The sequence below is a fragment of the Myotis yumanensis genome, unplaced genomic scaffold (assembly GCF_028538775.1).
Source record: "Myotis yumanensis isolate MYYU_CA2020_CCGP unplaced genomic scaffold, mMyoYum1.0.hap1 SCAF_5, whole genome shotgun sequence".
NCBI classification, from domain to species: domain Eukaryota; kingdom Metazoa; phylum Chordata; class Mammalia; order Chiroptera; family Vespertilionidae; genus Myotis; species Myotis yumanensis.
The window spans coordinates 79,959,674-80,063,184 of NW_027223756.1; the positions used below are offsets into that span (position 1 = coordinate 79,959,674).

Below are 103,511 nucleotides of genomic sequence, written 5' to 3' on the forward strand. Positions count from 1 at the left end.
TGTTACTGAAGCACAGTCACTGATAATTGTCTATGCTGAGAGTGTTAGGGGCAAAAATAGAATATTGGGGACTAGCTATTGTTATGGGAAATATTAACCATGCTCTCTTAACCATGACTGCCTTGTTCTGGTTAAAGAAAGGACATTCTAACCTGGCTGGGAGTTGTATCCCCACCCAGGACCTGGGAGTCAACCTTGGAATGTGGTCCATTCTCAGTCAAGAACTGCCTATTATCATGGAAAGATTAACAACCTTTTTGCCCAAAAAATGGAGTCCCACCCAGCCCGCATAGCCTACTTCCCCATGCCTGCAACCCCTTCTTCCCGAAGTAATGTTAGTCCCACTCGATATAAGCAGCTGGTTTATGGGGGTTTGCAGAGCAGATTTTTGTGGGTGACCTGCTGCTCTCCCATACTGCTGGCGGTATTGGAATAAACGCTCATATATGATTCAACCCTGTCTCAAGTAGTGACAGGCAGCCTGGACCCATTGGTTGTCTAGTTTCAAGAGGATATTCAGAAAGAAGTGCAATTTGGCCTGGCTGGTTAGCTCAGTTGCTTAGAGCATCGTCCCAATACACCAAGGCTATGGATTCAATCCCAGGTCAGGGCACATAGAAGAAACAACCAATGAATGCATGCATAAGTAAGCAGAACAACAAAGTGATGTTTCTTTCTCTTTCCCTTCCTCTCTCTCTAAAATCAATAAAAACATATTTTAAAAAATAGAACACGTCCCTTAATTCTCACATGACGCTATTATCTCCCATTTTACAGATGAGTAAACTGAGGCACAGAGAGGATACATGGTTCCCCTGACAATACACAGTGAAAATGGCAGAGCCAGGATTTGAATCCCAGCCACTTGGCTTCAACACTCACGCTATTGTCCGCTGACTATGAAGCTTCTTACACAATCATGAGATTTCAGATGAAGATTTTGAAAGTGGCTAAAAGCAAATTCCAGATGGATTACCCTTCCCAGAAAAGAGAGAGAGAGAAAGAAAGAGAGAGAGAGAGAGACAAACTATAAACTACTCGAAGAAAACATAGGAATTAAAAATAATAATCCTAGTTTGTTAAAGCATGACATTAAACCCTGAAGTCTTTAATTAAAAGATTAATAACTGACTACAAACATATAAAATTCTTACACACACACACACACACAAATACTAGACAGTCAGTAGACAAACTCAGGAAAACTTTTCCAAGACTGATAGAGAAAAGGCTGATTTCCTTAATATGTAAAAAGCTTCAAAAGCTCAATAATGACCAAACGGCCAATAGAAAAAGCAAAAAATATGAACAGTTTTTGAAAAGGAAATACAGGCCTTAGCTGGTTTGGCTCAGTGGGTAGAGCATCGTCCTGCGGACTGAAGGGTCCCAGGTTCAATTCCAGTCAAGGGCACATGCCCAGGTTGCAGGCTCGATCCCCAGTAGGGGGTGTGCAGGAGGCAGCCGATCAATGATTCTCTCTCATCATTGATGTTTCTATCTCTCTCCTCCTCTCTCTTCCTCTCAGAAATCAATAAAAATACATTTTTTTAACAAAAAGGATATACAGTGTCTTCTAAACACATGAGAGGAAGTCATTTTCACTCACAGTAAACTAGATATAAAATAAAACTACCATGAAATACCTTTTTTAAATGAAATCTGTTAGGTTGCTGAAGGTGAAAAAGTTTGATAGTTCACCATGTCGCTGGGGTTTGGGGAAAAGAGCCATCTCACAATTTGGGGTTTGGAGTATGAAGCAGTGTAATCTCTCTGATAATAGCTCTTGAAATAACACACTAGTTCTATCCCTCTGGGAGTCTACCCAGGACAGATTACAGCCAGCACAATGCATGTGCTGAGCAATTTACAGCAAACCATGAGGCCAGCTCATCCAACAGAGGAGGAAAACTGAGGCAGACAGAGGGACGTGGTAGAACGAGGGTGTGCACTCTCTCCAGGGAAGGTGAGCAGGCTGGCTCTACCTGCAGAACCAGGTCATCACGGCCCCAGCCACCTCCCTTATCAGGCGAAGCTCCAGGCCTCACGTGTCATACCTGTTGATGTCTAGGATAGATCAGAGCAAGGCCCAGGGACACTTGGCTTTAACATATGGAGGCCAAGCCGGCCACACTGAGCCCTGTAAGTGTTGGGTGCCAGTTCCAATTAATTCTGACTTTCTCATTAAGCTGTTAGGGAAAGCCAGGTGGCTGTGGGCAGCAGGCCCTGGGCTTGGGCTGCTGGATTAGAGGAATCATGGTTTCTGCCCGGAGACACTATTATCTGTCAGGGGCAATTATCGAAGAGCCGGGCGGACAGGGACAAGCTGGAGAATCCCTGAGTTCTGGAACCTGGGAGGCTCAGAACCGTAGGATCACTGAAATTGCGGACTCCCAGCATCTTGGAAGGCCTGGCGCTCTAGACCCTCAGAATGCTCACCCCTCCTCATGAACATTCCAGAATCCAGGGCTTACTAGTAGAAGGGTCAGGGTTCCGGGTAGTAATCAACACACAGGTCACTTCTGGGTGTCTTGGGGGGCAAAGGAATGTTGGGGAAGGTTTTGAGGGAGTTCAGAGGATCAGTGGGAAGTGAGAAGAACAGGTTTTAAAAACGGGCCAGAATGCATGGGTCCTCTAAAGCAGAAGGGTGGGGCCGGTGTCCCCCAATACTGCAGGCAGACAGGAAGGGAGGGGGAGTGCTATGCCAGTTTGCCCCTACGGGTGACATATGCACTGAATTTGGCCAAATTCTGGAATCACAGATGTTTAGTCTCTCTTTAAAAAAAAAAAATTCTGCTTCTGACCTGTCACTCTTTTTTTAAAAAATATATTTTATTGATTTTTTACAGAGAGGAAAGGAGAGGGATAGAGAGTTGGAAACATCGATGAGAGAGAAACATCCATGAGCTGCCTCCTGCACACCCCCTACTGGGTACATGCCCAAGGTACATGCCCTTGACCGGAATCAAACCTGGGACCTTTCAGTCCGAGGGCCGACGCTCTGTCCACTGAGTCAAACCAGTTAGGGTGATGTTTAGTCTCTTGTGACACAAAAGAGTTTTGTCCTCTGCTCCTCCCCCCCCCCCACATTGATTTTTAGAGAGAGTTGGAGCAAGGGAGGGGGAGGGGAAAGAGAGAGAAAAACATCAATGTGAGAGAGACACATCGATTTGTTACTTCCCACACATGCCTCCGCCCGGGTCAGGAGCAAACCTGCAACCCAGGTAGGTGCCCTTGACCAAGAATCGAACCCACAATCCTTTGGTGCATGGGCTAACACTCTAACCACTGAGCCCCACTGGCCAGGGCCAAAAGAGGTTTGTTATTAGACTTGTTCCCTTGGGCCAGCAGTCTCTCAAACTGCAAGCCCAGAGGCCCACACAATGCTTTTGTTGTATTTATTTATTTTACATTTTATTGATTTCAGAGAGGGAGAGAGAGAGAGAGAGATAGAAACATCAACGATGAGAGAAACTCATTGATCGGCTGCCCCCTGCACAGCCGCCACTGGGGAATCAAACCTGCAACCCAAGCATGTGCCCTTGATCAGAATTGAACCAGGGACCCTTCAGTCCGCAGGCCCACGCTCTGGCCACTGAGCCAAACCAGCTAGGGCTGTTTTTGTTTTAAAGAATTGGTAAATGAGTGTTTCCATATAAGAGGTTGGAGCTCTACTGGGCCCCCAATCCAAGTGTCAGCCGTGGGCCCTCTGTGGACGGGACACGAATTCCCTACAATCCCTACCAGATCCTATGCACTCCCTGAGCCCTGAAGGGTTTGTCCTCCCTGGTCTAGTAATAGTACTAACTTTGTATCCTCACTTTGATCAAGAAAGTGAGTCCCCAGGCAGCTGTTTGCCAATGTCTCTCCTTCCCCAGGAAGAGATGCTAACAAGGTTATGGAAAAAGCAAATGGACACCCCTCCATGCTTTCCAGTCAGTTACCCCATTGGGTCCCTGTCACCAACCCTATGAGGTCCGTACTTTTGTTCTGTTTCTCAGACGAGAGAATGGAGGCTTCCCCGAAGCCACACAGGAAGGTGAAGCAGAGCCCCTGGAACATGGCAGAATTAGTTAGCAGGAGAGCTCAGGTGCCTCTACCTGGTTCAGTACCAAAAGGGAAATGTGGTGTGGAAAGGGTGGCTTTGAGAAGGGCATGGGGAGGAGTTTGGATTTTCTTCTAAGAGCAATGGGGAGCCATGGGAGGGTTTGAAACAAGGGAGCGGCCTGATCTAATTTATGTTAGAAAGGTCCCTGGCAATGTGGAATCTATTTTAGAAGATGGACACAAATCCTGAGCTAAGAGAGGCCTTATCTCAGGTCACAGTGTTCTCTTCATAGCTACTACTTCTTGGGTCTATGTGTCCCACTCCAAAGAAATTTCATAAGAAATTCATTGCTAGGATACCTGGTAAATGAGGGTTCATGGTGGTCCCTGATGGTAGATTATGTTATTCCTAGTTCTATTAAAAACAAAGGCTACTTGCTAGCAACATGTTCAAAAGTAGCATCCTTCATATATAAAGAGTCGTTAGAGAGAAATAAAAACAGATATGCAAAGAACATGGATGTCACTTTGAACACATAAAAGACATAGCGCTAGCTGGTTTGGCTTGGTGGATAGAGCATTGGCCTTTGGACTGAAGGGTTCCGGGTTCGATTCTGGTCAAGGGCACATACCTAGGTTGCAAGCTCGATCCCTGGCCCTGGTCCAGGACCATGGGGGATGCCACCAATCTATGGGTCTCACATTGATGTTTCTCTCTCTCTGTCTCTCCCCCTCCCTTCCACTCTCTCTAAATATCAATGGGAAAAATATCCTCAGGTGAGGATTAACATGAAAAAAATTAAAATTAAAAATAAAAGACAGCTCTAGCCGGTTTGGCTCAGTGGATAAAGCGTCTGCCTGCGGACTGAAGGGTCCCAGGTTTGATTCTGGTTAAGGGCACATGCCCAGGTTGCAGGCTCCATCCCCAGTAGGGGGCATGCAGAAGGCAGCCGATCAATGATTCTCTCATCATTAATGTTTCTCTCTCTCTCTCCCTCTCCCTTCCTCTCTGAAATCAATAAAAATATATATATTAAAAAAATAATAATGAGGTGGCGGCCATTTTGTTTGGGCACCGAGCGGGAGTTGGTGGCAGCGGTTGCGGTGGCACCGACGAAAGGCAGGAAAGGGCAGGCCGTGTGGGCAGGTGGACCGGCTGAGCCCAGCAGACAGCCAGCCAACAGCGAACTGACCTAGCAGCCTACCACTTACGCGTCTAGCCAACCAAACCCGTTCACCCGAGCCCCTTCACCATCAACTCAGGTTCGGCCGGCCCCCGGCCCGCCTTCCGCAGCCGTCGTGGCAGCCCCGGGAGGAGCACTGGCGTCCTTTTCCTTCGATCCTCGGGATTTGAAGATGGCTGCACAGTCAGCACCGAAAGTTGTGCTAAAAAGCACCACCAAGATGTCTCTAAATGAGCGCTTTACTAATATGCTGAAGAACAAACAGCCGATGCCAGTGAATATTCGGGCTTCGATGCAGCAACAGCAGCAGCTAGCCAGTGCCAGAAACAGAAGACTGGCCCAGCAGATGGAAAATAGACCCTCTGTCCAGGCAGCAGTAAAGCTTAAGCAGAAGAGCTTAAAGCAGCGCCTGGGTAAGAGTAACATCCAGGCACGGTTAGGCCGACCCATAGGGACCCTGGCCAGGGGAGCGATCGGAGGACGAGGCCTACCCCTAATCCAGAGAGGCTTGCCTAGAGGAGGACTACGTGGGGGACGCGCCACAAGAACCCTGCTTAGGGGCGGGATGTCGCTCCGAGGTCAAAACCTGCTCCGAGGTGGACGAGCCGTAGCTCCCCGAATGGGCTTAAGAAGAGGTGGTGTTGGAGGTCGTGGAGGTCCTGGGAGAGGGGGCCTAGGGCGTGGAGCTATGGGTCGTGGCGGAATCGGTGGTAGAGGTCGGGGTATGATAGGTCGGGGAAGAGGGGGCTTTGGAGGCCGAGGCCGAGGCCGTGGACGAGGGAGAGGTGCCCTTGCTCGCCCTGTACTGACCAAGGAACAGCTGGACAACCAATTGGATGCATACATGTCGAAAACAAAAGGACACCTGGATGCGGAGTTGGATGCCTACGTGGCACAGACAGATCCTGAAACCAATGATTGAAGCCTGCCTTCCCTCCTCTGAGAGACTTGTTAAAAAGTTACCACATCTGTAAATAACCTTAAGATGACAAGAGAAGAGCCTACCTGACTGATGCTGGAAGGACCTATCACAATAGACTATGGACTTACTTGCCACCAGTGTGTGCATTTAGTGTGTTCCTTTTACTTTTTTGATAACTATTGTATGAAACCCTTTTTTCCTCTGATTTGGGTTTGGTTTCGTTTTGTTGTTTGGGTTGGTTGGTTTGTTTTTTCCTTCTCCCAGACTTCTCTGTGAACATGAATATGTTGGCCTTCTTTCCACCTCTGCCTCCCCTCACCTGCCATATATGCTTTGACTGTCTAACATTTCCTCTGTTCATCTCTCTATTCTCTGAAAGTCCCAGAAAGAATCCATTCAATGTTCCTCCCTGATGCCTAGGTGTCTGTGATGCAGTTCTGTTCTTTATCACTTTAATAGCCACTTAGAAGTGGTTAGAAAATCTGGAGTTCAAAAATGCATTCTGCCACGTTGATATTTTAATATAGTAAATTAGGAAAAAAAAAATAATGAAAAATAAAAATCAATGGAAAAATATCTTTGGGTGAGGATTTAAAATAAATAAATAAATATAAAGTGGCTGACTGTACCATTTTAAAAAATAAAAAAGTGGTATATTATTTTTTAAAAAATAATAAAAATAAAAGACATAGGTGGGAAATCATAAAGTAAAGACTCACATGAAAAAGTGTTTAATCACCCCAGGATTCTCCCCCACTCTAATATTCAACAAAGATATTAAGTTCTGTGAGGGTGCAAGTCAATAGACACATCTGTTGCTGGAATAAGTTAGTACCATCTTTCTGGAAGGTAAAATGGCAAAGTGCATTGGAAGCCTTTGATGGAGAATAACTAATTATAATGACTCACCTTTGTCGAGTGACAAATCAATTTCATTTATTGTGTTTTGTTTCCACGAGAGCAGAAACTCCCCGAAGGCAGGGATTTTTGTCTGTTTTGTTCACTGCTGAGTCCCATGATCTCATTTTTCTGTACACTGACTGAGAGAACCAGTGAGCTAGACCAAAAGGGAAGTTTCTGTGCGGCATCTGAGCATCCACCTTGTTAGGTCTTTAAGACAATCCTCTTATCCTGAGCAGTGAGGGGAGGATTCTCAGGGGCTCCCACTGACCCGTGGGTTAATGGATGTGCTTGCAGTTATAAGTGATTTCTGACACTTACTGAGTCCTTAGGCTGTGCCAGGCAGTGTTTAAAGAGCTTTACAAAACTCAACTCCCTTAATCACTTAACAGCAAAGCTATGAGGTAGATGCTAATATCAGGTCCATTTTACAGACGAGGAAACTGAGTCCACAGCTTAAAAGTAGCCCTCTAGCTAGGGCCTGGCACACGGTAGGTGCTGAGGTTTAGTAGAACCTAAATTTTGCTCAGTCAGTTCCATGACCACCTGTCTCTGTCTCCTGTCACTTTTCCTTGGGGTCCCATGACAGACTCTGGGCGCCACCAGTAAGTGCTCCATAAATGTTTCAGTTCTCTAATTTTTCGGTGACTCGACACAGAGCTGCCGGGGAAGGTGAATGGAGAGGTAGTGCAGGTTTCTGTGGGTATGGAGACAGGAGACACAGAGAGTCACCTCTCCTCCCCAGAGACACGCTCAAGGACACGTGTGAACATTCACTCCCAGACACACCCACTTCAAAACAAGCACTCACAGCCCAGCTGGTGTGGCTCAGTAGTTGAGCGTTGACCTATGAACCAGGAGGTCACAGTTCAATTCCCAGTCAGGGCACATGCCCGGGTTACGGGCTCAATCCCCAGTGTGGGGCGTGTAGAAGGCAGCCGATCAATGCTTCTCTCTCATCATTGATGTTTCTATCTTTCACTCCCTCTCCCTTCCTCTCTGAAATCAATAAAATATATATTTTAAAAAAGCACACAGACCAAAACAGACACAGCCCCAAACAAGCATAGATATACACACGAGGCATGCACATTCCCCCAGGGCTTTGGCCTGGGATGGCCAGGTTAGGGAGGCTCCCCCTGCGCCAGTCTCCAGCTCCATCCCTCCTCCTTGGGGCCCAGGGCCTCCTGCTAAGGAGGCACTAGGCAGGGATGGCTGCGCGGCTTTCGGACGCCACCTGGTGGGTACAAGGGACAGGGGGCATGACAGCTCAGCGGCTTAACATCTCTGTGGGTCTCGTGTCCCTCTGTGTTCATCCGTGATTGCTTAGGTCTCTATTTGCATCTGTGTCTCTATTTCTCTGTGTCTCAGCCTCTTCTCTCTTCTTTTTCTTTCTGTTCTGTCTCTTTCTCTCCAGCTCTGTCTCGTCTTCTGTGGCTCTCCATCTTTCTTTTTCTTTCTCCCCTCACACCTCTTCCCCACTGCCAGAGCCCAAGGCCTCTTCAGTCACTCCTCCCTAAGTACCCCTCTTATTAGCCACATCCTCTGTGCCCTGTCCCCCAATGATATCATCCTGGCACTTCCTGCCACCATAGGCTGTCGCTATGACTCAGTCCGGGTGGGGTGTGATGACCAACCTCATCGGCTTCGCCTGCCAGCCACACCTACCTCCTATGTTCTGGTCTTTGGGGAGGGGACCTCATACCTGGAGGAGCATGTGGTCCCCTGCTTTATCCTTGGCCAGCCTCTATTTGGACAAGGGCAGAGCAGAGGACAGAGGATGCGGCTAATAAGGGGGACACAGGGAGGGATGACTGGAGGTGCCTGGCTCAGTTATTGAAGAGGCCCATAAGGCCACCGTAGCTTACCCCTTCCCCAGGGCTGGCTGCTGCTGGCTCCCTGAAGGGGACAAGTGCTGGTTGCAAGGGAAGGGGGTGTGGGGACGGTGAGGATTTGGATCCCCAAGAAAGGAAGGTCCCAGAGAGGGGAGGGGACAGTCACCCTTGAACCTTGCTAAGAGGGCAGGGATTTCCTCTCAATGGCGCCCCTTTCCTGCCCCCCACATCACCCACTAGCTGACACCTGATCCCTGATCACCCAGGCTTTGGAGGCCACTCTGCCTGATTCCATGTCTCCCCTGCGCCTGTTTGCTCTGAGGTGCTGCACCCTTTCCTTTCTGGGGCTACTGCACATTCTGTTCCCTCTCCCAGAATGCCCTTCCAGTCACCTCCTCCAGGAAGCCTCTTAATCTCTTCTCTTTCTTATTCCATCCCGTCCTTGAAACCATCTGTTGAGCTCCAGAGAGCAGGTCTGTCTTGGTTATGGTCATGGCTGTGTCCCTGGCAGAGCCCAGCACACAGGAAATGCCCAGGGAAGTGTTTGCTAAATGAATGAATGAGCTAGAACAGTGGTCGGCAAACTCATTAGTCAACAGAGCCAAATATCAACAGTACAACGATGGAAATTTCTTTTGAGAGCCAAATTTTTTAAACTTAAACTATATATGGGGGAATGTCAAGGGGGGGAAAAAGGAGACATGTGTAATACTCTTTGTAATACTTTAATAAATAAAAAAATACATAAATAAAGTGAAACAAACAAACAAAAAAACTATATAGGTAGGTACATTGTTATTAACTTAATTAGGGTACTCCTAAGGCTTAGGAAGAGCCACACTCAAGGGGCCAAAGAGCCCCATGTGGCTCTCGAGCCGCAGTTTGCCGACCACGGAGCTAGAAGAGGCTCATAGGTACACTCTTGAGCCCAGATCTTTGATCTTGTCTTCCTGGGGGGCGGGGGAGGGGCCGGGGGGCGTGGGCTTGGCCAAGTGGGCTTCTTCCCTCTCTGTGCCCTGTTTTCCCAGGGACAGGGGCTGAAGGGACATTTTCTGGGCTGCTTGTGAAATCTACCCTGCTGGGTCTCATTTCAGCTGAGCCTGTAAACATTTGGTCCGCCGTGGCCGGCAGCAACTATGCAGGAGAAGCTTCAGTGCCTTTTATGAGCCTCCCTGTGGGGCCTAACTCGAGGTTTCTGTGGCTGGGTATGTGGGGCGCCCCTGCAGTTTCTCAGCAGGTTGGCATGAGGTAGGTAAGACTGAAGAACTGGAAGAAGCGGCAAGAGGCCATCAGCAGCTCCCAGCACTTAACCCCGCAGCATGCAGCATTCAAGAGGCCAAACCTGGGGCCTCTTGGTTTTAAAAATGGTTCATGCAATATCATAGATTACAGCTGCCACGATGGACATGGATTCCGAATGGACCCCTTCCTCACATCTTAAGGCCGCACTTACTCCTTAGCAGTGGTTCTCAACCTTCTGACCCTTTAAATACAGTTCCTCATGTTGTGACCCAACCATAAAATTATTTTCGTTGCTACTTCATAACTGTAATGTTGCTACTGTTATGAATCGTAATGTAAATATCTGATATGCAGGATGGTCTTAGGTGACCCCTGTGAAAGGGTCGTTTGACTGCCCAAAGGGTCTCGACCCACAGGTTGAGAACCGCTGCCTTAGAGGGAGGGCTTTTTGGCAATGAGACAGACAGCCTAATTTAGACCTGGTTCTTGTAGAAGAATTAACAGCAACTACAACCATTTGTTAAGCGCCTACTACATGCACACACTGTGTGAAGCACTTTAAATGCATCATCTTCTCACATTCTCCAAATCACCCTGCCCATTTTACAAGAAAATTCAGAAGGGGTCAAGGTCATCCAGGTGGCAAAGGGCAGAGCTGGAATTGGAACTCTCCTGCCTAGTTTGGTCTCAAGTTACCCAACCCTCATGGAGGCCTCCTCAAAAGGGTCACCATCCCAGTGCTTCGTAACCGTCAGGATCCCAGGAGTGGCTGGAGGTAGAGCCTGAGTCAAACCAGCAGGTCTGACTTGAGTCCTGGGAAATCCAAGTCTCAGACCTGCTGGAGGTGGAGTGAGGTGCATTTAAAAAAAATTATTTATTGATTTGAGAGAGAAACATCGATTTGTTGTTCCACTTACTTATGCACTCATTGGTTGCTTCTTGTATGTGACCTGGACTGAACCTGCAGCCTTAGCATATAGCAGTGGTTCTCAACCTTCCTAATGCCGCGACCCTTTAATACAGTTCCTCATGTTGTGGTGGCCCCCAACCATAAAATTATTTTCGTTGCTACTTCATAACTGTAATTTTGCTACACTTATGAATCATAATGTAAATATCTGATATGCAGGATGTATTTTCATTGTTACAAATTGAACATAATTAAAGCATAGTGATTAATCACAAAAACAATATGTAATTATATATGTGTTTTCCGATGGTCTTAGGCGACCCCTGTGAAAGGGTCGTTCAACTCCCAAAGGGGTCGCGACCCACAGGTTGAGAACCGCTGGCATATAGGGATGATGCTCTAATCAACTGAGCTACTGGGCCAGAGCAGGAGGTGCACTTTTCAGAAGCACCTCCCTCCACCTTCCTCAGTCCTTTCTCAGTTAATGGCAGCCTTGCTACTGCACACGTCCAATCATGTTTAAGGTGCTCCCTCTGAATCGCAGCGGATAGTCTTCCACCCGGTGTTTACTGCCGACACCAGAAGACACAGGATCTAGTGGCCCCTAACACTTTAAACTAGAGGAATTTTCTACCAGGCCTCAAAAGCGCCAGTAGGCCATCCAAGAGATGAAGCCATCTGAAAACTTGAAAATACAGAATTATTATGTATTTTCTGTCTCCTCTTCATAAATTCAGTAAGCATTTACTACTCTGTGTCTACTACATTCCAGGTGGATTGGCCAAGTCTTTATTTTCTGTTTTTGACTCTTTATGACATCTGGGCCTCACCTCGGACCATGTGACCAAGATAGGGACAGTGATACTTCACAGTAGAGACACCGCCCCTCAACCTGGAAGCCAATTAAAAGTCATCCCATCCCCACTAACCAACGACTTTGTGGATGTGTTTTTAAAAAATAAAAAGCCCTTTTTATAACGTTGCATTTTGAAAGTTTTTGACTAAAAGTAACACATGCAATGTAAGCCTGGCAATCATCATGCAGGCGTGGGAATTCCTACAAAGTGAGAAAATTTAACCTAGGAGCTGTTTTGAAATGTAATGAAATCTTTATGAATACAAAATTTAGCAGTTGATGAAGTTGACACATTTTTGTAGATGTGGAGGAGACACTTGAGAAGGCATTAATTCTGAGTTTATAGTCTTCTTTTTGTATTTGTGGAGCCAATAAATTCTTCCCTCCCCCCTCCTCATTTTACAGGTCTCCTGTAAAACATGAGCATCCTGGGCCCTATTCCTGCAGGGACTCTCAGTGCCTGCCAGCATTTATTAAGCACTTACTATGTGCCAGGAGCAATTCTGAGCTTCACAAGTATAATTAATTTTTTAAAAATCCTCATCGGAGGATGTTTATTTTATTTTATTTTATTTTATTTATTTATTTATTTATTTATTTATTTATTTAATCCTCACCAGAGGATATTCTTTCCATTGCTTTTTTTTTAAAAATAGGAAAAATATCTTTTTTAAAACATTTTTTTATTTTTTAAAATATATTTTATTGATTTTTTACAGAGAGAAAGGGAGAGGGATAGAGAGTTAGAAACATCCACGAGAGAGAAACATCAATCAGCTGCCTCCTGCACACCCCCTAGTGGGGATGTGCTTGCAACCAAGGTACATGCCCTTGGCCAGAATTGAACCTGGGACCTTTCAGTCCGCAGGCTGATGCTCTATCCACAGAGCCAAACCGGTTAGGGCGGAAATATATCTTTTTATTGATTATAGAGAGGAAGGGAGAGGGAGAGAGATAGAAACATCAATGATGAAAGAGAATCATTGATCGACTGCCTCCTGCACGCCCCACATTGGGGATCGAGTCCGCAAACCAGGCATGTGCCCTGACCGGGAATCGAACCATGACCTCCTGGCTCCTGGTCAATGTTCAACCACTGAGCCACGCCGGCTGGGCCCCATTGCTTTTTAGAGAGACTGGAAGAGCGAGGGAAAGACTAAGAAAAACACTGATGTGAAACACATCAATTGGTTGCTTCCTACTCGAGCCCCAATGAGGGCCCAGGTTGGGGAGGAGCCTGCAATCAAGGTACATGTTCTTGACTGGAATCAAGCCTGAAGACTGTCTAGGGCTGTTTATTGATTTTTAGAGAGAAGAAGAGATATCAATGAGAAACACTGATCAGTTGTCTCCCATATGCGCCCTGACCAGGGATCGAATCTGCAACCTAGGTATATGCCCTGACAGAATCAAAACTGCAACCTTTTGGTGTACAGGACGAAACTCCAACTAACTGAGCCATTCGGCCAGGGCTATATTATTTTAATCGTAGCAAAGGCCCTCTATGGTAAATACTATCACTATTTCAGTTACGGAAGCCAAAGCAGAGAAAAACTAGTAACTTCCTGTGGGCAGACAGACAGGTGGGTTGATTCCAAGCAGTCTGGTTCTTGAGCCTGGCTTCTCAGTCTATACCCCAGTGGTTCTCACTCCTAATATCTAACAGATCCCCTACCTTTAAAATTATTTTAAAATTGTGATCAAATACAAATGTAACCATTTTTAAGTGTTTAGCTCAATGGCATCAAGTACATTCACAATGTTATGCAACCATCCCCACCATCCATCTCCGGAACGTTCTCATATTACCAAACTGAAACTCTGTTCCTATTAAACACTAACTACTCATCCCTCTACCCCAGCACCTGGCTCCCACCATAAACTTTCTCTTTTCTTTTTTTAAAAAAGTATTTTATTTTTATTTATTTTTAAATATATTTTTATTGATTTCAGAGAGGGAGAGGGAGAGATAGAAACATCAATGATGAGAGAGAATCATTGATCGGCTGCCTCACCCCCTACTGGGGATTGAGCCTGCAACCCAGGCATGTGCCCTTGACCAGAATCGAACCCGGGACCCTTCAGTCTGTAGGCCGATGCTCTGTCCACTGAGCCAAACTAGCTAGGGCCCACCATATACTTTGTTTTTATAGATCTGACTCCTCTATGGACCTCCTATGAATGCAATCACACAGTATTTGTCCTTTTGTGACTGGATTATTTCACTGAGCATAATGTCCTCAAGGTTCATCCTCTTCGTAGCAGGTGTCAGAATGTCCTTCCTTTTTAAGGATGAGTACAATAGTATCCTATTGTCTGGATGGCTATTATAAAACAAACAAACAGCCCTGGCCAGTTTGGCTTAGTAGATAGAGCATTGGCCTGTGAACCAAAGGGTCCTGGATTCGATTTCGGTCAAGGACATGTACCTTGGTTATCAGGCTCCTCCCTGGCCCGGGGCCTGGGACAGGAGGCAATCAATCTATGTGTTTCTCTCACATCTATGCTTCTCTTCCACTCTCCCTAAATATCAATGGAAAAATATCCTCAGGCGAGGATTAACAAAAGCAAAATAAAACAAACAAAAACAGAAATTAACAAGTGTTGGCAAGGGTGTGGAGAAATTAGAAAGCTTGTGCACGGCTGGTGGGAATAGAAAATGGTGCAGCCACATTTGGGCGGTTCCTCAAAAGTTAAAAGTATCCACCCAGGAGAACGGCAGATACACCTGTCTTCGTGGCAGCATTATTCACAGAAGCCGAAGGATGGAACAACCTGAGTGTCCCTTTTATTTTTCCGTTGGTTTTTTAGAGTGGAAGGAAGGGAGAGAGAGAAACACTGATGTGAGACACAGTGATTGGTTGCCTCCTGCATGTACCCCCACCAGGGCTGGGGATCAAACCTGCGACCCTTTGGTCCTCAGGTCGACGCTCTAACCACTGAACACACTGGCCAGGGCTGCAGCCCCTTTTATGTAACAGATATTTTGTTCCACCTCCTCTTTTCTCTCTTGAAATAAAAATCAGAGTGAATATAACCTAACTACACACAACTTAAAAAAAAGGAACAATCTAACCAATGTGACGCATTATCAGACACAGACAGAAAAAACAGAGTGTTGGACACTGAGCACGATAGTGAGGACCTACCTCAGGGGTCCTCAAACTTTTTAAACAGGGGGCCAATTCACTGTCCCTCAGACCGTTGGAGGGCCGGACTATAGTTTAAAAAAAAAACTATGAACAAATTCCTATGCACACTGCACATATCTTATTTTGAAGTAAAAAAACAAAACGGGAACAAATACAATATTTGTATTTGCATGTGGCCTGCGGGCCGTAGTTTGAGGACCCCTGACCTACCTATTCTGACAATGCCCATCAGGCAGAATCAGCAGGGAGGCAGAGACCCCAGCAGCTCTGCTCACAGAAATGGTGAGCAACTCTTGGTAAGGTTCTGTACTGAACAATAAGCAATTCTCCCAATTTACCCAGAAGTTGTACCCCTGGGAAAAGCCATATGAAGTCCTGGCCCCCAGGACCTCAGAATGTGACCCCATTTGGAGATAAGGCCTTTACATAGGTAACATGTCATTAGGGTGACCCTAATCCAGAAAGACTGTGTCCTTATAAAAAGGGGACATTTGGATGCAAACACACAGGGAGGCTGGGTAAAGGAGGCAGAGATGGGGTGATGCTTCCATAAGGCAAGAACACCAAAGATTGCCCAACGACCACCAGAAACAAGGAGAGAGACCACTAACAGATTCTCCTTCACGGCCCCAGGAGGAATTAGCTCTGCCAACACCTTGATCTTGAACTTATAGCCTCCATACCTGGGAGAGAATAAATTTGTTGCAAACCACATAGTTTGCAGTACTGTGTTACGGCAGCCCTAGCAAACTAATGTATTTTGTGTCTCTACATAAAACAGAGCTGGGCCCTCGCTGGCATGAATCAGTGGCATGAATTAGAGCAGTGGTTCCCAAACTTATTTGGCCTACCACCCCCTTTCCAGAAAAAATATTACTCAGCCCCAGGAAATTAATTTTTTTAAAATTTTAATAGCAGTTACTCATCGCCCCCAAATGCACCTGTGGCCATCACCGCCCCCCTGGATCGCTGCAGCGCCTACCAGGGGGCGGTAGCGCCCACTTTGGGAATCACTGGATTAGAGTGTTGGCCTGTGCACTCAAGGGTCAAGGATTAGATTCCTGGTGAAAGGCACGTACCTGGGTTGCAGGTTCAATCCTAGGCCCTGGTTGGGGCACATGCAGGAGGCAACCAATCGATGTCTCTCACATCCATGTTTCTCTCTCTCTCTCTCTCCTTCCCTTCTATGCTAGAAATCAATGAAAAAAATACCTTCAGTGAGATTCACAAAAAAAGGCCCAGCTAACTAGGAAGGGGCTGTCCAGGGGGAATAGCCTGCACTGTCTCCAAGGCTTCCTCAAGCAGCTTGGTGGCGGTGCCCCAGCTGAGCGCTCTGGTGGCACTCTAGGTTGCAACTCTGCCTGCCGGAGTAATTGCTCCATTACATCTACATAACAACAGCTAAAAACTGGTCTCACCCACTACCCCAGGCTAAGTAAGTCTGGCTTTTCGGGCCCCAAACAGAAAGCCCAGATACCAATTTCTAGACTATACCTAGCAGAGACAGACTTCTGTGCAGAAGGCAATATGCCATGTCGTCCCCCCTCCGCAACATGGGGCCGATGTCCTGTCAACCTGTCCTTGGAAAATGACTCCACGAACCCGTGTGGTGGGGGAAGCTCACAAAGTGTTTATTTGCAGCAATTCAAACAGATAGGACACGGAGGGGCCAGCACTGCCTGCCTTTGATGCTGGGAAGGATTTTCAGATTGCTCTTTTAAAACTAAACAGCCCAGCAGGAACACAGGGTATTCAGGGAGAATTGGCAATTGTTTGGGGCCTGTGGGGTGGCTGTCCCAGTTACCAAGGGAAGGGAATTGAGGTTCCCAGCAGGTAGAACAGTGGATTAACTCTTACCACACTGGACCAGGGCCAGGAATGGTGGGAAGCGAGCCCTCCCTCCTGCCCCAGCCTTGTGGCCACCAGACCTCTACTCGTGAGGTGACGGATAGGGCTTTTCTGCCCCAACATGCCTGCAGTCACCCACTCTCTGTGTCGGTTCTGCCTGTGCCACTGCTCTTCTAGCAGAGAAGCACTTCACTGTGGTGTCACCCTGGAGGGGCCTGCTCGGACTTGTGATGTGGCACCTCTGCCCAGCCAGGTGCCTTGTTCTGTAGTCTTTAATGAAAAAAACCGGAATCAACTCTATCACAAATGAGGAGACTTCACATGTAAATTTGCACTTCCAGAAAAATGATGGGATCAGGCACACTGAGCCCATGCCGAGAAGAGGCAGCCCTTTTAGAAGAGCCAGTGTGCTCTGGGGGCCGAGGGCAGCTCCCAAGCAGTGCAGGGCCAACACATGTGCCCATCCCTTAGCCAGGCCCCCAAACCTCACACCATCACTGGACGCTGCCCCGGGCACTCTGGCACAAGGAGTGAAGTGACTGGGCAGAGGCTCCACAATGCACATACCTCTCCCCCCTCAATGAAGAATTCCCAATTCCCATCCCAGCTCTGCCACCTACAAGCTCTAAGACCTCAGGCACGTGACCTAACCCCTGCACCTGGCTCCTTATTTCTCAGATGGGGAGATGATGCCCACTTCATCAACGGTTGGGAGAATTCAAGTATGATGAGCTGGCAGCCACCACCCAAGTGTGCAATGGTGCTGCTGAAGGTCAGTACTATTCTTTGCTCTGTAATCACCACAACACACACTGAAATTCGAACCGTAAATTTTATTAATGAAAAATGGAATGCCTCATTACAGAAACCTTCTCAAAAATGGCAGAACAAGAACACGCTTATTAAAAAAAAAAAATGAGTTCACATATTTCCAAGCTACAACATGGTGGCAGGATTTGTTTCTGTTTCTTAAAAGATTCCACAAGTTCAAGGTAACTGGCTAAGAAATTCAACAGTGCATCTGCCTACCTGAACACGCGGAGGGAGTGGGGTTTAGTAGCGGCGAGTGAAGTGGGGGTATGGATGGGGGTGGGGAGGTGGGACTCTGTTGCCCCGGTCCTGGCCGGCCAGTGCTCCATCTTCCAGTTCTCCACCGGGCACCACGTGGCCCTGGGAATGCCCATCCTGTGCAAAGCCGCCTTGCCTAGGAACAAAGGCACACGTTTGTCCCCTTGAAGTGCTTTACATTTTCACCATTACATGGCGGCACGCAGCTCTGCAGCCGTTAGAGCCCGCGTGGCTTTTTCCAGGTGAGAAACATCCTAATTACAGACCACATTCCGGGTCCCTGGAGAGTGTTATTTGCACTAGTTACCAAGAGCTGCTTTGGGGGTTTGTTTTCAAAACATTCAACCCAGCAAGTTGATCAAACATGCAAAAAAGGGAGAGGAAGTGAGGAGCAGGAACAAATCAATTTTATCCGGGGACAAAACTTCTTACCCCGACATTCCACCCCGATTGGCCATGTGCCCTGTCCCTGAGGGCCCAGAGAGGCCCCTCTCAGCACCTGGAAGAGAAGAAAGAGTCTGCAAACACTCCCTTCTTGGAAGTCTCTGGAAAAGCTGGGGGGAGGCTGGCCTGTGGAGAGTTCTGGAACTGGCCAACCCTTCCTGGGAGCCCCCCACCCTCACTCATGGACAGGAGTTAGCCCATACCTAGCCACCTGGCATGCTCCCGGCCTGCTGTGCCTGCCTCCACCATGCCTGGCCAGGCACGCTCCTGGTGCTCCTCTAGCCTCTGACTGTGCTCCGTCCAGTCACGTCCACCTCTGTAACGGAAGGAAAAAATAAGTAGATACATGCCAGTATGCCTTTAGAGAAGACTGTGGCATGGCTTCAGCCTTCACACCTTGTACCGACTCTTTCAGAGGCAAGTGGGCAAAGATGGGAACAGACACTTTTCCAAAGGTACACGCATGGCTAATAAGCACACAAGAAGGTGTTGAGCATCGGTAACATCTCAACCAGATGACTGAGATGTACCCCCATCCCAGCTACTCCATGCCTCTTATCAGACAGGCCCTGGCCAGGTAGCTCAGTTGATTAGAACGTTGTCCTGATTAAACCAAGGTTGTAGGTTCAATCCCTGGTCAGGAACATACAAGAAACAACTAATGAATGCATAAATGGGTGGAGCAACAAATTCATGTTTCTCTCTCTCCTTTCCTTTCTCTCTCTCTCAAAAAAAAAACAACAACAAAAAAAACCAAAAGATCACCTTAGCAGGTTTGCCTCAGTGGATGGAGTGTCGACCCTTGGACTGAAAAGGTTGAGGGTTTGATTCCTGTCAGGTGTCCGATTCTGGTCAGGGGCATGTATCTGGGTTGCAGGCTCAATTCCCGGCTCTGGTTGGGGTGTGTGTGAGAGGCAACCAATCGGTGTGTCTCACTCATGTTGATGTTTCTCTCTCTTTCCCTTCCACTCTCTAAAAATCAATGGAAAAATATCCTCGGATCAGGATTAAAAAAAACACACACACACACAAAAAAACAAAACAAAACAACAACAGACAGACGGTAACAAGTGCTGGTGAGGATGTGGAGAAACTGGAACCCTCACGCACGGCTAGTGGGAACTGAAAATGGGGTAGCCTTCGGGGGAAACAACAGCAGCGGTTCCTCAAAAGGTTTAACTCCTAGTGACCATGGAACCAGCAATGCTACTCCGAGGTGTCTAGAGGGAACATATGTTAACAAAAACCTGTACATAAATGTTCTTAAAAGCGTAATTCATAATAGTCCCCAAATGGAAATAACCCAAGTGTTTGTCCATCAATTCATGAACTGATACACAAGATGTGGTCCATCCATACTGGGGAACGTTATGTGACCACAAAAAGGAGTGAAGCGGGAGCATTTGATATCTTGCTTCCCAGCATATGTTATTAGTTTGGCTCAAATAAACTCACAAAACTAAAAAAAAAGAAGAAGAAAAGAAAAGAAAAGGCCCTGGCCAGGTAGCTCAGTTGGTTAGAGCACTGTCCCTGAAACACCAAGGTTTTGGGTTCAATCTCCAGTCAGGGCACATATGAGAGGCGACCAATGAATGTACAAATAAGTGGAACAATAAACCAATGTTTCTCTCTTTCAAAGCAATAAATTAAAACAACAAAGAATGAAGCACTGTCATTCGCTACAATGTGGATGAAACTTGAAATCATGATGCACTGTGAGAGAAGCTGCACACAAAAGGCCATAAAGAATGTGACTCCATTTATGTGAAATGTCCAGGATAGGCACATCCAGAAACACAGGAAGTGGGTTAGTGATTGCCAGGGGCTGGTGGAGAGGATGGGGAATGACTGCTGATGGGGACAGGTCAAGACTTTTTTTTTGGTGTGTGAGGATATTCTAAAATAGACTGTTATGAACATACTGAAAGCCACTGAATTTGTAAAATTCATTTTATTTTTTTAATCCTCACCCGAGGATATTTTTCCATTGATTTTTAGGGAGAGTGGAAGAGAGAGTGAAAGAGAGAAACACTGATGTGAGAGAAACACATCAATCAGTTGCCTCCTGCACGAGCCCTGACCAGAGCCCAGGCCGGGCAGGAGTCTGCAACCAGTGCGTGCCCTTGACTGGAATCAAACCTGGGACCCTTTGGTCCACAGGCCAATGCTCTGTCCACTAAGCCAAATCAGCTACAGCAAATTGTATACCTTAAATGGGTGAACTGTATGGCATGTGAACTATGTCTCAAAAAAGCTGTTTGAAAAAGAGCCTGGCTGGTGTGGCTCAGTGGTTGAGTGTCAACCAATGTACCAAGAGGTTGAATCCCAGTCAGGTCACATGCCCAGGTTGTGGGCTCAATCCCCAGTAGGGATCGTGTAGGAGAAAGCCAATCTGTGTTTCTCTCTATCCCTTTCCCTGCCCCTCTCTCTAAAATCAATAAAAACATAAACTGTTTCAGGCAGAAATTCTGGGAGATTAAAATCCAAATATGGTCCCAGCAGTCATCATGACTGTCCAGGAATGATAAGACCAAGGCTGAGTCTAGAATGACAAGTGTACTGGCCACTGGGTTGACCAGTGCTCAGAGGCAAGGACTAGGAATCCACCAGAGCCCCCAACACGTCTAGGAGGGCAAATGCAAAACTGCTCCCCAAAAGTGAGACCCGAAAGTTTCTAATGTCTGCCTACAGGTGACAGCACCCAATCATGCAGTGATGCTGTTCAGGGCTATCTCCAGTCTGAGAAAGAGAGTTCTTTCATTTGCATTTCCCACAGGTATTTAAGGAAAATGGTTTAAATGTTAAAGACTGAGTGCTAAGTAGGTCACTTGGGAAAGCACACTTTGCATTAATCTATCAGACTGAACACCTGAAACCCCACGAGAGATAAAGTAGAACCTTCTGGTATCCAAGATGCTGGCCTTCAAAATTCCTAAAGACAACTTTGGGGTGTGTGTGTGGGGGGGGGAGGGGGGAGGAGTAAAGCTTCCCTACTGTCTAGGGCAGTGGTTTTCAACCTTCCTAATGCCGCGACCCTTTAATACAGTTCCTCATGTTGTGGTGACCCCCAATTTCATTGTTACAAATTGAACATAATTAAAACATAGTGATTAATCACAAAAATAATATGTAATTATATATGTGTTTTCCGATGGTCTTAGGCGACCCCTGTGAAAGGGTCATTCGACCCCCAGGTTGAGAACCGCTGGTCTAGGGGGACAAATCTAAGAAAGGCTTCAGGGATGTCTCCTTCAGCAGGCAGGGGCCTTGTGATACAGATGTTCATAACTGGGGTGATGCAGGCAACCTGGCAAGGTGCACACAAGACAGTTCACTTTCAGAGGGGCGGGCCTCTAGCCAAGGGAAGATGCCCGCCACCATCATGGCCTGCCCACTAACCTGGGTGGAGGTGGTGGCCCCCGGCCCTCAGTCATCCTTTTGTCTGAGCCGTAGCCCCCCCAGCCATCCCGAGAGTCCCGGCCGTGGCGCTCTGGTGGTCCTCCATGGCCATGGCGGTCATCTGAGTAGTGCTGAAAGGCAGAAGGACAGGGTGACTCTAGCCATCTTCTCATTCCCTACAGGCCTGCACAGGTTCATCTCTGGAAGGCCTGTCAACCTATACACACCGCTGGGGTGGGCCAGGGTGTGCCACAGCACCTCTGGCCACTCTGAAAGGACCTGCCCACGCCCATTCTGAATCTTACTAGTTGCTGGATGCTCTGTTTGTGACCCTGACAATACCAGAGGAGCTCTTGGCAGAGCTCTTTGGTTCCTTGTTTGAGAACTGAGCGTCCCTACAGCTCTATCACTGGTGCCACACAAAGTGCCAGCACAAGCCTCTCTGGCCCTGTGAGGTCCACTGAGAAAAGTCACTTAGAGTCTTCTTTGCTGATAGGAGGTCCCCTTCCACCCTGCCCCCCCCCCCCCCCCGACTTCCTCCTTTGCCATCAATCTATGGAGGTGGCACGGCCCCTCAGTAGCTGACACTGGAGGCAAACGCTGAAGAGAACTTCAGTGCCCTGGCCAACCAGTTCTGTGCTCAGGAATCCAGCACATCTGGGCAGTGATGGGCCTGGTCTACTGTTCTCAGCAAACACACTCGTTTTAAAAACTATGCTGCTGATGCCTGTCCCTGCCTTTCTCCTGGCAGGCTCCCCTTTTCTCTGAACTGACACCTATGCATCCCTCACCAGGTATCAGCAGATTAGAGACACTGAGATCTACCCCAAAGGTACCAGAAACAGAGGGACCCCCAAAACATGGGCTAAATGACCCCCTGACAGGCCGCTACGCCCCATTTGGGGTATCCACAGTCCCGAGACTGAGAGGCACTCTAAGCAAGCTGGCAACAAGAGCTATTTGCAGTTTCTGCTAGATAAAATGAAACAAGAACAAGCCCTATGCATCTGAACAAAGCCCCCACTTACCAGAAAACAAGCAATTCTGTGTGTTACTCGTTCTCCAGAATGCCGTGTCCATGCTCCCCCGCCCACCCAGACACAGAGCAGGCATCCAATATCTGGGTGTTACTCACCTGTCCATCTCGCTCTCCCATCACTGTCCTTGAGCCCTCCCTCCTGGAAAAAAAAAAAAAATCTAATTCCAACGGCAGCTGATGGTACCATACAACATTTCTACAGGTCCCACAAAACCCACAATTGGGGTACTCATTCTATTTCCCCATATAAGAACTGCCTGATTTTTTTTTTTTTTTTTTTTTTAAAGCTGGTTCACATCTTTCCCTGGGGGTGGGAGTAAAGTCAGATCCTAAGAAGGTGGAAATATTAATTTTACTGAAATACCCTGGAGGGAAGGGTCTCAGAAGCAGACACCCCTGAATGAAGCTAAGACTTCACTTAACTGTGGCCTGGTAACAGGGAAACCTAACCTCTGGCCCAACATATTTGATTCACACCAAATCTCAAAGCAACTCCAGCCACAATGAATTAAATAAGTAGCTTTTTAGCCACATTTTCCCTGTTCTCTCTTCCCTTACAGAGAGCTAATGAATGGTGAAATGGCTCCAGGATATGCAGCCCAGGGGAGCCCAATGAGATTTCTCCCAAAGAGAGAGAACTCTTCAACTGGAAAAGTGAGGGCTGTCTTCCTAATCTAGTCCTCGTTAAATAAGGCATGGCAAAGGAAAACCACACTGGCTAAAAACCCACCCTGACCTTCAAAACACAAACAAGGCCCAATGAGAACTGCCCCACATTCTCTGGTCAGTTCTCTTTGTAGTTTGCTGGCACGGAAACCTACACCCGTCAGTAAACCCTCCTGCCCACTCTGCCTTCACCAGCTTAGGCAGGTCACACCTCTTCTAAAAACTGCTTCCTCATCTCTGCTTCCTCCCCCACTATGCAAAAGGCAAAGGGAATTAGATCGGCTGATAGTGAATCTTGGGGGGCTGGTGCTGACGGGAGGGACAGGGAGGAATCTCTATGAAGGTGTGAAACCCAGAGCCTGGGCCACCCCCCAAGAGAGCTGAGTGTTGGGGAATTCTGAGGCTCAGGTCCTGCCTAGGGCCCCATCCATCCTCTCTGTGCAAAGGACAGTGGATGAAATGAGCTCTGGGGGACCTTCTTGCCAGACAAGTCCCGGATGCCATAACTGACCAGCGATTCCAACACTTTGCTCAAGGCCTATGTTTCTAAATCCCATGTGTGGCTGGTCAAAGCCTACCCACTAAGACATCACAAGTAAATCAGACATTAAGAGAACAGAGGGAGACCTGTCTCTACTGCAAAAAGGGGATGGGGGACTGACCTGTCGACCGCATGGTCCTGGTACTGGCCTCGGTTTCGATGGTCAAAGTCGTGGAAGCGGTGATCGTACCGAGGGAAGTCTGGGTGGTACCTGTCCTCTAGGGCCACACGTTTTCCTTCTGGCCAATAGGCATCATCTCGCCTATTGTAAAAAGGATGTAAATTTTACTTATGAAAGAGAACAAAGTAAAAAAGAGAGTGAAGGTGGGGAGGGGAGCTCTCTCTCCAGACCCAGCATCATTTAAAATGTCCTGCAGGGCTCATCTCTAAACATTCAATCACTATCACTTTGATTTGATAAATTAATATCCCCAAAACTGCCAAGAGGCATGAGTATTCTCAGCTGATAATTCTGAACATCAGACTGCTGTGAGCTAATTGTGTCATAACGCTGTTAATACCTTGATCCCCACCTGAGTTCAAATGCAAGTGAAATAAAATACTTGATTCTTTAGGACTGGCATTCTGAGGTGCCACGTTTTCAGCTTCCCATCTTCTATAACCTGAACCTCCCCCTGAGATTTTGGCAAAAGGCAAAGGGAATTAAATCAGGTGATAGTGAACTACATACAGCTCAGGACAGCATCCAATTATCTTCTTCCTGATTTTTACCAGAAAAGTAGGCTCATGGGTGGTGAGGTGATGGGTGACTGACAATTAAGCAGCTCAGAGAAGCTAGAGACCAATAAACCTACTTTTAAAACAGAAGGCAATGTCCTTTCCCACAGTGCCGACTCTGTGCCTTTCCCCCGCCTACAAGGACACGATATGGAGTGGCGGCCGTGGCCAATGCGGGCCTAATGCACGCTTGGTCATCTCCTGCAGCAGCACTTGGAGGGTGGTGATGCTCCACCAGGAAGCACAGTGCAAACAATGGCCCGGCCTACGCGAAAGCATCACAAACCCCTCAGCACTGGAACCATCAAGATTCTCCAATGGCCCTAACCGGTTTGGCTCAGAGGATAGAGCATCAGCCTGTGGACTGAAGGGTCCCAGGTTCAATTCCGGTCAAGGGCATGTACCTTGGCTGCGGACACATCCCCAGTAGGAGGTGTGCAGGAGGCAGCTGATCGATGTTTCTTTCTCATTGATGTTTCTAACTCTATCCCTCTCCTTTCCTCTCTTAAAAAAAAAAAAAAATCAATAAAATATATTAAAAAAAAAAAAAAAGATTCTCCAATGAACTCAGCTGGGGAGAAAGCTGCACAGCCAGAAGATCGTGACATTAAACTACACACTCATGGTGGTGAGGGCAACGAGTTCTGGACAGGCAAATCGCGTGTTAAATAGCCCCGATTCTCCAACACTCAGATGGACAGCAGCCAAAGCAGCTCCTGGAATGGGAGGTGGGCTGGATCCTACCTCCCATCATCATGGGGCCTCCGGAGCCCCTGCCGCTGTTCATAGCGCAGTTGCTCCTGCTGACGCCGCAGCTCCTCGCGCTCACGTTGAATGCACTCCTGCTCCTTCCTGCGCTCACGCTCCACTCGCATACGCTCTCGTTCCAGCCGTTCCCGCTCCATGCGCTCCCACTCCAGGAGGTGACGCTGGCACTCAAGCTCCAGGCGCTCCCGGTGCAGCCGTGCCTTCTCCTTCCAGGCCTCCAGGCGGTGCAGCCGTGCCTTCTCCTTCCAGGCCTCCAGGCGTTGCTGCTGCTCGCGCTCTCTGCAGGGACACAGCAAGGCCACGCTGACTTCCCACCGTGAAGGTCCCTGGCTATCGAGGCATTGCCCTCCAAAGGGGCCAGGATACCTCCATTTGGCCATTCTGGGTTTCTTGGATGCTCACTGGCCTGGGCCCAGGCTATAGACGGCAGGTGCTTACCCACTCCCACTAAGTTGTTTGGAACAGCCAGAAGCCCCAATGTCCAAACTTTCCCTTTCTCAAAAAAGACAGAGGTGGGCTGGGAGGGACCAGGCGACAGCAAGGAGACACAGAGTTCAGGTCCAGGCCAGGAGGACGTGGCTCAAAGGCCCCCAAATAAAGCCACACATCAGTAAAGTAGAGAAAAATCAGAAAAGCAAAGGGTAAGTGCTGTGTATACAGAGAAAACCCTTAAGAAGCGATTACAGTAGCTTCCCCTGGGGGTGAAGGGGTACTCCGTTGCAGGTTAATGTTGTACAATGAGCCACCTCTTTTCTACATCTTTCTTCTAAAAACACTGTATTTTTAAATGAGTGTCATTTTGAATAGACCTAGGAAGGTGTGGGGACAGGCGAAGGCTCGTGAGGTGGTTGTATGCTGGCCTGGCACCAAGGTCTCATGTCTGCAGTCACGGCACACCAGGAGCTAAGCAGAGACTGGGACCATCCCTCTCTGTGTGAGAAAAGGACATGCTGTCGCACACTCCACCAGTGCCTGGAAAGGCTCCAAACCAAGCATGAGCGAGCTCGAAGCAAAATATCTCCGAATGGAATCAAAAGGCTTCTCAATGTGCTTTTATTTTCTAAAGTGACACAGGCAGGAGCTGAAATCACACGACTTCAGATAAAAGCAAACGTAGCATCATAACTTAAGAGGTTTGTATGTGATCTACTTTAGCTCAAGTAAGTTCTCCAAACACCGTGATGGAAACCTTTTGTTTCATGGACCACCACTGGAAGGAAATGTCAAGGGGGCTTTACATGTCTATACAGGATATGGCAGAACACAGAAGGGGAAATGCCAGGCTTACTTCAATAAACTATCTTCTTAATAAAAGGTGAGAGGGGCAAAGAACATGACTGCGACCCCTGCTGCCTGAAAAGGCTATGAACTGCAGACATCAGGGGTGAAGAGGCCACTCCTATAACATCTCCAATAAAACTGCCACATTCCTTGGTTGCCTTTTAAAAAAATCTTACTTATGTACATTTCCAGAGGGAAGACTGAGGCCTCGACACTTGGGACCCTTCCATCAAAGCCATCCCTGGGTGGGCTCCATGAGCCAGGGCCCACCGTCAGCCAGAGGAGATGCTCAGCAGAAATGGGCTTTCGATGGTGGGAGGTAAACACACATTCAATACACAGATGATACAGTGGAGAATCGTACACCTGAAAGCCGTATAATTTTATAAACCAATGTCACCCAAACAAATTCAATTAAAAAAAAAAAAAAAGGCTTTTGATGAATATCATACCATGCTTTTGGCCCAGGGGAAACACACAAGATGGCCTGCAAGCCCAGGCTACAGAGGAGACTCACTTGGGAAGAAAGGACAACCATCCCCAGAGGAGACCAGCAGCCCAGCAGCCTGGCTCGGCCCACTCACCGCCGCCGCTCCGACTCTCGGATTTCCCGCTCCCACTGCCTCTGGCGCTCTCGCTCCCTTTGCTCTTTGATTTTGTCAAATGACAAGATGTCTCTCTTCTCTTTGCTTTCTGATTTTCGGTCCTGACTCTTGGAGCTCTGTTCACCAAAATTGGTTTATTAATGTCAGAAAAATGATTACAACAAATGCACAGTGAAAGTTAAATATGCATTATCTGGATTAAACTATGATTCTTCAGTTGCACTCAGGTTACATGGAGGCCCCAGCACGGGCCGCTTTACTCCATATCCGAGTCACACTGCTCACCCCATAGTCTGTCTTTAATTTTTCTTTAAATTGCTTTTGGGGGCGGGGGGGAGGGAGGGATGGAGGGAGGGAAGGAGGGAGATCAATTTGTTATTCCACTTATTTATGGTACTCACCTGTTGATTCTTGTATGTGCCCTGACCGGGGATCAAACCCACAACCTTGGTGTGTCGGGACGATGCTCTAATTAACGGACCTACCGGGCTAGGGCCCTATAGTTTGGCTTTTAAACCTTGTAAGCAAAGGATATTAAGGGAAGAGAAAAGATGGGATGAAACTGCAGAAAACCTACAGGCAGTTTTTCTAGTGTAGCAGACCCACATGGCCCCTTTAGTCACTGGGGGGCAGCTGTCAAGCCAGCTGTTTGGACAATAAGATGAAGGACTGCATCTTTCACTTCTCAAGTGCTAGGTCAGGGCTCAGGCAGGCAGCCTTAAAACAGAATAATCCAAGGTATTGTACTGTAATAAGGTAGAAAAGATTAATGGGAGACTTGCCTATTCTATTTCTGGCATAAGGTAGGAAACAATGATGGCCAACTAACATCTTTAAGGCTCTCAGAGGCTGAGACACCCAAGACTGGCCACAAGTCAGACTCTCCCAGGAAGCTTTCACATAGCCCAGAACCCAGGGCCTCCTACACAGGACAGGGTCTGGGACACCACATTTTTAAAAAGCTGCTCTGTCCTGGCCGGTGTGGCTCAGTTGGTTAAGGGTGTCATCTTGTACACAAAAGGTTGCGCTGGTTCAATTCCTGGTCAGGGCACATACTTGAGCTGCAGATTCAATCCCTGGTGGGGGCATGCAGGAGGCAGCTGATCAATGTTTTCTTCTCACATAGATGTTTCTCTTTCTCTCTCCCCCTCTCCCTTCCTCTCTCTCTAAAAATCAATTTAAAATCTTAAAAAAAAATGCTGTTCAGCTTAATTTCTTAATTAGCCCACACAGGGGGTTAAAAAAAAAATTAATGAAAGACAAAGCAACCTGGAAGGAAGATGGGCAAAGATTAGAACCAGCTCTTCTACTAAAAAAAGAGATTGTGATGCTGAAAGTTATCCTTTAAGAAGAGGACGAAGAAGGTAAAGATACAAATTATGAACAACAAATACACATTTATCAACAAGTGAATCTAAAAATCAAGTGAATAAATAATTGAATGAACAGAATAATCTGGTGAATATAATAGAATCAGGGGCATAGAAAGGGAGTGGACTATTCTCGGGAGCGGGGGGAAAGGGGTTTGGGGGTGCAGGAAGAGACTGGACAAAAATCATACACCTATGGATGAGGACAGTGTGTGTGTGGGGGGGTAAGGGCAGAGGGTGGGGTGGGAACTGAGTGGAGGGAAGCTATGGGGGGGAAAAAGAGGAACAACTGTAATAATCTGAACAATAAAGATTTAATAAAAAAAAAAAAAGAGAGAGATTGTGGGGGCTGGGGGGAATAGAGAGGGACATACAAATAGAGGACAGATTCACCCCCAAAACATCATAGGACATTCTTCACCTATGAGACGGGCAGAGCTTAAAGTGTAATCACACACACTGCAGGTTGAATGAGGAGGGACAGCCACCCTAGGTTCCGGGGGAAGGATGCGATCTAGTGTAGAGACCAGCAGGCACTACAGTCCTCAAATTGTACTCCTGGTCACAACATGGCCTTGCCACTTACTGGTGACTCAGCATAAGCTCCGTACCCCAGGAATGTCAGCATCCTCTGTAACTTTCTGAAGGGCACCTGATAACATCTACCACAAAGAACCACACACACGCACCTTTGGACCTAGCAATCCCACTGAGTGGTGGTTACAAGTCTGCCAAGAGGCAGGCATAGGAAGGCTGCCCACAGCAGTTTTCAAAGGCGGGACATGTCCATTTACACTAGCGATTAAACGTCTTAGCACTGAATACACACTGTACGTCGACATCACCTTCCTGGCTTTGATATTGTGCTACAGTTACAGGAAATAAAATCACTGGGCAAAACTGGGTGACAGACACATGGGACCTCTGTCCTATTCTTTACAGCTCCCTGTGAATCTGCAACAATTTCAAAATTAAATTATAAAGTAGCACTGTATGTCTCAGTATATTATGCACAAAAAGTGTCTAAGAGCAAGTTATAGGAACCCGTTAGTGGTGGTGTTTCAGAGCATACACAATGTGTTGTGTATACAGTATTGTGAGAGAAGTGTGAGGAGCCCATGCAGAAAAGAGTCTTCCATTGTGCTTATGTTGTGCCTTCTTATACTATCTGAATGCTTTAATCATGTTTACATTACTACTACTTTTTTTTTTTTTTTACATCAGTCATCTGAGTGGTAAGTTTATGGGTCTTTTTTGTTTATTTCTCTGTATTTCATGATTTCCATGTAGCCCAAGGAAAAAATGGCATTAGAAATTGCTCTCTATGAAATCCAAATGTTAACTTAAAACTTAAGTCTTAACAACACAAAGTATTCTTGGGTGAATCATAAAAAAGTGTATTCACTGAAAAAGTGTTGCTCTCCTCATTAACATATTAGCTGGAATCTTCTTCTGGGAAACAGAGGGTTTGTTTTCCAGAATGGAGGAGCAAAATGAGAGGCCCCTAGCTTGTCCAGCTATGTGCACAGGTTAATAAGCAATGTAGCTCGTTGTCTGATGACATGACAGTTTTAGGGTGGACTCCACTTTTCTTTTTGGTTAATTTAATAGAAAATCAACTAAAGAAAATGAATAAACTGCTATTAGATTAGCCAAAGAGTAGAAGCTGCCTCCGATTTGGAAAGCCTGGGTCTTGTCCTTCCAGCTCTGTCACTGGGAATCAGTTCTCCTAGAAGATGGTATAACCTGACAAAGAATCAGAGAAGGGCAAACACATTTCTGGAAAGCAAACATGGGTAAGCATTGGTCTGAAATAAGTTCTAGAATCTAGTTTCATGTTTCTATGCATAATCTAAAGAGTTAACAATATGCCTCCCAAGGACTTCAAATAACTCTTAAAATTCTAAAGGCCAAACAATGTTTTCACAATGCAAATAAAAAACGGCTGGCCTTGAGATGGCAGAAGCAATACTCACTCTTTCTTTTGACCTGCTTGTGGTTTTCACACTAATGACAGGCTCTCCTTTTGATTTATCCATTACTACTGTCCGTTCCATTCCTCTGCTTCCTTCAGGAAAGAACACAGCAATCTGTGAAAATGTGCTGATGTACACAAGCCAGCTGGGGGCTCTTGCCGCCCCCCCCACCCCCAGCTGTCAAGGGACTAATGCTAACGCTGAAGCCTTTGTGTCTTGGCCCTGTCTTCATGATGAAAAAAATTGTTTCTCTCTCTCTCTCTCTAAAATCCAAAGGAAAGAATATCCTCTAGCGAGGATTACCAAAAAAGAAGCACTGCCAATATGGCTACACTGGGCGGAAAATGGCTGGCAGTGTTTGGGTCTTTGCTCATCTAGAATGGACTTGCCTGCATCTTACAACTTAAATCTTAGTCAAAGTGCATTCTGCAACATGTACACAAACAAATCTCACCTGTAGGTTTGTTTCCTTTACCCCTCATACTCAATCCTAGTGGGTCCAGGATAACCAATTTCAATTTTTATTCCTATCACACATTGTGGAATGCTCTGCGGAACCAGGCTCTTGTGCTCTGAATTAGATACTGCTGGCTCCAAGGGAGCCCCTCCCCACCCCCAAAGTGGACTTCCCTTCATCAGTCTTCAGCAATAAAGGCTCTACACCAATTCTTCCTCTTCACAACAAGCTAAGCACGCTCTAAATGCCAGAACAACCATGGATTTAGGGAAATTTGCAATACTCCAGGAGCATTTTAAAAACACGTTCCTCATGAGACTGCTGGCCAATTACCCCAATGATTAAGATCTAACTTGTAATGCACTGCACCAAATCCCAGTGCTCCAGATGGTCAGGTTTTGTTTCTGGTTTTCTTTTTTGGAAAGGGGAGGGGATAGGCTTTCTTTTCTTTTTTTTTTTTTTGCCAAAAAACATTCTGTGGAGCCTCATGCAAATTTGAAGGTGCAGAGTGCAAGGAATTTTTATATGACAACAGAGGTGGCACACTATAAGTGCAACTGCTCCTATCCCACAGTCTACAGACATAAGATTTTCGTTTTTTGTTTTTCATTGGAACTGGCTTTACCACACAGGCAAGAAAAATAAGATTACACACCTACAGAACTGTACTGAATTAGTTACAAGAACTAGGACATACCCCTCTGGCAAACCCTTCACTCTTTTCTGTTAAAAGACTCAGGAAAAATAAGAACCCTGGTCACTGAGCTGCCAGTACAGTCAAATCACTGACAAGAATATCTCTGCATTTCTGCTGTTGTGTAGAAACTCCTTTAAGCCACCTCATCATCTGAGGCTCTGTTGCTTTAATGGCTTCCTATAAGCAGCAAAACTAAGTAAAGTCACTAAAAAGCTCGCTGTACCTACTTGATTATGACACCTACCAGCCCATTCTGACCGGCTCTTCCCCCCTCATGAACACTTAGCCTCTAATCACCTGATTTGGTGACTCTGGACCGATTTGTAGTTCCTGGTTTTAGCTCGTCTTCATCTTTTTCTTCCTTTTTAATGTCTTCAGGCCTTTTCCCCTCCTTTTTCTCCATCTTCTCTTCCTTCTTAATTACAGTTCTATGTAAAAACATGGTTATCAAACTTGAGTTCCTGAGACTCTATAATAGGAGCAGTTTGCTCGCTCAGATTGATGCGCAAAACAAACCAGGCCAGCGGCAAGTGGATGGGGAGAATTATTTGAAAACTGTGGTGATATTCTCCTCTTCAGACACAGCCCCTATTCCCACTTAAGTTATCTGTCACATCTCGAAATATGCAGGATAAAACTGCAAGCTTACGAGGATGTTTTTTCCAAGATGGTAGAAGCCCTCATATATATGACAGGTATGCAAGTAGACACGATGGAAGAATGCTTGTGAAAAACTATTTTCAAATGTCTCATTTTGAAACATTTTGTATATGTGGAATATTAAGTTTTGTAGGGAAAAAATTTTCCCCAAACAGGTATAATATAATATAGAATGGAGGTACAGCACCAGGACCGGATGTTCCTACAGCATGAAGCAGTGAGCAACCTACCCACTAACACTTGGTACCTGGCAATATCTGCATACTTTGAGGAGTTAAAATGTTGTTAGCCCAGCCAGCGTGGTTCAGTGGTTGAGCGTTGCCCTATGAACCAGGTCACAGTTCGATTCCCGGTCAGAGCACAAGCCCGGGTTGCAGACTCAATCCCCAGTGTGGGGCTTACAGGAAGTAACCAATCAATGATTCTCACTCATCATTGATGTTTATATCTTTCTCTCACTTTCCCTTCCTCTCTGAAATAAAAAACATTTTAAAAATAAAATAAAATGCTGTGTTATATGCCAGCAAATATGGAAACTCTAACATTTCAACCAAAGGCAGTTTTGTTTTTTAAAAAATATTGATTGCTTTTTAGAGAGAGAGGAAGGGAGAGTGAGAGATAGAAACAGTGATGAGAGAGAAACATTGATCAGCTGCCTCCTGACGCCCCTGCTAAAGATTAAGCAAGAAATCCAGGCATGTGCCCTGATGGGGAATTGAACCAGCAACTTCTTGGTGCATAGGTGGATACTCAACCACTGAATCACACCAGCCAGACCAATTTTATTCTTTTTTATTTTTACTAGAGGCCTGGTGCACGAAACTCATGCACGGGTAGGGTCCCTAGGCCTGGCTGGTCATCAGGGCCAATCTGTGGGGCGACTGGTGGGGCGATCGAGGGGGTGGGCGGGCGCGCTGGCAACCCCCTTGGCTGGCCTGGGGGCAGCTCCTGCGTTGAGCATCTGCCACCTGGTGGTCAGTGTGAGTCATAGCGACCAGTTGTTCTTCCATTAGGTCGATTTGCATATTAGGCTTTTATTATATAGGATTGATTTCAGAGAGGAACGGAGAGGGAGAGATAGAAACATCATTGAGAGAGAATCATTGAACAGCTGCCTCCTGCACACCCCCCACTGGGGATTCAAGCAGGCGCCAGCATGTGTCCTGATTGAGAATCAAACTGTGGGTAGGGAGACCAAGATGGCGGCGTAGGTAAACACCGGAGACCGCTGCCGCAAACAACCATTTCAAAAATACAACTAAAAGACTGAACGGACATCACCCAGAACCACAGGAAGGCTGGCTGAAGAGAGACTCTACAACTAGAAGGAAAGAGAACAGCAAATCGTGGCTCAGAGGCGGCGCAGTGTGGAAAATACAAAGGTACCGAGGTGCGCGCGCAAAGCGGGCTGGTGGCTGAGGGCGCGGTTGTCGTTTTCTGTCAGGAGTGAGTCTCAGACTCTGGGCTCCAGATCCGGGCGAGTCTCTAGGGACCCAGACTCAAACGGGAGAAGCGGGATTATCCGGCATCAGTTGGAACCTGAGGGCAGCTTTCTCTCCGAGGTTTGCAGCGGCTGCCGGGGTTCTGAGAAGCAGAGCCTCTGGGAACGGGACTGAGCGTGGCCATAACTGCTCCCTCCGCCCGCCCTGTTGACCCCGCCCCGCCCAAACCCTGTGCACAGCCATTTGCCGATCGCCTCAGGCAAAGGCTGGATTAGCGCCTCCCCAGAAGGCAGACGTTTTCCATACAGCTGATTCCTATAGCCAGTCGGCCTGGGGGTCAAATCCCTCTAGTGTTAACTACAACAATTAAGGCTTGGCTAGAACAAGACTGCGCACAGAGACCACAAGGGGGTGCACCAAGAAAGCATAAAAGATGCGGAGACAAAAAAACATGACAGAAATGGAGGATATGAAGCTAAGAATCGCAATTTTGAGGGCCTGCCATAAATTTGTGCAGAGCCTCACGAAAACTAATGAGACCCTCGATGCTACGATAAAGAAATTAGAAAGTAAGCATACACGGACTGAAATAAAGAATATTATACCCAATAGCAGACCAGAGGAGTACAATAATCAAACCAAAGATTCGACAAAAAACACCCAATTGGAAAAGCAAAATGAAAAAAGAATCCGAAAGTGTGAAGATAGTGTAAGGAGCCTCTGGGACAGCTTTAAGCGGTCTAATATCAGAATTATTGGAGTGCCAGAAGATGAGAGACAGCAAGATATTGAAAACCTATTTCAAGAAATAATGGCAGAAAACTTCCCCCATCTGGAGAAAGAAATGGACTTACAGGTCCAAGAAGCGCAGAGAACCCCAAACAAAAGGAATCCAAAGAGGACCACACCAAGACACATCATCATTAAAATGCCAAGAGCAAAAGACAAAGAGAAAATCTTAAAAGCAGCAAGAGAAAGAGGCTCAATTACCTACAAGGGAATACCCATACGACTGTCAGCTGATTTCTCAACAGAAACTTTGCAGGCCAGAAGGGAATGGCAAGAAATATTCAAAGTGCTGAATACCAAGAACCTACAACCAAGATTACTTTATCCAGCAAAGCTATCATTCAGAATTGAAGGTCAGATAAAGAGCTTCACAGATAAGGAAAAGCTAAAGGAGTTCATCACCGCCAAACCAGTATTATATGAAATGCTGAAAGGTATCCTTTAAGAAGAGGAAGAAGAAGAAAAAGGTAAAGATACAAATTATGAACAACAAACATGCATCTATCAACAAATGAATCTAAGAATCAAGTGAATAAATAACCTGATGTACAGAATGAACTGGGGATTATAATAGAATCAGGGACATAGAAAGGGAATAGACTGACTATTCTTGGGGGGAAAAGGGGTGTGGGAGATGCGGGAAGTGACTGGACAAAAATCATGCACCTATGGATGAACACAGTGGGTGGGGAGTGAGGGTGGAGGGTGGGGTGGGAGCTGGAAGGAGGGGTGTTATGGGGGGAAAAAAGAGGAACAAATGTAATAATCTGAACAATAAAGATTTAATTTAAAAAAAAAAAAAAGAGAATCAAACTGTGACCTCATGGTTCATAGGCCAGTGCTCAACCACTGAGCCACACTGGCCAGGCAAGGAAGTTTTTTTCTAAGTGGTGAAATAAATCATTGCTGCCATTTAAAATGTCTTCTATATTTCCTAATGGTGTTTGTCTCAGGCAATTAAATTCTAGTCATTAAATGCCCACCATGTGCCAAGCTCCAGGACAGGAAAGCCAGGTCCCGCTGGATTCTCTAACTAGCACTTCTTGCCTTCTTTTCCCTACAACCTGAGCAGAGTTCACACTGGCCAAAGAAACCCCTTTCAGTTCACTCTTCCTTTCTCCTAGACTTCCACAGCACAAAGCTGTGTTTTTAAATTAATATTCATTTTGAGAAAAACTTTTAATCTGAAGATTTTAAAAATGTAAGCACATACCATAATCATTGATGGTGTGTGCCAAAATTGACAATTATAAATGTTTTTTTATATATATATTTTATGGATTTTTTTACAGAAAGGAAGGGAGAGGGATAGAAAGTTAGAAACATCGATGAGAGAAACATTGATCAGCTGCCTCCTGCACACTTCCTACTGGGGATGTGCCCGCAACCAAGGTACATGCCCTTGACCGGAATTGAACCTGGGACCTTTCAGTCCGCAGGCCGATGCTCTATTCACCTAGCCAAACCGGTTAGAGCTGTAAATGTTTTTAACATATTGGTTTCTTTTTTTTTTTAAGTCCTCACTCGAGGATATTTTTTCCATTGATTTCTAGAGAGTGTAAGGGAGGGAGGAGGTGGAGAAACATCGATGTGAGAGAGACACATCGATTGCTTGCCTCCCACACATGCCCCTACCAGGGCTGGGGAACCTGCAACTGAGGTACGTGCCATTTGACCTGGAATCAAACACTCGACCCTTTGGTCCCCGGGCAGATGAGAAAAAAACAACCAGGGCAGGTTTCCCTTACAGTACAATAGTATAGATGCAGTGAAGGTCACAGATACACTTGTCCCATCCCCAAGACAAGACATCACCACCCATGGTGCCATAACTGTCAATCATTTGCTCACCTCTCGAACCTTTATGGATACTTTCACATAACCCTGAAAATCTTCAGGGATGTTTTACGACATTTCTGGAGACTAACATACTGGGATGGGCCTTGATATGTTGCTCTTTAGCGCTTTTCACCTCATGCTTTAAAGCAGCGATTTTCAGCGTTTTTCAGCTCATGGCACACACAAACTAATTCCTAAAATTCTGCTGCACACCAAAAAATGTATTTCTTTGCCGATGTGACAAAGAGAAAAAAAAAAAAGGTATGATTTTGATTCATTCACACCAAATGGCTATTGGTGAGTTAGTTGGCTGTTGTCATTTTTTATTTTGACAATCTAAGGAAAAAGAGGTCAGTACCCTTGACTAAATCGTCAGGTACTGCATGTTTTAAAAATTCTTGCAGCACACCGGTTGAAAAATAACTGCTTGAAAGGTTAGTCTGGCCCAGTCGGTGTGGCTCAGTGGTTGAGTACTGACCTGCAAACCAGAATTCCCAGTCAGGGCACATGCCAGGAGGCAGCTGATGAATGATGCTCACTCATCATTGATGTTTCAATCTCTCTCTCCCTTCTTCTCTAAAATCAATAAAATTATTATTTTTTTTAAAAGGTTAGTCTGTGTGGATATATACATAGATCTGGTTCCTTTCAACTGCTACACAACAGTGCACAGTTATTTCCATTTCCCTTATGATAGACTAGAGATTGGTTCCAGTGACTATATGACTGCAAGTAAAGCCACCATGAATCATCTCTGATGTACCTATTCCACTATTCTGCAGTGGTGCCTCCTCCCTCCAAGGAGACCTGAAAAATGTTTCAACAGGAGACCTCTCCCTACTTGTTCTGTACTCATATGGCACCTCCTAGACACAACGAACTTGTTGATAACACTAAGTTCAAAACAAACAAACAAAAAAAACCCACACAAGAAAACCAACAAAGAAAACACCTCCACATAGGAAAAAAGGCTGGAGAGACATACACCAAAAAGTGTTCCCACCAGGTAGTGGTATTTTGCCTGACTTCAGTGTGTGCTTTCTAAACGACAATTATAGAAAAATCACTACTAATCCATGACTACCAAGACAAGCCAGCCCTAACCTGTTTGGCTCAGTGGATAGAGCGTCGGCCTGCAGACTGAAGGGTCCCAGGTTCGATTCCGGTCAAGGGCATGTACCTTGGTTGCGGGCATATCCCCAGTGGGGGTGTGCAGGAGGCAGCTGATCGATGTTTCTCTCTCATCGATGTTTCTAACTCTCTATCCTTCTCCTTTCCTCTCTGTAAAAAATCAATAAAATATATTAAAAAAAAAAAAAAAAAAAAAAAAAGACAAGCCACCTCTATGGACAAGCTTCTCCATTTCACTTAGGCCAGTGGTCGGCAAACTCATTAGTCAACAGAGCCAAATATCAACAGTACAACGATTGAAATTTCTTTTGAGAGCCAAATTTTTTAAACTTAAACTATATAGGTAGGTACATTGTTATTAACTTAATTAGGGTGCTCCTAAGGTTTAGGAAGAGCCATACTCAAGGGGCCAAAGAGCCGCATGTGGCTCGTGAGCCCCAGTTTGCCAACCACTGACTTAGGCTGACGATTAAGCCTAGAAATTCTTAATATAAAAGGAAAGGTTAAAAAGGTGTTTATCTGAATGAAATAAATAAGGTTAAAAACAAATTTTGAAATGTTCAACCTGGGCAAACCACTTGAAGGCCGTTTGGTTTTAAACACCTTAAGCTCATCACCCAGTTAAGTGCCCCAGCACTGAGGGCAATAGCTTAGGACTAAATTCTGGCCTTGCTGCTTGCCAGCTGAGCTGTGTGACCTTGGGTCCCCTTTCTGGGCCAGTTTCCTCTTCATTCTACACAGAGCAGACCTCACAGGATTCTTCCAGGGACTAAGGGACTCCCCTGCACACACACACACACACATTAGCTGATTATTATCCCCTTTCTTTTTGCCACGAACACATCTCACTTCTGTGATTCAAAAAAATCAACGAACGAAAAGCGTCTCAAGACACTAAGAAAATCAACAACTCTCAACAGCTTCTCATATTCTAACAATAGATATTTTTAGCACTGCTAATAGATGTGTCCCATTTTCAAGAAGTTGCTGATAAAATCATGGGTCTTACTTCTAAGTACAAGAAGGCTCATCTGATAGCCATTTCTCATGGGCCTACAATTTCTAACTTGGTCACAGTGAAGACCAGCAATTACACCATTAAAAACCAAGCCCAACTTATGCGTATTGATGTCCACAGCCATGTTTACTCAACTATAAATTTTCTTATGTAAAAAAAACCAGCAAAATGGAATTACTGTGAAATTTACAGATTCTTAGCAAAGGGTTTAATTTTTAGAATGCCAAGTGGACCTGGAAGTGGAAATAAATTGTGTTGACAATATAAATGTAAAACAGACACACAGTGTTCTGAGAATACCACTGTTATCAAGCGTGTCACCAAATTCTACCTACCCCAAAGATAAGCATATGGCTTTTGTTTTGTTTTGATATTTTTATTGATTTCAGAGAGGAAGGGAGAGGGAGAGAGAGACAGAAACATCAATGATGAAAGAGAATCACTGATCGGCTGCCTCCTGTGCACCCCCTACTGGGGGATCGGAGCCCGAAACCTGGGCATGTGCCCTTGGCCGGAATCAAACCTGGGACCCTTCAGTCCGCAAGCTGACGCTCTATCCACTGAGCCAAACTGGCTAGGGCAAGCATATTGTTTTGATAAAAGTATAATCAATGCCTGCTGTGAAAGATCTGTCCCTATTTCTACAAATCACCTCCTTTATAAAAATAGTATCTCAGACCTGTGATCCCCAAATTCCTATGCCAAGGTACCCCCAATGTACCACAGTGAACTCATAGGTACTCTGGGATATTTCAAGTTTTTGAGGGAAACACAAAAATACTTGACAACTGCCAGGTGCTGCACAAAATACTAGCTTAAGGCTGCTCATTTCAATATTCAACCAGTTTACATTCCTTTGAATAACGATGTTATCTTTGCAAAGCTGGGTTTTTGCAGTTGCTGGGATAAAAAGCAAGATTCACATGAAAATCAACTTGGACCATGAAATGATTCCAAGTTTTCAGAGGCTGTGCAAGGGCCCAAGATGTTTGGAATAAAAAATAAATTTTGCCTTAGCTGGTTTGGCTCAGTGGATAGAGCATTGGCCTGCAGACTCAAGGTTCCAAGTTCGATTCTGGTCAAGGGCACATGCCTGGGTTGTGGGCTTGACTCCCAGTAGGGGGCGGGCACGAGGCAGCTAATCAATGATTCTCTTTCATCACTGATGTTTCTATCTCTCTCTCTCCCTTCCTGTCTGAAATCAATAAAAATATATTTAATAAATAAAAAAATGTTATTCATTTTGTTTTTGTTTTTTCAACAGGCTACTAGGTTAGATGTACATACTTATTAAGAATCATCTGAATCCATTTTTTAGCATTATGAAATGAGTATCTGTTGAAAGCTAAATACTGAAGTAGCAGCAAGATGCAAAAATCACCTGTGATGTAAATGAGAAGCTGGTAAGGCTGTTTATGCTGTTTCATGAGCGACCCTGTGGCTGCCACCTGCCCTCCTCCCAGCCATCATCCCAAGAGAAAGTGTTTAAAAAATTACTTTAGCCCTGGCTGGTTTGGCTCAGTGGATAGAGCATCGGCCTGCGGACTGGAGGGTCCCAGGTTCAATTCCAGTCAAGGGCACATGCCCAGGTTTTGAGCTCATTCCCAGTAGGGGGCATGCAGGAGGCAGCCAATCAATGATTCTTTCTCATCATTGATGTTTCTATCTTCCTTTCCCTTCTTCTCTGAAATCAATAAAAAAAGTATTTAAAAAAATTACTTTACTTTTCAATTTTGATCTCCACAGGATGATGTCTGTCAACACTAGATACTTTTTCCTTCTTCACTTCACACTCCTTTTTGTCAGACAGCTTTTTCCCAGCAGGTTCGTTTTTGGCCTAAAAATATAATGCAAATAGAAATGGCTCATGGACTAGGTCTTCCCCCATGTAAAGTTCATGAGTTAGAATAGGCAAGGACTGCCTTACCTTCTCTACGGAGATCATTCTTCCATGAAGCTCAGTTCTGTGGAGATGGTTGATACATTTCGTAGCCTCATCAGATGTCGACATGGTGACAAAGCCATAGCACCGAGCCCCAGGACTGCGGGCATTGGTCACCACTTTGGCTCCGACAACCTGCATGGGAAAGGGCACTCTTATTTTCTCATACAAATAATCACACAATGTAAAAAATTATTAGCAGTTAACTGATCATCAAAATTATTTCCATTAGACATTTTGGTATCTTTCATCTGGCCATCTATATAAAATGTTCCCAAACATTATCCAAAATCACGGTTAATAAGAAAACAAAACCTTTTGTCCTTTTGTCTCGTGGCACTTTGAGTCTTTTATGCCATGATATTGCAGCAGGGTCAAGAGGATTTTACGGAAAATTGGGATAATCCCCATGACCACAGCTAAACAAATAAGCATAAGTAACCTGGAAAAAAAAATTTTTACTTCTCCAGGATTTGTCAGTTCTTCCTAGTTATTAAAAATAACTGACCTATCAAAATACAACTGCTTTTGATATAAGATCAGCTCTACAGTGACAAAAAAACAGGGAGAGCTAAAGACAGTTAAACTTCACTAATGACAACTTGTTAATTAATCAAAAGCCCTTCCCACTCAGATCATTTTCTCTAATTCCATTCTATCCATGGACAGCAGAGGTGATATCTACTCAGAAATGCACCCCAATCTATGTGGATCAAGGTTAAGAAGACCTCTGACACAGATACAGAGCAAACTTGCACTTCCAGCCAGCCTGGAGAACCAACCATTAACTCTCCTGCTACCTGAAACTACTAAAAAATGGGAGGACGTGTAAGCAACAAGGGTTTTCAGACACCAGGCACCAGGCTACACAGGATGGTGACACCTGCAAGAGTGGAAACACATGAGGGCCTTATGGTTGCCCATTCTTACTGCCTAGAGCAGTGGCTCTCAACCTTCCTAATGCCGCGACCCTCTAATACAGTTCTTCATGTTGTGGTGACCCCCAATTTCATTGTTACAAATTGAACATAATTAAAGCATAGTGATTAACCACAAAAACATATATGTAATTATATATGTGTTTTCCAATGGTCTTAGGCGACCCCTGTAAAAGGGTCATTCGACCCCCAAAGAGGTCGCGACCCACAGGTTGAGAAGTGCTGGCCTAGGGATGCCAGGCCATGGGCAGGGAGGAGGAACTGAGGGGGCTGATATCCCTGAGATGAGCACAGGTCAGAGTCTGAGGAGATTAAAGCAGTAACCAGTCATAGTACCACACAGAGAGACATTCGGAGAACTGTATAGGGTCCTGAGTAGCGCATATGTGTGAGAAAACCACCAAGGCTAGGAGATGACCACCTGCAGAAGCAGAGGGAACAATCCCCGGGGCTCACTCAGCGTTGCAAAAGGCCCACTTCCCCCAGAATGAACCCAATGACTGGATAGAAAAGCCTGTAATTTATGGGCATTGGGCTGAGCGCTCAGAAGGATGTTGCCCAGGAGTGGATGAAGCTAGCCCTGAGCTCTGGCCTGATTAACAAAGCTTATCAGCAAGCCTCTGTACTGATTGAGCAAGTGACTGGACTGTGCCCCAGCAAAAGCTCAAGGACATTTGCAGGGATTTAAGAGTAACTAGCTCACAAGGTAAAAGTCACAATGCCTGGTATCCAATAAAAAATGATTGGGTTACTCTTAGCTGGTTTGGCTCAGTGGATAGAGCACTGGCCTGCAGACTGAAGGATCCTGGATTCGATTCTGGTCAAGGGTACATGCCCAGGTTATAGGCTCAATCCCCAGTAGGGGGCATGCAGGAGGCAGCCAATCAATGATTCTCTCTCTCATCACTGATGTTTCTTTTCTTTCCTTTTTAAAAAAAAATATATTTTATTGATTTTTTTACAGAGAGGGAGGGAGATAGATAGTTAGAAACATCCATGAGAGAGAAACATTGATCAGCTGCCTCCTGCACACCCCCTACTGGGGATGTGCCTGCAACCACGGTACATGCCCTTGACTGGAATCAAACCTGGGACTCTTCAGTCCATAGGCCGACGCTCCAGCCACTGAGCCAAACTGGTCAGGGCTCATCATTGATGTTTCTATCTCTCTCTCCCTCTCCCTTCCTCTCTGAAATCAATACAAATATATTAATTAAAAAAAAAAAAGACTGGGTTAGAAAGAGAACCAAGATGGCGTGTAGGTCAATACTGGTACTCGCTGCCTCCCACAACCAAATCAAAATTACAACTAAAATACAGAACAACCATCATTCAGAACCACCTGAAAGATGGCTGAATGGAAGTTCTACAACTAGAGAAGTAAAGAAGAAAGCACACCGAGACTGAAATTCTGCTGACCCCATGTAGAAGACATCAACTCAGCAATGAACACTACCTCTGGAGGAATACTTATGAAGCCCATTTGGGAAGACTGTATCTGTAAGATAGAAAAATTCGTAAAAACTTTACTGAGGAAGTGAATTACCTTTTCAGTGGAGTTAAAATGGGAAATCAATGGAATGTAATTTTGTGGTCTTTCCCCTTTCAACAAGGGCAGAAGTCTGTTGACCTCACTCAGAAATACCACAAGCTGACCAAACACCCCAAGTGTGCAGCTCCTTAACTGGAAGAAGACTTGTCAGTTTCTAGTGTGAACTCTTGAAAATACAGTGCCTTAAAGATACAAAGTGTAAAATGTTCTTCTAAATTCTCATGAGACAAGGAATGTGAAAACGGGATAACTGTTTTTCATTAAATACTTTTTGTGATGTGATAAGCTGTAGTTCATCAAATTATTAAAATAGTTTAGCCCAGAAAAGAAAAGAAAAAGATGACTGGGTTAGCCAAGAAGTAAGAAAGTCCAACTCTAATGAAAACAAATGGACCAATAAAATCAGACTCGGAAATGACAAAATGACAGAATTAGTGGACCAAGGATACTAAGCACTTGGTCAAGTTATTCAAAAAGACAAAGGAAGAACTGTGCATGTCAGGTAATGGATGCTAATTTAAAACCACTCAAAATGAACTCCTGAGATGAAAAATATATTAGATGGGATTAACAACAGACACCGCAAAAGAAAAGATTAGGAAACTTGAATACATAGTAAGAGAAGCTACTCAAAATGAAATTGAAAAAATAAAGACATACGAAAGAAACCGGAGCAATATTGACTGGTAGGGCAATGTGAGGAGTCCTCGAAGGCAAGGAGCTCCGGGAAAAAACCAGCAAACAAAATCAACACATCATCAGCAAAGTGCTCCAAACCAGTGAAAAAGATAAAATCTTAAAGGCAACCAGAAGAAGAAAAGTCACATGTGTGTTAAGAATGAGGATGAGAAGCACAGCCAACTGGTTGGAAACAATGTGAGCCAGAAGGCAGCGGAGCAGCTTTGCCTTCTGGAAGAAAATCAACCAATCTGGAATTCCACACCAATGAAAACAGCTTGCAAAAAAAGGTAAAAGAATGACTTGCAGCCCTGGCTGGTGTGGCTCAGTTGATTAAGCATTGTCCCCTGCACCAAGAGGTCCCCAGTTTGATTCCCTGGGCCTAGACTGCCGACTAGTTACCTAGTGGGGGGAGTGCAGGAGGCAGCTGATTGATATTTCTCTCTTAGCAATGTTTCTCTCTCCTTTCCGCTCTCTCTAAAAAAGTCAATAAACACATATTTTTTAAAAAGAATGACTTGTAGACATACAAATTCCTCATCGGCAGCCCTGCCCTAAAGAAATGTTCAAGGAGGGAAGAGAATAATTAACTAGTGGGAACTTGGATAAAAACAAAAAGAAATAAAGAACACTCAAAATTGTGAACATGTGAGAAATTAAAAACCCAAAAAACAAGCCAATAATATACTGTGTAGTTTACTAAATAGAAGTAAAATGTATAATGACAACATCACAAAGGCTGAGAGGGGGCAATGGCAGTTGTACGGTACTGGTATAATATCAACAAATTATGCGTGTTTTTTTATTGCTTTCAGAGAGAGGAAGGAAGAGGGAGAGAGAGGTAGAAACATCAATGACAGAGAAACATCAACTGATTGCCTCCTGCATGCTCCATACTAGGGATCCAGCCTGCAAGGGGGTAAGGGGTGGGGGGTGGACGACATGCGCTGACCTGGAATTGAACCAGGGACCTCTTGGTGCATGGGTCAGTGCTCAAACACTGAGCCACTCCAGTTGGGCCAACTAGTTATATATAGAGTCATAGGTAATAAGCCACAAATCATAAAAAATAACCAATGCAAAAGGTGGCAAATAAACAAGGAATAAATGATTCAAGAACAAGAGAAAGAAAACACAGAACCAAATCACAGATTTAAAGCCCACTGCACAAATGTTCCCACAGGACATCTGAAGTGAGGGTAAGGCCAACCCCCTTTGAAAGTGCAAAGACCCCCTGAGACAGGAGCCCTGGGTTCTGGCTCTGACCACCTCTGATTAAGTGGGTCAACTTGAACAAGCCATCTCTTCTTTTTGTACGTGTTCCCAACTGTGACAAGAGGGTGGGGAGAGTGGTCCATGCTCTCTAGGGTCCCTGTAGACCCTGATGTTTGTATTTCTGCTGCCCCGATGGAAAAGTGCTGCTCTGTCTGCAGAAGCCCAGAGCACGCCAATCAGGGACAAAGGTGAAAGAAGCCTCTGCTGAAGACACAGTATCAGTTCTCAGAGCAGAGCAGCTTTGCATTCTTACTTCTCCTGAAGGTCAAGGGGCTGAGCCAATTATGGGGTTATTTGACCTTTCCATTAAACTAATAATCCTTGCAAGGGCATCATTTCCAATGACAGTTAAACCCAAATAAGGGCAGATACCATGAGAAGCTCACATATCCCTGTCTCCCCACTCCTCCTTCCCCCTTGCACTCTGCCCTGGAGCTTTGCACAGTAGCCTTTGATGAGTTCATCCACATTACAAAGCCTTGTCCCACTACTGGGCCTTCCTTTACCCACTTCCTTTACCCAGAGCCGAGTTCCACAGGCATGCTCAACTCCAATCACTCAGGTCTTGCCCCAAATATGGCTTCCTCAGCAAGCTTTGCTGAACCCACACCCCCAAATCTAAATTAGGTCTCTTTACCATCAATGATTGACACGCTGTAATTTTCCTTAACATACTTATTGAATGTGTTGTATATGTTTATTCTGTAAATGATTTTTCTACCAGCCTGTAAGATCTATAATGACAGGGACCTTATATGTTTGCTTAGGCTTTATAATCAGTACCTGAGTTCAGAAAGAGGTCAACAAAATAAATGAGTAGGTTACAGCTTAATAGTTTTCCAAGCCCTTCTGAATGCTTCTTCTGGACCCACACTGCCCAAGTCACTGATGTATTCACCAATACCTAACTGGGTGACACGGATCTGAGCAAAGATAGGACTGAGCAGCCAGGATGAGTCAGCCTCAGAAACTCTGCATAGAATCCCTGCAAGTTCTCAACTCCTCGAGGCACTGTCCCTTACCTCCCCCCTTAGAGAGCCATTTCCCACAGGCATCCCGGAGACCAGGGCAGTCTCTATGGCTTATAAAAAGATTGCTTCATCACCTAATTCCAAAGCAACAGAATCATTTTTATTTTAAAAGTCCTTTAAGCTCCTTGGAAAGTTTTAGAACTGTATTAATTTCCACCTGCTCCCAATTAGCAGCATATTAGGTGATTTATTTGTAAACTACTATCACGTTCTAGTTTTTAAAGTATATACTTAAGATGCTATCTACACTAATAAAAGAGAAACATGGTAATTAGTGTACGACCGCTACCCTTCCCCTTGGCTAATCAGCATATCCTTATGCAAATTAACTGTCAGCCAAGATGGCGGCCAGCAGCCAGGCAGCTGGAAGCGAACATGAGGCTTGCTTGCTCCAGTGACTGCAGACTCCAACGTTCCCCGCCTGCGCTGCCAGCCTCTGAGCTGGCAGTTTGAAACATTCTAACAAATATAGGCCGGGATCTCAGAGCTGGAGTTATACATTGTTTCGATTATAGAACCGAAACAAACCAGATACCTGCTCTCAGAGCTAGAGCCAGAGCTAAAGCTGGCCCAGAATAAAATAAAAAAAAGGAGCGGTTGGGAGCTTCAATCAACAACCACCAGCCTGAAAACAACCCTCAGCCCCTCATCCAGGCTGGGCAGGCACCCCAGTGGGGACCCCCACCCTGAAGGGTGTGTGACCAGCTGCAAATAGCCATCATCCCCTCATCCAGGCTGGGCAGGCACCCCAGTGGGGACCCCCACCCTGATCCAGGACACCCTTTAGGGCAAACCAGCTGGCCCCCAGACCTCTATTCTATATAGTAAAAGGGTAATATGCCTCCCAGCACCGGGATCAGCAGAGCCACGAGGCCTCCTGGCACCGGATCAGCGTGACAGGGGGCAGCGCCCAAACCCCCTGATCGCCCTGTGGCTCTGTGTGTGACAGGGGGCGGCGTCCCAACCCCCTGATCGGCCCTGCTCTGTGTGTGACAGGGTAGAGCCATAACCTCCCCATCAGCCCTGCCCTGAGTGTGACAGGGTATGGCGCCCCAACCCCCTGATCCGCCCTGCTCTGTGGGTGATAGAGGGCGGTGCCCTAACTCCCCTATCGGCCCTGCTCTGTGCGTGGCAGGGGGCAGCTCCCCAACCCCCTGATGGGCCCTGTTCTGTGCATGACAGGGGGGAGCTCCCCAACGCCCTGATTGGCCCTGCTCTGTGCGTGACAGGGGGCAGCGCCCCAACCCCCTGATTGGCCCTGCTCTGTGCGTCACAGGGGGTGGCACTGCAACCTCCCCATCGACCCTGCTTTGAGTTTGACAGGGGGTGGTGCCCCAACCCCCCAATCGGCCCTACCCTGAGCGTGACTTAGGGTGGCATCACAACCTCCCAATCTGCCCTGCTCTGAGCCCGACCAGGGGCTGCACCTAGGGCCTGCCCTCTGCCACCCGGGAGCAGGCCTAAGCCAGCAGGTCCTTATCTCCCGAGGGGTCCCAGACTGCGAGAGGGCACAGGCCGGGCTGAGGGACCCCCCTCCCCCCCCAAGTGCACAAATTTTTGTGCACTGGGCCTCTAGTAAGATATAAAAGCCAACACTTAACTTACTGTTAAGGAAAAAACCCTCAGCATGCCAGCTTTAAATTTTGTATAAGCCAAAAGATATAGCAGCTTCTTAAAGAGAAGTTAGAAAGAACCACAAGAACATTCAGATTGTAGCTATTTACACAGGTTTTCGGCATAGTGTTCTACATCATGATTATCTGTTTTGCCTGTTAACCGCTCTCAAATAGAAAAAAAATCCTCAAATCCGAAACCAGGTGAGTTTTTCCCCCTTGAGGATTTCCTCCTCCAGCCTTTTCTTAAATTAGAAATGACCCACAATAAAATTAGCATGAAGTAGGGTTCTAAATTCTTGAGTATATATTTTTACTAGAGGCTTGGTGCACGAAATGCATGCACTTGGTGGGGTGTGGGGTGGTCCCCTTAGCCTGGCCTGTGCTCTCTCGCAGACCGGGAGCCCTCAGGGGACATCAGCAGTCGTGCTGCTGCAGCAGTGGAAGAGGCTCCCACCACCGCTGCTGTGCTCACCAGCCGTGAGAAAGGCTTCTGGCTGAGCGGCGCCCCCCCCCTCACCGTGGGAGCGCACTGACCACCAGGGGGCAGCTCCAGCGTTGAGCAGCTGCTCCTGGTGGTCAGTGTGCATCATAGCAACCAGTAATTTCACTGTTCCGTCGATTCGCATATTAGCCTTTTTTTTTATAGGATTGATTTCAGAGAGGGAGAGATAGAAACATCAATTATGAGAGAATCACTGACTGGCTGCCTCCTGCACGCCCCCTCCTGGGGATTGATCCCGCAACCTAGGCATGTGGCCTGACCAGGATTGAACTGTGACCTTCTGTTTCATAGGTTGACACTCAACCACTGAGCCATGCCAGCAGGGCTTGAGTATATTTTTTAATGCTAAATTGAGGCTGGGTAGCAAGACAGACATAATGGAGAGCATACCTTTCCATACTTGCTGAAAAGGTTCTTCAGATCTGTTGCTCGAGTTGTGGAGGACAGTCCACTGACCCACAAATTCCTACCAGAACTGCTGCTGATACGACCTGGAGCAGGAGAGAGAAGATTATGCTTTGCCATCAGGAATAATAGAAAGCATGACCACTCCTGAAATGTGGTTCTCTCTTAAACCCTAACCACATCCAATTCCAACGCTTCTTTTTTCTTTTCAATTTCCACTTTTAATTCAAGAATTTAATTATTGTCAACACCTACGACAGAGATAAAAATCTGGATGGGGAAAACGGAGTTTTCTTACTTGAGGAGTAATCATGTCCAGGTTATTACAAACTGAAATGTCTTTCAATGATCAAATCTCATCCAAGATAGCAGTTTCTATAACTCTTGTTATAGTATTCAATGGAGAATAGAGTTGTAATAGGATTCACTGTAAATTCCAGAATGTGGCAATTTCCAGGCCCCTCCCTCCTAAGCCAAGGGATCCATAGGTGGTTCCCCACCATGTAAGTTAAAGCATACCTTTTTCATCTTTAATGACTGGCTTTATATCTTTTTCTTCCTTAAAAGAACTAGAGACAAAAGTTAATGTTAATCATGAAGGAAAAAAACAAAAGAGAACTAAATTAAAAATATAATGTGTGCTAAAACTGATACCTACCAGAAAATTAGTCTGAAATAAAATTTTAACAAGACATCTTTGCAAGCTTATATTGGATATTTGGCCCCCCAAAATACAGTATCAGATTCTTAAGTCAATTCGATTTAACTGAAGAGAACACTTAGCAATTTAAGAACACAACCATAGTCGGTTGAGAAAAAGAAAAGGAATCCAATCAGCCACTAAAAATACACAAAGAGAAATAAAACACTCTTTAGAGGTAAACTACAATTTCATCAGTCTGGCTGGCCAATTGTAGAAAAAACAGCTTATGTGTGTCATTAAACGACCAATGAAAAGGAGATAGCGTCTGGTCTAAAACTGAGAAAAAACAAACCTCATTTTCTGATCAGCGCCCTCACTGGCTGAGGACTCTTTAGGAGCCGGAGGGACTTCATTACAAGCTTCAAAAGCAAACTTCTTCACGTCTTCTTTGCTATCTCTGGGGTCTGGGCTTGAGGCTTCCTGGGGCGCTTCTGCGACCTCCTCGCTAGAGGCTTCTGTGCGCTCTGAGGCTTTACTACTCTGCTCAACTGGCTCCTCTAGCCCTACAGGCTCACAGTCCATCCTCTCGTCACCGCCTGTCTGCTCCACGGGCTCCCTTTTCACTACCGCTAACAGGGTGTCTGCCTCGCTCCACTGAGCTTGTGCTGTTGACTCGCTGGCCAAATCTAAATCACCCTCCTCCGGGTGGCCGCTGCCAAAAAGGTCCTCTTCCTCCGCAAGCTTTCTGTCTGGCCCCACGCTACTTGTATCCTGTGCAAATGGCTGCTCCAGCTCGGAACCTTCTTCTTTTACTGGCTCAGATTTACAAGTTTCCCCCAAAATGTCGAGTATTTTCTCATTTTCTACGGATTTAACAGGAATAGAATGGCACAAGGTTTAATTACCAGGGAAATAAAGCAATCACAAATGTGGAACTGGCACGGCTGCCACACTAACACGAAGAGAACTGCTAGCTACACAGAGATTGGAAAACCCGCGGGTACACACGTTACACTGGTTACACTACCTGCACTCCAACCGACTGCTAGAGTAAGCCGCTACGCTACATGGAACAGGCCCCCACCGATTTAAACACCTACAACCACTTGGCTGCTTCTCAACAGTCTTCTTCATGTTTTGTTCAAGTCTGGGTCTTCTGACTTATTTTTCCAATGTCCAAGGTGCTGACCGAATGCAGTCATCATTCAATGACAGCTCAATTTCCAAATTTCTTTGAATTTCTTTTAACAGAACAGTCCAATAGGAACACCAGAAACTCTTCAGATGGCGAGAGATAAACGCAGTCCATAAGGGAAATAACATGCTGGAAATTTTCATGAAGAAACTCTGTTTCCTCTTCTGGAATCCAGTCACTTCTCAGGTTATAAGTTCCCTGACAATTGCTTTATCCTGCCTTAACTGTATTAATCAAATTGACTGCAGAGAAATATCACAAGATCTGTTTCATGTGTAGAAACACATGGAAGAATCACAAGGAGAAATTATGTAAATGCCACTCTATGTGGTTAGAGAGATGAAATCACTACATCTCACCACATACATCTGACCTCTAGAAACCAGAACAGCAGTTCCACAGATCTGGTGATATGAATGGGTTTCCAATCTCTGATCCTTGTACGATCTGGATTGTCCACCATTAAAATCACTTACAACACCATAATACAGCATAAAATATATAGACAGCTTGAAAAAAATGTAGTGAGAAAAACTTTCAAACCATAACTGTTGTGTTTTTCTTATCAGTACCTGGCTCCAAGAGTGGTTCTTCAATATCCTAATTAAAAAAGAAAAGAGAAAATAATGATCAACATAATTTGATGAACAAGAATATATCCAGAGACAAATGGCAAAGGGGCGGGGGGGAGTAGAGAGCAACCAAAGGACTTATATGCATGCATATTAGCATAACCAATGGACACAGACACTGGGACGGTGGGGGTTTGCCCAGAGTGAGAATGGCTGGGGGCAGGGGGTCAAGCAGAGAAAAAGGAGACACATGTAAAACTTTAGACAATAAATAAAAATAAATACATAAATAATAAAAAAGAAAAGAGAAAGAAAAGCCACAAGGCACTTAAAAACTGGGCAGATCCACTCAAAACAATGCACTCCATTATACAATCACTTGCCATTTTCTCCCCAGCAAAAGCAGAAAGGCAGTGGTAATATTGAGCCTGTTCAATTCTCCACTCAGAGTCTGACCATCCCAACCCAAGTTTTAAGCTGATCTAATGCCTCTGCAGCTGGCAGACTCCCACAGTCAGGGCAGAAGTTACACAGATGGCCACTGCTTTATACACAAAACCAGACTTGAGAAAAAAATGTGTTTCTCCCAACATAATCTATTATTTATAACTGGAACCTGTTAAAACCATCTCTCTACCCCGTTAAAACCTTTCCCTGACTTCCCACTGAAAACAAGAACACCTGCCAAATCCGTTCCCCACCCATAGACTCTGGCAGTCAGGCCCACCTGCTTCTGCAGCCCCACTGCCCCTCTGCCCTTACCCTGTGTACGCCATTCCTACAATAAGCCATGTTCCCGAAGTCTTCTTTTCTTCCTTACAGGGCTAACTCCTGACCAACGTCAGACCTTAATTCAAACAGGACTTCCTCCAGGAAGCCTTCTAGGTTGGCCAACTACTTAAACTTCTCTTCCATTACATTCTTTGCTGGTTCTTAACCCTGCCCCCACGAGACTGCAAATCCTGAAACTGATCGGTTTGGCTCTCAACCTCTTATCCTTAGCACCCAGCTCAATATCAATCCTCAATCAATCATTTGCACATACACCTACACATCGTTTCCAAATACGGAAAACTAACCACTCATGTCAAGTTTCCAATCATGCAGAAACAGATGGTCACTTACCGAAGGTACTTTGAAGTCCAACGATGAAGCATCCAAAGTGCTCTCAAAGCCTTCCCCGCCTACCTGAAAGATAATGGAAGGTCACTTTGTGGGCTCAGAGCTGTGAATGCCCAGGTCTAGGCCTCACTCTGTTCCAGGCAACCCATGTATCTATTTCCTTCAGATATCTAGTGCCATCCACAAGTTAATGGTCAGATTATTCAGTTTATTACTTGCCTCCCTGCCCCCACACCTGCTCTCGCACTGGATAACAGCAGCATCACTGACAGAGGCTTGCAAACAGTAGGTATTCTGTCAGCATTGCCCAAATGAATGAATGAATTCATCCCAGGCAGTTTCCACATACTGATGGTCTACATACACCACTCATTCATAGAATTCCCAAAGCACAACTCAAAACCAGGTACTCCTCCAATTTCACTTGGTAGCAACACTTTTAAAATAACAGTAACAGGGTACTTTCTTCTAGAGTGCTGTACTTAACAAACACTTAACTTGACTATTTACTATATCAAAAAACAAAATAAAATAAATTCCACTTATCTTAAAGATTACTAAATTTGAAGGTCTTTTACCTTTCTAAGTGAAATACAAAAATATCCCTTTCCAAATATTTCTTTTATCATTTTATAGGTTTGAACCTTATAACCTGGACACTTCCATTAACCAAGAAGTTAGAAACCAAGGACATGCTCTGAAAATAATTAACATGATACAACAGGATCGCGTCTAGAGAGGGAAAATCACTTGCTTAATATTATCCTAGGTTGAGGAGTGATGTTCGGAGTTTGTGGCTTTTGTCCTTGAAGGTTTAAAGTTCAGTCCTTCGAGGGCAGTTGTTTTAAAGCTGTAATGCCTTAAGTAAACAACACAACCAAACTAGAATGGCTAGGCATGCCAAGATGGTAAGATTCAAATGACCATTATTTCTAGGATGGCCACCACAAAGAGCTCTATGCCAAAATATTGGGAGAACTTGGGAAGGGGACACTGGTAACAGAATTAAAGCCCTACCTTACACACCAGGATATTAATAGTGATTCCCTTTAACGGAAGGGGTTTTTCTGGGATGACAAATATTTTTTTCACTGTATTTCACCTCTTTTAATATGACCAACTATTCTTTTTTTTTTTTTTAAATATATCTTTATTGATTTCAGAGAGGAAGAGAAAGGCCAAGAGAGATAGAAACATCAATGATGAGAGAGAATCATTGACTGGCTGCCTCCTGCATATCCCCCATTGGGGATAAAGCCCGCAACCCAGGCATGTGCCCTCGGCTGGAATCGAACCTGGGACCCTTCAGTCCGCAGGCTGACACTCTATCCACTGAGCCAAACCAGTGAGGGTGACCAACTATTCTTTTTGTTGTTATTGTTAATCCTGAGAATGTTTTGCAATTGATTTTTAGAGTGGGAAGTAGGAGGAGGAGAGACACACAATGATCATTTTCCTCCTGCTCACACCCCGACCAGGGCCAGGGGTTGAGCCTGCAATTGAGGTACGTGCCCTTAACTGGAATTGGACCCGGGACCCTTTGGTCCCAGGGTTGACGCTCTATCCACTGAGTCAAACTAGCTAGGGCTATTATTATTTTTTGTTGTTAATCCTCACCTAAGGATATTTTCCCACTGATTTTTAGAAAGTGGAAAAGAGGAGGAGGGTGGGGGGGAGGGAGGGAGGGGGAGGGGGGGGAGAGAGAGAGAGAGAGAGAGAGAGAGAGAGAGAGAGAGAGACATTGATGTGAGAGAGACACAACGGTTGGCTGCCTCCCTCATGCGCCCCTACTGGGGCCAGGGATTGAGCCTGCAACCAAGATTCGTGCCCCCGACTGGAAATGAACCCGGGACTCTTCAGTCAGTGGGCTGATGCTCCAACCACTGAGCCAAACCGGCCAGGGCATGACTGTCTATTCTTATGCACAGTGTAAACTTTCTAAAACATCTATAAGATTATCTGGATGATGAAGTTATACACTGTTCTTGTTTTATCTTTCTAGTTTTTTACCTACTTTTTTAAAAGGAAAATACTTTTATTAACTGTGCAACCTTTTATGGCTTATGCTTAGAAAGTGTCTCTCACCCAATTAGAAATAGTCTCCAATACTACAGAAACATTAACGGAGAAGTTATTCATTAATTAATATCTGACCTATGTTCAGTTTAAATGGACAGAATTTACCACCAAGGTTCAGTTCCTAAATTAAATGTTTATGGTGACTGATTTTGCTGCTTGCTATTTAATCAACCAACCCTTAGCATGATCTTGCTCATATAAACAGCACATAAGCACTGGGAGCCTTGGGCCTCCTGCCACATTCCACGTGTCTTAGTGTTACCTACAGCATGTTCTGTGAGCTGAGCTGGAAGCTCACTCAGCTGTGCAGCCACATACTCTTTGCTATCACAAAGGGAATCGAGGATGCTGTCTGTGCCATCATCCCCAAAGTCTGGGGCACTGCTGTTCTCGACTTCAGCTTCTTCTAACACACTAACATCCATCATGTCAATATTCTGCAAGCTCTCCAAACTTGCTTCCATATCCTCCTATAAAGAGGAATGAGAGGTATCAATGACCAGGTAGACCAGGACTCAGCGCTCCTGCTGCTGTCTCTACTGTCATGCCACATACCTGCCCGTCTCTGGAATCCTCTTCTAGGCCATTATCTTCTGTGCCTTCTTCCTCTATCTTCTGTCCTAATTACAGAATAATTGTTCAATCAGATAACACTCAGGTCTAGCCTTATAATTAGTTTAGCAGAATGATAGATTTCAATCTTAGAGAGAACATGTTACAAGGAAACTGGAAGACGTGCCTGTTTTGTTTTCTGGGGTTTTTTAAAGTATTTCACTAAATAAAAAAATTTTTTTTTATTGATTTCAGAGAGGAGGGGAGAGGAAGAGATAGAAAAAAACAAAAATGATGAGAGATAATCATTGATCGGCTGCCTCCTGCACAACCCACACTGGAGGTCGAGCCCACAATCCAGGCATGTGTTCTGACCGGGAATTGAACCATGACCTCCTGGTTCATAGGTAGACACTCAACCACAGAGCCAGTCAGGCGAAGTGCCTGTTTTAATGTGTGCAATTTTGTCTACAACGGGATATGAATATCTAGGATTTCTGTAATACTATCAAACAAAAGCAATTGATTTTTAACAAAATACCTAAGCGCTTCAAAAAATTTCAAAACCACTCCAAAGTAAAACAAACATCCCAAAAGAAGAGCAAAGGATAACAGGCATTTTCCAACAAATATAATTTTAAAAATGTAATATGCATCTAGTAATTAAAGAAATGCAACTTCAAATAACATTCTGGATTATAAACTTGCTGGCTTTCCCTACATTCCACCATTTCAAGCAGGCTGCCTACCTTTCATCAGTCTTCAGCTCTGGAACTTATCTGTGAGGCAAAGGCTACCATAAAATCCATCTTATGAATACAAAAGAACTATTTACAGTTAATGCTAGGTATTCCCAAGGGGTTAGGCAGTGGTTCTCAACCTTCCTAATGCCGGGACCCTTTAATACAGTTCCTCATGTTGTGGTGACCCCCAATTTCATTTACAAATTGAACATAATTAAAGCATAGTGATTAATCACAAAAACAATATGTAATTATATATGTGTTTTCCGATGGTCTTAGGCGACTCCTGTGAAAGGGTCGTTCGACCCCCAGAGGGGTCGCGACCCACAGGTTGAGAACCGCTGGGTTAGAGGGAAAGGCGAGGCCTGAAAAAATGTACAAGCTCCCTTAGGACATGCACTAGAATGTCTGACAAGGGATTCAAAACATAGATATTTATTCTTTCTAGAAAGTGTACATAGCCTAAACACCCGAAAGGGAAAGAAATTATAGCACATTTTGTTCATACGTGGATACCAGCATGCGAGTCAATGGGGAGAGTGGGGTGTAACCTGGCGATATCTGGAGACATTTTGGAGGGCATCAGACCTGGGGTGTGTGTGCTACTGGCATCTATTTAGTGGAAGTGAGTGACCAGGGATGCTGCTCACCATACCACATTGCAAGGACAGCGTCCTAAACAAAGAATTATTTACTCTAAACAGTGCTAAGGTTGTGAAACCCTGTGGTACACCATACAATGTCTTGTAACTTAAATAAGCTCTCAAGAATATTTAATATGGTAAAATTCCCATAAAGTTAAAAAAAAGAGGCCCTGGCCGGGTAACTCAGTTGGTTAGAGCAGTGGTCGGCAAACTGCGGCTCGCGAGCCACATGCGGCTCTTTGGCCCCTTGAGTGTGGCTCTTCCACAAAATACCGACTTCTGCACGTGGGCCACGAAGTTTCAATCGCATTGTACATAAGCGCCCGCAGGTGGTATTTTGTGGAAGAGCCACACTCAAGGGACCAAAGAGCCGCATGTGGCTTGCGAGCTGCAGTTTGCCAACCACTGGGTTAGAGCATCATCCCAATATGCAAAGGTTGTGGGTTTGACCCCTGGTCAGGGCACTTACAACAATCAAACAATGAATGCATGAATAATGGAACAAAAATCAATGTCTCTCTCTCTCTTCCTTCCTCTTCTCTCTCTAAAGTAAATCAATAAAATTTAAAAAGTAAAAAAGAAACAAAACCACGTAGATCTCCTTTTAAAAAGCACATGTATGTTTGTATACATGCAAGCGTGAAGACGCATACAGATGGAGATGACTGAAGCAAACAACAACAATGGTGAAAATATGGAGTGGTATAATTAGAAATAATTTTATTTTTATATACATACTTTTTACATCTTCCAAATTATTGAAAAAATATTATTTTCATAATCTTTAAATAAAAAAATTAAACATAAGAAACCTCAATCTTTTTTTTTAATCCCCACCTGAAAATATGTTTTTATTAATTTTCGAGAGAGAGGAAGGGGGAGAGAAGAAGGGAGGGAGGGAGAAAAACATGGATCTGTTGCCAACCGTAGGCACCTAACGGGGGATCAAACTTGCAAGCTAGGTATTTGCCCTGATTGGGAATCAAACCCCCAACCTTTTGGTGTATGGCAGTGGTTCTCAACCTTCCTAATGCTGCAACCCTTTAATACAGTTCCTCATGTTGTGGTGACCCCCAACCATAAAATTATTTTCTTTGCTACTTCATAACTGTAATTTTGCTACTGTTATGAATCGTAATGTAAATATCTGATATGCAAGATGTATTTTCATTGTTACAAATTGCACATAATTAAAGCATAGTGATTAATCACAAAAACAATATCCTATCTAATATAGACAAACATGGTAATTGACTGCACCTTCGCTACACCTCCCATTGGCTAATCAGCACAATATGCAAATTAACTGCCAACAAAGATGGTGGCTAATTTGCATACTGCAGGCAGGGTGGGACAGCACCATCCCGCCTGCCCTGCGGCTATCTGGGCCTGCTATCTGCGACCCAGGGCAGCGGGCGTCCCGTGTGCGACCCAACCCGGCATGGCCAGGCGGTGCAGCAGCGATCGGCTGGCCCGCCTGGCTGCCATCCGGGTATCCCGTGTGCAACCCGGCCCAGGGGAGCCGGGCGGGGCAGAGAAGGCTTGAAGGCGGCTCCGGCCAGAGCGAAGGCCTGGGTCCCAGGTACCGGCAACCAGGGGAAGAGAAAGCCTATTGCATGAATCTTTTCGTGCAACAGGCCTCTAGTGTAATTATATAAGTTTTCCGATGGTCTTAGGCGACCCCTGTGAAAGGGTCGTTCGACCCCCAGATTGAGAACCTCTGGTGTATGGGATGATGCTACCACCAACTGAGGCCCTAGTCAGGACAGAAACTGACTAAAGATTCAAACTGCAATGTTTACACCTTAAGTATTTCATTTATCATTATCATCAGTAACCACTCAAGAAATGTAGTTTTATATGTCAGATACCGTACTCTCCACATCTTATTATTTAATACTCCCCACAATGCTAGCAGGTTTATTATCTGCATTTGACACATAAGAATTTGGTTCAGCTCCAAAGCTGGGACTCAAAAACTCAGCTGTACCACTTCCCATTATATCTAAGCCCAGCATACCTTTTGAAATACACTGTCTAAAAATGTTTGGCAGTTGCAACCAATTTCTAGGCCTCTAAATAGTAGCCTGCAGTACACACACAGGATGTAAACAAGAAAAATGCACACCCTAAAGCTTCACCAAAAAGTGCCCTAAATAAGAGTGGGAATGACAAATACTGAGCAGATAGGCTGTACCCCAATCTCAAGGGCCTGGTCTCTGCTGACTAAAAGCTGAAACGGGGGTTGTGGGGGGCAACAGGACAGAAACTAGAAAATCAAATTTTAGTTTCTCACATAAAACCTAATTCCAAAATTTAATCTTTCAAAACACATCCAGACGTCTTCCACAATTTTAGCTACTCTTTACTTTTAAAAGGCAACAGTCACTCTTGACTTTCCCAGAATTAGTCCCACTCTTGCACAGACTCTTGAAAACAATTGGTTAATTCTTCCTGATCCACTTTTATGTAATCTTGAGGACCTAATTTCAACTAGGACACCATGATGATGAAATACTTCAAATCACTAACCGGGAGCCCAAACACCTCCAAAGGATATGCTAGCTCAACAACCTATAGGTACTATCCTCTGTCCCTGGACTCAGACTACCTACCTGTTCCTTCTCTGGGCATTGGTTCTGAAAATGAGGAAGGGACCATTGCTAGAGCTACCCTATATAATAAAAGGCTAATATGCAAATTATCCCCTCAGGAGTTCGACCACTTGCCATGACGTGCATGGACCACCAGGGGGCGGCACAGAATGAAGGAAGGCCCTGATCAGCCCTGATCGCGGACCATGCCTAGGGACCCAACCCATACACGAATTTTGTGCACTGGGCCTCTAGTGTTGGTATAAGCATTCTCTCTATACGAATGAACTACTACCAAAGCTTTCCAGACAAAATACTAATTCCATGTAGTTTTGATTTGACATAAGCTTTAATCCAGACATTCAGATAGATTTTTAAAACACCTGGCTAAGGTTCAGTTTGTCTAATGATGTAAAGATCCCCGTTAGGAGCCAAGAATATTTGGATTCATAAACCTTAAACCTCAACAGTTTTAAACGAGCATCTACATTAAAAACTTTTAAACTAACTTAAGTTATTTCATAGCTATTGTAAAACAGGCTTTCAGACCATAGTTGTTGCCTGGCTGGTATGACTCAGTGAGACCTATGAACCAAGAGGTCATGGTCTGATTCCCAGTCATGGTCACGCCACTTGCCTGGGTTTAGGGCTTGATCCCCAGTAGGGGGCATGCAGGAAGCAACCGATTAATGATTCTCTCTCATCATTGATGTTTCTATCTCTCTCTCCCTTCCTTCCTCTCTGAAATCAATGAAAAAATATATATTTTTTAAAAAACAGAAGTAATTGTATGTTTCCTGCTGTAGACCAGTCTCTCATAGTCTGTATTCATTTGGACAGTCCGTGTTCATAGTGAAGTATGGATCAATACAATAGCAAAAAAAAAAATCAATGTTTTAAAATTAAACATAATGTAGCTCTCTTTATGAAACCTAACTAAAAAAATTTAACCTTTCAAAACACTTATACCATACAAGTTTTAAAAGTTAGATACGTTATAGAAAAGTTTTCCTTCCAGGAAAGTCTACTTAAAAAGTAAATTGAAATTGTTGAAAATGCTACAAATTAATTTCTTTTGACTTTCTAAACAACTGTCCTCTACTGCCTGAATTATATTGTCCTTATCACTGTAAAACCTAATAATGAGGACATTTGGTTAAATCCTCTTGATCACTTTAATCCAATAAGTAATTCCTCCCTACAGTAAGGTTTCAAAGTTTTCTGAAATTAAGTCCTTCCAAAAAGTAACAGGTATTATCCATCAAGGAATTAACCCTTTGCGGTCGTTTGTCTACTCTCAGCCACCAAAGCTTTTTTACCGTTCCGGTCGTTTGTCTGCTCTCAGCCACCACAGCAAGGAACCGTACGAATCTTAACTCTATTCATTCATGTATCAGTTCATAATGTCTCTGAAAGCTCTTAAGTGTCTAAGCGACCTTGTCACGAACCAAAACACTGCCCCGACAAATCGGAGATATCGAAACTCAATATAAACAAACGCGGTCGTTCCACACTCGCCATGCAAAACACCGTGGCGAGTCAGTCGCCTTTTGAGAGTGAAGAAATCGACAAGCTTCGGAGATACTTCGCAGAATTTCAAATAAAGCTTTACAAATTACGTTTAACTGTAATTAGGCATTCTCGCTTGTTAAGATATTTCAAAATAATACTCCAAAATGGCAAAAAGAAAGTTACCGAAAGAAGTGTACTGCGAATCTGAAAGTAACGATGAAGAGTTTTATTTTGGCACCTTGAATACTGACTCTGACGTAGAAAGTGATAACGTTTGTAGTGATTCTACTAGTAGTGACGTAGTTCCAAAAAAGAATTAATAAATCTTGTTTATCCTTCATAATCTTGCATGTTATGTATCACTGCTCTTTCAAAGGAAATTAATTCCGACCAGTACGACACCCATGTCCAGATTTAATACGACCGCAAAGGGTTAATGTAGGGGCATGCCATAAATATATCTTGAAAACATAACGCTCAATGAAAGAAGGCAGACAGAAAAGGCCACAGACTGCATGATTCTCCTTATATGAAATGTCCAGAATAGGCAAATCTACAGAGACAAAGTCAATTAGTGCCAAGGGCTGAGGGCTGAGAAAATGGGGAGTGACTGCTAGTGGGCACGGAGGTCATGAAAATACCTAGAATTAGACACTGGTGATGACTGCACAGTCTTGTGAACAAGCACTGCATTTTTATACTTTAGGTGAATTCTACAGAATTTGAATTATATCTTAATTTTTAAAAAATCACACTAGTAAAAACATAGGCTGGATACAAATACTCTGACAATCTATTTTGGACCATAGAAAAGCTGAGTTCTATTTGGTCTTGGGTTGTTGTCATTTTCCTTAAGTCCTATCTTTTTAAACCAGGAAGGAAGCCAAAGCAGGTGCTCAAACCAGTCAGGACAGCTTTTAGAGCGTCTTACTTTAGTTCTTTTTCAATACCAATGGCAAGAACTGAGATGTTTTTAGCATGTATTTTAATTTTACTTGATGTCCTCCTCCAGCACCCTGAGAATCACTTGTTAGCTGGTGAAGAGCAGGCCTAATTAGGAGATGGAGAACAATGACAGCTAAAGACATTCTCCTCCAGGCCAGGAGGGCAGAAAGAGCTCTAAAAAACCAGGTCTCTAAGTAAGTGAGCTCCCAAACACTCGGACCTCTAGCAGCAGGAAGTACAGGTGGATACCTTTAACACATCTCTTTGCTGTCTTCCTGTTCGTGACTTCCAATGTGATGCCAATTTCATCAGGATCCTGCCCTTCTTCTTTAACTGCCTGTCAGGAAGAGATGGATTTTACATCGTCAAGAGCTGCAGGGCACACGTTGTTTTTAAGTAACAACTTCTAACCCTTTCTTGCAAAGAGCAAGTCTGGTTCTGCTATCTGGGCTTCAAGCCCACAAGACACAGGATGAACCCAGCACAACTTGGTTCTCTCTGCACCGACGCCACACGACACTGCCCCTCCCCACCCCTCCACGCCCTAAAAAAAAGGTGTGTGAAAGGGTGTTCAGAATCAGGGTCAATGACCAGTTCCAAATTGGCCCCTAACCTTGAAACTGCCCAACCTTCTAGTTTAAGTTAATATAACAAATAATAACAAGAGGCTTGTACTTGGTCTCCATGGGCAATGGGCTCTGAACGGTGGTCCACCAAGCCATCTTTGACCTGGGGGAGCGCGGGGATGGAGGACAGACAGATCGGGTTGGGGAAGGTACCTCGGTGCTTCCCTCCTGCCTGGCACAAGGCTGGGGCTCACAGTAAACTCACAGCCCCCCCCCCCCCCCCTTAAAAAGTTTGTTCTGGTTGGAGACACGACAATCCCCCATTTTCAAGTTTGTGTTATGTGTGGTGTTGAGGGGAATAAACAGAGGATGACAGGAGAAAGTGGGGGAGGGGGAGCTGCACGTTACTGAAGGTGACATCTCAAACAGATCCAAAAGACAGGGGGTCGGCCAGGCCACCCGCGAGAAGAGCAGTCTGGCGTCGGGTATGGTAAGTGCCGAGGCGCTGGGGCAGGTACAAGCACAGCTCCCTTTCCTGCAAGATCTCAAAGGTCCTTCAGTCATCTGTTCTCCAGGGAGGGAAACTGAGGCTCAGAGACACACAGGCACTTGTACAAGGTCACAGCGCCCAACCTAAAACTCGGGCCTGGGAGGAGTCAGGGGACACCCTAGCGTCTAAGGCAGGCAGGCTGCCAGCGCACTTGAGGCGACGACCTGGTAGGAACCAAGGCACAGAGAGGGACGATCACGGGCCAAGGTCACACAGCCAGGCCCCCTCGTCCCGGACAGCTCAGGCCGGGGTGTCCGCCAAGTGGGGGGCGGGCCGCAGACGCCCGGGTCCAGAGGTCGCGGTGACAGGTCCACTCAGGGGCGCACCCCGACCTCCTGCGCCACCCCCGTGCTCCGAGCCCCCTCACCTTCTTGAGTCGCTCCATCAGGACGCTCTTGTTGCCGCCCGTGTCCAGGTTTCGCTTCTTCAGCTCCGCCCGCAGGTCGATCACCCGCAGTTCGCTGAGCCGCCGCGTCCCCGCCTCCGAGGCGCCCGGACCAACCGCGGCCGTGCCAGAACCCGAGTCGCCAGAGCCTGCCAGGGTCTCCGCCATCCCGAGCTCCCCGTCTCCGGCACCTACTCCCCACACCGCCAGCGGCTGTAGCGGCTCTGAGCACAAAATGGCGCCGCCTAAGAGGAAAACGCAATCACTTCCTCCCGCCCAGCTTTCCGGCTGTGCAGGCGTTCTCAGCAGCCACGGGCTAGTGCGCCGACCAACCGCGCGTTCCCAGACACTACGCGCAGGCGCCGTATAGACAACACGCATGCGTCCCGGCCTTTCGCAGCGGGAGGCTGGAGAGACGCAACGCGCCTGCGCACATCCCCCAAGGCTCTCACCACGCATTTGCAGACGCTACCGAGTACCGGGCCTGCGCCAGGTGCGCTTGCGCAGAAGCGAGGCGAGCCGGGGCGCTGGAGCAGTTCTCTGGCAGGCGGCGCCATTTTGTGCTAGGAGCTGAGAGAACCCCGGCCCGGTTCTGTGTGAAGTGGGTGGCAGAGCCCGGGTCCCTGGAATGGCGGAGACTCTCTCAGGCCTAGGCGATTCGGGTGCGGCGGGAGCTGCGGCTCTGAGCTCCGCCTCGTCTGAGACCGGGACGCGGCGCCTCAGCGACCTGCGGGTGATCGATCTGCGGGCGGAGCTGAAGAAACGGAACCTGGACTCGAGCGGCAACAAGAGCGTTCTGATGGAGAGGCTCAGAAAGGTAGAGCCGGGCCCTCGGGGTCGTGGGACTCCCGCAGCCGCAACAGAGTTTCTCCGGTGCCAGGGCCCGCCTCCGGCCCCATTTGCGGCCTGGCGCTCCGTGCTTCTCCCTGCTCCTCCTAGGCCCCGGCGCGGGCTGCGAGCCCAGCCAGGCCCAGGTGCAAACCCTAGCGCCGCAATGGGGCGAGGAAGAGAAAATGTGACGCGACCGGGGAAGTGGCGGTAGCCGCGCAGCTCTAGATGGCGGGTGACATCGACCGAGGTCCTGTTTTCCGCAGCAGCCACTTCGCGGAGGGCTTTCCTCTCGTTGCCTCTTCCCAGCTTCCCCCAAGTGGACGGGGAGCCCTGAAATCCTCACTTCCTGGGGGAGGCGGGGGACCCGGCCAAGGTCACACGGTCGGGGAGAGGAGGCGACGGGATTGGAACCCAGGCCTGCTGAGCCCCTGTGCCCTCGCTGGCCGCGGGAGTCTTTTAGACAAAGATGGATGTTGATTGTTCCATTAGGGCCAACAAGCCTTGAATGGGAGGTTAATTTATAAAGCGAGCACGTCAAGAAAATATTTAAAGGGAAAACAAACCAATCTGGGGTTTGCCATCCCTAGCTCGGGGGTATAACATGGAAGGGAAAGTGTTGTTTGCAAGAGTGACCAGAAATGTAAAAGGCAGACTTGGGGGACACCGAGATGGCTCACCCCGAAAGGCAGGCAGGGTGTGCGCCTGGGCTTAGGGCTCTGTCGGGTCTCGGGGGCTGGATCTTTCGTTTAATCCTCTCTAAGCCTGCTGCTGCTCGTGTAAAAAGAGGGAAACATCGTGCTTTTGTCTCGGGGACTAAGTGAGGTGGCCTGAAAGGCCTTGGCATGTTGCCTGGCACATGTAAACACCGGGGATCTGATCGTTGTCACAAGTCATTTTTTCCTCTGTGTCATTTCCAAAATGGGGGCTGTATCCCCCTACCTTACGGGGTACTGAAGGATAGGTGTGAAAAACGCGGAGTTAAGTCAGTGTTTGCATCCCTTACGTTTTTCTTATTCGCTTCATTTTTTTTTTTTAACCTTTTCCCCACCTAGGTCTTGTTTTTTTTATCTCAGAGAGGGAGGGAGAGAGAAGTAGAAACATCAATGATGAAAGGGAATCATTGATGGCTGCTCCTGCGCGCCCCCTACCGGGGATGGTGCCGGCAGCCCCGCCCGGCATTGAACCGGTGACCTGGTTCATAGGTTAACGTCAACCACTGAGCCCCGGCCAGGCTCCTCGTGTCTTGAGACCCTCTCAGCCTTCACCCCTGTCTCATCCCCTGCAGATAATGTGGTTTGTGACTCATTCCACCCTGGCTCCCAAACAACTGAGGATTGGGGTTTTATTTTGATTGCTATTGAGAGAAAGTAGGTATTTTTTTCCTATTTTTCCAGATAAGGAAGCTCAGGCTCAAGAGTGGTGAGGTGATATGCCCAGAGCCAGTTGGGGCCTTTCTAACTAGAGCTTATATTCTTTCATTATGGATACTAACTTCCTTAACTGTTATTCACTATGAACACTAAATTCCTTTATTCAGAGCAGGCCGTTCATTAACCAAGATGTTTACCTGGAGAAAATGCAACGAGGGTGTGAGGGTTGGCACTTGGGAAGATGTAGTCCATGTTCTTAGCCACCAGAGCCTCCTGGCAACAAAACTGAATTGGGTATTTTTTACTTTTTTCCTCCCAGTCTGCAAGCCTGCAGAGCTAAGATGGGATTGAACCCTCCTGTCAGGCTGGTGGCTGAGACTGGTGTGACTTCAGGAATCTTCCATCACTGTCACCTTTGAGGGGACAAATCCATCCCACTTTTTCCCTCCTTTCAGTTTCTCAAGGACGTGGGCACTACATAAATACCGTGAGCCTATGAACTCATCTACTACATGCCCAAGCAAGTCTGGAATTATTGTTGATCTTCTCTTTCTCTTCCACTTCTGTCATCCAGTTTGTATCCCTTCCTTGGTTTATTTTTCCTGGAAGGGCAAAAGAGGAAAAGATGGAGGGAACACGCAACAAAGTTAATTTGCCTATAAGGATGACTCAGAGCCTTCATTCCCCATAGAGATGACCCTGTAAACACTGCACCCCAATGAGACAGTGAGGGTGAAGTGTACACCTGCTGTCTAGAGCAGTTCTTCTAGTCTCTTAGTGGTCCAGAATTGTCTGTCCCTACCTAAGAGGGTTAGGGGCTTTCTGGTTGTCTGTTCCTTGATCCCAGGGCAGCACTTTGATTTTTTTTCTAGATCTGGCTTCAGAGAGACGGGAGAGATTGTCTTTGCTCCTGATACAGATTAGGTAGGTTTAGGACCCCGCAAGTCCCATTCTAAATTCAGGTAGCAAGCTGGAAACGCCTGAGAATCTGAAACGGTATACAAATAAAATGCAGTATTTGAATTGGATTTATAAGAAAATTATGCTCACTGGATAGTACAGTAAAAAGAGAAAGGGTTATTAGTAAATCCTGAACCTGAAGCCCAGTTTTCTGGGATGTCATCATTGACATGTTCAGTACTGATTTGCTGAGTGTGGGTGGAGCTGTTGAAGTGAATGACAAGTTCCTGGGGTGGGAGGCTGGGCTTGCCAAGAGCTTCTTATAATTCTGTATCCTTTGAGATGAGTCCCTTAGTGGCTGAGAGCAAGACCTTTAGAGTCAGTCATAGATGAGGTACTACATGTCATGTCTTGTTCCGTGCCAACACACAGTAGGAACTCAGCCAGTGAATTGTATTCTATACAGACAGTGTCGAGTGCAGGCGTGGCATGGAGAGGGGTCCCTGAGGTCAGATAGCACATTGCTGGGTGAAGTCATAGGAAAGTGGAGAGGATGCCTTTCCGTTTTTTTTTTAGTTCCATTGAGCCCGGGAATAAGATAACCCAGAATGTGGTGGTAATGTTAAAAATAAGGCGAATGTTTGTTCAGTGCTTGCTTTACATGGGTGCTAGAGTTCTCACACAGCTTTTAAAGGTAAGTACTGTATTTTTATGTAACCGCGTGTTATGGAGTAGAAAACAGATTAAGTAAATCTCCTTAAGACCACACAGCTTAGAACTGTTAGAGTCTAACTCCAGAGCCCTTGCTTCAGTGTGTAGAGCAAGAGAAAGAATGGAAAGGGTGGAGGTGATGCACCTCCAAATCATTGGCTCCGAGCTTCTGTGAAAGTCAAGTCTTTGTTGACTTTCATGGTGAAATTTTTTTCCCATTTACCTTTCCTTTAGGCAATTGAAGATGAAGGGGGTAATCCTGATGAAATTGAAATTACCTCTGAAGGAAACAAGAAGACATCAAAAAGATCTAGCAAAGGTATCAAGGAATTTATGATCACTGCTAATGTTGAGCTTTCTTCAAAACTACTTCCTTTGCTAATATGCCTCATTTACTTGGTTGTGTTTGGGACATATCATTGTATTTTGTTTCTGTGATACTTGGGAATTCAGAGGGTGGAAGGGGCATTTACACCTTTACTCATTTTCCTCTAGATTTCTCAGCAGCCTTTGCTTTTCCGGGCCCTTCACCTTCTTTAAACAAGAGTATTTAGGATGGCTTGAGTCTACTATTGTGGAAACTAACTTCCCTTTTAAATGCTTCCTGACCAAAACAGAGTGGTCACTTTTATAGACATTACTTTAAAAAACTACCTGCTGTATAAAAACCACTTTCCACATAGCACTAATGACACTCATGATCTGACCCAAACCTCTCTTTCCCACTTTGTCCGCCACTACCTTCCTCCCCTACATTCTGGGCTTTCATCAGGCTGCAAAAAATGTGTTTCATTCTCTTGGCCTTCTGTTTTCTGCCCACTCTTCTTCCCTATCTGTCTGTATTCATGTCCTAGTTCATCAAGCAAAAACTTCTGAAACTAGCAATAGCAACTCATGACTCCTTAGGTCCTCTACACTGCCAGGACCTTATATCTTGCTTATGTCATTCTGCAACGTGTCATAACCAGATTGTTGAGGACAGGGGCTTTATCTTCCTTGTTTTTCTTTCCCCTCGGTAATTACTCAGTAATTTATTAACATTCAACTACTGTTTTAAGAAAGAATCTGTTAAAATTGGGCATTTGGACTGTTCTGAATGGTCCCTTGGGTGATTGGAGGTTTTTGCTCAGGCTCCAAATCAAATTAAATATTTATATTACTTGGCCAGGGATGAAGAAAGAACTGGTTTTGAAATGTCCAAGAAGCAGACACCATTGTCAGCCACACAGTGTGGTGTAAGCTGTGGGAGAGCTGCAGTTGTGACCTCACTTTGGAATGAAGTCACTTCTGTGGTCCATGATACATTGTGTATTTTTGCCTTTGTCCAAATAAATGTCTTTGCCAAGGGAAAGTGTACTGGAAAATCAACAGAAAAAGACAATTGTAGTGGGAGCTTTTGAATCTTCTTTTTGCTTTCCTTTTCCATTAAAAAAAATTGTACTACCTTAGCCGGTTTGGGTCAGTGGATAGAGCATCAGCCCATGGATTGAAGGGTCCCAGGTTTGATTCTGGTTAAGGGCACATACCTCAGTTGCAGGCTCATTCCCAGTCTTGGTCGGGGTGAATGTGGAAGGCAACTAATCGATGTGTCTCTCACATGATGTTCCCCTCTCTGTGTGTCTCCCCCTCCCTTCCACTTGCTCTTTTAAAAAAAAATCCAAGGAATAAAAATCCAAAGAAAAATATCCTCAGGTGAGGATTAACCTCCTCAAAAAAAAATTATACTAAGGTTTTTGAAAATACAGACTTGGCATTAAGTAAAATGTAAAAAAATTCCTTCTTAGTAAGGAGGAAATCTAATAAAAGGTTGAGCATGTTTTCTGAGACTTTTCTGTGTGTATGCAGTCGTTTAAAAATAAAAACATCAAGATGCAAACACATCTATGTAAATGTATTCTTCTTTCTTTTTTTTTTTTTTTTCAATATATTTTATTGATTTTTTACAGAGAGGAAGGGAGAGAGATAGAGAGCCAGAAACATTGATCAGCTGCCTCCCGCACATCTCCCACTGGGGATGTGCCCGCAACCGAGGCACACGCCCTTGACCGGATTCGAACCTGGGACCTTTCAGTCCGCAGGCCGACGCTCTATCCACTGAGCCAAACCGGTTTCGGCAAATGTATTCTTTGCTTTATAAAAAATAGGTCCTTCCCTGGCCGGTATCACTCATTGCTTAGAGCAGTTGCTCTCAACCTTCCTAATGCCGAGACCCTTTAATACAGTTCCTCATGTTGTGGTGACCCCCAATTTCATTGTTACAAATTAAACATAATTAAAGCATAGTGATTAATCACAAAAACAATATGTAATTATATGTGTGTTTTCCAATGGTCTTAGGCAACCCCTGTGAAAGGGTCGTTTGACCCCCAAAGGGGTCGAGACCCACAGGTTGAGAACCGCTGGTTTAGAGCATAGGCCCATGCACCTAAGGGTCGAGGTTTCAATTCCCAGTCAAAGGCACTTACCTGGGTTGCAGGTATGTGTGGTCAGGTGTGTGTGGAGGCATCCAGTCGGTGTGTCTCACATTGTCTGTCTGTCTGTGTCTGTCTCTCTCTCTCTCTCTCTCTCTCTCTCCCCCTCCCCCTCCCCCCCCCCCTCCTCCTCTATTCCTCCTCTCTCCCTCCCACTCTCTCTAAAATCAATGGAAAAAATATCCTAGGGTGAAGAGTAACAAGAAAAGGGTCCTATACAAAATATTTTATTTTTTTTTTATTGATTTCAGAGAGGAAGGGAGAGGGGAGAGAGAGAAACATCAATGATGAGAGAGAATCATTGATCAGTTGCCTCCTCATCCCCTACTGGGGATCCAGCCCACAACCCGGGAATGTACCCTTGGCTGAAATCGAACCCAGGACCCTTCAGTCTGTAGGCTGATGCTCTATCCACTGAGCCAAACCAGCTAGCTCCTCTACAAAATATTTTATAGCTAGAGGCCCGGTGCATGGAAATTCGTTTACTTGGGTGGGCCATGGGGGGGAGGGGGGAGGGGGGAGGGGGGGAGCAGGCAGAGGGGAAGTCCCTCAGCTGGGCCTGCGCCCTCTCGCAGTCCGGGACCCCTTGGGAGATGTCCTACTGATAGCTTATGCCCTCTCCCTGGGGGATTGGGCCTAAGCTGGAAGTTAGACATCTCTCTGGCAGCCCGGGAGGCCTCAGGGGATGTCCACCTGCTGGCTTAGTCGGACATCCTTAGCCCTGCTGTGGAGGCAGGAGAAGCTCCAGCCACTGCTGCTGTACTGGCCAGCCTTGAGCCAGCTCCTGGCTGAGCGACACTCCCCTGGTGGTCAGTGCGTGTCATAGCGACTGATAGTTCCCTGTGGTTATGCTTTTGGGGCAGTGACTCTCAACCTGTGAGTCGCGACCCCTTTGGGGGTCGAATGACCCTTTCACAGGGGTCACCTAAGACAATCGGAAAACACATATATAATTACATATTGTTTTTGTGATTAGTCACTATGCTTTAATTATGTTCAATTTGTAACAATGAAAATACATCCTGCATATCAGATATTTACATTGTGATTCATAACAGTAGCAAAATTACGGTTATGAAGTAGCAATGAAAATAATTTTATGGTTGGGGGTCACCACAACATGAAGAACTGTATTAAAGGGTCTCGGCATTAGGAAGGTTGAGAACCACTGTGTTAGGGTCAATTTGCCTGTTACCCTTTTATTATATAGGTTGTATAGGATAGGACAGGACAGGATAGGATTGGATTTGCTTTTTTCACTTAACGTGTTAAGGACATTCTTCCAAGTTCTACAAGTAAAAGACCTTATTCTTTTTAAGTAGGTTAATAGTAATCTTTCATATAATGTACAATAATATGTAGCTCTTCAGTCTCCTTGGTACTAGAATGTTGAGATTCTTTTCCAATTTTCAGTCAGCATATCCAATTTTCAGTGCTGCCATAAACCAGAAATGTCTCTGTGGTTAAAGAAATATATTTTTTGTTAATTAGAAGTAAAATTTTGTGATCAAAGGATATGTGCATTTTATTTTATAACAGTTATTCCAACAGTCTATGCTGGTCAGTCTCTCACCTAACAATGTGAGGGGGTGTGCTTATTTCTTTAAACTCTCACTTAATACTGGGTATTATCTTTTATTTTTACCACTTATGTAGAAGAAAGATATTTTGTTGTATTTATCTGCATTTCTCTGCAGGTAAGGTTTTCATTTGCATTTCTTCACAGATTAGACAGTTTCTGATAATTGACCATCTGTATTTATCAAATTGCCTTTCCATGCCCTTTGCCTATTTTTTTACTGGGTTGTTTGTCTTGTTGACTTCTAAGGACTATATAAAATGTTGCAATTGTTTCTTTCCCAGTCTGTCATTTGACTTGTTTGTGGTGTTTTGATTATTAAAGTTTTAATTGTTAATTTAGGCAGTGCTGTCAACCTATTCTGTATGTTTTCTAGATTTTATGTTGTGTTTTTAACATATTGAAAATATTCTACATTGTAGAGCTAATAGTTATGGTTTTATTTTTACATTAGGATGTTTAATTCATTTGGAATTTATTTTCACATATGTTTTGAGGTAGGTAGGGATCAAAATAAGGAATAGTTCTGTCAAATTCTTCTTGCCCAGTCACACTCTCCCCTACTCACCTCCCCCACAAAATTTTGTGATTATTGTCACCATATATTTGTTTTGCCTGCTCTGGAACTTCATGTCAAGTAGAACCATTCAGTATAATCACTTTTTTAAAAAAATAAATATTTTATTGATTTTTTACAGAGAGGAAGGGAGAGGGATAGAGAGTTAGAAACATCGATCAGCTGCCTCCTGCACACCTCCCACTGGGGATGTGCCCGCAACCAAGGTACATGCCCTTGACAGGAATCAAACCTAGGGCCCTTCAGTCCCCAGGCTGACGCTCTATCCAATGAGCCAAACCGGCTAGGGCAAGTATAACCACTTTTGTGTCTGGTTTCTTAGCCCAGCAAAATTAGTTTTATCTTGAGCTTTATAGTACATTGTGATATTTTTTATTTTTTTATTTTATTTTATTTTATTTTATTTTATTTTTTTGGAAGATGGCTCCAGCTAATTCTTTTTTTTTTTAATTAAATCTTTATTGTTCAGATTATTAAATTAGTTACTCTTTTTTTCCCACCATAACTCCCCTCCACCCAGTTCCCACCCCACCCTCCACCCTCACTCCCCACCCCCTGTCCTCATCCATAGGTGCACGATTATTGTCTAAACTCTTCACTCACCCCCTCACCCCTTTCCCCCCCCAAGAATAGTCAGTCCATTCCCTTTCTATGTCCCTGATTTTATTACAATCACCAGTTCATACTGTTCATCAGATTATTTATTCACTTGAGTTTTAGATTCACTTGTTGATAGATGTGTATTTGTTGTTCATAATTTGTATCTTTACCTTTTTCTTCTTCTTCCTCTTCTTAAAGGATACCTTTCAGCATTTCATATAATACTGGTTTGGTGGTGATGAACTCCTTTAGCTTTTTCTTATCTGTGAAGCTCTGATAGCTTTGCTGGATAAAGTAGTCTTGGTTGTAGGTTCTTGGTATTCATCACTTTGAATATTTCTTGCCACTCCCTTCTGGCCTGCAAAGTTTCTGTTGAGAAATCAGCTGACAGTCGTATGGGTACTCCCTTGTAGGTAACTGATTTTCTTTCTCTTGCTGCTTTTAGGATTCTCTCTTTGTCTTTTGCCCTTGGCATTTTGATTATGATGTGTCTTGGTGTGGTCCTCTTTGGATTCCTTTTGTTTGGGGTTCTATGCGCTTCCTGGACTTGGAAGTCTATTTCTTTGACCAGGTAGGGAAGTTTCCTGTCATTATTTCTTCAAATAGGTTTTCAATATTCTCTCTCTCATCTTCTGGCACCCCTATAATTCGGATGTTGGTACGCTTGAAGCTGTCCCAGAGGCTCCTTACACTATCTTTGTATTTTTGGATTCTTTTTTCATTTTGCTTTTCCGGTTGGGTGTTTTTTGCTTCTTCGTATTTCAAATCGTTGACTTGATTCTTGCGACCCTCTGGTCTGCTGTTGGGAGTCTGTATAATATTCTTTATTTCAGTCAGTGTATGCTTAATTTCTAGTTAGTTCTTTATCACAACATCGAGGGTCTCATTAGATTTCTTGAGGATCTCACTACATTTATCGGCGGTCTCACCAGTCTTTTCGAGGGCCTTATTAAATTTATCAGCGGCTTCTAGACAGTTCTTTAAAGACCTTAAAAGTGTGGTTTTGAACTCTATATCCAACAGTTTGCTTTCCTCCAATTCTGTCGTCTGTGTCCTGTTTCTTTGTCTCGGCACTTTTTATGCTTCGCTGTGTCGATAGAGTGCCTTTCTGTGCTAAATGTCCCAATTACCTGAGGTAGACACTCTTGGTGCACCCCCTTGTGGGCTTTGTGCACAGTCTTGTTGTAGTTAAGCCTTGATTGTTGTAGTTATCACTGTGAGGAATTGACCTCCAGGCCAATTGGCTGTGAGAATCAGCTGTGTCTGCAGTGGGAGACTTCTGTGCTGGAGACACCCCTCTGGGGCTAGACTTGCTTCAATGGGGCTTTGGTGCTCACTGAGTCTACCCCCTGAGTGTGTCTTTTATGGTTCCACGGAGCTGTAAACTGGATGGTCTCACTCTGACCTCCGGGCTTCCTGGCTCCTGGATGTCTAGGGAGGTGCTAATCTAGCCTTTGCCTGAGGCTATCCAGCAAAAGCCTCCCTGCAGGGCTTGGGCAGGGCGGGTCCCACGGGATCAACAGGGTGGGGCTATTAGTTATGGCTGCTCTCAGAGGCTCCACTTCTCAATGTCCTGGTAATCGCCGCAAGTCCCTCCGACAGAAATGTGCCCTTGAGTTCCAACCGATGCCAGACAGTCCCGCTTCTCCCGTATGAGTCTGGGTCCTTAGAGACTCGCCCGGAACTGGAGCTCAGAGCCTGAGACTCCCTCCCGATTGAAAACGACAACCACGCCCTCAGCCACCAGCCCGCTCGGCATGCACTCCGCACCTTAGTATTTTACGTCCGCACTGTGCCCCCTCTGAGTCTCGGTATGCTTTTCTCTTTCCTTCTAGTTGTAGAATTTCTACTCAGCCAGCCTTCCTGTGGTTCTGGATGATGTCTGTTCTGTCTTTTAGTTGTATTTTTGAAGTGGTTGTTCGAGGCAGCAAACTCCGGTGTTTACCTATGCCGCCATCTTGGTTTCTCCTGCTTTTTAAGCTATTACCTGTACTGTGCTACTGGGTCTTTTGTTTGTGTATGTATGTGTTGTTTTTTTTCTAACTATTTGAGAATAAGTTGCAAGCATGTGCGCCTTTGCCTTAAATACTACATACAGTATTGCCTAACAGCAAGGACATTACATGGCATTAGTTCACAAAATCAAGAAATTAACTTTGATACAATTCTGTTATCTAAGCTTAGACCTTATTTAGATTTAGACATTTTTTCCAGTAATGTTCTTCATAATTCAAAAGGACAATCCAGGGTCATGCATTTCATTCAATTGTCATATCTTTGGTTTCCTTTATGCTTCATTCACATTGAAAATAGTCAATCAGGTACACCTGAAACTAATATGATACGGCATGTCAACTGTAATTGAAAAACAAAAATTTAAAAGTAAAATAGTGAATTGATTTAATTTTAGCAAACCTAACTCTAGAGACCAAAAATTTATTTTCCCCATAAATTTTTTTATTTTGTTATGCCTAATAATTTTCATTCTGCTTCAGCTCTGTCATTTCTGTTATTATTTACATGTTTCTATTTTGCTCATTTTAAATAACCACCTATATACGGCTGTTTAGATGAAAGTGCCAACAGTCTTGCCTTCTGTGAACTGTTATAAACAGTTTACAATAAAAATAAAAAAAATAAAAATCAATGGAAAAAATATCCTTGGTTAAAGATTAAAAAAGAAAGGAAAAAAATTACAAGGTTTGCCCTAATCTGTTTGGCTCAATGGATAGAGCGTCGGCCTGCGGACTGAAGGGTCCCAGGTTCGATTCCAGTCAAGGGCATGTACCTTGGTTGCGGGCACATCCCAGTAGGAGGTGTGCAGAAGGCAGCTGATTGATGTTTCTCTCTCATCAATGTTTCTAACTCTCTATCCCTCTCCTTTCCTCTCTGTAAAAAAGTCAATAAAATATATTTTTTAAAAAATATGGAGACTTCCTGGCCCATGTGGTTTGATGGTTAGAACATCAGCTCATACACTGAAAGGTTGTAGGTTTGATCCCTGGCCCCAGTAGGGGTGTGTTCAGGAGGCAACCAATTGATGTGTTTTACATTGATATTTCTCACTCTTTCTCTCCCTCTCTCCTTTCTTCCACTCTTCCCTCTCTCCTTCCCTTCTACTCTCTAGAAAAAAAAAATCAATGGAAAAAATATCCTCGGGTGAGGATTAACAACAACAAAAGAATATGGACATATGTTCACAACATGTTAAAGGAAAGATTATAAAATGACAGTATAGTGCCATTTTTATAAACATAATACATCTAGTCTATTGATAGCAAAATATGGGAAGACATCTGTATACGTCAGTGTGTGACAACATGAGAGCTAACTCTAGGTAGTAGTTATTACTGGCTTTTATTTTCTTTAAATATATATATTTTTTATTGATTTCAGAGATGAAGGGAGGGAGAGAGAGATAGAAACATCAATGATAAGAAAGAATCATTGATCGGCTGCCTCCTGCATGCCCCACACTGGGGATCAAGCCCGCAACCCAGGCATATGCCCTGACCGGGAATTGATCCATGACCTCTTGGTTCATAGGTCGACGCTCAGCTACTGAGCCACGTTGGCCAGACTTTCTCCTACTTATTTATGTTTTGCTTTATGTCATTGTTTCTGTGGGAAAACAAGTTTCATGTTTCTTACGTAAAAAGCAGCATATTTGTATAAGATACTATTCTCCCTATAACCAAAGCCACTTGATAAGAAAGCCAGGCCTGAGAAAGGTCTGTCCTGCTTTCACCTTACTAAGAACCAATTTCCAGCTCCTCATACTTCCACATCCACAGCCACTGGATAAGAATAGAATCTCGTCTGCTTAGGTGGTAGGGGGTCTGCCTTGTCCAGAATAGCCTTACCATTCCTGGATTACACAGTGTCAAGTACCACAGGTGTTTTAGGTGGCCATTTCTGTAGTGCTGAGGGCCTACAAAAGTCAAAAATTATTTCTTCTGGCCCTAGCTGGTTTGGCTCAGTGGATAGAGCATCAGCCTGCAGGGTCCCGGGTTCAATTCTGGTCAAGGGCATATGCCCAAGTTGTGGGCTTGATCCCCAGTAGGTGGTGTGCAGGAGGCAGCCAGTCAATGATTCTCTCTCATCATTGATGTTTCTCTCTCCCTCTCCCTTCTCTGAAATCAATAAAAATATTTCAAAAAAAATGTATTGCTTCTGGAAAATGCATGTTATTAATCTTCTGCTTTGACAATTATCTCTTCAGGACGTAAACCAGAAGAAGAAGGTGTGGAAGATAATGGGCTGGAGGAAAATTCTGGGGATGGACAGGTATGTGTAGCATTGACAGTGACTCTGCTCAGTGATGGACCAGTAGCAGTTCATTTGTTGATGGCTATGTTTTGTTATGTCACAGGAGGATGTTGAAGCCAGCTTGGAGAACTTGCAGGACATTGACATGATGGATATCAGCGTGTTAGATGAAGCAGAAATCGATAATGGAAGTGTTGCAGATTGTGTGGAAGACGATGATGCTGATAATCTCCCAGAGTCTCTGTCTGATAGTAGAGAGCTAGAGGGAGAAATGAAAGAGCTTCCTGAGCAGCTTCAAGAACATGCTGTAGGTACTCGGTAGTCTCTAGAACAGTGGTTCTCAACCTGCTGGTCGTGACCCCTTTGGAGGTCAAACGACCCTTTGCAGGGGTCGTCTAAGACCATCGGAAAACACATATATAATTACGTATTGTTTTTGTGATTAATCACTATGCTTCAATTATGTTCAATTTGTAACAATGAAATTGGGGGTCACCGCAACATGAGGAACTGTATTAAAGGGCCGCGTCATTAGGAAGGTTGAGAACCGCTGCTCTAGAATGTGCCCTGAGTGCATCAATTCCTCAAATGTCATAGTAGATGAGAAGTGGAGTATATGCTATACATTTGCAGAATGCTACATTAAACGTTTCAGGGACATTATTGAAGGCCTGTCTGCCAGGCATTAGGCATTATGTTCTTTAATTGGTGGGGGGTCTGGGGGGATGTTAATCCTCACCTGAGGATATTTTTCCCATTTATGTTTTAGAGAAAAAGGAAGGGAGGGCAGGAGGGGAGAGAGACATTGATTAGTTGCCTCCCTCACTCACCCTGACAGGGCCAGGATAGGACCCGCAATCAAACCTGAGACCCTTTTGGGCATGGCCATCTCTAACCACTTAATCACGCTGACCTGGGTTGTTTTTTAAAACAACAGTATGACAAATAGGTGGGATTATGCCCATTTTTAGTTGAAGAAATTGGGGGTTTAAAAAGTAAAGAACTATCTCCAGGATCATAAGAGGATAAGAATCAAGACCAGACCAATTCCAGAGTCCATGTACTTAACTCATGCACCATGTTGTCATGGTACCATTTATTATTTTACTTTTATGAGGAAAAATTTGCTAGGTATACAGAAAAAGTGATGGATCACTGGGGCTTTTCCAGTCCTCTGCTTCTGTCCCCATACTCTGATTTGGAAGTTGATAATGGTAGGAGGCAGGGTTCTCAGAGATGCCATTCCATTCGGGGCAGTTGCCACCTCAGGTGCAACAGCCCCATTGTCATTGGCATCCAGGTTTCGGGAAGGTGGTGGTGGCCACTGAAGTCCAAGAATCTACTCCAACACCTGATTCTGGGCATTGTTCCTTGAAGAGTAGTCTCCAAACCTCATGCTCCAATCTACTTGTAAAGTCTATGTACTACAGTAGCCCCGCTTATCCATGGGGGTAGGTTCCAAACCCCCAGCAGAATCACACTATATTGCTCTTTTGATTTCTGCACTATATTCAGAATTTTGTCAGGTGATTTTTAAAAATTGATTTTTAGAGAGAGGAATGGGGAGGGAGAAAGAGAGAGAACCATCAATCTGAGATGGAAACATTGATTGGCTGCTTCCTGCAAGCTCCTTACCAAGGATTGAGCCCACAACCCAGGCATGCACCTTGACTGGTAATCAAATTTTCAGTACACGAGACACCCCCCAACCATCTGAGCCACACCGGCCAGGGCTGTCATAAGTGATTTTTCATGGCTGTTACTTGTTATTGTATAGATGTTCCATTATGTTACCTTATTGATGTATTAAACTGTCTTCTCTGTTTATTTTACAGCTAGAAGACAGAGAAACTATAAATAACTTAGATACTTCATCATCTGACTTCACTATATTACAGGTAAATTGTTGTGTCTCTCAATAATTATAGCATCAGTGGTTATACTACAGTTTCTGGAAACCACTGCAGACATTGTGTTGCACTCCCAAGGAAAAGTCATTCAAGGTTTGTTAACATTGCCTACTTTGTCAGCATCTTTAGAGAGGGTTTTGCTCCCCTTCCCCTAAATACAATGTACCTGTTGCAAAGGACTCACCATCTTGACTTCCCACTCAATTACTATGGCTTCCCTGTAACTGAGAGGGCATATTTGGGAAAGTTTTTTGCTGATTTGATTGCTGAGGGCATCCTCTGCAGAAAGACTGTTAGGTCAAATAGCAAGGGGGGCTCCCTCCCTAAGGAAGATTGATGGGGTCCAGACTAGGATGCAGGGGGTGGTAGGGTGGGCAGAGCACAGACATCACAGCTGGGACAGGTGGATTTCAAGGCTTCTATTTCTGCCTTTGAGAGTATTTCTTATGGAAAATGCAAGGAATTTTTTTGATTACTATATCATCTTGACTGTTTCATTACCATCTGTGTAAATATTAAACCTTAGATGAGAACAAATGAGATGTGGACTAACTTACAGGTATGATTTCAATAAATTTGGGTCTTGAGTTTCCTTTTAATGTTTCTGCCAGACTTATATGTATGTGAACTGTTGGAATAAACTTACTTGGGTCTAATTTTTAAATTTTTTTTAATCCTCACCCAAGGATATTTTTTCCATTGATTTTTTTTTTTTTTTTAGAGGGGCGGGGTGCAGAGAGAAAGAAACATTAATGTGAGAGACACATCAACTGGTTGCCTCCCGTACACGCCCCAACCAAGACCAGGGATCGAACATGCAACCCAGGTACATGCACTTGACTGGAAATTGAACTCACAGCCCTTTCTTGCACAGGCCAGAGCTCTAACCACTGAGTAGCTGGCCAGGGCTTGCGTCTTATCTTTTTTTTTTTTAATATATTTTATTGATTTTTTACAGAGAGGAAGAGAGAGAGATAGAGACTCAGAAACATCAATGAGAGAGAAACATCGAACAGCCGCCTCCTGCACACCCACCACTGAAGATGTGCCCGCAACCAAGGTACATGCCCCTGACCGGAATCGAACCTGGGACCCTTCAGTCCACAGGCCTACGCTCTATCCACTGAGCCAAACTGGTTAGGGCTTGCGTCTAATTTTTAATAGAAACTTTTTTGGTTTTGTTTGTTTTTAATATATTTTTATTGATTTCAGAGAGGAAGGGAGAGAAAGATGGAAACAACAATGATGAGAGAGAATCATTGATCAGTTGCCTCCTGCATACCCACTACTGGGGATCGAGCCTGCGACCCAGGCATATGCCCATGACCGGAATCAAACCCATCACCTTCAGTTTGCAGGCCAACGCTCTATCCACTGAGCCAAGCCAGCTAGGGCTTTAATAGAAACTGTTCTAAGGAAATGAAAATACAATTAGCTTATTTTAGTCCTTGATTGTTTTTATTGTTTTTTTTTTTTTATGTCAACTGTGCTGCTTAATTAGAACACTTTTCAGATAAGATCTCCATTTGCTCTGCCAGGCAGGGCAAGGTTGGTTGTCACTGGTTAAGTGACCCCAGCCTCAAGGAGTATGCAAACCTCAAAAAACAAAACTTTGTGGAACCCAGCTCACCTTAGGGCTGATGTCTCTCCAACTGTGAAGAGATGCATTTTATTTATCCCTATGAAAAGAAAGGAAGAGCCAGGTCTGGTTGTTTCATTGAGTTTTTGTTCTAGGTCGAAGACTCCCAAGTTAAAATGGAAAGCATATAACCCTTTCCAGAGACAAATAGGAATATATTCATTTTTTCTTTAGAAAAAGTTAAGGAGAGAATTGTTCTGCCTGGAGTGATCCTTTGTTTTGCTCAGAGTTTTACTTCCCAAAGTGGCATATATTATGTTAAAAACAAATTGATTAATAGTTAAATGAAACTATGAATAAAGTGAACAATTTCCTAGTGCTTCCTAGAATGGCAGGTCTATTCCCAGGGGAAGATACAGACCATCCACAACCATTTATGGGGTATATGTGAAGTACCTGTGACGCGATGGTGTGGATACAGACATGAGTGAGAAGAAAGACTGATCTCCATCCTCACGGGGCCCGTCCTCCATGCGTGGAGTACACACATAAACAGAGCATTGGGAATTGGCCTGACTGGTACACAGCCTTTGCTCAGATCTGGGCTCTATGTGCTGTGTGTTCTTGAGCATGTTTATCAGTCACTCTGTGCCAGTCTCCTAATCTAAGAAGAAAGATGATACTAATAGTTCCAACCTGCTAGTACTGTCTAATGATTAATATATGTTTATATAAGGTGTTTAAATTTGCACCTGGAACCTAGTCAGTGCTCATCAGTATTGACTGGAATTCTAGAATAATGTACCTTGTGCAGAGCTAGGGAACAGGGATTACATATTGAGAGAAAGGCCCTTCATTAGTGGGGCAGCCTTTGAAGCCATTCAGGATGACCTTTCTATGAGCTGAGGACCCCTGACCTAAATGTAAGACTTGGCTGGGAGTGAGGTCAGGGCACAAGTGGGCCTGTTGGGGAGGGAGGTGGTGTGAGAGGCCGTTGCTAAAGCCCTTAGGCCACAGAGGGACATGTGATCACCATGGTGGCAAAAGTGCAGACAGATGGAGATGGGAATAGTAAACCAGAGGCTATTGTAGGTGAGGGATAACAATGGTCTAAATTGACAGGGCTTCCTGAGAAGGGTTGGAAGGATATTTGGGAATTGGGCCTGGCCCAGTAGGGACCTTGATTGTAGGAGATAAATGTAATCCTGGAGAGCTCTCAGGTGACAAAGGGGTAGCTGTGATACAACTGCGAAATAACAGTTTAACGACATGTGCCTGTATTCCCTCAGTCTTGTGAATATTCTAAACTAATGCTATATTAATTAATGAAAACCTGATTGTTTGCTATGTGTCAGGCATTCTGTTAGACACTAAAAGTAGAAAAATGAAAACACTGTTCTCCTTGCACTTAAGAGTTCTGCCTAGAGCAGTGGTTCTCAACCTTCCTAATGTTGTGGTGACCCTCAACCATATAATTATTTTCGTTGCTACTTCATAACTGTAATTTTGCTACTGTTATGAATTGTAATGTAAATATCTGATATGCTGTATGTGTTTTCCGATGGTCGCAACCCACAGGTTGAGAACCGCTGGCCTAGAGGGACAGATAGGCATGTGATCAGTTCATCACCATGAAAAGTGAAATGTTGCCAGGCACTGGGGAAACAGCAAAAAATGAAAACCAGATACCAGGTTCCTTGAGAGTAGCCTGAAATGTGGGGTTTGGGCCCAGAGGAAGGAGCTGGAATGCTAGCTGTGTGGGCTCTTCCTTCACGAGCAAGTTCTCCCCCTGTTGCATTTGTGAGTGCTCTAGTCTGTGTTTTAAAAATTTCCCTTTTAGTTATTGCTATCTAGCACAAATCTTATTATTTTATTTTATTTATTTTTGTTTTTTTCGCAGGAAATTGAAGAGCCATCCTTGGAGCCAGGTACTGTTCAATGAAAAATTTATCAGCGGGGGTTTGGAATCATTCTAGTTTTCCACCTTCTCTAATTTGAATTCTTAAATTTTAAAAAGTTGCCATAATATAGTATACATTGTTCTAAAAGTTTACGATCCAGAACATACCAGGATCATAGAGATTGGAAACCCAGCCATATCACCAGATCTGTGAAAGTGGCTAATTTCTCATTTTGCAAAATGTATTTATGAGATCTCATGCCTTTTAAAATATAAATGGCACTTAAATGCATGTAGAAAGAGTTTGCATGCCTCTCGAGCTAATACTGCTGTACCCCACAAAACAGATCTTGTGATATTGGACAGTACCTTAACTTTATGGTTTTTAATTCAGGCAGTGCAGGTAGAGGTAGGGAGATAAATTTTAAAACATTGAGACATAACTGGATTCCAGAAGAGGAAAGAGTTTCTTCATGAGAATTCCAAACAAATACTATTCACTTTCTGGACTTCAAATATCTCAGAGCACCGATGGAAGAGATTCTGATTGTCATGTTGGACTGTTCTGTTAAAAGAAATTCAAAGAAATTTGGAAATTGAGCTGTTCAGTGAATGGTCATACATTCAGTTAAGCAACTTGGACTTTGGAAGCTAAATTTGGAAGAGTCATATGTAAACGACGACAGAATGAAGACTGTCAAGAATCAGCCAGAAGGTTTTGGGGTTAAATCTCTGGGATGCTTTTCTCTTCCATGTAGCGTGGCAGCTTACTCTAGCAGTCGGTTGGAGTGCAGGTAGTGTAACCAGTGTAACGTGTGTACCCGCGGGTTTTCCAATCTCTGTGTAGCTAGCAGTTCTCTTCGTGTTAGTGTGGCAGCCGTGCCAGTTCCACATTTGTGATTGCTTTATTTCCCTGGTAATTAAACCTTGTGCCATTCTATTCCTGTTAAATCCGTAGAAAATGAGAAAATACTCGACATTTTGGGGGAAACTTGTAAATCTGAGCCAGTAAAAGAAGAAGGTTCCGAGCTGGAGCAGCCATTTGCACAGGATACAAGTAGCGTGGGGCCAGACAGAAAGCTTGCGGAGGAAGAGGACCTTTTTGGCAGCGGCCACCCGGAGGAGGGTGATTTAGATTTGGCCAGCGAGTCAACAGCACAAGCTCAGTGGAGCGAGGCAGACACCCTGTTAGCGGTAGTGAAAAGGGAGCCCGTGGAGCAGACAGGCGGTGACGAGAGGATGGACTGTGAGCCTGTAGGGCTAGAGGAGCCAGTTGAGCAGAGTAGTAAAGCCTCAGAGCGCACAGAAGCCTCTAGCGAGGAGGTCGCAGAAGCGCCCCAGGAAGCCTCAAGCCCAGACCCCAGAGATAGCAAAGAAGACGTGAAGAAGTTTGCTTTTGAAGCTTGTAATGAAGTCCCTCCGGCTCCTAAAGAGTCCTCAGCCAGTGAGGGCGCTGATCAGAAAATGAGGTTTGTTTTTTCTCAGTTTTAGACCAGACGCTATCTCCTTTTCATTGGTCGTTTAATGACACACATAAGCTGTTTTTTCTACAATTGGCCAGCCAGACTGATGAAACTGTAGTTTACCTCTAAAGAATGTTTTATTTCTCTTTGTTTATTTTAAACTGATTATATAATCTTTTTTCTTTTCTCAACCTGTCATGGTTGTTTTCTTTAATTCTTCCTAATTATCTTTAGCCCAGCCGAATTAATTAACTCCTGTGGGTGTGAAATCTTATGGTTAGGTCAGATTTCCAATACAAGTTTGTCGGGGTATCATTTTTTTCCGAACTAAATTTCGGGTAGGTATGCAACCTCAGCACATATTTTATCATTTTGAGTTGGTTTCCTCTCTGCTTCTTCCTCCTGGAGTGACATTCTTTTTTCTCTCTAGTTCTGTCGAAGATGACTCAGATACAAAACGGCTTTCCAAAGAGGACAAAGGTAGGTCCCTACGGCAGTCTCTTGCAGTGTATGCGGCCTCAGCACTAGTGTGGTATATTAGTGCATTTCTCAGCCAGATGTGTCTGGTGTCTTACATGGGGCCTTTTTCCACTCCTGCTCTTCACTCTGCATGTCCTGGGTAGTGGGGAGCAGGCCAGTTCTTCCGGGTTGATGTATTAATGTTGTTTTCACGAGGGCACTTTGGAAATGGAAAAAAATCATCTGGTGTCAGATATCCTGGGGCTACCTGGTATTTCAGCTTTATCAGCACCTTACCTCTTTATTACAATTTTTTTCTTTAATTGAAATTTTACTATCCAGATTCATTCTTAATCAGTGTTATAAAAAGAACCATAGCCTGACCGGTTTGGCTCAGTGGATAGAGCGTCAGCCTGCAGACTGAAGGGTCCCAGGTTCGATTCCGGTCAAGGGCATGTACCTTGGTTGCAGGCACATCCCCAGTAGGGGGCGTGCAGGAGGCAGCTGATTGATGTTTCTCTCTCATTGATGTTTCTGACTATACCTCTCTCTTCCTCTCTGTAAAAAATCAATAAAATATATTTTAAAAAAAAGAAAGAAAGAACCATAACTGGGGTAGGTGCAAAGTATGTGTCACCAGAAAAGAGCCCCGAAGTGTTTTGACACAGATACCTGCATTCTTTGTTCGAGAGCCACCTTACTGGGTTTCATGATGTGGTTTGGTAACTTTGAGGGAATCTCCATGATCCTAACAGCTCCTGGCTTGCTGTTGTAAGTGGCATTGCTGCAGGTCCTGTTGGGCCTAGTGTGTCACTCCAGTTGTGTGAGGACAGTGGGCTTTGGGGGCTGCTGGTATCTTGGACAAGTGGGGGGAACATATGTGGTTTCTAATGACTAAGACTCAGGATATTGTATTAATTATATTCTTGACCAGACGCTGTGTTTTTTTAAATAGGTCGTAGCAGTTGTAGAAATTTCTGGGTTAGTGGACTTTCTTCCACCACCAGAGCTACAGATTTGAAGAATCTTTTCAGCAAATATGGAAAGGTAAGACCAAGGGTTTTCTGGAGAAGATGTCTTTAAGCCAAATTTACTATAGCCTTTCTATGCAGATTACTGTCCTCTCAGTGACCACTTTGACACTTTGCTGTTCTTTGAGCTCACAGCTCATGGCCTGTGCAGGATCACCTACCCCTCTATGTGTAGAGGTGACAGATCTGTAGAAGCTCCCAGACCCCCTCTACTTTGTATTTCTTCTCCCTCATCCTCTGCCCCCAAGCTACCACTTTTTTAAGGCTTCAGGACTTAAACCCAAGAAGGGCTGCAGGGGTTGTAGCAAAGGGCAGGGTGGAGAGATGCTGTCAGCACTTCTGTGAGACAGTGGTAACTGCAGGACAGCACAATTGAGGCTGTACACATACAAGGCCTCTGCATCTTGACCAGTGACAGGTTCCAGCTCTGCCACTCACAGTTGTGTGGCCAGGTTCATGTCACTTCCCTTATGGGACCTTCTGTATCATCTGTACACCGGGGGACCTTCCATTGCTGCCTCCTGAAGATGGTATGTAGCTATAGGAGAGCTATGGATGCCCTGCCTGTGGCCCTCATCTGTAGCCTGATTTTTAAAATATATTTTTACTAATTTCAGAGAGGAAGGGAGAGTGAGAGATAGAAACATCAATGATAAGAGAAAAGAATCATTGATCGGCTGCCTCCTGCATACCCCTTACTGGGGATCAAGCCCGCAACCCAGGCATGTGCCCTTGACTGGAATTGAACCAGGGACCCTTCAGTCCACAGGCCCATCCTCTATCCAGTGAGCCAAACCAGCTAGGGCCAAGGATATTTTTTCCATTGATTTTCAGAGAGAGTGGAAAGGAGAGGGAGAGACAGAAAGAAATACTGATGTGAGGGAAACACATCGATTGTGTTGCCTCTTGCACACACCCTGACCAGGGCACTCATACCGTTTTTACCCACAGCTGGAGCATTTATGGCCACTTCCCCTCTGCACCCCAAGCCCCTCTCTCTTCCCTCCCTCGTCAGCTCTTGGTGATGGCAGTGATTGATAGACGCTCATGCACCAGCCTCCCCCCCCGCCCCCCCCCCCCCCTCCCCGCCCCCGGTTTCCACTACAGCTCCTTGTTTGTTAGGGCACTTGTGTTGGCTTTCCTCCCTTTTTTCTCACCTTCTCCCTGTGCCTCCTGGACTCGCCTCCCAAATAAATTACATCCAGGGCTCCTTGTCTCTTAGAGTCAGCTTTTGGGGCAAGCCAAAGTAAAACTTGGTATAGGCCCTTGTTCACCTTAAGGCTTGAGCAAGTTATAAGAGGTCAAACCAACAGTATTTACCTTGGTTATTGATGTCCAAGAGCTAACAAAGGGAAAATTAAACATGCCATGGTGATAGAAATAGCTGATGACTCCCTGCGCCTCAGTAATCCAGGTTGAGCCCTTTCCTCTTTCCCCTGTGGCCCTCAGAGGAGAAGGGTTCTCTCAACAGGGAAATGTCACTCTGAGGCCTATGGCTTCTTGGGAGCATTGTAGGTTTCATTGAACACAGAATTAGACCACTCTGAAACCTTCCTTTGGGGCTAAGATTCCTTGTGGAAAATAAGGATGAATACTGGCTCCTATGGGGCTTCTCCTGAACCTGGTGCCAGACATCAGCTTGCTGAAATGTTTGGAGGAATTACTCAGTATGTGAGGGTGTACCTTTAGTGCCTCAAACATCTTAATGAACTTGTTGTTATCCCTAGTGAATGGATTCTGCCTTCCAGAGTGCTCGTTGCAAACTTGTTCTTATGTCGATAGCCATCTATATAGATATGTCTTTCTATTTGCTGCTCACATCTATGACTATATATTCAGAGTAATTTTTTTACAAGTTTGAGATAATGTTAAAGGAATATTTGCAGAACTCTGCCTTCATCTTGCTTTTGCCACACTGCCATCCTGGTTCCCTGGAGGAACAGCCATAAGTGGAGGAGGTCCTTGGAGTAGTTAACTGCAAGACGGTAGCATTATCTTCCCCAGTCATCTGCCTCTTTTCAGGCACCTGGTGACAGGGTTTTCTCCTCCCTCATACCAGGGAGGAGGCCTGACTTGGGGTAGATCAGAGGAAAGCAGTGTGAACCGTAATGACTGTGTGGGAGGTTTTCATGTCCGAGACCTATTTCTGTGCTTTTCCTTTGAGGTGGTGGGTGCCAAGGTTGTGACAAATGCTCGGAGTCCTGGAGCTCGCTGCTACGGCTTTGTGACAATGTCCACAGCGGAAGAGGCCACAAAATGCATTAACCACCTGCACAAGACTGAGCTCCACGGGAAGATGATCTCAGTGGAAAAGGTAAAGGGCCATTTTCTTCCAGGACTGTGACTATTTGAGGAAACAGTAAGGTAATACTTCCATTTGCTTCTATTTTTCAGGCAAAAAATGAGCCTGCTGGAAAGAAAACCTCTGACAAAAGAGAAGGTGAAGGGAAAAAAGAGAAGTCCAGCACCAGTGACAGGTATTCTTTTCTCTAAGGAAATTGTGGCCAAGACGATTCTTTTCTTTGTTTCACATCCTTCAAGTTCTCCACAGATAGGGAAGAGCACGAGGCCCCTGACCCCGTTTGTTTTTCCCATTTGTTGTAAGGGGGTTCCAGCACCAGTCATTGTGCTGGATTTCCTTAATCCAGGGGCACGTGGGGAAAGCAGGATGGGCTCCTTGTTCTTTGTTGTCTTGTTGATGCCAGTTGAGGCAACCTCCTTCTTGGCACTTGGTGCTCATTGCAAGAATCTGATAGTGGCTGGTTTGTTTATCAGAATACCTGATCTAACACACTTCTTTGTTTTGGGGTCTTACCTAGATCAGCAAACCTTAAAAGGGAAGATAAAGCTGACAGAAAAGATGATGCTAAAAAGGGTGAAGATGGAAGTGGAGAAAAGAGTAAAGATCCAGATGATCAGAAACCTGGCCCTTCAGAGCGATCTCGAACCACAAAATCAGGTAGCCTACCGCCTAATCGATATGTAAGAGCTCACTTTGAGTTCTGCTCCTGGCCGTTGTGGTTTGTTGGTTTGCTGTCATTAGTTGGCGACACAAACTAGATTTATTTTCCGTAGAGTTCAGTATTTTTTTCTCATTTGGATGTTTCTTGTTTCTTACCTTAACACTGACACTTTTCTTCCTGTAGGTAGTCGAGGAACCGAGCGGACTGTAGTAATGGATAAATCTAAAGGTGTGCCTGTTATTAGTGTCAAAACATCGGGATCCAAAGAGAGAGTGAGTATTGATTTTCTAACTAGGGTATTTAGCAGTTTTTTTCATTTGACATTGCTTCCATTTACATTTCTAAGTGTGTTTTAGGGAATTACTGAGGTTAATTTGAGAAAGGTTGTCTACCTTTTCAAAATGTAGATATCTTGAACTAAAAAAAAGAAAGAAAGAAAACTTAAAAGCTTTTCTTCAGGAGCATTTGAGATCTTGCTCTCTGGCACATGCTATCAGTTTGGCTCCAATAAACTTTTTCCCCCAATAAATTCTGAATAAATAAGTAAATGCTTTCCTTTATACTTAACTTTGTTCTGATGAGAATTGTTGCTCTTTTTTTTCTAAAGCTAATTTTAAGATTCAAACATGGGAGTGGTTGACCTTTTCCCTTAGCCAGTTTTTATCAGTCCATTTTCATTGCCTGCCCTGAAAGTTTCGGCAGTACTTCATCGTGCATTCCTAATCTACATGTGACCCAGCCAACCTTCAGCCACCTTAGCTTCATCCTGTACTGTCTCCTTGCAGATGCTCTGCAGAACACAGAATCCACAAAGTACCTGTGTTGTTAGGTTCTTACCGCTTTAGTCTCCCTTCCATTAGGGTCATGGACAGTGTTGATATTCATACGTTCAACTTTTGACAGCCTTATAACTTTGATAGATGTGGGTCTCCAAGATCACCCACATTTAGTGATTCACTAGAGCAGTGATGGCGAACCTTTTGAGCTCGGCGTGTCAGCATTTTAAAAAACCCTAACTTAACTCTGGTGCCGTGTCACATATAGAAATTTTTTGATATTTGCAACCATAGTAAAACAAAGATTTATATTTTTGATATTTATTTTATATATACAAATGCCATTTAACAAAGAAAAATCAACCAAAAAAATGAGTTCGCGTGTCACCTCTGACACGCGTGTCATAGGTTCGCCATCACTGCACTAGAGGGACTCGTGGACTGAGCATATACATGTACTTCCTGCTAAGATTGGCTACAATGATGCAGTGAGGATACACAGTGGATCATGGGAAAGACAGGCAGAGTTTGGGGGGAAACCTTTATGGGCTCCTTTGTATTCTCTCCCATGAAGGCTCACAGAGCAGTGAAAATGCAGCAACCCACGGGTGATGCTTCTGCCCACAGAAGCCCATTAGAGTCTCAGGCAAGATTTTTATTGGGGGCTGGTTACTTAGCATGTATCAAATTCCCAACTCCCAGAAGGAAAGCAGGTGTTCTGTGTAATTATAGTTTGCACAGTTCAGGCATAGTGAACCACCCATACCAGTTAACTGTCCACTGGGGACACTTTGAGCATCAAGATCTCAGATTCCACCCTCAGGCCAGTTGTGTTAGCCCCTGTGCTGCACAGATGACAAACCATTCCAGCTATTGAGTAGTGTGCATCAGTTGTAAGTCAACATTTTGATTATGGAAATCTGTATATGTTTTTGCAAATATTTTAATATATTATAGCCTTTACCCTTACTTTATTAAAAATGTTTAGGCCCGGCTGGCATGGCTCAGTGGTTGAGCGTCAGCCTATGAACCAGGAGTTCATGGTTCGATTCCCAGTCAGGGCATGTGCTTGGGTTTCGGGCTCAATCCCCAGTATGACAATGTGGGGCATGCAGGAGGCAGGCGATCAGTGATTCTCTTATCATTGATGTTTTTCTTTCTCCCTCTCCCTTCCTCTCTGAAATTAATAAAAATACATTTTTTAAAAAAAATGTTTAGAAAATGGCAAAATAAAAGTGTGGATTCCAGGGCTAAGATATAAGATAGGCAGAGCTCAAAAAGAATGCAGTCGGCACAAATAAGGAATCTTCCAACATACCAAAAGGGGCCTCAGTTGGACACTGACTGCACATTAAATTATGAATGAAAACTACAAGATTAAGGAATTTATTGTGGATGCAAAAGACAAAGTATTAAAAATACTTCTTTGGTCTTTTATTTATTAACTAGAGGCCCAGTGCACAAAAATTTGTGCACTCGTGGGGGGGGTGCCCTCAGCCCGGCCTGTGCCCTCTCGCAGTCTGGGACCCCTCGGGAGATAACAACCTGCTGGCTTAGGCCTGCTCCCGGGTGGCTGAGGGCAGGCCCAATCCCTAGGTGCAGCCCTTGGTCGGGCTCAGAGCAGGGGTGATTGGGGAGTTGGGGCGCCGCCCCCTGTCATGCACAGAGCAGGGCAGATCGGGAGGTTGCGATGCCACCCTCAGTCACACTCAGGGTAGGGCCGATTCGGGGGTTGGAGCACCGCCCCCTGTCACACTCAAAGCAGGGTCGATGGGGAGGTTGCGGTGCCACCCCCTGTCACGCACAGAGCAGGGCCAATCAGGGGGTTGGGGCACTGCCCCCTGTCATGCACAGAGCAGGGACCATCAGGGGGGTTGGGGCTCCGTACCCTGTCATGCACAGAGCAGGGCCCATCAGGGGGTTGGGGAGCTCCCCCCTGTCATGCACAGAACAGGGCCCATCAGGGGGTTGGGGAGCTCCCCCCTGTCATGCACAGAGTAGGGCCGATAGGGGAGTTAGGGCGCCGCCCTCTATCACCCACAGAGCAGGGCGGATCAGGGGGTTGGGGCGCCGCCACTGTCACACTCAGGGCAGGGCCGATGGGGAGTTTATGGCTCTACCCTGTCACACACAGAGCAGGGCCTGTGGGGGAGGGGGGGGGGTTGGGGCACCGCACCCTGTCACACACAGAACAGGGCTGATCAGGGGGTTGGGACGCCGCACCCTGTCACACACAGAGCCACAGGGCGATCAGGGGGTTTGGGCGCTGCCCCCTGTCACGCTGATCTGGTGCCAGGAGGCCTCGTGGCTCCGCTGATCCCGGTGCTGGGAGGCATATTACTCTTTTACTGTACAGAATAGAGGCCTGGTGCACGGGACGGGGCTGGCTGGTTTGCCCTGAAGGGTGTCCTGGATCAGGGTGGGGGTCCCCACTGGGGTGCCTGGCCAGCCTGGATGAGGAGATGATGGCTGTTTGCAGCTGGTCACACACCCTTCAGGGTGGGGGTCCCCACTGGGGTGCCTGGCCAGTCTGGGTGAGGGGCTGAGGGTTGCTGTCAGGCTGGCGGTTGTTGATTGAAGCTCCCAACCGCTCCTTTTTTTCTTTCTTTTTTTTTTTTATTCTGGGCCAGCTTTAGCTCTGGCTCTAGCTCTGAGGCTTCCGCTGCTGATTGCGTTCTATAATCGAAACAATGTATAACTCCAGCTCTGAGATCCCGGCCTATATTTGTTAGAATGTTTCAAACTGCCAGCTCAGAGGCCGGCAAGTCAGGCGGGGAACGTTGCAGTCTGTAGTCACTGGAGCAAGCAAACGTCTGTAGTCACTGGAGCAAGCAAGCCTCATGTTTGCTTCCAGCTGCCTGGCTCCCGACCGCCATCTTGGCTGACAGTTAATTTGCATAAGGATATGCTGATTAGCCAATGGGAAGGGTAGCGGTCGTACGCCAATTACCATGTTTCTCTTTTATTAGTGTAGATTATTGTATTGCTTTCCGTATGAAAAACTAAACCTACTTTTGCATCACCTATATATTAGTATTAAATGGTGATGAAGATCTATGATTTTGAATTATAAGCAAAATATGAAGTTCCTTAGGAGGGAATGAGTTGTTACTTAATTGTCTCATTAAACGTTAATCTTCATTTCTTATCTTCATGTTGGATGCTTGGACCTGGACATGATTTTTCCTGTTGTCATTTCTACCTTAACTTCTTAATGTTCCTTGATGAACCAGGTTTCTAAGAGCCAGGATCGCAAATCAGCCAGCAGAGAGAAGCGGTCTGTTGTGTCCTTTGATAGAGTCAAAGAGCCTCGGAAATCAAGAGACTCCGAGTCCCGCAGGTGAGTCAGGTTCCAGAAATGTTCACTGGTTGGTTGCTGCCCTGAACTGGTTATAACTGTGTTCAAGGCTGTTTCAAAGCCCCCTGTGGGTGGAGAACTTCTTTAAACCTGTTTGCCCCCTTGGTTTTCAGTTGCCGTGCTGTGACTATCAATTTACGGCCTTTTCAAATTATTTTTCTTTTTTTTTTTTTAAATATATTTTATTGATTTTTTACAGAGAGGAAGGGAGAGAGATAGAGAGTTAGAAACATCGATGAGAGAGAAACATCGATCAGCCGCCTCCTGCACATCCCCTACTGGGGATGTGCCTGCAACCCAGGTACATGCCCTTGACCGGAATCGAACCCGGGACCTTTCAGTCCGCAGGCTGACGCTCTATCCACTGAGCCAAACCGGTTTCGGCTTCAAATTATTTTTCATGTAAATAGGCTCATCTCTTCCTGAAGATTATGGAAGGGACCACTGGCAGGAGATGGAATGCTTCTCGGTGCAGTCATGCTAGTTAACACCAATTTGCTCCGGAAGCTATGAAAATGGAAAAATGGTGGGACAGATATTGAGTGAGCTGAGATGTCCTCATCCTTAAATAAGCCGAGAAAAAAATATTTTTATAATTTTTTTAAAACTAAACACAAATAGTATTGACCACATTGAGTGACAGTTAATTTTCCTTATCAAGAAAGAACTTTTAAGCTGTAGTTTAAAAAATAATTGTTAGTTAAAAAATAAAAGTCTAGGAAAGTAAGAGAGAGGAAAGGGAACAGGGTGTACTGTTTTGTTTTAATGTCCCACACAGAACTTTTAGGGACCAGGGGAGGTGGCTTTCCTTCCTTGATTTGCTGTTCCACAAATCCAACTGGTGACCTAAAAGAGGGAAAGGCATTGGGCAAAGGAAATTTTCCTTTTCATGATGTAATTGGCAAATAAGTAGAACCAAACCATGTACATGTGGAAATTAACCTGATAAAAATGACATTTCCCACTAGTGATGGACTCTCCCAAAAAATGACTTCAGGTCATTTGTTCTTTGGATAGTCCTTTGGGTCTCCCAACTCACCAACATCCTTGACAAAATAGTTAAAATGAACTGATGACTGAACACAAGCATAAAAATAAATTATTCATATAATATGAAAGTAAATATATTTGTGAATTTTAGCTTTAGAAGGCCTGAAAAGTCATGAGGGAGAAGTAGACTAAATCATAACTTTAACCTTTCTATAATGAAAGACCGAAGAGAAAGTCAAAAGACATATGACAGGTGGGAATAAAAGTCATTTGAAATGTAGTAAGGAAAAAAATAACCTGATAGTAAAATGGATCAAAGACAATATAAGTGCTCATGAAACCTATAGAAAGTGGTTCAGCCTCACTGGGGATCAGGGAAATTGAGATGAAAACAGCAGTGAGACCAGCTTTTTATTCACCAGTTTAATTTGAGCCACCATTTGAATTACAGTGTGGGAGACGGGTATTGGTAGAGGTGGGAGTGGACATGGCACACAGCACAGGGAAACATTCTGCATAGGCACACTTCTAAATCCTAATGTCCGGACACAGTAATGCCACCTCTTCGAAGCTCCCTGGAGGAACTTATGCACAGGAAAATGGGGATATGGTGTCCCTTTTTGTGAGGTTGGGAACAACCATGAGGTCTGCCTTTGGGTGCTGGTAATGTAAACCTGCCTACTCCAAGGGCTTCTTCCTGAAATCTATAGAGATGGGGATATGGGAGGGTTCTGATGTGTTACGTGAACCAGGGAAGCTGCCATTTTGTCCAAAATGCAGACACAAAACAAGGCAAGATTATGCATTTCTGTTAGTGCAAATATGTGTCAGTAAATGCATAGCAAAAGATGGAAATGAGACAGGCTCACAGGTATACGGAGACTGGAGGAAACGTGCTACAGTATGATCAGTATCACTACCAGAATAAAGGCTCTTCAGCATGGGGCGGGGGCCCTGCATGGCCTCATCGGCACTTCACCCCCAGCTGTTACAGGCCCTTGCTTGTTAAATTCACCTGAATTTATATAACAGCATCAAATGATTTGATTCTACCGCACTAGCTTGGTTTCACAGTGACTAATTGAAGTTCATGATTTAGAGAGCAAAGGTTCTAAATCAGACTTAGCTATGAAAAATATGTTCTTTTTTTAAAAAATATTTTTATTGATTTCAGAGAGAGGAAGGGAGGAGAGAGAGAAACATCAATGATGAGAGAGAATCATTGATCGGCTGCCTCCTGCATGCCCCCTACTGGGGATTGAGCCTGCAACCCAGGCATGTGCCCTTTACTGGAATCAAACCTGGGATCCTTCAGTCTGCAGGCCAACGCTCTATCCATTGAGCCAAACCAGCTAGGGCTGTTCTTATTTTTAATGGGTAATTTTACAGACTCAGATGTTGAAGTCCAGAAAGATTTTAGTTTATATTACAGACCCCATACATACCCCTTTGCTGTAACCTGGCTGGTCTTGGATTCATCCGGAAGCAGAGCGAATGCTTTAGTTTCCGGGCTCTTGCTGCTTTTTTGGATGCAGTGGGCTTCCTCCTTGGTCTTCCTGCTAGAGCAGCAGCCCTGCAGGTCTAGACCCAGCCCTGCAAGCTACATTTCTGCAGCGCTCCATGGCTGCTCTGCATTCATAAAGCTCACCCCACTGGATGATGCCACCAGCACTGCGGCCTTTAGGCCCCTGCAGCTGTTGCTCTCTGTCCACAGGTTGCGTGAGCGCAGTGAGCGGGAGCAGCGCATGCAGGCACTGTGGGAGCAGGAGGAACGGGAGCAGCTGGAGTATGCCCGAGAGAGGCTGGCCTTCCATCGGCACCGCCTGGAGCGGGAGCGCATGGAGCGGGAGCGGCTAGAGCGTGAGCGCATGCATGTGGAGCATGAGCGCAGGAAGGAACAAGAGCGCATTCACCGAGAGCGGGAGGAGCTGTGGCGTCAGCAGGAATTACGCTATGAGCAGGAACGGCGGCCTGCTGTGCGGAGGCCCTATGATGTGGATGGCCGGTAAGCCGAGCTGCTCCCACCAGCTACCCTTGGGTGACCTATGACATTAAGAATTGTGTTATGGTCCCCAAAATCATGTTCACTTGGGATTCTTATTTAAAAGGAATCACTTGCTACAGTCCAGTTCAATGTCCTGTACTTGGTCAGGGAATTTGCAATGGTGTGAGGTCCAGTGAGGAAATAGTTGGGCAAAGTTGTGCTGATGAAGTCACTATCTTCCAGTCCCAGAACAGATTCTGAGGAGGGAGGAGGAAGTTCAGGTACCCAGAGCAGCTGGGAAGGCAGGCAGACCAAAGAGCACCTGCTCTGGGCCTCTTTCAGGCTTTGTAATCATTGCAGTAATTTGTTTTTGCTTATTCAAATAATAAAACTTATAAAAAATATTGATGTGTTATATGAGACGAAAGTGCTAACCACTAGTGAAAAAGAGGACTAAATTTGAACCCTGCTGTGAGGACTCTGGGTGATAATCCCAGCAGTGATCCTTTCTGAGTGTTTCCAAATGCATTTACCTTTTTTCTACCTCATGAGCTAAAAGAAGTCTCTGTATAACATACAACATGACTTCTATAAAAGGTCTTTAGACTCCTTTAGGACTTTTTAATGCCTTTGTGCAGAATACTGATGCTGGGAGTCTGTTCTACTCAAATGTTTTCAAACATCACTTCACGTACTTCTAAAAGTCCTCCCCACTGGATGTCTTTAATGGATCAAGTCATTGTCATGGTAGAAGACACAGAAGTACACTATAGAGCCCCGATAACACCTCTGGCTTGCTGTCTTGATAGATTAAGGCCAACCTTCATGGTGGCCATTCTGCAGATGAGTATGTGTGATCACCTCTTACAGGCAAACCAAAGCTTTTCTACCTAGGGGAAGCAGATGTGTTGAACAAAATAGAACAGTCATTCAGTCAGATTTTTTGTTTGATTGTTAATCCTCATCTGAGGATATTTTTTCCATTGATTTTTAGAGTGGAATGGAGGGAAGTGGGGGGCGGGGTAGAGAAAGAGACATCTATGTGAGCGAGACACATCGATTGGTTGCCGCCTACACACACCCAACGGGAGTTGGTAATCAAACCTATAACCCAGGTACATACCTTGACCAGGTATCGAACCCGTGACCCCTTCAGTGCACAGGCCAACATTCTAACCACTGAACAACACCAGCCAGGGCTTTCAGTCAGATCTTATGTCACCCCTCCAGTCTCTCTCAGCTTGTACAGCAAAGAATACGCTGTTGATGAAGTTAAGTGGTGGGGTCAGGGGTAGTCTCGGGGGGTAGTTCACCAGTTCCCACAAGATGGTCTATTTGGAGGGGGGAAATGCACTCAGCCCTTTCTTAACTTCCCATTCTAGGCGAGACGATGCCTATTGGCCAGAAGCCAAGAGAGCTGCCTTGGATGAGCGTTACCATTCTGACTTCAGCCGCCACGACCGCTTCCATGACTTTGACCACAGAGACCGGGGCCGCTACCCTGACCACTCAGTAGACAGGTTAGCTGGGCCCTCATCATCCTGCCTACTTAATGCAGATGACGTTTGTCCTGGGTCATTCTTAATAGCGAGGAAGTGAGGTTGGCCCTTTTAGGTTCCGTGAATCCATTTAAACAATGTGTGTGTGGAATACTGGACTCAATTTAGGAGATGTTTTCTAGTTGGTGGTCTAACCAATATCTCCTGATGGTTTCTTTTCAATTATCTCTTTCAGGAGAGAAGGTTCAAGGTCAATGATGGGAGAAAGAGAAGGACAGGTAAATCAGAAGCTATGCTTGTGGGCAAAGTTTTCCCATTGAGTTCTCTTTTGTTCTTCTGCCAGCCTTCCCTCCTCCCCACTTTTGCATTAGTGCAAGAATGAGTAAAGGAGAAGGGCAGCCCTTCACTGTTTGTGGGATGACAATTTGAATTGTGCTTCGTCTTGTTTGGAAATCTCAGCAGGTTTTCTGAAGCCCTTTTTGGATTTGACCTGAAGTTCTACACGCCTAGTAAATAAATGCACTGGTAGTAAAATGCTAGAAAGCCTTGGGTGAGTCTGAAAGGCTCTGTAGGAATGTACCTTGTGACCCACATAGCTGACAGATGCCACACTTCCTTATTGTGGAGTCCAGGTATACCTGTGGTCGCTGGTCAGCCTTCCCTGCTGAGCCTCAGATAGCATCTCAGTCTCTGGCCCACACTCATTCTCTGTGCAGAATTAACACCTTCGGAAATAAGCTTAGTTTTCTACTTTTTTTCCTATCTTACATGTGGATTGAGAAATTTCGCAAGGAGCCCCAACTCTTGAGTGGTTTACATGGAAAATCAAAGGGATTGAGAGAAGGTTGTGGTCAGGATGGTGGTCAGCAGAATTGGTGACCTATTAGTCCGTCCTTTCCCTGACTCCAGCATCTTTCCCGGCCTGTTCCATCATTTCCTAAGAACGTGGCTGGGGATGGCTTGGTTTTTTGGTATATCGAGGGGTTCCTCTGCCACCTCAGGAGTAATTCTGTGATCCTCGCCTGAGTCTGTTTTCTCTACTCTTGGAGATAAATCTTACATGCAGCCAAATCTAGACCCAGTCTTACGGTTTTTCTTTGGTGGAGAAGTTGAACACAGTGGTTAAACTGTCAAGGCTCTAGAATCAGAACCAGGGTCATGCCTGGTGCCACCACTTTTGCCGAGCCTAATTCTCGAGCTGTGAAATGAGGTTATTCTACCACATAGGTAGTTAATAAATGAGACCACATGTGCACAAAAAGTGTTTGCATAGTCCCTCACACATAGCTGTTATTGCTAGCGGGTTTTCATCTGACATCAGACAATGCAAAACTGAAAGGGTTTGTTTTTAGTGCTGCCCCAAATGTCAGATGATGACATATGACATCAGAAAGGGGAAATAGCACAGACCCTCGGGGCCTTGTTGAACTGTTACATGGACTAGTTAGTTGGACAAAAGAATGTTGGTTAAACTTTAAAATGCCAGGAAGAGGTGGAAATGGGCTTTAAAGAACCAGGTCTTGCTAAGTTGAACATTCCTGCTTCCCTGTATTAAATGCTCCTCTGTCCACTTATGTGTCTTTAGATAGAAGGCTACATGTAAAAATTCATTCTTTCTTAAACCCTGTTGTTTGTCCACAATCAGATGAAGCTCTGTAAATCATGAGCTATAATTTCTTTTGTAGAAGTGTTATTTCAGGGGTCCATTTTAAATAGCTCTTCTTTAATTTGACAGCACAGACTTTGGTGGACACTTTGGTCTTTTATTTCGCCCCTTGAAGGGACAATGCTCTATTTTGTCCACCTAGTAAAATTAACCCCCTTATCTTCTCTTGTGGAGGTGTCCGTGCACATTTAGGGGTAAGAGACCAGGTGGCAGTTAGGGCTCCAAGTAAGAGCATGGCCTTGGAAGGCTCCCAGCTTAAGGGGTAGGTGAGCATGGCTGTGGGCAGCGACTGGACTGCTGGAGCAAGCATCTGAGGGGCTTCATGACCAGGGCTCTCTTCTAGTTTCCTCTCATGTCAAGTGTGATCCTGGGGCAAAAGCCTCTAAGGTCACCAGTTGGGTTTGTGGAACAGCAAATCAAGGAGGGAAAGCCACCTCCCCTGGTCCCTAAAAGTCATCGATGGGTGTTCCTTTAGCAGACAGGGGCTTCTTCTCTCATCCCTCCTTCATGGAGCACGAAAAATGGGGCCAAGGCACTACTGGGGCTGCGCCAGCCCAGCGCTTGATGGTGCAGAGCCGGTGGCAAATCAGGGACACGATGCCAGGCCCAGTAGTGAGTTGTGTTAAAGGATCCCTCATGGCCCTTCTACTCTGTGGTTCTATAGGGATGTTGATTATATTGTTAGCACAGGGGCCCATTCTTGGCACGGAGCAGTTGCTAGGTCCCAGCACCCCTCCGTCCCTCAGTCCCTCAATTCTCTGCCTTCTGATTAGGGTGAGTCTCAGCCCTTTCCTTGACTCTTGAGCACCTGTTCGTCACCAGGCCATGAGCAGACTTCAGGGATGCAGCTGTGTCTTGTGAGATGCATGGCATGTGTGGCATAAGGCAGTGTGCAGAGTGCCTGGCAACATTGACTTGGGTGTGCAAGTGCTTCTGAGTAGTTGTCTTTATTACCTTGTTGCCCCAAAGGCCTTGGGATGCAGGGATAATACTAAAGCCTTTTCATTTTGGCTCTTTAATATTCAGCATTATCCTGAACGCCACGGAGGACCAGAGCGCCATGGGCGGGACTCCCGTGACAGGTGGGGTGGATATGGCTCTGACAAGAGGATGAGCGAGGGCCGGGGACTGCCTCCTCCACCCAGGTTTGTGTCTCACACTCCACAGTTCCCTTGTGGGCCTCACATATAGCTGACAGGCTGAGGACCCACCATCTTGGGGGATGTGATGAGCACTGGCTCTGTGGCTCTGTGCACCAACCATGGCTCAGGCCACCTTGGAGCTCTTTGAGTAACATGGGGCCAGAGCCAGTCCTGTTTCCCTCAGTCCCCACTGCCTGAAGGGATGGGGGGCTGGGAACACAGAATGCTAACCCCAAGCTCCAGAGCCCACTGCTGTTGCTGTTCTGAGAGGCAGAGATGTGGGCAACCCAAATCAGAGATGTCTCTTTCCAAGGGACAGACGTGACTGGGGGGACCATGGCCGGAGAATTGAGGATGACCGTGCATGGCAGGGCACTACTGATGGAGGCATGATAGACAGGGACCACAAGAGGTGGCAAGGTAAGAACTGGCTCTCAGGGACACATCTGTCTGAAGAGAAGCATCTAGAAAGCTTAAGCAACACCTGCTCTTCACTAATCATTGCTAATCCCCCTCCTCTGAGAGCAGGAGTGCTTTCTCTGTTCTCCCTCCCCAGGGCTTGGTAGAGGAGAAACCCCTTAATGACTGGGTGGGGGTGGGATGGGGGGTGAGGGTTGGCACAGAAGAGTGATGTGGGTGTTGGTAACTCCTCCCCCCCCGTAACTTAGTGAGGACAGCCCTGTGGTGTTCAGGTGCTTGTACATGCACTGGAGACCTGTGAGATTTGGTTTGGGTGGCTCAAAGGGACTGGACTTACCAGAATCCTTGTCATTGTCTTCTAAACTACATTCTGTGCTTGGAAGTACCTTGTGAAAAGTGTCTCTTGTCTTCCAGGTGGTGAGAGAAGCATGTCTGGTCACTCTGGGCGAGGTCACATAATGAACAGGGGAAGGATGTCAGGGTAAGGCATTCTGTTGGTCTCTGTACTAGTCTCCTCTTCATATGTTGGCTTGCCTTGGGGAAGTTTTAGAAACATTCAAGTCTTCCCAATTACACTGCCTCCCCTAGTGTGCTGTGTTCTAAAATGGTGTGGGGTTTGTCCCGTGGTGCTGGTGCTTGAGGGAAGAGGGTTTCGAAGAGCATGGGACCCACAGGCACCCAACACATCCCATTAAACAGACTCCGAACATAGGAGCATCTGCATTTGTTCCAGGCGTGGCAGCTTTACCCCAGCTGGGGCCTCTCGTGGTCACGTGATCCCGCGTGGTGGAATGCAAGGTGGATTTGCTGGCCAGAGCCGGGGCAGCCGACCCAACGATGCTCGCTTCACTCGCCGCTACTAAGTGCTTGGAATCCTATGTTCCGTCATGTGGCAACCAGAGTATGTTCTTTTAGGAGTTATCTTAAACTGTGTACAATATCTTTTTTTTTTTTTATCTGCTGCCATATTGTAGCTCGATACAATGTGAATTTGTTTTTTGGTTTTTTTTTTGTAATAAAGTGTTTCTGTTCACATATCCTTTATTTAAAGCATCCTCTCTTTTTACTTCTCTTTAAAACGAAATTATACTCAGCACAGCTTTTCCTTCAGGGAAGGAGGGCTGAAAGGGGCAGCTTCCAGGGACTGTTGGGGTTTCCAGCAATCTTGTAGTCCTTGCTGAACAGGCTGTTATTTTCTGTATGTATGGTAAAATATATGTAACATGAAATTTACTATTTTAACTATTGTTATGTGCACCGTTTGGTGGCATTTAATTCATACTGTGTAAACCATCACCAGTCATCTTCAGAACTTATTTCCCCAAAGGAACGCAGTAAACTAACTTATCTTCCCTCTCCCCCAGCACCCATCATCTACTTTGTCTCTATGGATCTAACTCCTCTAGGGACCTCACATGAGTGGAACTACATCCTAGTGGGGTGAGGACAAGTTAACAACAAAGTGGGGAGCTGAAGGATGAGGAGCTGTTTAATACCAGGAAGTGATGAACTCTGCTGGGGGTGGGGCAGGGCCTGGGTGTGGAAGGGGTGTTGTCAGGACATGAGAAGGAAGGAGACCTTATGGCTGGACAGTGTGAGGCAGGTGTGTTCAGGGACCAAGCATTCCTGTCTGTAATCCAGGGATTTGCAGCTTGGTAGTTGTCTCCCACCCTCGGCTTCAAGGAGTCATATCCCCTCTGCTCAACCAATGGGCTCACTGTTCCTCTGCCAGAGACCAACCACTGATCTGTGACAAAGGGACCAAGTTCTGCCTTTACATCCTGCCTTGGAGCTAGTTCCTTCATTTCTGAGTCTCCATTTGCTTAACTGTAAAATGCAGCTACTGGGTTGCTTTAAGAGGTACTATTGTGGGACTTTCCCCCTCTCCTTCCCACCTATTCCCCCTCTTCCCCACCCCCATCCCATCTCCCCTCCACCCCAGATATAAATAGCCTAATTCTCTGAAGGCCACAGAGCAGCTCCCAAGTTCTAGTCAACTAGGATCCTTGTTGACCACAAAACTGTTTGCAGAGAAACACACAGTGGTGTGTCTGTGTGGGTGTCTCACCTTGTACTTTCAGATTTAATAAAAGCTGGTTTGGCCCTCAGCCACCTATGGGAAGAGACCAGGCTGATACAGCCCATGTGGCCCAAAGTTGGACAGCATAAAGGGGCTCATCCTTTGCCCAGCATACGGCTCTGGGAACAGAGCATCAGCTGGACTTTGTCCTCAGTGGGTGACATGGAAACCCTGAGCCCAGCACACACGGGATCCTTGAGGCTCGTGTCTCTCCTCGGGTTTAGCAGAACTCACCATCTTAGCACAGTCCCACCAGGACAGGGATGGGGAGGGCAAAGTGAACTCTGGTGGCAAATAGGACTTGTCAGATTTTAAAAATTAAGGAACTTGAGATGGCAGGTGACCCTGGGTTATCCAAGTAGGTCCAATATCATCATACAGGTCCTTAGGAAAAAAATAGGGCAGCAGGGGAGACAGATGTGAGAGAGGAAGACTGCTGGCTGTGAAGATGGAAAAAGGGCCCAAGGACCAAGCAATGCAGCAGCCTCTAGAAGCTGGAAAAGGCCAGGAAATGGATTCTGGAGCCTCCAGGAGCCAGGCCTGCTACCACCTGGATTTTAGCCCAGTGAGGCCCTGGTTAGGCTCTGACTCCAGAACTGAGACAGCCACAGGGTATTCATACCAACCCCGAAGGAAGTTCTCAAACTAGTGTGATTATGTCCCCAGAGGACATTTGGCAGCACCTGGAGACATGTGGTTGTCATGACTGGGAAATAAGGGGTGCTACTGGCATTTGGGGGTGGAGGCAGAGATGCTGCTCATTATCTACAGTGCCCAGGATAGCCCCCCAAAGACTCATCTGACCTTGAATGTCAGTGATGCTGTGAGGAAGCCCTGCCCTGAGGTGGTAGGCGCTGTGATGGGGCACCCACAGGGTGCCAAGGAAGTCCAGAGTGGGCCCTCAACTCAGTCTGAGGAGAGAAGGAATAGGTTAGGGGAGTCAGCCAGGAGGAAGGGTGGTGGCCTGGTGAGGGGGCCCATGAGTTGTGGGCAACTAGGGGAGTAAGAAAAGGGTCCTTGAGAGGTATCTGGGCTCACAGGGAGGGCAGTGGGGAGCCATATGGTATTTCTGAGCAGGGTAGTGCCATGATCAGACTTGACTTTGGGAAAGATTGGTGGGGCCAGCCTAGAGGTGGGGAGACCAGGGAGGTGGTCTTGGCACTGGTAATGATACAAATGGACAGAGAGGAATTGGGGGTCTGACTAGGTGAGGCAATGGAGGGGATCAAGAATGGCATTCTGGTCTCTGGGCTGGCGTTGGATCCACATGGAGGATGAGAGTAGCCATGGGGAGTCAGGAGCCAGCAGCTGATCCTGGGCCCAGCAAGTGGGCAGTGACTAAAATCATAGAGACTGTAGAGACCAGGGCTTGGGTTCAGTTTCAGGAGACCCTCCCATGCCCCAATACACACACACCCCAAGTTCATGGAGCTGCAAGACACAGCCTCCTGGAGATGAGGGTGCCAGGAGAGCCAAGCATGCCCCCAGGGCAGCCCCTTGCCCACCTACAAAGGTTGGTTTCCTTTTCTGCAGGTTTTGTTGGACTGACAGTAGGCTTTTAACAATTGCTCGAGTGCAGTGGGGTGGCCTTGGCAGGCCTCTCCCCACTTCATAAAATAGTGATGATAAAAGTGGGTTGAGCCCAGCTCGCATGGCTCTGACTGGATGTCCTAAGAACCAGGTCACCGTTTGATTCTCAGGGCACATGCCCAGGTTGCGGGTTCCATCCCCAGTGGGGGGCACGCAGGAGGCAGCCGATCAATGAGGCTCTGGATTGAGAGCACTCAAGGAGCCTGGTGGAGCATATGGCACAGCCAGAGTATAAATCCCTCATGGGCCCATGAGGGTGCGGCAAGTGGAAATACTGTGTCCCAGGAAGGGTTTACGGTTAACCATCTGGGTTCCTGGTGGACAGGGTTGGGCTTTTAACCTGGCTGCGCAAGTGTCTCCATCTGTAAAATGGGCCGATGGGACTGGTGGAAGGGCTCAGTGGGTGGAGAGCCAGGCTGGGCGGGTCCTGAACCTGGGCCACACTCCTGCTTCCAAGGTGGCCAGCACCAGCTCCCTCTTGGGCAGCACCAAGGATCAGGGATGCTCCCTGGCCTTACCCATCCTGCCTTC

The 103,511-nt window shown here is 45.4% G+C and overlaps 3 protein-coding genes across 9 annotated transcripts; 2 read left to right on the forward strand and 1 right to left on the reverse strand.

Moving 5' to 3' along the window:
• The first annotated feature begins 5,105 nt into the window (after positions 1 to 5,105).
• On the forward strand, positions 5,106 to 6,266 carry LOC139009782 (chromatin target of PRMT1 protein-like). Its single transcript, XM_070413896.1, has 2 exons — positions 5,106 to 5,806; positions 5,945 to 6,266. Exons 1-2 carry the CDS (start codon positions 5,401 to 5,403, stop codon positions 6,148 to 6,150), a joined length of 612 nt encoding a protein of 203 aa, XP_070269997.1. The 5' UTR covers positions 5,106 to 5,400; the 3' UTR covers positions 6,151 to 6,266.
• An 11,440-nt stretch (positions 6,267 to 17,706) lies between these two features.
• Positions 17,707 to 63,124, reverse strand: SAFB2 (scaffold attachment factor B2). 3 transcript variants are annotated; one of them, XM_070415886.1, is made up of 21 exons: positions 62,845 to 63,124; positions 61,611 to 61,698; positions 54,927 to 54,991; positions 54,634 to 54,841; positions 52,296 to 52,354; positions 51,171 to 51,198; positions 49,756 to 50,266; positions 49,280 to 49,329; positions 48,746 to 48,846; positions 40,749 to 40,898; positions 40,546 to 40,658; positions 32,240 to 32,370; positions 30,789 to 30,880; positions 27,422 to 27,558; positions 25,533 to 25,835; positions 24,172 to 24,312; positions 22,940 to 22,982; positions 21,805 to 21,935; positions 18,609 to 18,721; positions 18,394 to 18,460; positions 17,707 to 18,097 (listed from the first exon to the last, which is right to left on the reverse strand). In XM_070415886.1, exons 1-21 carry the CDS (start codon positions 63,028 to 63,030, stop codon positions 17,947 to 17,949), a joined length of 2,868 nt encoding a protein of 955 aa, XP_070271987.1. In that variant the 5' UTR covers positions 63,031 to 63,124; the 3' UTR covers positions 17,707 to 17,946. The 3 variants fall into 3 exon arrangements, with proteins under 3 accessions (XP_070271987.1, XP_070271988.1, XP_070271989.1); XM_070415887.1 differs by lacking the exon at positions 54,634 to 54,841 and having other exon boundaries at positions 52,296 to 52,358; positions 62,845 to 63,122; XM_070415888.1 differs by lacking the exons at positions 17,707 to 18,097; positions 18,394 to 18,460; positions 18,609 to 18,721 and adding an exon at positions 19,174 to 19,377 and having other exon boundaries at positions 62,845 to 63,123.
• Positions 63,125 to 63,386: 262 nt separating this feature from the next.
• On the forward strand, positions 63,387 to 100,354 carry SAFB (scaffold attachment factor B). Of its 5 annotated transcripts, none has more exons than XM_070415894.1 (22): positions 63,387 to 63,679; positions 66,909 to 66,993; positions 76,124 to 76,188; positions 76,274 to 76,477; positions 78,006 to 78,068; positions 79,039 to 79,140; positions 81,560 to 81,587; positions 82,518 to 83,028; positions 83,453 to 83,502; positions 84,437 to 84,528; positions 86,677 to 86,826; positions 86,907 to 86,989; positions 87,332 to 87,471; positions 87,659 to 87,747; positions 91,485 to 91,591; positions 94,314 to 94,604; positions 95,966 to 96,103; positions 96,318 to 96,360; positions 98,775 to 98,893; positions 99,204 to 99,310; positions 99,725 to 99,791; positions 100,010 to 100,097. In XM_070415894.1, the coding sequence occupies exons 1-22, from the start codon at positions 63,491 to 63,493 to the stop codon at positions 100,020 to 100,022; spliced, it is 2,736 nt and encodes a 911-aa protein (XP_070271995.1). In that variant the 5' UTR covers positions 63,387 to 63,490; the 3' UTR covers positions 100,023 to 100,097. The 5 variants fall into 5 exon arrangements, with proteins under 5 accessions (XP_070271995.1, XP_070271990.1, XP_070271991.1 ...); XM_070415889.1 differs by having other exon boundaries at positions 63,388 to 63,679; positions 100,044 to 100,354; XM_070415890.1 differs by having other exon boundaries at positions 63,388 to 63,679; positions 99,210 to 99,310; positions 100,044 to 100,354.
• Positions 100,355 to 103,511: the final 3,157 nt, after the last annotated feature.

Excerpts from the sequence above, each read along its gene's own strand:
- LOC139009782 (XM_070413896.1), top strand. The coding sequence starts at position 5,401 with ATGGCTGCACAGTCAGCACCGAAAGTTGTGCTAAAAAGCACCACCAAG. Across the intron at positions 5,807-5,944 it reads GGGCGGGATGTCGCTCCGAG|GTCGGGGTATGATAGGTCGG; the intron begins GTCAAAACCTGC and ends TCGGTGGTAGAG.
- SAFB2 (XM_070415886.1), bottom strand. The coding sequence starts at position 63,030 with ATGGCGGAGACCCTGGCAGGCTCTGGCGACTCGGGTTCTGGCACGGCC. Across the intron at positions 61,699-62,844 it reads TGATGGAGCGACTCAAGAAG|GCAGTTAAAGAAGAAGGGCA; the intron begins GTGAGGGGGCTC and ends TCTTCCTGACAG. Across the intron at positions 50,267-51,170 it reads AGAACCACTCTTGGAGCCAG|AAAATGAGAAAATACTCGAC; the intron begins GTACTGATAAGA and ends TTAAATCCGTAG.
- SAFB (XM_070415889.1), top strand. The coding sequence starts at position 63,491 with ATGGCGGAGACTCTCTCAGGCCTAGGCGATTCGGGTGCGGCGGGAGCT. Across the intron at positions 63,680-66,908 it reads TGATGGAGAGGCTCAGAAAG|GCAATTGAAGATGAAGGGGG; the intron begins GTAGAGCCGGGC and ends CCTTTCCTTTAG. Across the intron at positions 66,994-76,123 it reads ATCAAAAAGATCTAGCAAAG|GACGTAAACCAGAAGAAGAA; the intron begins GTATCAAGGAAT and ends TTATCTCTTCAG.